Source organism: Eucalyptus grandis, chromosome 2, assembly GCF_016545825.1.
Source record: "Eucalyptus grandis isolate ANBG69807.140 chromosome 2, ASM1654582v1, whole genome shotgun sequence".
Lineage (NCBI taxonomy): Eukaryota > Viridiplantae > Streptophyta > Magnoliopsida > Myrtales > Myrtaceae > Eucalyptus > Eucalyptus grandis.
In genome coordinates, this window is record NC_052613.1 from 53,476,333 (window position 1) to 53,585,650 (window position 109,318).

Here is a 109,318-nt window from a genome sequence, read left to right on the forward strand (position 1 = left end):
TTTTTTTAGTTTAAAACTTATTAAAACAATCAACTGTTGATATTTAGATTTTTGTTTGGACCATTACTATTGATGCTTAGATTTACTTATAAATTTTTCTATAATATCTTAAACGTTGGCGAGAAAGTAAATGTTTTTTTACCTTTTGATCTTCTGCTTATCCTTGATCTAAAACAAAAGGGAGGGGGTCTTTTCGAACCGATCGGACGGCTCACCCTTTTCATCTCTTCTGATCGGACGGCCGGCATTGGCAGGAGATGGCTACCGCACTTCCCTTCTCCGTAGGCGATCCTCCATGGGATTTTCAGACAATTCCACACCTTTAAAAATGGCAGCGAGAGCGAGGCCTTTGCTGCTCTCGATCAATCCTCGCCACTCCTCCTCCATCCCCGTCGTCGCGCCATTCCATCGGAAATCGCCGTTGAAGTCGAGACCTTTCGCCGCTAAAATGGCCGCGAGTGGAACCGAGGGCGGGGCGCCTTTCCCCCCAAAGTGATCGATTCGCACTTGCACGTGTGGGCTTCTCCCGCAGAGGTATAATCGTCGACCCATCTCCTGAAAGTTCGCAAGAACTTCACTTTTGGTATGTACTTGTTTCGGTCTCGCCAGAAATGCAAGAAAGGAAGGTGGGTTTTTCTATTTTAGTTGGGTTGGGGGAGTAACTGCGAAGATTGACGACGAGATGATCGTTGGTTTCGACAAGTTGATGCATTTGTGGTGTGGGGTTGTGTTAATTATGTTTGTGTAATTTCTTCTTCTTTTCTGTTTTTTTTTTTTTTTTTTTTTTTTTTGGCTTAGTGAAGGCTGCAGATAAATATCCTTACTTTCCTGGGCAAGAACCGACTTTACCGGGAGATGTTGATTTTCTTCTCCAGGTATGTCTTATGGGTGGTTCTTGCATGTTGGTTTCGATAGAACGCATTTTACCTGTGTTATTGAAGGAGTGGTTAAGAATGAGACAAAGTAGACCCGATTTGAGATCTGAATTATGCAGATTTTGTTATGGTTTTATTCTATTAATCTTAAATTAGTCGAGCCAAAGACGAGAACGATGCAACAGGAAGTTTCTTTTTACTCAGGAAATATGCAGCTATGTTCCTTTGGTTAGGTGCTATATATGTTATAGCCATCAAAAAATGAATATGCGTGGACAGTTCTTGTTATCAGGTCAAGATTATTGTCACAGAGACGTAGATCTAATCTAAATAATGTGGAATGTAATATAGTGTTCATTTGTTCAAATGTGGATTGAGCACAGAAGCATCTGTCTTCTGCATATTGATAATGAGCCAAGTGGATGAACAAAAAGGTACAATTTCAGTTAGCAAGCTGTTCTCAGTGAGGTTTGGCTGTTTGTTGGTTTATTTATGCAGTCTATGGATGAAGCAGGCGTAGATGGTGCTCTCATTGTGCAACCTATTAATCACAAGTTCGACCACTCTTTAGTGACGAGGTCTGTTGAAAATTACTTCGTTCTTCTCATTTCATAGTAGAAACTAGAATCATCTAAGACTTCATGCACTAGTTTTGCCCTAAGTTGTAGGCCATTTGGGAGTGGCTGAAATTGCTGCACTTCTATATATGGAGAGCCAAGAATCACAATCACATAATTAATCAATAGTCATCAGGAATTTAGCTTCACTACTTTTCCCCATCAAATTGGAAGTCACTGGTTCAATTGCTATGTACGTTGTAAAGTATGGTAACTTTTGTTGTCTGGAGTGTGTTCTGCATAATTCCTCTCCTTTTGGGAGTACATTTCCCTCATACAAGCTCGTATTTGGACAGCGTCTTAAAAAAATATCCAACTAAATTCGTTGGTTGTTGCCTTGCCAATCCTGCAGAAGATGGAAGTGGTATAGAGAAGTTGGAGCAGCTTGTTTTGAAGGTGCGAATGTCGCAGTTGTCATCGTATAAAAGAACTTGATGGAATTAGACTATACTCTGATATTGTTCTGATGTCATGACAGGATGGTTATAGAGCTGTTCGTTTCAACCCATATTTGTGGCCTTCCGGTCAAAAGGTGTTGATTTCAGTCCGAAATAGCTGCACACCTTCTTTGAGATGATTTTCTTTGCTGATTCAGATTTAGCACATGCAGTATTAGATGTATCCAGTGGATTGTTCCACTGACTTTCAGGAAGAAGCCAAGATGACAAAGAAAGAAACAAACAAATTTCTGCATATTCAGTACTTCTTGTGCAATGAACTGGTTGCCAATGATATAGTGTATTCTGACTCTAAAGATGGCTTAAAATTACACAGAAGTGAAACTCAAATTTGCATATGTTAATTCACAGGAAGGGGGATTCTAAGAATGTAAAAACCTTTTATAACAGGACATCCTAAGAGAGAGAATCATTGCAAGATGTCATAGATTCTGGCATTGTATGTGTCTTGATCCCTTGAAGCTGTAGGAGTCACTACTAGGATTTACTGTAGAAGAGGAGTGAACTCTTCAGAGTTCTATGATGTCTCTAACGTACATGTTGACGTTGGCAGATGACCAATGAAGTTGGAAAGGCATTATTCTCTAAAGCAGGAGAGCTTGGGATACCTGTGGGCTTCATGTGCATGAAAGTATGGCATCATCTTTGTCAATTATGCAGACATTTTGTCTACTATGTGATTCTTGATGAAGCTGTTGGTTTTATGGCGCAAACCACTGTTTATGTCTTGTTATATGCGAGATGATTATATTTGAAAGACCTTAAATCGCATCATGATCATGATCACTCATTCCAATTCTCGCTCATTATATTGAAATGCCATGAGCTCACATTTCTGTTATTATCTAGGGCCTCAATCTCCATATTTCAGAAATCGAAGAGCTATGCAAAGAATTTCCTTCAACAGTGGTTTTGCTTGATCATTTAGCTTTTTGCAAGCCACCACTGTGAGTGATTTAATTGTAGTGACATTGAAATGTTATTTGATTCCTTAGTTGTTAAGCACACCTTGAGGCACTTATTTGTCTTGTTCAGAAATGATGAGGAAAGTCGCACCTTCTCTGAGCTTCTAAGATTGTCCAGATACCCTCAGGTATCGGTGCCCTGGACAGGCGTTCAATTTCTTCTCTGTTTCTATGAATATAACTCTTTACTTGGTTGACGCCACATAGTTAATGCTGTTTGAATATTACTCACGAGCACATCTCTGAGCCACGTCTTGTTGTATTTTTCGCTTTGACAACCCCACCATCTTTAGATGCTGCCTTTCATAGTGGATTCTCTCTTTTTAATCTATCAGCTGGAGGTATCTGTTGACATGATCTCTTGCTGAACAGGTGTACGTAAAATTCAGTGCTCTTTTCAGGGTGTCAAGAATGCCATTTCCGTATCTTGATTTATCTGACCTTCTTTCAAAACTTATTACCCACTTTGGTGCGAACCGAATATTATGGGGCAGGTAAGTTCCGCCAGCTCCACTCCTTGAACAAAGGAACACGTGTAGATGTAGTGAGGATATTTAGAACACACGAATGAAAAAATCAAACTTACTTGGCAATTACGCGTTAATGCTTATATCTTCTTCTTTTTTTCTTTTTTGCAGTGACTTCCCATTTGTTGTACCGGAATGTGGTTATAAAGGAGCGAAAGATGCAGTCTCTCTCATTGCCAAACAAGTGCCTCTAGCGTCTTCTGAGCTGGAATGGATCATGGGCAGAACAGTCATGAAGCTCTTCCCCAATGGCTGGCTCTAAACATTGGGTTTATGAGAACACTGGACAACAATAAATTGAGGCCCGTTGTAAAAATTATCAGAGAGAAGGCCAGACGGGTGTTTCAGATGAGAGGCGTGTATAGAGTGGCCAGGTGTTGTGTTCCGAGGCTAGGATTTCGTGGTCTTGATAGAAGTGTTAAAAGGGTAGTGCTATGGGGGAGCTGATGTATGGTGTCCGAAGATGGATCTCTGTTGTGGAGTGGGGTGCCACCACCGCTTTCTTCAACCATCCTTCTATGTTGAAGTCGGTTGGTCTTCTAACTCTTGTTTTGTGAATACTCGCACTCACTTTCGATTTTGTACAAGTGATTCTGTCCACCAAAATATGTCATTAATAGATGGTTTGCTCAATCATGTTGTCCTTCTAACCATCCGCCATAACCAGTAAGGAGTTCCCACCATTGGCAAAGAAGATATTCGATGACTCATTATTCGAGCTAAGCTCCAGAGATCAAGTTCTGGATAATTAAAAATGGCTGTTGCCTCCTGGAATAAAATGCAGCTGGTTCAACATACTGGATTCATTCCCACTGATCCGAACCAAATGATGTGGAGGAATGCCGAGAACAAGACAAACAGAGCAAAAGAGACCACAATGCGACCCGTCAGGTGGAATCTCACTTGACATATTCAATTGTAGAATTTCAGTGTTTGAAGCCGATTTTCAATATATCTCGCTGTCGATGCCGGGAGAAAAGAAAGGGTGAAAATTTTCTGTGGACAGATGAGCGCTATACACTAAACACTACTGAACACCTCTAAATCTATACAAGCTCCTAATCTCTGTACAGCATGTATAAGAGTTTACAAAGGGGCTTAATCATCTATACGTTGAATTTCGCCCATCATGATGCGATTGCTGGTGACTTTGAAACCCAAAAGGGCAGGATCAATTTGCTTCCCTTTCTTCCCTTTCTTCTTTCCACTTCGTCCAGCTTGACTTCCTTCTAATGATTCTGAAACTCCTGCTGCCGATTGGAGCTCTTGTGGTGCAGTCTTCTTCGTACTTTTTAGCATGTCAATAAAAGATGCTTCCGACACCTCTGCATCATCGCAAGATGAAGTACGCCTGAAACGCATATCTTTCTTGCCAGCAGCGATGTCCTCAACACCTTGCTTTGTTGGATTCCCTCCTTGGTCTTGTCTCGACCCTGAAAAACCACCAACTTCATGAAGCTTTACCCAGCAGCCAAATAGGGATCAACTCGGTTAAACAAACCCTCGCCCAATCAACCCAAAACAGAACACAACCATCCCCACTAGACCAATCAATGACTCAAAAGGGGACACAGAGAAAACGACATCAAGCTTACCATCAGGAACACTGGGAAAAGCACTTTTGAGCCTCGCAAGAGGATCGGACGCAAGCTCTGACTGTCCTTCCTGGGATGGGCCCCTAAGCATCATATTGTCTTGACTTTTGGACAAAATGACTCGCACACTGTCGAAAGCCATTGTCAAACATGTATGAGTAACTGAAGTAAGACATACAAAGAAGAATGGACTGCCATACCAGAGACCCAAAGAAGAAGACAGAAGAATAACCATGGATAGACAGTAATCAGCCATTAGTGACCTCATAACTTTGTTCGGGGAGATAACCAGCATTTAGAGTTTAGGAGGGAACAAGACCCATTGTATAAGCAGGATTTAAGAGTCGATATGATCAAAAATAAATATCAACAATGCAACGAAATCAACGACAAGTAAATTAATGCCATGGAATATGACCCGCATTACACGAAACTAACAAAAACATTGCGATATAACTCCCTAAAACTGAGTCACACATGCCATGGAAACTATGACTAGTGAGTCTTTTGAAAGAGTCCACAAAACGAGAGGATTGTAACACCAGCTTTCGATTTTCTGAATATCATTTGCAACAAAAAAACCTTTCAGTTACATGAGTAGACAAGAAAAGTGAATCCAAAACAAGAGGAGCATCTTGGCTATCAAGCTACCAATTTCAGGTTCAGCAGCAACTGCCTGCTGCCATATGCCATGTTTGACAATTAACCAAGACAAACACCACAACCATGCTCCTTCTCCACTCTTTAGGCAATGCAGGAAGGGATACTTACTGATCCTTGCTTATCTGTTCAGGATACCGGTTTCCAATTCCTTCTTCATAGAAGATTGTATTTTCACCTTCAAAAGATTTAAATTTCATTTACCGATAGAAATTGGACATAACCATAATAAACACTAAAATAGAACATCAAATCTAAAGTACCTGCAGCAGCACCAAGGGAAGCATGCCTGCTAAAGGAAGTGATAGGTACTCCACCATGATCTGTAGCAGCCAATCCTGTTTGTTCAGCCACAGCTTCTTGAACCTCAAAGAGAGAACCCTTTAATTTGCCCTCACTCTTTGGTACACCCTTCCTCCCCTCTGCCTCGGCAAGCTCCTTCGTGTGGGCTGAATTATTGTCATTCCTGCTAGGATTAGTGTGAAAACCCATCCCAGATCCGTGAATACCAGACAAGAATGGATCTGCAGCAGCCAATGCCCCAGAATCCATTCTAAATGTCAACTCATCTCTGTTTTCAAAACTGCTGGCGCGATCAGAGGAATTTGATCCATAGGAACCTACGGGAAACGAGTTGCTTAAACCAGCTTCTCGGTCCTGAAGCAGATTAAATGGACGATCCAGGGCATTCGAACTAGAGTAAAAGCCGGATATAGGCCTTCTCTCCCCTGGTACTCCCTCACTAACATCTGCGTACTGGGTGGGTTGATGGCCAGATTTCTGATGAAGCAATTCCATAAGCAGCTGCTTTGACTTGTCATCATCTTGTCCATCTGACATCCACGAACTTGGGTCTTCAGGAGTCACTTTACCCAATTGTTCCTTTTTTTGGCGTTCAGGACCAATATGCAATTGCTGAATTCGAGATTCCATCCAGTCATTTGCAAGCTGCCCATTATTCTCAGACCAGTGACCATCCATCGCATCCAGCTGAGAAGCATGAAATTGGTTAGGAAGTAAAGAGTGAGGGGCACCCCGAGCGTGCAATTCTGAAGCAAACTTTGCTTGAGCAGCAGATTTTGTTCTTGTGCTAGACTCTTGCATGTCTAAACCATGAACACGAGTCATAGCATTTAGGACATCCAGATTCATTCCGGCATTACCAGTTGGTAAAGAAATCGAACGGTCAAAAGACAGCCCGCTAGGTTCATAAGAACCTTGTCTAATACGCTCCTGTAACGAATGATTCCTGTCAAAGAAGTTCAGCTGGTCTTCGTTGGATGGCCCCTGTTGTTGCTGATAAAAATCTAGCGGGCTAAACCCCGATGAGTGAGATCGGTGACTACCGTGCATCCTAAGGAACTGATCAGGTTCATCAACTGGCCAGCCAGAACCAAGGCGCCTTTCTTCCATATTGGGAGTTAGCCCCATTCCCATTTGAAATTGCCTAGCTTGAAGTTGTTCTTGCAGTATCTGATGGTCCAAAGGCTGAAGTTGTCCACGCTGAGCACGACCTATGAGTAACTCCTGAAGCTCTTGTGGCAAACGAGCGAATTTTGCCTCGGTCATCTGCTCAAGTGATGGATCGATATGTCTGGCAGGATGATGAGAACGTTGTTTCAGTTCATTGAGAAGCTGTTGCTCCAATATAGCCCGATCGAGAGCGTTGTTGGCTCTCAGAGGATCGACAGGTGACTGCGCAAGGCCAGGATCGTGCAATCGGTTTCTCAGGAATTGTTCAAGCAGAACCTGTTGAACCTGTTGAACTTGGGACTGCTGTTGCTCCTGCAGAAGTTTCTGTTGATGCTGAAACTGCTGCTGCTGCTGCTGCTGCTGCTGCAACTGACGTTGAAGCTGATGCTGTCGCTGTTGTTGGAGCTGTAGTGCCATTATATGCTCCATTTCTGGTACAGCATGGGCGGCCAGCTGCTGCTGGTGTGCCAGTTGTTCACCAGCCATTTGTTCCAAAATGGAATGGCCGGAATTTGCATGAAAAGGTAACAGGTTTTGCTGTTGGAGATGGTGATGCTGAAGTTGCCTTGACAACAGTTGCTCCGATAGATCAAGACGGTTTGATTCTTGCTCCATGCGTGGAAAGCTTCGAGAAGCCACAGTTTCCTGATACAAGTTGGGGTAGTCAAAAGCTGCATTCCTCCTGTATGAATCAGGCCAATTATCTGCAATGAGAGCCGTCTCAGAAATGCCTCCAAATTGAGGACCCCTTCCCATGGCAGAAGGCAAGTTGGATGCAGCAGCATGCTTTGCATTAGGGGCTTCAATCTCGGACCAAAGTAAACCAAAAGGATGCATCATGTTATCACTTTGGTTTTGCATGCTGGGCACTTTCGATTCAGCTTGAACAGAAGAGTGGCTCAGAGGCTTCAGAGAAGCATCATGGATGTTTCCAGTAGATCTTCCAATAGGATGGCCACTACTTCCTGGTCTTCCTGGGAAAACAATTTCTGGAAAGAAACAGTACTATGAGAATAGGAAGCATTGCTATTCTTTCCCAACACTAGTGACTGCCAGCACATTTATCAAGAAAATAATTCACAGCCAAATGAGGAACGGTACAAGCAAAAGCAAAGCAGGCACAAATAAGAGAGCTCACCTTCATCTTGGGCTGCAAAATCATTAAACCCTGTCTCCAAATGAGACAGATGAGGTACACCAGATTCAGATACCATGCCTTGGACATTCTGAGCCGACATACTCCTAATCTCTGGTAATGACCGATTTTCCATGATGTATAAATCATCAACTTTACCAGCAGGAGCAGCAGCAGGCACACCAGTCTCCAATTTACCACCTAAAGCATTAGATTCATCTAATTGCAAAATCTGATCAGCACCAGTGGCAATGGCATGGATGCCCTTAAGATGTGGCATCACCTCACCCAATTCTTGAAAAGGTTTTCCTTCAGGAGCATCTGCCAGGCGGACAAGTAAGTCAGTGCCAAAAAACCCCTGTTCAAACCATGAAATGATGTCCACCCCAAGAAAAGGTCCTTGGATCTCTCCTTGAGGATCAAGGTAATATAAACTAAGCTCCTCCGCAGAAATACTCCTCTCTGACTCTTTTGCCTCATTAGAACTAAAAGGATGGATGTTTCCACCCTGACGTTGGAGAGGAGAGGTCAATCCAAATAGAGAAGTTGAGTCATTGGAAAGCTTCGATCTGATGCCAAAAGGAGAAGTAATATCTTGAAATTGAGATTGATTGGTAAAAGCAGATAGTGTGCCCATCCCGTTATTAGCGATATCCATCTGGGAAGTGGCAAAGTAAAGACTATCAATTTCATTTGATCCTCGGGTACCATTATCAACAGCGTCCCCATGATGACTAACTTCAGCACGAATTTTCTGATCCACTCCTTGGTTTTTAACATCTTCTGCACCATAAGATGAAATCAATAAGTTCGAGCTCAATCCAGTAATACGAATCAAATGACTACACCCCTGCACTGCAGTACATCATATCAAAAACCGATAGAAACAGGAGGAAGAAAGTCATTTACCACCCAATGTAATCACTCGAGAATCACTATTCCATGTAGCAGTTTTATTATCGGCTTGAGAGGTATCAGTTTCCAAAAGCTCTTGGAAGGTATCACCATTCTCTTCAGCAGATACCAAGGAGAGAATGCCCTGTTTTCCCTCATCAGCAGATTCAACATCACCAAGACCTGAAAATTGAAAATCGGCAGAAGATTCAGTGACAGTAAAATTAGCACGCTGAGAGAAGCGTAGTTGCCGAGTTAAATACCAGTAACATTTTCAGTTGATCTGCCTTTCCTAAATGAATTATACACTGCTCCACTGCCAGTGATCTTCCCCCTCCATATATCACCAAGGGTAGCCTAATTTTATGAAGGAAAAACACAAATATTGGGAGATTAACCTTAATCATATAAGTATAACTTCTGGCCGAAAACAAATAGACAGAGATATTAAGAAGGAAAAAATCGCGCATTCATTCATTATTACCTCCTCTTCAGCATCAGGGGTTAAGAAAGCTAACGGTTCAGCAACGTCTGCTTGAGCTATGGGGGCCAATTCCTCCATGTCATCGGGCATGGAAGTAAAGGATTGTTCGACTTTTTGCTTGCGATAAATGTCAAGAAGCTTTGCCCTTGGGTAACAAAAAGAATCAGTTAAGAGAATTGGTTTTCCAGGGATGCTCTCACTTTTGTCAGAATGAGCAGCACCAATAGTGCCCGAAGATCTTCCCATCGTACTGGACCTTCCTCGTCCAACGGTAAAACCCGTATGAGAACCCTCCACTCTTCCTCTTTCGATTCCAAAACCAGGAGCAGCGCGGTAGGGAGCCGAAATGCTGGAATGAACTTCCATCCTGTGGCGTGGCCTCCACTTATCCCGGGACTCAGATTCACGCTCAGGAGCTCCACGATTGCTGCCTAAAAGTGGTGCATTGTCGAGGTGACCCTCTTCCTTCTCTGCATCTGCCCTCTTTTCATTGCGAGATTCTTTATCCTTGTCCTCAGGACCCCACCTTGAAGACCACTTGCTGTCACGTCGTGTTTCATGCCCAGCTGTGCGAGTATTACCATCGATCCACTTTTCACTGGCAGCCACCGTTCTACCTTCATTAGCTTCCCGGACCGGAACATTGTCAACACGACGATCAGGTTTCCTGCGGTCTCTCCTACCGCCAAGTAGGCCAGTTTCCCTCTCCTCTTCACGCCAGCGACGGCCACTTTCATTGTCAGTGACAGCTCTCCTCCAGTCTTTTTTGTCGTCAGTCCCTTCCAAACGCCAGTTCTCCTTTTGAGTGGGATCGCCTGCATTTCCAACCGACACTGAGGATGGAGCTCGCATTTCCTGCAAGTAAGTGGCAACAAACATTGGTACTTCATAAATGTACCTTCCAGATCCTGGAATCTCATATGATTTAAAGAAATCTACAGGAGAAAGGAATAGCTTAAGAGAAATAAAAATGATGCTGTCCTACAGTGCAAAGACTCATAAACTCCAAAAAATGCTGGCCAATGAGAAGCAGCCAAAAAACTGTTGGCCAGCTAAAAAGGATGAGGCTAAAAGAAGTGCGGTCTAATGATGGTCAATGTGCGAGGACATGCCTGTCAAGGAGATTATGCTGGACTATAAATTAAGGAAACGAGACTGTGTCTTGTAAAGTTATCTGATTGAATAGAAAGTCCTAGTTGGGATCATTATACATCGGCTTCAATTACTTGATTGTCACTAGAGCTGACTCTCTGCCTGGAGGATTTAGGTTGCTTTAAAAACCAAAAATTAGAGACATACATGAGAAACAATATTTTTACCTTATTTTCTCACCCTGGAATTAAAGTTGCAGCAAATTGATAAGTCCATATTTCCACTATTAAAATATTTTATTTTAAGAATGAAGGCCAAGGAGGAAAAGAACACGTCCTTGTCCAAAATTGCTAGCAGTTCAGACGTTCATTTACTATAAAGAGGTCCTAAAAGGATTCCTCCCTCCAAAAACACTTTAACAAATATTTTACGATCTCAACTTCCTACTCACACTATGAAAAATGTCACAAACTCTAGCATGTCTATCATTAAGGAGTAAGCTATTTTTATGAGATGCACACACCTTCAGGTGCCAAAATTAGAGCCAACTTTTCAATCAAGAGAATTTCTACAATTCTATACCATGAAACTACTTTCTGAGGGGTTAAAAAAAAAACCAGACAAAAAACCTCAGTATCTATGGCCATTTAGAGCACTGAAAGTACCATCTTAGTCTCGGTTGGTTTAGCATAAAGCCATTGAGGGGACAAAGGTATGCTGCTCTCTGACGCCAGTTGATCTGCAATCAAACAACTCAACCAGATTAACTGCTGGAAAAACTTCCACTTTTATGAGATAATTCTAAGCAAAATAAAGCAGCCACATGTACAAGCTATTCTGCTGCCAATTGGCAATTTTCTCCATTGCCAATCAAACATTCAAACTACAATATCAGAGTCCAAAAAGTACCTTTCAACTCATCATTTGGCCCCATGAGCACTTTTTCCTCGAACTGTCCTCCCAGAGCTTCCACTAGATACAATAAGCACATATCAGCACCTCAAAATCCATCAATGTTACCCAACTTAATAACAGCATTTCAAGCATTCAGCATGAAAAAGTAATTAATAAGGCACATACTAAGACAACCCTGAGATAAAAGTAAGAGCATGCACAGAGAAAGACAGTAGATGACTAAACAAAGTTTGAAAAAGATAAGCTTTAAACTTGTCTGCTTACAGTACATCACCCAGTGAACAGACAATTAGCTTATCATGAAGGAATAAATTTCTTCATAAGGATGCAGCAAGATTGTAATAGGGGAAATCAGAGTTCACATGGTAAACTACTTGGCAAATTTCTCCCGTCAATTTCTTCATTAGGACAGCAAAATTTCTTTGTTGGCGAACGTAAATCCATGATATGGTGATCTCGTAGCTACACGAAAATCCAACATAGCCAATCATTTCAATAGCTTTAGCAGTATCCTATGTACCGATCAAGCACTTGATCTATCAAAATCCCCATTTATTCTGGGGGGGAAAAAACTATGTCGTTGACAGGAAAAATTTGATGATATTGCCACAAACAGGTGTATCGCTGGAACTACTCGAGCTTATTAACTCCTCAGTCGAAAGCACAACCGAAAGGCACAAGCTGGAAAAAGAACTGAATAAACTTGGTACAGCGTAAGGGGGAAAAAAACCCTGGCAAAGAAAATCAAAGAAACTCGATGTCGAAAAGTTTAAACATGAAGTTAAAAAAACGAAATCTCAATGAAAAGAAGAAGGAAAAGAAAACAGATCAAATATGAAACTGAAGTAGTTAAATATAAGCACTCGAGCAATCGAAATCTAAATGTGTAAAAGCAACGCGATTCATCAGATGCGGGACGAGCAAAACATTACGCTACCATCATGAGCGAGAGAGATGCATTCAAATTCCCTTCTTCTCCCCAAAAAGAAAAATAATAATCAGTAATACTAATGTAAAACAGATACAATCGCAAGAGCGAAACAAAGAATATGATTAAGGCACTCCAGAAACTCGTAGGTGACAAAGGCAAGGACGAAACCAAGGCCCGATTGAATAGATGCAAATACAAAACAGGCGAAACCCCAATCTGACAAAGCCGTCCCCTCATAAAAACAGTTGAGAACGCGCCAGCCGCGCCATTTCGATGCTCCAGATCACGAACCCTAGGGGCCGCTCGCATCAGGCGCGACTCGCCAAAACCCCCATCCGAATCGCCCGACGCAAACGAGGCTCGGAATGCAGATTCGGCGCGACCGCACGGAGATCGATAATTTACAAGAACAGAAAACCACCAAAGAAGAAGAAGAAGAAGGCGAGGGCAAGAGAAGAGAGAGAGAGAGAGAGAGAGAGAGAGAGGGGGGGAAGTACTTTGGGAGGAGGGAAGGAGCGATCGGCGGGCTTCGAGGACAGCAGATCGTCGGGTAGATCGAACTTGCCTTCAGCCATCGAGCCGCGGACGAATTGGCGCGGAGGCGAGGGTGGGGGCACGAGATCGGAGAGGCGAGCGACGGCGACACGGCGGAGACGAGGAGAGAGAGAGAGGCGAGGGGGTGGGGGTGGGGTTGGAGCGATGGGGTGAGCTGGAGATGTGGGGGAGATTGACGGGGAATGAAATTTTAGGGTTTCGGGAGGGAGAGTAGGGGTTGGTGCAGAGGGGGAAACACTCGCAGGCTGAGAGAGAGAGAGAGAGAGAGAGAGAGAGGGAGGGAAGGGAGAGGAGGAGAGAGAAGGGGTGAGAGTGTTGTGCGAGAGTGGTTCGGGGAGGGAGAATTGGGGGTGAGGGTGAGGGTGAGGGTTTGGGTGGTCAGAAGACTCAGAACAGCCAAATCGGCTTGAGCCTGTTTTTCTGGGATTTTTTTCCCCTTCTTTTTCTTTTTTCTTTTATTTATTTATTTTTCCCCCCTTGCTTCTACGTTGCTTCTTCCCTAATCATAACGATGGATTTGCTTCTTCTTTTTAATAATTCAACTCTTTCTCGTTTTTAATTCATTAATCAATTCATTTATATACTGCCAAAATTTATAAATCTCTTGTCACGGCCAATAATCTTGGCCTGTCATTTACCCATAGTAAAATTTGGAACAATCGACATTATGCTTCATTCACTCTTATCTGTGAGCGTAAAATAGAGGTCATTGTTATGAGTGTCGATTCGTATTCGTGCCGTACGTATATGATTAATTAATCGTGTCAACTTGCTAGCATAAACACAATTTGAAAATTATTGAATTCCCATGACTCGATACAATACATATATATATATGGTGCCAAATCAACGATGTTAACACAAAACTAACTTATGAACATGGAGTTGACATAATATATCCCTTAATTTTTTATACTATCTACCGATTATAATGATTGTCAACAAAATATCTTCGTATTATATATAAAATATATGTGAATATTCAAGGAAACATCACTTATTTGAAATTTCACCGGTAAAAAGCACCCAAAAAAAATAATAATATTTTGCTCAATCATGTCTAAATGGATCGAATACATGTTGTATCAACATTAACCTCGTTAATTTAAATAAGTTGTTATATAGTAGATTTGACACAATCATGATATGATCAATTTATGCTTCGTGAAACGATACGAAATTGACTCGAACAAAACTTTCCTTGACCCAAACCTGTTAATTTCAGTAATACGTTCAAACCGTGTTATCGTGCGGAATCTGAAAAATCACGATCCCTAAGCCATGATAAGATTTCGATGGCTTGAAGTTCTTTGCTAAGATATCATCCTCAACGCAGAGATGCCCTCTCGATCACCTGAAAGCAGAGGAACTAGTCCCAGCGGACGTAAGTGATGACTGGGTGCATTCCAGTTTGGGCCTTGGATTGGGCCTAATTTCTTACCTTAGCCCGCCCATTAACAGGAGAGAATACTTTGCGTTGTTTGGGTTGGATAGGCCAGCTTCCATAAGCCCTTGCCAACACTATTCCACATTAGTCTTTAGACCCAATTTTAGTTGGACAAGCCTAAGCAACTTCGCGGATTGGTAAGGGTCTGTTTGGGCTGCACATGGCAACGCTTCTCTTCCCTAAGAGTTTTTTTCAGAAATGGTTCTTTTATTTACTTTATAACAATTTCGAGTAAAAGAACCCGTTTGGTAACGACACAAAATTTCTACTCTTAGAATAGAAAAGAATATAAATGCGTTTGGTAACGCAACAATTTCTTGTTTGTATTTATTCATTTTTATTCTTGCCGACGGATCGCCGCCACCCGCCGCCGCTGACCACGGCCAAAGGGCGAGTGGCGGTTACGGTGGCCGGAGTGACCGGCGGGCGGCGACGGCGGCGATGACGGCAATGGCGGGCGCGCCGAGATGGTGGCGGCGGGCGGCGATTGCGGCGGCTTGGCGGCGGCGGTGGCCGGCGATCCGCAAAGCGGCGGCGCCCGGCCCGCGGCGGCCGGCGGCCGGCGGCGGCGGCCAGGCGACCGGCGGTGGCTTCGAGCGGTTGACGGTGGTCGCGGCAAGAAAAGGAAATAAAAGAAAATTAAAAAAGAAAATCAGCTTATTTCTATAAATTGTTCGAGGACAAGAAGCAAATTTTTTTTGCTTCTCATTTCGCTCCAAATCTATTCCCGGCTAAATTTCTATTCCCGAGAATAAAAACAACTCCGGCGTTACCAAACAGGTTTCTATTCTTTTTTGTTCCGGAACAAAGAACAAAAATTTTGAGGAAGAAATGTTGCCATGCAAAGACCTTGTTAACTTGCCAAACAATGATAATTTATATTATTTTGTTTCCATGAGTAGATTTTGAATAGAAATGCGTTTAGTAAAATTTTTGTTCCAAGTAGATTTGAAACGAATCAAGAAGTAAAAAATGTTGATTCTTTGTTACCAGGAACAATTTAGAATCAAATACCTATTTTCTCTCTCTCTCTCTTTTTTTTTTTTTGTTCTTCTTCCCTCTTTCTTCTTCAATTATTGCTGCCACCGCCATTGTCGTCCACCACCATCCGCCATCTACCGCCCACCGTTACGATTGCCGGCAACTAGTCCAACAAGCTCGTCAAAGACTCACCAAGCTAAGATGAGGTTCGGCGAGCTCACCACTAGGGTCTCCCGGCAATCGGCGAGGCTTACCTCACCGGGCAAGGCCCAACCAAGGCTCGGTCGATGAGGCATGGCCTCACCGAGGGCCAACGATGCTTCGGTGAGGTCGTCGGCCCTTGTCTAATCAATCGTCGGTGATCCCAAGGCTAACAACTGGCCACCATGAAGAAGAAGAAGAAGGGAGAAAGAAATGAATAAAAGAAAATAAGAAATAAGAAAAAAAATAAGGAAAAATAATAAAATTATTTAAAAAAATATTTGAAGTTGAAATTTTGAGAACAATGCCAAACGCAGTTATATTTCATGAATTAAAATTTTGGACAGATTCCAAACAACAAAATGCTTAGAAATTGTTCTCGGAAACAAAATAAAAAAAATTCTTATCGAAATTGTTATCGGGAATAGAAGCGTTATCAAACGCGCCATAAGTCGATGATCATGTCTATTATCCAATAGGAGGGACTTCATTAGTACCCATACCTTCCGCTTGATTAAAATCAACCGAGCTTAGCATTTACGCATAGCGTGATGGGCCAATCACAATCCCCTTTGGAATACATCCTTGTCGATTTCTTGGAATTTGAATTTTGAAAGACCCTATTTTTGATTAGGCATTTTATATCCACGTATACATAATTGTTGCCAAGAATTAATTGTCCTTATAAAGCGGGAGAAAAAGAAATGAAACGCAAGATACCGAAGTAAGCTCGTAGCAGGTGTTGGGCTGGGCCTCAATAATCTCGAGTACACTTGACTTGTTAGATTGGCAGAGTTGACGTCACTGTCCGTAACGTACGATTTGAACCTCACGTAGCTCCTCGGAAAAATCAAAGGGCCGATCCATATCATTTATCTTGATACGTTCGTAGCGTATTCCTATATATACGCACACACATATACACATTAATACTGGCAAAATTAATCTATTGACATGAAATAAACTCATTAACACGAACCTGACACAAAACATCCTCAGTTTTTTTATAAGATCTATTTACATATCGCCATAAATGTCAACAAAATATCCTCAAATCAGACTAAAAACTATACATGCATAGTCAATGAAATGTCATTTATTTAAAATCTCAACCATGAATAGCATGGAAAAGAAAAAAAATTCAGTCAATGGTGTCTAAATTGGTCACGTACATGTATCAGCACTAACCCCGTTGAAAATACGTTATTGTCTAATGGATTGGAAACAAACAGGGTATGATTACTACTTGTGCCCTGCGAGTTGGTACGAAATCGGCCCAGACGTAATTTCGCTGGACCCAGACCCATTAATTTCAGCATCACATTTGAGCCGTGTTTTCACGTGGCGCCCGAAATCGCCATTCCAAGGCAAGACAAGATTTCGATAACTTGAAGTTCATTAGATGCATTCTAAAGTCCAGTTTAGGTCTCCGATTCGGCAAAATTTCTTACCTTAGCCCGTCCATTGACAAGAGAATACATTTCGTTGTTTGGGTTGGGTAGGCTAGCCTCTACAAGCCCTTGCCAACACCCATCCTCATTAATCTCTAGACCCAACTTTAGTCGGACAAGCTTAAGCGACTTCGTTAAGTCCATGATTAGTTCTAGTATCCAACAGAGGGACTTTATCAGTAACCATATCATCCATTTAGGTCCTGTTGATTTTGCGAAAAATAAATTGATTTGAAATTTTTTTCCTAAAAATAATTGTTATATCACTAGAAATAATTAGTTAATTGAAATATTTTTATTATATCAACAATAATTTATTTTTAAATATTTTCTTGGATGATAATAGTATTTCTCGTTTATTTATTTTTGTAAGCGATAGAAGCGATTATTTTCAAAAATATGATGTTCAAATCTTTCAATTGCCATGAAACAAACGGAGCCTTAATTAAATCTACGGAGCTTAGTATTTACGCATCCCATGATGCCCTTTGGGATGAGTCCTCATCAATTTTTCAATTTGAATTTTGAAAGATCCTACTTTTTATTAGCACATATCAATCGTACTTTGGGGGGGGGGGTTTCAGATATATTAATCGTACTTGAATCGTTAAATAATCGCTGTAATTTTAAAGCAACTTCTCTATGCATAACAAGCCATGCCAAATCTCTGGACATATCAGAGTATTCGACTAATCCTATCGGCTCCTGACAATTGAATCTCCCTTGTATGACCGTGAAGGGAACTCGCTTCGTCTTGACCTACGCCGCTCGCAATTGGTAAACTCCTTACAGGGGTGCTACTTACCAAAGGTACGCGATAAACTGAAAATATTATAATCGTCTGAAAGCGTAAATACCCTAGCAGCCAAGTTGATAAACGCATATGCTCCATCACAATAGAGGTGGGGCTGAGCAACTCTAGAATCCCTAACGTTTTTAATCGAACCGATTGATTACTGATAAAACGAAGAAGCCCTTACATGCACACGTGTGATTTTCCATGGACCGGGGATGATCGGAAGTTATTGTAACAGGCCATGTTGATCAATACCGTGGAAATCACAAATCGTATGATCCCACCGGGAGACTTTTTATCCATGCTTACGCGAGAAAGTTGTCAAGTGGCTGCTTTGGAAGTAACTATGGTGTGGACAAGCCTGCCGATCTACGAGAGGACTCTACATCCATGCTTACGTGAACCTCACGTGAAGAAGCCTTTCACTGCCTCTCCATCGGATCGACCACGAAAAAAAAAAAGAAAAAAATCATTTACATTTAAATAAAAAAATCGATACTTTATAACTTTCTTCATTTTTCCCTTTAGTGTGGAACCGGGTTTGCCCTTTTTCAAGTATTGTGGCTTGGCTTGTTCCCAAAAAAAAAAATCGCACTTAACATAGATGTCATTTTTTTTCTCGTTTATTTAATGTTGCAAGCGGGACAAGTGACGATTTTTAAGAAAATATTTTCCAAGAGTCTGAGTCTCTCCCTCCTAGCTGTGCCAACCACGGGAACCCTCCTAGGTCAAAATAAATGAAAGAGACATGCCTCCCATCACGTAAGTTCAGGCACCGCATATATGGGTGGTCCGTGTCCCTAGCAGAAAGGGCAATCGAGGTCGCTCTTGCGGATGGCTTTTTTCAAGCTCGAAGGACCATTTTTTCAACCCGAATTTAGGATAGGATTGCGTGAGGACAAGTTACATAAGGTTTGGAGGGATTGGACAAGTTGCTATCATCGGCCAGGATTGCCTCTACGCATATATAGACAGCTACGTCGATGGTCAAACCACGGCTGTGACGAGAGGCGTGCGCGGTGAATGACGTGCGTGGAGACGAAGGGCGCTGGTCCCCCGGTTCGGTGATTGCTAATTGTCCTTCACGAGGGAAAAAACTGGGCATGCGAAATCGACAGCTTTCGGATCCCTTTAATTGATTGAGTTGGATTGCGATGTTTACTTTGCTCAATACAGTGCGAGCCCCCCTTTTCCCTCGTTTTTTCTCCCTTGGAGTTATTCTGGCGATTGGTCGAGAGAGGATTCGTTGTCTCCCCTCTTTATGTGCACCGTTGGAATAAACCTGTTTTTCATCGTGATTATCCTTACACGTCCGGGAATACGAGCAAACAGAGAAATAGAGTGAAAATTATAGTAGATCGTACAAAGTGTTTCATTGGAAATGAGGTTTTACCCAGACACATTGGGAATTCTTGTATGAGATGTGGCCAGTTAAAACGTACATCATGTTTTCTCTTTTGACGGCCCATTAACCATGATTACAACAAGCAGTTATAAGTATGCGTCCTCCAAAATTCATGGGATGTTATTTGTACGCTGCCAAATGTTACCAATAAGAAGTTACAACTTCCCACGTCATCAAGATGCTCAACCGTCACTCGACACTGGCGCCTATTTTAAAATAGCTAATCACCCGAAGGTTCCGTCGATGAATCATGGCACTTGCTAAACATTCCTTACTTCTCATTGTTATTGATGATCATATCCTATAGCTGTTGATGTCCACGTCACATGGTTGTCAATTCCCCTATGGCTTGAGTCATATATTTTTCACAATTTTAAGTAATTGATTGAAGTTAATCATATGTCGATTACAAAGAGATCACTATCTTTTGGTGTAAACAATAAGAGATGGTGCGGAATTACTATGAGACAAGGACAGGTGTTCTAACGCATCTTCATTTGTTGAGGGCACTCATCACATTGTCAATTTAATCTATAAACTGAGGTTTCTTTTTGTTAGTCATGTACAGACACGAACCCTAATTGCCGCCCCCACCCACCTCCCCCGCCCCCAAAAAAAAAAAAAAAAACATGAAAAAGAAAAAAGGCACCTAATATGGCCTACCTTTCCATCTCCCAAATCTTTCAAAAGTAAAGCTAAGATATTCAAAGTGACTACGAAGATTCGTTTATATAATTTTTAAACAGTTCCTAATAGCTTTTGTCTCTGCATTAATGACCGAGAGTTGCAATAATTTGAGGAAAAATACAAAAAGAAGTTTTAAACTTATTACATTGATATCAATTTAATCTTAAACACTTTGATTGAATTCATTTAGTCATAATTTTTTTTTATATTGATACCAATTGAGCCCATTCGACCAATTTACATTGAAAATTATCGACGTAAATGCCAAACATCCTATATAGCACGGTTGGCATTGACGTGGATATTTTTTTCAAATTTTTTTCCTTATCTTTTTCTTTCCACTGAGACTGGTGACAGAACCAAAGCTTGTTGACCATTGGGTGAGGGCCATGAAGCCCTCACCAATGGTGGCATTCACCGAAAATTAGAGGCTACTATCGAGACAAGTGGCGACGGCAAGCGGGAACGATTGGAAGGAACGGGAGAGGACGACCATGACCATCATGGCGAAGAGAAAGTTGGAGAACCGCAGAATCCATAGCATCTTAGCAGTGAAAATGCCTAGCTGCTATCTCTTCTTCGACTTGAAACCGAATCGAATGACCAGAATCAATGGGAGAGACAAGCGGGGGAAGGATAGGGTCTCTTTTAGGTCCACCAGAGCCCTAAGCAAGAAACGCGCAAAAACCTAATGCCGAATCTAAATCGAATCCAGAGTGGGAGCAAGAAAAAAAAAAAATCATTCTCTAGCTACACAACCAAAATTGAGGCGCTCGTGAATCCATTGTCGTGTTAACAAAGCGACCTAGAAGCGACACATAGGGGAGAAGCCGTGGAGGAATGGGAGGAAGCGGTGAGCTCTGGCAATCCTTGTTGGCGACAGTGGAAAAAAAAAGGAGGAAGGAAAAGAGAAGAAAGAAAAAAAGGAAAAATTAATAAAAATTAAAATTTCAAGAAAATAAAAAATTATTGAAATTTTTTAAAAATCCACATAAGGGGTCAATTGCGCTACATAAGACGACCGATATCCACGATAGTAATTTTCGGCCTAAATTGGCCGGATGGATTGAATTAATAGTAATGTAAAAAAGTTTAGAATTAAAATGATTCGATTGAAAGGTTTAATATTAAATTAATACAAATGCAATAAATTTAGGACTTTTTTTGGTACTTTTCCCCAATAATTTGTCATCATAATCATTACAAACCTTATTATATTGTCACACTAAAAGTGACACGGTCCAAAATTCCTTTCCTCCTGCTAACCGATCTTATTTTCAATTGAAGTACTTATGAAAAACCATAGTTTTAGTCGAAGCATTTGCATAAAATTGGTGACTTTTTCCCCCCATTGACACGAAAGGAAATTTTAGAGCCTCAAGCCCCATGTTGGGCGCAAATCGTCCCAAGTAAGGCGCGGGTTCAAAACTCCGTCACTAAAAGAGTCACGCATCGTACCGAAATACTCCACACAGCTCATGACTTGGGATCAGTTAAAGGCTTCATCGGTGGAGCAATGACACGAGATGCATTTTCCATTCGCAAAGAGGTACACCGCGTGGAGGTTATAGCCAAGCAGGGCAGGTCTTTCGCTTCCTCGTTTCGATTTGCGAAATGGTCCCCCAAGTCATTTAACTAATAGACAATCAACACCACAAGTTGACACGTTGCTTATCCCTAAACCCGATCGATTGAGCGCTTCCACCTCCTCGTAGTGAAATTCGTATGATCAATCACTACAATGATTTTGTATGTCGAGAGGACTCGATTTATGCTTGAGTTAATATTGAGGGTTCGCTCCCACCAACGTCGTATGCCTCGCCATGGCTTCATTAGAAGCAAAACGTTCGGGACAAAGCTGGAGTAATTCCACAAACCACACGATCACAGCTCACATACATAATCACATCCAAAGTAGATCTGGCCTATAGATATACAAACGCATGGCTAGGATCTTACGTCCTCAAGCTACCACGTACATCCCCGACTGCCGCCACATGGTATCGTCTTCTCTCTCTCTCTTACATGACAACCTGCTGCGACGACCTATTCAAATTCGAATGCACTTCTTCTTCGGACTGTTTACTTATTTTTCGTAGATGAAAACAAACACTAAAAACCAGAGACACGCCACAAACTACTTGCTCCTATCATATTCCCACATGTGTATAAAAACATAGCGAAAGCATTAGTATACTCTAGAACTAGAACTGATTTATGGTGATCATCCTGGACGGGCTGAGCAGGCGGTACCCGCCGTAGCCCTGGTTGACTCCGCACCCGACCCGCCGCTTCGCGCCGAGGCCGCCTACCCGGCCCCCGTCGTCGTCGGCGGAGTCCATCTCCATCAGCACCCTGCAGAAGACCGCCACGTCGCAGGGGAGCTCGATGGGCCCGCCGCTGCTGTACCCGTACTCGGCCTCGGCCTCGTCGAGGAGGGCCTTGAAGAGCGGGTGGTTGGCGTACTCCGTCTTGATCACGAACTTCTGCTTCCCGGGACCCACGTACACCGAGAAGCACCCCTCCGGAGCCACCCGCCGCCTGCCCCCGCGGCCACCCTCCATGGCCGCCGCGGCCGCCGCCCCAGCGCTGGAGCCGTTCCACGACTTGGTCTTCCTCGTGAGGCGGCCTGGGGAGGAGGCCGCGGCCTTGTTGCCGCCGCCCCGGCCGATGGATTTGCATCGCTCCCATGTCTTGGTGATCAGGCTCTTTTTCGCTTTTTCCATGTTGGCTTCCATCACTTTTTCTCCTCTCTCCTTTAGCCAAGAAATCGAAAATACTTTTTTTTCTGCGGAGGCGTGGCACAAAAAGAACACGAAAAGAAGGGAACTTTCGGGTGAAAAGAGAGCAAAAAAGCTGGCGATCGAATTACCCTCGGTCGTAGACCAAATGAAACGTGGCCATCACCCTCGGCAACATCGAATTACTCATGTTTCTTCCGACAACTTCAAGGCCCCCCGAAACATGCAAGAGAGGATCGAGAAAGAAAGGGACAGTAGGGTTTCAAGAAACCGCGAGAGTGAATTATCGAACGGGGGAGGATTCAAGCCGACAGAAAAGACGCCATCTTCGAGAGCTTTCAAGAACAGCGCACTGGGGAAGAGATGGAGAGCGGGAGCGAGGGCGAGCGAATTAAAAAGGGATCGATGGGAGACCTCACGAGATGTGACCTGAAGAAGGAGAGCTATCGCGGTTTTAATGGGGGAAAGCACGGCATGGCCAACAACGCAGCTTTCGTATATAGAGCCAAAAGGGAGGGTGTTAGCGTACAGAAATCAATTCTTGAAAAGATTATCCACTTGTCAACTCTACAAAGAGAAACCCTATTTCATTATTCAATTATTTTTTTCCTTTTTTTTTTCTTTTTAATATTCGCAATTGGATCGACTAGTGCTCCTCCAAAGACGCTCGTTGAACAACCCAACAAGAAATTTTCAACTTTCGAAAACCCTATCTTCCTTCTTCTTTTTTTATGCTTTTCCTGTGATGGACATGATTAGCACCTTGAAAACTCGATTATTTCTAATCAAACATGCTTGGTGTGTTAAAGAAAAAACCTCGTTGACATAATCCTTATAATTTTTTGTGTTCCCCCACGTCTAAGTACATGGGACTTGTCCGGGCGATCCTAACAAGGACGGGAAGTGGCCAGTTCCTGTGTATCGAGAGGACCCGCGCCGGGGGAAGCGACAAATGGGGTGGTTTTTGCCTTTTGTTATTGCCGTTAGTCAGCGATAAATATTTGAAACTGGAGCAATCATGGATCTTTGGTTAGATTCGCCAACCTCCAACCCAATTAATTAATTTGTATTTTTAATTTTGACCTCCTTTTATATTATTCGTTGATATTATTTTGGCGAAATGATGATGAGCACTCAGTTGGGAATAACCTGGAAGCTCAGTTCCACTTCTTCGTATATTCTGGCGTCCACCACGTGACTGAATCATTTAGAGCTGTATTTCAATATTGACGTGCCATGATTATATGTAGGATTCGCTGCTTAGAATTTCTGGATGGATTTAGGAATGGTGCCCTGTATTCTTCAAACTCTGACTTTGGATAAACATATACGCCACGTCATTATTGTATTGAGATTATCTAGAGGCAGTCTAAATTCAAATCTAATCACAATTCGATAAAATTTAATTTATTTTTTCTTATTCTTTTCTATCAACGAATACAAGGGGGAGGCGCAAGCGGCACAACAACGACTTATTGTCTCAAGGCCTCTGTTGAGTTCATTGCAAGAATTATAAAAAAGAAAAAGATCATAAACTTATTGCAATTATATTAATTCAGTCATAAACGTTTTAATTGTGTCGATTGAATCCACAAATCTTTTCACGTTTTGCCAATTGAATCTATCAAGCTAGTTTTGATCGAAAATCGCTAATGTAAACACTGTCATTGATATTGATAATTTTTATAATTTTTTTCTTTTTCTTTACTTTTTATCTAAACTTAGGGCCAACAACCTTCATGCCTAACCCTCGCAGGGTCTAGGCGAGGACTATGACGGCCTTGATTGCCTATTGCCAACAAGGGCATCTTGTCTCTTGCTTGCGACTGGCAAGGGTTAGCCGCAACCCTCGGAGCAAACAGAAAAAAGTAGAGAAATTAAAGATTTTTTTAAAAAAATTAGTAAAAACTATCTACATCAATGCTGGCGTATCACATAAAGCAAGCAACATCCGCTTTAATAATTTTTTATTAAAATTGGCCGGATGAACTCAAAGCATAAAAAAATTTAAGACTTAATTGGTACAATTAAAAGTTTTTATGATCGAATTAACATAATTGTACTAAATGTAAGATCTTTTTCGTAATTTTCCTCGGATGCATGTAGGTACAGGAACTTATTACTGTGGTCCGGCCGACGCACCAAAGTAGGGATTCCCAACATATGAGGCAGCAAATGCTCGAGGAGTGAGAGGGCTGGAGTTTCCGCTGCGAGGCGACTTAACTTTTTGATCTCGCAGGAGATGGCGCCGCCCATTTTTACCGCTGGACCGCCATACGCTCGGCGGCGGTAACACTTTAGATCTCACTTAGTCACGCTTGAGTGTCGCAGTCAACACGTGGAAGGTTGCCACGGAGTCCCGTGGGTCACGAAGATCGCAACCCATTGGCCTCGTCGGTAGAAAAAAGCGCCGTAATTATGTCACGGCAAGAGGCCAAGTCAACCACAAAATGCAAGCATTAAGCGCACTTCCCCCGTCGCGATTCGATGGGAAAATTTTGCACAATCATCCGCCACGTCACCCGGGACGATCCGGTCGTCCAAGGGAGCGAGACGGCCACCCAACATCCATGGTGGCAGACCTCAATTATGTACCCACTTTTTAATTAGAATTTGCCACCTACTCATTCCCCTCCAAAAAGTCATTTAGAACTCGATTGCTTTTTTTCCCCACGCATGTTCAGATGCTGCTTCGTCATTGGACCATTCCACCACCGGGTGCTCACGGTCTCCGCACACAGAAATTATTTTTACCGAGTATTTCCACGTGGGCGCACTTTTTTCACTAACAGTTGATTAGATTTCGTTTATTTCGATTTAAAAAAATATTTTATTAAAAAGCAATCGCTCGTATCGTTTAAAAAAAATTAGTCAATTAAAAATATTTTAATTATCAACAACAAATTTAATTGTTGCTTGCGAGTGACGCGAGCTATTGTATTTAGTTTTTAAAGAAAGTGTTTTAGAAATTATTTATTTTTCATAAAACAAACGTAACCTATATATGCAACTTCAAACCGAGTCTATGATTCGTTCAAGCTTTAACTCTTCACATTGTGAACTTAATAAGGACCTTCCTAGAGAGCAACAGTGAGTTTTATTCTATGGATCCATTATTTTTTCCACCGGATTCCAAATTAAATCACATTTGGTTCTAACTCGAGCCAGCTCGCAAATGTAACAATTATGGAGTATAGATAAGAAATAATTTCGCATTAAAGTACTCGCCTTTAATGTCATAAGTAATACTTGAACTTAATTGCTGCTTTGTGGGAGTATGACAATTACAATAATACTTTTTAGGTATAAATGAAGTTGAAATGTTATATCATTAAACTAATGAATGACAGGATATAAAATTAGTGAAAAGAATTGAAGTATTTTCACACGAGAACGATTCAGCCCCCGTCTTACCCGCATCATTCATTTCACTCTAAACAAGTTCCGGGAACGTGCGGGTGGGGAAGATGGGATAGCATTATGAGAATTTTACAACGCGACCCCACGTGGAATCTGCCTACTAGCCAAGGAATGGACATATGTGTAGATTGGGCACAAGATACGGGATTATGTCGGATCTGGAATTTCATGACCCGTTTGTCATCTTACACATACGATACGACCGGCGATGCAAGCTCAGGAATTTGGTGGAAATTTCCCTCGTAGTGGCTTTTCTCTTGACGGGGAGAAAAGTTAATGGCCAAAACACATTTGACAATTTCAGATCAGTGCTTTCTCAATTGTGGTTGGTAATTGCTCAGCCAAGCAGATCGACCTGACCCAGATACAACGGCATTGGTATTTTCAATTTTAAAAACATGATTTGAAATAATCTTCTGACCCAAAAAAAAAGAGTCAGAATTTAAAATTTTTAATCAGGCAATTATTATAACCCCGAGTGGAACATAGTTGACCATGCAAATTGAGCCCAAATTTTGACTTTGATACCGCCGAAAACCAAGTGGGATTGCATAATGAATTTGTTTTTTTTTTTGAAATACTAATCAATCAATTGTCGCATTGAATTTAGAAATGGGGGAAAAGGTCTTGATGGTCCATATTGACAAGTTCAATTTATGGTAGTCAATAGTTGGCTGCGCAATTGGGTTGGTTTTATCTAGAAATCAAATTAGACCATTCTGAAAATTGGTGTGTGTACAAGATTCCCATTGAAATTGTTTCAGATCCCAATTACAAGCTTTTTCGAGCCATTGGGAATCAGTCCAGTTTATGGTTCCAAGTAAAGAACCGCCGAGGGTTCGGACCAAATTTGGAACTGATTTCATAATGCTTAAAATTCTAATCTCTCTCTCTCTCTCTAGGGTAAACTCTAGAATCGGACCGGAAAAACAAAGTAGGTTTTAGGTTGATTTTGGTGCAAATAAGATACTTTCTTGGTTCTAAAAATTGGGAACTAGATCCAACACGATAGGTTCTAGGTCCTACACAGTACCCACTCTAGAACCGATCACCCATAATTGATAGCGATTTGTTTATCCAATGGGAAGACAAAAAAAATGGAGGAGTGAAAATGATGGTCTTGATTAGTCGATATCATATATTTGTTTATTTTATTTATTTATTTTAAATTAAGATGGACATTATTGATCCGGTGAAAATGTCAAAAGCTCGAATGCCAATCTTCGTGGAGTTCATTTTATTAATTTTCGATGGAAAAAAACAAAGGAGTCGCCCCCCTCATTTGTCAAATTGGAAGATTTTCTTTTGAAACGGATATTTATGTAGGCAATATTTTATTTTGAAACTAGACACGTGTCCGAGCTTGGCATTGTTCGTGAAATAAAAAATTATGAAGGGAATTAATAAAGTATAGGATGGACAAATGCTTAATTCTCGTCCTAAAGGTAGAACTGCATCGAAAAGAGTTAGGAAATGGGGCAAGATATTGAATGAAAACAAACCATGTTTGACTGACGCGATTTACCGTTACCATAGACGAAATTATCATGACTAAATACTATAAGAATGATATGTACACAAACTTCACTTAAAAGTATTGGCAATACTGTAAAACACGTCGTTCGAATATGATAACTAATGTCAATATAGATCTCTATGACGTATCGATAAAACATTCGAGTTAATCTATAGATCTCTTATTGACCACAAATCTAAACTAACCTTCCTCGCCTTATATGAAAACTTAAATCCATTTTCCTATAAATAACTCAAATTACACTTTCTCTTCCTTCATCGATGTCCCTTATAAGTTACACTTTTTGCGCATGCATACTTATGTAATTTTTGCTATTATATTAGAAAGGAATTGTCAAACCACTAATTTGCCTTGGAAATTAAAAAATTACGTACAATCTTAAGCTTTATGTTTCCGCAAATAGTTCCGTCGTCATTAAACTGCTCAACTGCACGTTACGAGCTAATTTGGGCCCAAAAATAATTTAAATAAATTCCTAATATTTTTATTTTTGAAATACATCGTCATGAAAGAAAATATTTTTCGCACATTTGGGAGTATGGTCCTTCCAATTTGACCCGCTGCCAAACCCAAATGCATCTCTCTCTTTTTTCAATTTTAGAAATATACTTATGTAGCGATTTTTAAACTACTGTAAAAGTAACAATCTATTTTGAATCACAAAAAAAACAAATAACAAAATAATTAGAATTTTTTGTGGGGTCCACTATTTCAAAAGATTGTGGCTTAACCTAAAAACCGTCATGCTAGTAAAGCCTTTTTTTTGTTTTTAATTATCAAACAATGGTTCATGAAAAGTGAAAACGGCCTAATAAAAGGAAAAAAAAAAAGGTCTAGGAGAATAGCCAAATTATATTTTAATAACACAACATCCTAGTAAACTTATCGAGATCGATTTTTTTCTTTCTATTGTGTAACACCCTTATACATTGTTCTACGTGCACACACGTATTATCACATCAGATTGTATCGGACATAATTTATTCCCAAATAATGATATAAAGTATTGGTTTCTCATTGGTAACCCGGATAGTTGAAAAGAAATTTTTTGCATGCATGCGGCGCTTATCTTGCCGAAGTGTTATTTAGCAAAGCAATCCAATAGACGCATCGACGTGACAAGAGTCGCACGCGTACAAAATTTTATCCACCAACTTCAAAGATTGATTCAGAAATAGATAAGGATTAACAAAAGCTTTTCTCAAGCCAAGTTAGTATTAAGCTTCTCACCAAGACGAGAAGAAAAGGGTGAAGTTTTAGCCAAGCAAGACTTTACGAAATAGTAGGTGGAATTTATATGAAGCGACGTAAACTTGCCGCTTTCACGCAAGGGAGACTTTTTTAAATGCATGATTGAATGAACAGAATCAAACCCTAAACCATACGCAATTTAACATGATCATGCATGAGGAATATGGATCCAGGGCAGCCGAAACTTATGGTAACTTTGCTTATCCGATTAGATAATTATGTAACTTTGCTCATCCGATTAGATAACTATCTTCTTGGCCAGATTAGATTAGATGGTGCATTATGCTCGCTACGTATGAAAAAATAGGGTAAATTTCTTTTAGATCTTCGAATCGGATTACTCATTTGTATGGCCACGGAAACACGAGTGATTCTAATTGGAGAGGTGCTCATGTGAGCCGTCTAGAGTATCGAAGGATCCTAATCTCATTCCATGCGATACGTATCTGCTTTCTTTCGAGTCGAATGTATATTCCATCCACCGCTTTCCAAATTGCGAAGTAGACCGGTCGCTGTCGTCTCTGCATATATCTTTCGGGTTGAGTGCACAAAAAAAAAACTAAGATACTATAACGTCCACATGAACGTATGAATCCAAACCCTCTTGTCCTTCACTCCCTTCTGCTCGTCCGTACTGGTGTGGTTCCTGTTCACGTCCTCCTCCATTCTATACTCACGCATATTCAAGGCCGTCCCGACGCAATGCAAGACGAATGAGATCGTTACATCTTCTGTTCGATGCCAACTTCATGTGATGTAGTAACTGGCTTGAGATCAGACGATTCGAGATTCTTTTGGTTGACAAAACTTCCTGTCAAAGATCAAGCAGTTGCTTGTAGTTTTACAGCTTCGATTTTTAAATGAGATTTTCCTGTGTCTACTTCAATATAATAGAGTGCGAACGAGTTACGAGTATGCAGAATGTTGATATTTAAAAGATTTCGCAAGGTGAATTATTGGGGAAGTGTTTTAATTATTAATTAACGGAAAAGTTATTGTTGACAAAATGTGGAGAATCAGTCATGGAAGGAGGATTTTTGGATTGATTTTTCTGCCAACAATTTCAAATGAGGATCAGAGATGTGAAACCCTACAGCGACTTGATATATTGTCCTAGCTTTGATTTTGGTATAAGTGATTGTGATGGTTACAATAGGCGACATTTCAATGAAACAAACTTTATATCTTTGAGAAACACCGAATTAGTTCTTTTAACTTATTAAAAAAAACTAAATGGTCATAACTTAATTTTTATAAATGTTTCTTATTTTTGCGTGAAGCGTGGAGCAATTTTTAATATAAAATGAAGGTCGAAAAGCCAAACCTTACAAGTTATGACACCTCTTATATATGATGTTTTTTGCTCACTACCAATTTACTATTCGGATTTATGTATGTTGCAAGATAAGGATATAAAGAAAAAACAGTTGATGACGATCTCCAAAATGCGAATGAGATATAAATTGAAACCGAAATTAACCTTATACTTGGACTATCCAAAACCTAGGAGAACCAAACTAGAAAAACATTGTAAGTTTTAGAGTCAGATCCAAAGCAAATAAGGTGGTAGTTTCAAGTTTTAAAAACTAGACACCGGTTTTGACAGGGGAACTTGCCAATTTTGAAATCGCCTACCCCTAATTGATGTCTATCTAGTGGGAAGGAAACAAATGGAAGAGTGAAAATGATGGTTATGATTAATGGACATCATATATTTGTGAAGATCTTCTTCCTATATTTTATTTTATTTTTTAATTAAGATGGACATTATTGATCTGGTGAAATTGTCAAAAGGAATGCCATTCTTCGTGGAGTCTATTCTAATAATTTTCAATGGAATAAAAAACAAAGGAATCGCCCCCCTCATTTGTCAAATTGGAAGATTTTTCTTTTGAAATGGATATTTATGTAGGCAATATTTTATTTTGAAACTAGACACGTGTATGATCTTAGCATTGTTCGTGAAAGAAAAAATAATGAAGGGAATTAATAGAGTATATTATGGACAAATGTTTAATTTCTCGTCCTAAAGGTAGAATTGCCTCGATCGGATTTCCTACTAGGAAAAGGGGCAAGATATGGAATAAAAATAAACCATGTCTGACCGTCACAAACTGCCCCTACCATAAACGAAACTATCACAACCGAATATTACAAGAATGATACACATACAAATTTCACTTTAAAGTATCGACAATACTATAAAATGATATCATAATTTTCCATTTTATGAGATTATTTTAATAAGGTGAGTAAAATGTTTCTTAATTAATTTAATATAGGATTAGCTAATGCGGACCGAATTGAGCCCGGCCCATAATGAGAGGGCTTGGGTCTCTCTTCTAGCTCTTACACACACAATTATCCTCATACAATGAGCATTTACTAGATGGTAATGTGAAGGGGACGTATTATTGAACCAGTGATACGGAGGAGGACAATAGAAGAGAAACATTTGAAGAGTCACTTTTCTACATCAAGAATGATGGATTTTTAGGTGAGGGGTCATCTCATTGAGCCAACGATACAGAAGACGATAAAAAAGAAATACTTGTATTTGGATCGTCACTTTTCCGCATCAAGAACAACGGATCTAGGTGTGTTAATCTTTCTACTTGATTATGTGTATTCTTGGTCTAGTCATAGAGATCGTGAGATTGCATTTTTGCAACTAACAACATCAACAAAATATTCAATTTAACCTTATATAAGAACTTAAATCCATTTTTCCATAAATAACTCAAATTGCACTTTCTCATCCTTCATTGATGTTCCTTAAAGGTTACATTTTTTGGGCATGCATACGTATGTAATTTTTACTATCATATTAGAAAGGAATTGTTAAACCACTAATTTGCCTTGGAAATTCAAAAAATTTCATGCAAATTCAAGCTTTATATTTTTCACAAATAGTTCCCTCATCACGAACATCTCACAAGTGACAACTACACATTATCGAGCTAATTAGTGCCCCAAAAAATGATCTATATAAATTCCTAATATTTTCATTTGTTTTTAACTTACATGGTTGTGGAAGAAAATTTTTGTCGCAAATTAAAAATTTGGGAGTTGATCCCCTCAATTTGGCACGCTACCAAGCCCAAATGCGTCTCTCTCTCTTACCTTATTTTTTACCCCTTCTCTTTTATCAAACTGTGGTTTAAGACAACGGCATAATAGGGGCAAAAAGAAGAGGTCTCGGAAAACAACCAAATTATATTTTAAATAACAACATACGACAAAACGTATCATAACCGACGATTTACATTCTTGCGCATCATCTTACGTGTGCACACGAACTGTCACCTCGAGTCGAATCAAATATAATTTGTTCTCGAATAATGACATAAATTATTGGATTCCCATTGATAACACGGGCAGTAAAAAAGAAATCTTCCGCGTGCATGGGGCACTTGTCACCGTCGATATATTATTTGGCAAAGTAATCTAACAAATGCATTGACGTGACAAGGGCTGCGTGGAGACAAATTCTTTTCCGCCAACTTCAATCCCGAAATGGATAGCGATTAACGAAAGATTTTCTCGAGGCTGAATTAGTCTTAAGCTTCACCAAACAAGAAGAAAAGGGTAAAGTATTAGCCAAGCATGACTTTAAATGCGTGGGAGACATTTTTAAATGCATGATTGCATGAGCAGAACCAAACCACCGTACGCAATTTAACATGATCATGCATGACGAATACATATCCAGGGGCAGCCGAAACTCATCGCAACTTTGCCTATCTGATTTGATAACTATCTTTCTAGTCGGATTAGATGGCACAACATGCCCGCTACGTATAAAAAAAGAAGGCAAATTCCTTTTGGATCTTCGAATCCGGCTGCTCGTTCTTATGGCCACGCAAAGGCGAGCGTCTCTAATTGGGGAGGTGCTCATGTGAGCCGTCTAGAGTATGGAGGGATTTTAATCTCATTTCATGCAATGCGTATCTGCTTTCTTTCGGGTCTAATGCGGTTACTTGTAGTTTCATAACTTCGATTTTTAAATGAGATTTTCACGGGTCTACTTGAATATAATAGAGTGCATAGGCATCGTGCGTATGCAAGAGTTTTGATATTTACAAGATTTCGCAAGGTCAAATTATTCGGGTGGTGTTTTAATTATTAATTAACGGAAAAGATATTGTTGACAAAATGTGGAGAATTAGTAATGGAAGGAGAGTTTTTAAATTGATTTTTCTGCCAACAATTTCAAATAAGAATTAGAGATGCGAAACCTTGCAACAACTTTGTGGACCCGGGCGTGACTTTTGTGAACTCGAGCCCAAGTGTTAGGGATCCAAGCTCAAGTATTGGGATCTCGCACTTGGCCTTTGTGGGCCTGGGGCGGGCTTTTGGCCTAGCCTTGATAGATCTAGGGGCAAATGCCGGGACCTCGAATGTGGGCATCAGGGTCTTGGACTTGACCTCGATGGTCCTAGGGTAGGCGTCAGGTACTCAAGAATAGGCATTGAGGTCACAGGTTTGACCTTGATGGACTCAACCTAGGCATCGGAGGCGTGGCCCTAGGGGTTGGGGACCCATAAACCAACGTTGGCATTTCCACCCCAGTGTTAGAATTTCAAGTCCAAATATTGATACCTAATCATATTTTGAAAAATGATTTTCAGTTTTTTAAAGAATAAGTTACTTTTCCAACTTTAAGCATAGCTTTTCCGTTAATCTGGATAACATTTTATGTTGACTCGTTTTCTTAAGTAAATTAAACGCTGGAGAATAAGAAAAATATTTTCCTAAAAATTGTTATTTGCGAAACAAACGGAGCTATATGATTTTTTTTTCTCACTACTAATTTACTATTAGAATTTATGTATGTTGCTAGATAAAGAGATAAATAAAAACAGTCGGGGACGATTTCCAAAATTCGAATGAGATTATACAATGCACAAATTTGAATATATCTGATAACTTACCCGAAGCAAAAGAAATTGAAATTGAGGCTATATTTGTTTTGTGGAAAATATTTCACCAAAAAACTTTTTTTTCGCAATTTTGGTGTTCGGGGCGTGGAGAATGAATACTTAAGGAAAACTTTTTCCGGTCAAGAAAAATCACCCTATCAAAACTGAGAAAAATAATTTCTGTTTCTGAAAAAAAAAAAATCATTTTCCCTCTGTCTCACGGGCTTCTTCCTCTCCACCTCGAGATAGGGAGAAATGGCGAGCTTATCTTCTTGCTTCGTTCTTCCCTGCAAATTCAAAACTCTCTCGCTCAGTGCCTCTTTTTCTCCTACTCCTCCTCACAGTCGCATCGCTTTCAAAACCCTCTCCCTCGACGCCTCCTTTTCTCTGGAGATAACCTCCACGACGGCCTTCCGATCCGAGGCGTATCCTCGGCTCTTCTCGAGTCTCGGTTTCGTCGTTCGGTCTTCGTTTTTAGGTCGTTCGTTGGTGAGCGATGGCGAGAAGAACCCACCCCGTTTCTCCGTCGTGCGTGATGCGGCTCCGACAAAGAGGGCTCGTCAGGCCGAGAGGAGGCGCGTTCACAAGAAAGCTGGTGAATCTGAGATTAGGACGCGGATGAAGAAGATATGTCGTCCAAATGATGTTTGCTGTGCATGCCTTGCTCCTTGTTGATCAGATTGGATGGCGAAACTCTCCTCGGAATGAGAACGTTTTGCATTGATGAGGTCGATGGTGAACGAAGTTTGAAGGAGAAGTGTTCTGGCCGAACGAAGGATTGGGAATGATAATGAAATTTCTGATGAAAATGTGTAGTGATCTCTTCTTCATTTTATCCCCCCGTTGTTTCTAGCACTTCCTTTTACTTGTTTCATGTTAGTCAGACTTTTATCTCACTTACGCTAGTCGACTTGTCTATATTTTTCAGCAAGAAATTTAGGCGGCGGAGTGAATTTTAGTGTCATTTTATGGATCAATTTAATCATGGATCAACTTTCTTCCAATTGGATGGGGTCTGAATAAATGAATAATTTTTCTCTAGAAAAGTTCCATAATGTTACCGGGCTCGGGACACCAATAGTGTTCTATGCCCTAACTTGATGGATTCGGACCACGACGCAATGGGGCACAGGCATAAAGTCTGGCGTTCAGTTTCAATGGAACTAGGCCCAACCCGTACACCTAGGTCTGCAAAGTGTAGGTTGAAGACCAAAAATAAAAAATAATGCACATCTATTTAACACGCGTTTGGTAACGATTTTATTTTTAGTAAATTCTGATCATAATTTTTTTTATTCTGTTCCTAGGAACAGATTTTAAGCCGTTTGGTAATTGTCCAAAATTTATAACACTGGAATAAAATTGCGTTTGGTACCATGCTCATTGATTCTGTTCCAAATTAATTTCTTTTAATTTTTAAATAATTTTTATACTTTTTCCCTTTTTTCCCTTTTTTTTTTTTTTTGTTCTCTTATTCTTTTTCTTCTTCTTTAGGCCGGTCCTCGGATTGGCGATCGCCATATGAGGGCCGACGACCTCACCGGAGCGTTGCCGGCCCTCATTAGCCGAGCCTCGCCGGGGTTGAGTGAGGCCCGCCTGGCCACCGGTGGGGTTGGGCGTCGCGAGGCTTGCCCAGCCTCGGCGAGGCTCGCTTGGCCATCGGCGAGCTTGCCAAACTTTGCCTTGGCCTGGCGAGCTGGGCCGGACAAGGTTGCCGGTGACCGACGGTGACGGCGGCGAACGGCGGTAGATGGGTGCGGATCGCAACCGCATAATTGAAGAAAAAGAAAAGAGAAGAAAATAGTTGGTTTTGATTCTTTTTTTCTGATTTTGGAACAAGAATCACATTTTTTTTTTATTCTTGATTCTACTAACAATCTGTTAACGGAAACAAAATTTTTACCAAATGCAACTCTTGGCCCAAATTGATTCTAAGAACAAAAAATCAGAATTTGGCCATGTTTGGATGGTGACCAAACAGGGCCTTAGAAGAAAAATATTTTCCTTTCTAAATGATAGAAAATATTTTCCTTTTCATCTTCACATTTTATCTAAATATTGAAAAATATAGTCATTTTCTAGAAATATCACAAACTAACCTTATATACGGACCACCGCCTGCGGTGGCGCAGCTGGCTTCGAGCTCTCTCCCCCTCACGAAAGGGAGGAGTTCAAATTCCAGAAGTGTCGCATTTGCACGACTCACCCGCGGCTGGGTATGTGGTGGTGGCTCAATCCGCCCCGGGTTTACGCCGCCGGTTACCGATTGTACGGTGGTTCCCGAGTCACCAAAAAAAAAAAAAACCTTATATACGGACTATCCAAAGCCCAAGAGAAACAAAACTAGAAATCACTTGAGCGAAACTCAACCTACGTTGGGAAAATTGACATTTTGAAATGAAACGGAGCTGAATGATTCGGGTTTGACATGCACTTGAAAACCTACATACCCGAACAAAGTTGAACCTAATTATGATCTAAATTTGAAATCAATCAAATTGAAACCAATCCGATCCCTTCGTTTGCCACCTCTTATCTAAAAATAATGTTTGCATAGCCATTGATAAGAATAATAAATCGTCAAAAAGTTTTAAACTAAAATGGTAAATTATCCAAAGATTTATAACTAAATTATCAAAATGTTTATGAGTAAATTGACCGTGGTGTAATAGATTTATGATTTTTTGGATAATTTTCCCAATTTCGAACACAAACTTGAATGCTTTCTGAAATTTATCATTAATATTAGAATTCTAGGCTAATGCAAATCTTTTTTTAGAGTGTGAATTATTGGGACACCCTGTGACTTTTGGTGAGGATATTAAGGACAACCCTTGTGTTTTATAAATCTGCTATGACCTCAAGCCTCACATAAAAGTCTGATAAGAGAACATTAATGTCTTGGAGCTGAGTAAGTCCTTCAACTACTTCGTTTGAGGTTTCGTGCAAACCTCGGCATCCTTCAGACATTAAACATTCCTTAGGCCTTTAAGTGTAAAGCCAAGTAGAGAGCTTGAAAAATATATTGTATCGATAGGAGGAGTAGGACGCGTGGGGACCAATACATTAAAAATAAAGAACGTAGTTGCTGCATTAGCAGACAAGTGTTGACAGCTCCTATCGGTTGGAAACAACCTCTGTCTGATAAGGGAGTTTCTTTGTAACTAGATACCAAAGATCCAAGGCAGGTCCTCGATTAATGTCTAACAAGAGAACATTAATGTCTTTAGGTTCTGTTCGTTTCCCGGAATATAATTTTCGGGAAAGCATTTTTCAGATTTTATGATATTTGTTTTGAGGAAAATGAATTGGTTGGGGAAAACATTTTTATGAAGGGAAAAAAGTCCTCTAAAATAAGGGAAAATATTTTCTACTTTTGACAAGGAGGAAACATTTTCCATACATTATTTTACCTCACTATCCTTCGTCAAATACATTTTTTTATTTTTTAATTTTTTTTTTAAAATCGAGGCTTGCCAACATCGAGTGACCTCTGGCAAGGCTCGAGCCCCACCTAGGTTGTCAAATTTGGCAGGGCTCAAGCTTGCCGGTGTCGGGCCAGCTTGGCCTCGCCTGATCAAGTGAGGTAGAGCAGGCTGACAAGACTCGATCTTATCGGAATTTGACGAGCTTGAACCTTGCCAACATGTGCCAAGGCTCCAACTCATCTCTAGCAAGTTGCTAGCTGCTACTGTGGGCGGCGATTGGTCAATGAAGAAGAAGAAGAAAGAGAAAAAAAAATAAAAAAAAATCAATTTTAAAAAAATAAAAGAAACATGTATTGGATGAAAGGAAGTGAGGTGAAAGAAGGTACGAAAAATGTTTTCCTCTTTCTCAAAAGTGGAAAATATTTTCTCTTATGTTAGAGGACTTTTTTCCTTTCATGAAAAATGTTTTCCCCAATCAATTTATTTTCCATAAAACAAACCTCAGAAAATCCAAAAAATATTTATTGAAAGTTATCTTCTGTAAAACGAATGGAATTTTACTTCTTTTTAGATTCATTTCCTCAGGCCTTTCTAATCCTGTGCACTTTCAAAAGCTCTTTCGTTTTGTATCAACCACCCATTCAAAACCTCAATTTCGTTTTCTCTTTTCCACGTGGACGGATGATATTCCAATCCACCTAATACAATCGCGTCGAGTGTCATTAATTCTCCTTACATGTTCATAATGATAATGATTCTTCTTATTGTATTTTGATTTAGGCGAATGAAAATGTCAAATTTTAACGGAATCCGAAAATCTCCCTCATAGATGTGCAAGCTTTATATTGTTTCGAAAATTCACATTAAACTGGATCTTTTCATACTTATTGTTTGGATGATATTTGGATAAGAAAACTTTATCATTCGGAATCTTGGAATTGGATCAAAAGAAAATCCCCAATCAAGGCTTGTTGCAGATAAGGATTAAGAAAATGTAGAAAAGTAGACCAAAAGCTTTTTTTTAACAAACTCGATCTGTTTAATTTGAACTTCCTCTCTTGCGCAAAAAGGTGACCATAAGGGAAAGGATAAAAAAAAAAAAACAAAAAAAGAGTTATAAAAAATCCATGCCAGCACGCGTGATTATCTGGCCATTTATATATACACACATATTTTTGAAAGATCCTAGATAGTTGGTCCGATGTTAAAGCCGAGAATCGCTACATATTGAAATAAAAGTTCAAAAGAAATGGAAGTTATTAATTCCTAACATATTCCTTTACAACCTTTGTGTATTTATCTTTCTTTTTTGGTTTTTTCCCAAACTATCGTCCACCCTTCATAAAATTCACGATTTTAATGTTAAAATGACCAAAAAATAAAAATTGATGCAATGAAAAATACTAAATTATTACATTTATGATAAATTTATCCTACCAAAATCCCAAGCATATATAATTATGACAAATGTACTCTCGGTTAGATTCTGTTAAATTTTACAACTAAATTGCTAAGTTAGATGGCACACGTCAATTGATTGATGTATTAATTTAGGGTTTTGTCTTCTGTTTCATTATTAATCTAGTTTAACATAAACTAACAAATAATGAATTCGTCATAAATATCTCAATTTGATTTTTTTTATGGTTAAGAAATTACTTTGGAGTAAATTTATTATAAATATGGTCGTTTTTCAAAGTATTTTAAAAAACCGGAAAAAAAAAAAGAAAAATCAATCCGCGTCGCGCCACTTCTCTCTCTACCCTTCCTGAAACTCCATCCTCTCTCTCTCTCTCTTTCTGCTACTGGAGCAAATCTCGCAGCCCTACTAACGGCAGTGCACGGCACTGGCATTCTGCGATGGACTCCATCGTCAAGCGAGAGCCTGACGAGTTCGTACGCACGCGCAGCGACCGTACGCCGATTTACATCAGCAGCGACGACCGCAACGACGGCGTCGACGGCGGCGGCGGCGACGACGACGACGACGACGACGACAGTGGATGCAGCGATCGCTCCGCCGGCGACGGCCGCTGTCCACGAGCCGCGGCGCTTGGCGCGAGCGCGAGCGCTCCGAAGCGCAAGAAGACGAGGAGCCTGAAGGAGATAGACCGTGACTTGGCGTTGAAGAAACCGAAGCTCGACGAGGAAGTCGTCGACTTCGCGGTTCCCGTCGATTTCCTCGCTCCGCTGCCGCCGTGCTCGCCCGTGGAGGCTGCTGTCGACGGCGACCGGACGATTCAGGCTCGTGCCGTGCGCCGGCAGTTCTGGAAGGCTGGGGATTACGAGGGGGAAAGCAATCGCGACGTTCTTGCTTCTCGCGATGGTACGCATTGTATTCATGACTGGTTTGGTCCGTATCGAAATGATTTTACACGACATTGTCTCCTTCCTACGCTGATAGAAGTATTTTCAGAGGCAATTCGCTGTCGTGTATTTTCCTTGTAAACGTGCATGGTCGTCCTGTTCCATTGATGCACTGTGGAAAAACAAGTTTCGATTTTGATCTTCACAAACTGTAAAACGGGCCGTTGTCTAACAACTTATAGCATGTCGATGTTTGCAGCTACAGGTCTTGAGTTTGATTTCTTCTAAGCATATTCTCTGGGGTGTGTCGACTGCGCTTGCATGTCTAACTGACCAATCCGCCTTCGTTTCTCTTATAATTTGGTGCTTCAGTTGGCATGGATCGTGTCAGAGTCCACCCCAAGTTTCTCCATTCCAATGCAACCAGCCATAAATGGGCTCTTGGAGGTATCCCTCTCTGATTAGCTAAACGCTGGAGTCTTAGTCCTTTCAGAACTTTTTTGTTTGTTTGCCGTATACGGCTTTGTGTATTAGGTGGAGCAATCTCACTTTCTAGAATTTTGATATGCAGCTTTTGCGGAGCTTCTTGACAACGCTGTAGATGAGGTAACGATATGAATCTTGTACATCTGTGCATCTGTTCACGGCGGACATTTCCTTACTATGATAACGGTAGGTTTGCAATGGAGCCACTTATGTTCACCTTGACTTGTTGGAAAATAAAAGGAAGAATTTCATAGCCTTGGTGATTGAAGGTACCCCTCTCCCCCTTCCCTCCTCTCTCTCTCTTTCTCTCTCTCACACCCACTTAGCCACACAGAACACATGCTATGATATTTGTTTGTTTCACCAGTCACCATTCTTGCATTGCAACTCCCTGAAAATAGGCCTGTGATATATATTTGCAGCATAACCTTCATTTGCTAGCAAGAGCCAGCATTGTGTGTATTATGTTTAGATTACTTGACCATCTAATGATCTCAGAGAACAGATAATTTCATGTTATTAATTCTTTCACGATGACATTGTTGGAGAAGCTATCATGATTGTGTTTACCCTGATATTAACGAATGCACGTGCTGACTCGTTAACTGCAGATAATGGTGGAGGGATGACCCCTGACAAAATGAGGAAGTGCATGTCTCTCGGATATTCTGCCAAAAGCAAAGCTGCAAACACGATTGGTCAATGTGAGCTCTGCTTGTATTTCATTAACCCGTTTCTGTCTTCAGAAAGACAATATTTAAAAAAGGGTTTTATACTTATGCACCTCCTTTTTCTTTCCTTCTTTATAGATGGAAATGGGTTCAAGACAAGTACCATGAGGCTGGGAGCAGATGTGATTGTATTCTCACGTAGTGGGAAATTAGGAGGAATGAGGTGTGTGTCTTCTATTTAGCATGGAAACTTAATTTCAAAGCTTGTTTTTGCTCCCTTGCTGATTGACTGTCTTTATAAGCTCTGCTATATATTTGGTCAAATGGAAATTCCCAAAAGAAATTGAATTATTTCCGCTATTAACTGAAGATTAGCATAGAATATCATGCTATAAAGTGCTTTGATAACTGAACACATATTATTCCTTCCAGCGCATCACAAAGCATTGGTATGTTGTCCTACACATTTCTAAGGGCAACAGGCAAGGAAGATATAATTGTTCCTATTGTAAGTATATTGAACTTTCATCCCAATTTAGTCTTTGATGCTCTTTTCACCAGCAATTTTTTATAGTAAAATGGCACCATAAGAGAGCTAACCAATGTAACTGATTAGTAGGTATATCTCATACTCTATAAGGTCTATCAAAGACTGTAGCCAGTAAAGAAACTCTCATGTCACCAAAAGTTTAATGTGGGTATAAATCTATTTCCATAAACCAAAGAGGCGTTTTCTCTATTTTAAAGGATTCCCATCCCGGTTTTTCCATTTTTATCTTTACTAGTTTCTGTTGGGATGAAAAAGTCCTTGTCAAGAAATGGATGTGTTTTCACAGATCTTTTTCACCAACGAGTCCAGCCACTTTTGCTCAGTTATTATGTCTTTCATCCTCTATTCTCTGTTTATAGTTGTATTTGCATATTCAAGGAAACTCAAATTTCGACAATGGTGTGCAACGACAATGAGAGAACCTATTTGGGATGTCCAGATTGCAGGGTCCAGATATTTACATAGTACGATAGAATGCTGTTGATAGATATTTTAGCCCTACATCCTGTTGTCATCTTGTTAATGGCATAAGCAATGTCAGGTCTATCACTGCGGATTGCTAGTAATAATACTTTATCTTCAGTAAATGTATGAAGTGTAATAAATCTGAAACTTCCAATTGTGCAAGAAGTTATAAGTCTGATCTCTTGTCAGATGATATTGGGTGGTTGATGTGGGTGATTGCTGAGAAACAGGAAAGGTTGCCTTGTGTTTATTGTATCAATATCTACTACTTCGAAAGAATATGAGAAGCAAGTGCTTTCTTCTTTGTGCTAACTATCGGCCTATACTTAACAAGTCCGTTTAACATTGTCGAACAATTTCTGTAAAATCTTTCTTGTGACTTGTCATTGGAAATTGTAAGGTTGATTACCAGAAAAAGGGACAAGAATGGAGCAAGATAATCAGATCTTCTACAGAGGATTGGAATAGAAACTTTGAAACCATTTTGCATTGGTCACCATTTGAAAATAAGGAAGAACTTCTTCAGCAGGTAACTTGGTGTTCTAAGAATTTCTCACCGATTTGTCCTTATTATTCTTCCACGTCACTCTGCTTCTATTTTGACATAGGAATGACATTTTCTGACGTGTATTATCTGTGGAAAAAAGAGGATTAGTTCTTTCACATCTCATGATCCTCCTCCTCTTCCTGGTCTTCCTATTATTTCGAGGTCATTCTGATTGAATGCTTTTGTTATTGTGTTAAATTTGGCTTTGACAATTGATTTCATTATATTAAATTTGACTAGGCAGACCAAGTTATTCACCAGCATTATGGTTTAAAAGAGTTTCATGGAAGATTGCGAGCTGGCAGGAATTGTTTATTGATCTCTATTACTCTCTATGACTAATTCATGCTATTGCTTGCAGTTCAATTCGTTACAAAATCAAGGTACACGCATAATGATATATAATTTATGGGAAGATGATGACGGAAGTCTGGAACTCAATTTTGATACCAATCCTCATGTATGCCTTAAGCACCTTTACTTTCTTATGGCAAGTTTAACTTTAACCCTTACAAGGTCGAATACTGCTTGGTGAGTTCCTAAGTTGATGAATTTTACCTATGAATTTGCAGGATATTCAAATCAGGGGAGTAAATCGGGAAGAGAAGAAAATAAAGATGGCTAAACAGTTTCCGAACTTGAAACATTTTCTGACTTACCGACATTCGTTGAGGGTACATGTCATGTGATCAATTAAAACACCATAATTTTTAAGATATATGCAGTAGTGCCAGTAAGTTTTGTTGAATGGAGGATCTAACCAAGTTCTCACTTCTGTTTTGTTAGAAAGGGGTCTGTTTTCTTTTCTTGTAAAACAATCTTCGTCTTGTGTCGAGTGTCTTGCAAACTGGGACCACCTTTCCAGTAATTTCCACGAAGCTTACTCAATCCATTGGTAGACTGATCTGGCTTCTTCTATAGAAATTTTTATTACACTTCAGCTTTCGGAGATGAGCAATATTCTAATATGTGCATCAAGAGGGTTTTTCCTGCATCCTGCCAGGAAGACATCCTGACAATTAGTATACTGCCGGGCATATGGTCTAGTTCTGTTTCTACTAATATTTGTGTCATGTGTATGGATGGACAGTGGACTCAAAAATGCGTGTGCTGGTTCACTGTGTCGCATCTATTCGACCTTTGTTATAGTGCTTTTAAAGTGCTGTCTGGACTGGCTGTTGTCTGAAATGTCTGTTATTGTCTATAATTTACATAGCTTGGCAAAAATCTGTGAATCTGGAAATGCCAGTGAAGCACCATGCGTTACAGCTATCTATGTCATTCTTGATTGATACTTAAAATTTGGATGGCAGCCATCCTAACCAAAAAATAATTTCTACTAAGTTGTTTGTTACACCGTTAAATTTGGAAAAACGGTTATGTATTCATTTGGTGGGATTTGCACATGTTGACAGGATATTCAGATGCTAAATTTGTATGATGGTCATAACTTATGTTTTCCATTTCATATTGCCAGAGTTATGCATCAATCCTCTATCTCAGGCGGCCACCTGATTTCAGGATCATTTTGCGTGGGGCAGATGTTAGACACCACAGCCTGGTGAATGACATGATGCTGAGCCAGAAGATAACATACAAGCCTTCAAATGTTGCTGACAGTGTGCCCAACAATTCAAATGTAATTGATCATTTGCTTTGACCTGCCAGATGGATTTAAATTTAGATCAACTGAACATGCTTTATTTTTCAACAGATGGTTGCCAGTGTGACCATTGGCTTTGTGAAGGATGCTTCCTATCACATTGATGTTCAAGGTTTCAATGTTTACCATAAGAATCGACTTATTAAGGTTCGTCTTAAAATTCTGTTGAAGATTTTTGCTTTTGTTTCATTGTACATAATACGAATCAATTATCAAAGTTGAGAGGTTGAGCACCTGGATTTGTACCAATGTTTGTTCAAATAAATGCACTTATGAGTCTGGGCACTTCATTTGATTAGGTGCTTGATCTATGATTTAGTTTTGAATTTTTTTAACTGTATTTTTTCTTGTGGTACTCATGAAGAGAAATGTTATATCAACTATTCCTCTTACAAGGATATATTTCACTTAAAATTTTAATCAATAATGGTTTTGCTGGATGTTGGTTGCATGTCTTTTACATTGTATTTGATGTTGTAGGTTCTACAGTTCCTGATTTCTAATACTTTCTATTTTCTTGAGTTGCATGATGTCCTACTTGCACTCTATTCTTCTTTTAACTGATTAAGTAGTACCAGCTCCTAAGACACTCACTCATGAAATTGGCAATCAACTACTGTTTTTTGAGTTGTTAAGAGAGAAAATACAATGGAGGGTAGATTCATATTATTAAGTTCTGCAGTGCTTGTTTTCTGTTCTCTGGAGTTCCTTTAGTCATATCCCTGTCCTATTTGTCAGCCCTTCTGGAGGGTTTGGAATGCTGCTGGAAGTGATGGCCGCGGAGTTATAGGTAAGGTTGATTATAATTGCGGGGGGATAATTAGATGGTAGCTCTTGATTTTGCGTGGCAATAATAGCTCTTGGAAGGAGTGGTTTTCAACCTTGCTCTCCATATGTTTCTTCCCATGACAGGTGTGTTGGAAGTGAACTTCATTGAACCTGCTCATGACAAACAAGACTTTGAGCGCACAATAGTGCTTTCAAAACTCGAGGCACGCCTGGTGGTGATGCAGAGAAATTACTGGTTTGTTTTACATTTCTCCTGGCTCTATGATGTGTTTTAGGGCTATTTTGTTGAACCTTGCATGATCTTTTATCCATATCAACTGTTTGTGGCTTCATCATGCGTATCCCTTTCTCTTTTGGGGACTAAGAAGGTAATGTACCTCCTAACAAATTCCTGTTCAATCATTTATCAGGAATACAAATTGCCATCATGTTGGTTATGCAGCAACTCAACAATCAAAGAAATCAGTTTCTTCTCAAATGAAAGGCTCTAATAAAAGTAAATCGTGTTCTCCCTCAGTAGGGAAGGGGAGTGGAGTAATCAGTCCATGTTCTAAGTTCAAGCAGACTGTGAACCAGGAGGAGGCATCTACAGACTTGGATGAATCAAGTGAGGAAAGAAGTTCTGACGAGGTTTCCTTGGCTAATGTTGATGGCCAACAAACTATAACATGTAATTTCAAAATTGGTTCCTTGGGAAGAGCTTCCCAAACAACGGTAGATTCTCAGTTTTACAGTCTCATGTTTCTTTCCATAATTACCTGTTCAGGAAACTTGATGCTTCTAGCTGCTTATAAATATGTATACACATCATAAAAATTATTATAAGCACAGAGAGTATCTAATTTTTTTAGGGTTTTCTTTTTCTTTTTTTGATGGCTGACTTTTCATGTATGACAAGGATGGTCTCTATTCTGTCATTTACTTGAATAAATAGTGCAGAGGTTGTCAATCTTATGATTGGTGTAATGAGACTGGTGCTGAGATCTCGGTTCCTTGCAAGTAGGCAGTTTTTTCCACTTGTCTCTAATTTTATCATGTTTCTTGTTCACTCACAGGACAGTATCAGAAACAGTGATGCTCATGTTTCTGCGTGCCAAACAGACATGTTAGTCAGGTTGAAAGAAGAGAACTGCGATTTAAGACAAAGGTAAAAAAAGTGCTATTTGAATTTCCTTTTTTCACACCTTTAGAAGTCGCTACTTATTGGTAATGTCAAATCATATTTCTACTGTTCGTTCTTTGCAAGATTAAAAGAAAAAGTGGGATTGGATGCAATGAATTTGCTGCACCAGTTGCAGGTGGAGAGAGAAAGACGCAAATCTCTTGAAACAAAAGTAAGTGGAAAATTGATTCTTTTCAGTGTCATCCAGTGAATTGCATTGCCTTGCTCACAGATTGCAGATGTTAACTATGGACACTACTTGTATACGTGTGCTTTTCTGTTCTTGCTTCTTCTAGTTTCTCAGTACAAGTAGTTGTATATCTGCTTGATCAGTCTTAAAGAGCGGCGGTTTGCATTCTTTTTGGGTGTGCAATACAGCTTAAGGAAGGAGAAGAAAAAATTAGAGACGTGGACAAGGAGCATACAGCACTAATTAACATGTTTGTGGAGGAAAGGACCCGGGGAGAACAGGAGGAAGACGAACTCAGGGAGCAACTGATGGTCCGCACACGCTTTTCCTAATGTCATAATTGGTCAAATATCATTTGTTTTTGCTCAAGTCTTATTATCCATTTGACACAGGCTGCGTCTAGTGAGATTGATCGACTGCTTCATATGTTAAGGCAGTTACAAGACATGAAGGTCTTAAATCGCAAAGTCGAACGCTGAAGCACAGATTATAGGCTCATCAGATTCAACATTGACATGGTATGAACTCTTACTTATGGAAGGATTTCTGACAACCGTAAAATCGCAGGATGGTCAGTTGTTCCATACATCCATGAATTTCATGAGCAAGGCTTCGAGTTTATCTGATAGACGAGGTATATTAGTTTTTGTTCAGTCCGATAGTCAGTGTTTCTCCATGTACATGTTAATCAAAACAAGGTTAGATTAATTGGTAGATGGCGGGTTATACATACGGTTCCAATGCTGTCCTGGTAATGCGATCTCGGGTCGAGATCTCCTGACGAAGATGACCCAACGTGAACGGATTAAACAGTTCAGATTTGCAACATGTGCTCGAAACTTCTCGTTACATTGCCTTTATCAAAATGTCAATTGAACTTTTACATCAACCCCAGTAACAATTGTCAAGAACGTCCCAAAAAATTGCATCGACCCGACTCTGTCATCTTGCTGGAAAACAATAATCATCTAACAAAAAGTCCCATGGTGTCTTTTCATAAAAGGAATCATCATCCTCAGCTGTTACTCGCGGCTCTCTCACCAGATGAAAGTCACGTCCGTCTCCTCCCCATTGACGTGGGGTTGCCATCAAACAACTCATCGATGAGAGATTCGATGTCCTCGGGCTGATACTTGATGTACTTCTCGCTCTGCCTTCCCGGGTCCAGGAACTGGTTGAACCGGCCGAGGAACGACCGGTACGCTGGTGTGACGACTGCAGAGATCGAGACCCTAAGCTCGGACTGCAGTTGCTCATCGTTCACTACCCATGTGCTCTGCGTCTTGTGGATGTCATCGAACATGGAATTGAAGCACTTGAACCGCTCCTTGAGCACCGGCTTCGACACCTTCCCCTTCACCTGCAGGCCCTCGTGGTTCAGGAACTGCAGCAGCCGGTACCATGTCTCGCGCTGGTAGTTCTTGTGGTACTGCCTCAGGTCCGACGACCTCCTCCGGCACCATGTGTCCCCCATCAGCTGATGTATCTTGCTCGACCCCTTGATCTTCTGGACGATATACCTTCCGTTGTTCATCAGGAATATGTACCGCAGCGATTGGTCCTTGTACAGCTTCGACTTCATCTCCAGGTTTGCGTCCAGGAGGTCCATCACTGTCATCAGCTGCACCGAGAACGGCGATGTTTTCGCCGACGGGGAGTCCATATTGTACATGGGTTCGCTGTCGGAGGTCTCGACGATGGCCCTTTCATGGTGCTGCTGAAACACCTGCTCCAGGGTGTCCTTGTACTCACAGGCGTACTCGAGGTAATTCATCGTGTACCGAGTGAGGGGATGCACCGCCCCGCTCGGGACAGGGACCCTGCCGCTGTCGCTCTTGATCGAGCTCTCCAGCTGGCAGAATATGCTCACGGCCGCCTCCCCAATCCTTCCCTTCACTACCACCATCTCCGCCCTGACCTCCTCTTTCCTGGGATCATCTGAGTACCGCTTCGCCCCATCGACCGCCGCGATCAGGTCTTGCAGTGTCTCGTACATGTCGAGGAACTTGAACAGCTTCTCTGCGGACCGGTTCGTCAGCACAACGGCCTCTGCGAAGTCGAGGAGCCGGATGGAGACGGAGCGCTGGAGGTCTCCGAACAGGACCTGCCCGATCTCTGGCTGGCCCAAGAACACCGACTCGCTGAGGGCACCCTCGCCGGGTAGGAGGATGGTGCAGCATCGCTTGACGGCGGCGATCCACGTGGAGATCTCTCTTTCCAGGGAATCCCACTGCATTCGCTGGACGTCGTCGATGCTGAGGACGTCGAGCCCTCCCTTGCTCAACTCTGACTTGAATGCCTTCCGCCTCATGATCATCCACAGCACGCGGCACTCGGTCTCGTAGCCTGCAGAGATCATCGTGTCCGCGATCTTGCTCATGATAGAGATCGTTTCAGACATAAAACATGGAAACTCCTCCTCCGTGGAGGCAGGCTCGGGATCGGGAAGGATGCACCGATCGGAGTCGTGACCGTAATTATTGAACGATGACGATTGCCTTGCCTTGGCAGATTTCGGATCCGAATCGTCACTTCCAGTCTTGGAGTCCTCGTCGAGGATGGCGCGAAGCTCCTCCTCCAGAAATGACATCGCTCGCTGCAGCACGGAGCTGGTCCTGTTCAGAGAAGAAGAACACAGCACGTTCGCATTCTCATCGCTCGGCTTTAAATCCCCGATCTTGTCCGCGAGCTTCGAGAGCCGGCTCACCGAGCCGAAGAAGCACGAGTCCTCCTCCGGGTCGTGGCCGAACTTGGACTTGCCAGCGTCCATCGCGTACTTATCGATCATGGACTCGACATTCTTGGAAAGCAACTCGACGGCTCTCGGGATCTCAACGGGATCCGAATCCGTTTTCGATTCGCCGTCATCGCACGGCGAGTCAGAATTACGTCCGAGGAACACGTCGATCTCGTCCCAGACCTGAGGGAGGGTCAAGTCGGGCTCCTCGGCATTAGACTCCTCCACCGCCTCGTTCTCTTCGGAGGCCGGTCCTCGAAGGGCGTCAGGGCTTGTGTCGACCGCCGGGGAAACCGGAGACGCCTCAACATCCTTGATCTCCTTGGAGTCGTTTCTCGCGAAACTGCTAGATTTCTCGGGAGCTGGCGATTTCTCCATGGATGCGGATGGACGACGACGGCGACGACGACGATGCGGGCGATGGAGATCTATCAGGCGGGGAGAGAGGAAAACGGGGGAGAGACTAGGCAGATCATATCAGACTCATCATCACAATTACGAAATGCGCGAAAAATGTTTATGAAATCATTTCGAGATCTTCTTGCAGTTCTTGCATGGGGGCGGTGGGGACGTGGGATGGCTATTTTTGGAGGGAAGAGGGGAGACAGGGGAGAGGAAGAGGCAAGAGGAGCACATCAGCCAACAGCGACAGCAGGGGCTCAGGATCGAGGATCGCTTTTGGTTTTTTTTTTTTTTTTTTTTTTTGGGGTTCTTTTTAGGATTTATTAGCAGGAGTTAAGGTTGGGGAGTGGGCCACGTGGCGGTCAGTGGGCCCGGCCGTTGACCCGGGGGGAAGGAGGGAAGGTCAGCTCGGTCATGTTCTCGGGGAGGGGGCGTGGGTGGCCACCACGTCGGTTTCAGCGGTCTACGTTGTTCGCACGTCCGTGCGTGGTGTTCTTGCAGGCGACGCTTTTAAAAAATTTACATTTTCTAGACATGTATCGAGCAAGATACATCTTTCAAATTAAATATACACCGGTTAAAAAAAAATAAAATTTATTAAGTAAAAACGATATCTATGGATATCTATTGACGACGACGTAGTCGTGCTCCCCATTTTTGTGTTTTGGAGCATTAGGGAAGGAAGGGCGGAACATTCACCGTTCCCTTCGTGTCTTCTGAATCAAGTCCAACCAACGTGACCTTCTGTGTTGTCGTTTCAGCCGGCCTCTTCCTCTTCGTGGTGTTCTTTCCGAAAGCATTCCGATCGGTCGATGTTTAGGATGGACTCTCACGTTATCGAACTGAGTCAAATTCAAGAATCGCTCAATTGATATATAGATGTACGTTATGTCAAGAGTAAGAATATAACCTATGAGACAAAAGGGCTACTAAGAATCAAGAGAAAAAAGAAAATCGTCGGCATACGGCAAAGGGAGGATCTTGTCTGCTGTAAATATCCTGCGTGAAGCCTCACATTCCTTTGCTTTGCATAGTAAAGAACAAGGGCAAAAAAGAAAGAGAAAAAAAATTCAAAAGAAAAGAAATGAATTAAAATTTTCTAAACATTAAAAAAATGTAAAAATTATCAATGTCAGCTCCAAAGATAAGACAGGCCAAAGATCCACGTCATCAATCTTCGGCGAAAATCGGCAAATTATCAAAAAGTTTATAATTCAATTGATAAAATTACAATATTTATGATAGGATTGATATAGGTATAATAAGTTGAGGACTTTTTTGTAATTTTCCTAATGCCAAACCATCTCTAACCGCTAGCCATTCGTATTCGGTTGAAATTTATTGTCGAATAACGTTGGAGACACAAAGGCCAGTTTATAAGATGATTCGACTGATAGATGTTGAGTGCTCAATACGATGTGCCTATGCGAATACGCACTCAAAATTATTACATCGATTTGAATGTTTTGTAAAAATCATCATAATTTCTGCAATGATTATAATATAATATGCATCGAATTCCGAATTCCGAATATTAACTATGTATCATAAATGTGGCAAAATTGTTTCAAAATCTTAGATCTATTATACAACAGCTAATTTAGTCTTAAACTTTGTAATTTGGCTAATTTAATCATAAACATTTTAATAATTTTCCAACATAGGCACCTAGTCAATTTTGGCTAGAAATCACTATTATAATAATAAATATCAAATTCCGAATATTAACTACGTAACATAAATGCAGCACAATTGTTCCAAAGTCTTAGACCTATTGTACAATAGCTAATTTAGTCTTAAACTTTACAATTTAGCTAATTTAATCCTAAACCTTTTAGTAAGTTTCCAACATAGCCAATCTAATCAATTTTGGCTAGAAGTCGCTAACATGGATTTTTTTATAATTTTTTAAAAGGTTTTTTCCTTTTCTTTCTTATCTTTTTCTTTTCTTTTTCCCTTTCCTTTTCCTTTTTGTCTGTGGTAGTCTCTGTACCGGCCAAATATGGTTGGATGGCTATATTGAATCGTCAAAATATTTAGGAAAACTGATTAAATTGAAATTTATAAAATGAAATTGGCCAGCCTATAATGAATTTAGAATTTTTTTGACAATTATCCTTATAAATGCTTAAATTATGATGGATTAATACAACTAAAAACTCAAATTGGTATACTTGTCTACATTTACCCCAAATTAAATTTCATTGCCAAATATCCAAAATTAGAATACTAGTGCCGCGTTTATTGCAAACTAACTTTCGTATCACAAAAAATTCCATGGTATGCCAGTGCTACATTTACTTGAAATGATTTTTCGTGTCACAAAATATCCAAAATGGTACACACATGCCATGGTTATCTCAAATTAATTTTCGTGTCACAATAAATTATTAATTTTAGTAGATTCTCAAAACTTATATTAGCAAATTTCAGCGAATTTACCAATGTAATATTTTGGATTTTCTATAATACAAAAATTATTTTAGGGTACCATCGATTGTGGTGGCTTCGTTGGACAAGAGTTTTGTTGATCCTTGCCCAAAGGTGAGGGGTTCGAAACCCAGTGGAGGCACTTAGTGTCTTAAGTGTGACGTCGGGGTGGTGGGTCCTCCACTAGCGTCACTCGAGGGTTTACCCGCCGGCTATCGGCTGTACAAGATTCCCTGAGTATAAAAAAAAAAAAATATTTTAGGGTAAATCTGGAATTGAAGTACTAGTTTGGGAGTTTTGTAGTATAAATATTAATATGGGGTAAATGTAACACAAAAATACTAGTTTGGAATAATTTGTGGTATCAGCCATTGAATTAATGATTAGATAATTTATTATTGAATCACGCTACAATTTCTATCGTGATTTTTTTTTTTTTGGTCAAAATTTCTATTGTGAATTTAAAGTATTAAACTACTGTCAATAATTTATACAATTCTTTAAATGGTTTTTTATTTAATTCATAAATTTAATATAATAATAGCCATAATGCAATTAGACCATTGGTAAATAATAAAACCTAATTATTCAATTTAACAGTCATAAGATATTTTATCTTTTCAATAATTATTTCATTATTTAATCATTAATAGGATAATGATTATATTAAATCCACCGTAAGGAATTCATAAGAATAATCGTGCACAAATTGTAACATCCTTTTATTTATTGACTTTTAAAATGACGATAATGAAATAAACTAGGCCTCAACTATCAATCTCTAAAGGGGATTGTGTGAATTCTTATTATTTATTCCTAAATATTCTATTTCCGTCTTTATCCTTTTCGTGTGCCCTGTACTGAAGACGAAAATGCTAGTGTTACGGGCCGTGTCCAGAGAGATTTATGGGCTTTCTATTGCACGAACTTGGGTTGGGCTCAACGAATTTCGACAATCTGGTACTTTCTGATTAAGCATCGCTGCAGCTACAAACTCTACACATCTAGAAAGTTCACCAAACTGAGGAATCAAAAACAAAACAAAGAAAAAGAGAGACCCACCAAGACACGGACAGCCTAAAATAATTTTGACATAAGGAAATTATTATTCACAAACTGCTCTTTCTATCAAATGCCATCAGCGGAAGAGGTAAGTTCATCACATAACAAACGTGAATAATATTGGAAATAATGATATAGAAAATTTAGTATTTTCAAATGAGAATGGGTAACTTTTATGAAAGACGCATATTTCACATAAAAGTTGACAACTTAAAAAGAAGTGGTTAAGTTTATAGCAAAGTTGGTTATTCAAAAACAACAAATCCATGTTGATAGGCTTATTAATTGGGTGGGTCTAGTTGGAATTGGGATAAATCAAAAATGGTATAGCCCAAATTGTTCCTATAAATTAGGGGCCATTAGCTCTAGAATGGATGATTCCAAACCTGTAACCTTCTTTGTTTGTTTTGGAATGGATCTTGGAACCCACCATGTTTTTCCGATCTGATTTTAGATCTACTCAACAACCTATTTTTCTTTTGTTTCTTTTTTTATTTTATTGCTTATAGCAAAATAATATGAGCAACAAAATGATTCAATGAACAAAAGAAATCATTTGTATGCCAAAAGTAATGATCTATAAGATGAACACGTAGTCATGTATAATTATAAACGATAAAAAGTTCAAAACATATAACATAAAACATAAATTATAAAACCTCATTGATCCATAAAAATATTTCTTTACATTCTAGCCACTTGAAAACAAAATAAATAATATAGTTAATTGCTCAACAATAGTTCAAGTGAAGGTGAGTTGAGAACAAGCAAGGGGCAAGCGAAGAGAGAGAGAGAGAGTCATGAAGTATCTAAGCGAGGTAGGAGCGCTGGAGAGAGAAACAAAAAGATGATAAGAGAAGAACTAGGGTTATTAGATTTTTTTGAAGTGGCCCAATCTATGGTAGTTCTTTACTTGAAACCAGGAATTGAACTAGTTTCCATCGATTCCACAAATTTGGAACTGGGGATCAAACTAGTTCCAAAAATTTGGAACCATATTGGCTTTCAAGGTAGTTGAGTTCAAATCCTAGGTAGAACCATAATGACATAAATGATCCATAAATTTTGGTTAAATTTGCAACATGGTCCCTAATTTTTAATTTATTCAATGTAATCCTTGAACTTTATTCTGATATGTAATTTCATCCTTAAACTTCTAATTTTGTTCAATATGGTACAAATGCTTTTAGTTTATATTCAATTTAGTCATCAACTATACGAAAATGTTCAATATTGTCAATGAACTTGAATTAATGAAAAGACACATTTGAACATTTTCGCATTATCTAGGGACTAAATTGAATATGTATAAAAATTTTAATGACTATATTGATTAAATTTACACTTCAAGGTAGATATTGCACATTGAGTTAAAGTCTATGGACCACATTAAACAAATTAAAAATTCAAAAATCATGTTACACATTAGACCAAAATTCAAGGACAATTTGTGCTATTTGCCCATTAATTGAACTAACCTATTTTTATGCAATGTAATTTCAGACACTCATACCTAATCTAATCAGGAACCAACTCAAACTGAGCTCCAATCTTAGAAATTTTTCTCCTTAAATTATTACTTCTAAAGAATGGACTACTCCACGGACTACTTGTTGAGTTAGTGAGCGAGCTCGGGTCATGTCATGGACTACATTTCAAATTTGAGGTGGCCTATATATAACCTACTTCAACAAATTTGGGTTAAAATATGGTTTTGTAACCCATTTTCACAATCTTACGTGTTCGTAAGTATTTCAAATAATAACTGATAACCTAAAATTAGTTAGTAAATCTCGGGGAAAAAAAGTTGGTAACTAATTCAAATAAAGTTGGATACTCCATTACAAGAGTCGTAACTTCAATTAAAAAAAAATTGGTAATTTGGAATCAATAGTTAACATAACTAAGTGGCTAGGAAAAGTATCAAAAAAATCCTAAATCTATTGTATTGGTACCAATTCAGTCTTAAATCTTTTAATATTGGTCACAATTTAGTCCATCTTATCAATTTTGGCCAGTCGGCGCTGACGTAGACATCGGCCGGTGGTCGGATGCTTGACGTGGTAATTTTTATGATTTTTATTATTTTTTCAATTTTTTATTAATTTTTTTTATTTTTCCTTTTCTTTTCTGCAACTGCCAAGAAGGAGGCAGAAAAGAAAATGAAAAAGAAAAAAATTAATAAAAAAATTCGAAAAAAATAAAAAAAATATCATAAAAATTGCCACGTCAACGTTTGGTCACCGGCCGATGTCCACGTCAGTGCCGACCGGCCAAAGTTGGTTTAGGACTGAATTGGTTCAATTGAAAATTTTAGGATTGAATTGGTGCTAATGTAATAGGTTTATGACTTTTTTGGTACTTTTCCCTTAACCTAGAAGAATTGATAATCTTAAACTACATGTTAACGTTATTGGAGAAAAGTTGGTAACTACTAAGTTAAAGTTGCCTGCTTCTCATAGAAGTCAATAATTGTAACACGTTAGTAAACCAAACTGTAAAAGTTGGCAATTTATTAGAAACCAATAATAATTCATAACCAAAGAAATAACTATTGGTAATTTAACACAAGGAATTCGCGACTCACTAGCAAGTTGCCGGATGACAAAGCTATTCCACCGACAATTCATTTTTCCCCACAAGAGACGCTAAGGTTCTGCACCAGACAACGCTCATCTTCTTAGATCAACATGACGCCAAAGGGAAATAGTCAAGTCTTGCGCCCGTATCTTCCACGGGGCCATTGCCTAATCAACTCAATTCTGCAATGGAATTCTAAGAGATGACAGATCGATGAGCGAGCGAACGAGCACCGCCACCATCCCGAAGGCGGTGCCGCGTCGCCTCGGTGGCCTGGTTGGTGGGGGCTTTTACACCTGAACGCTCGTTCGCGGAGTACTCGCGACGCTCAAAACATCAAGTCAAAGAACTCGCCGCCGCCCACAAGAAGAGTAAAAGACAAGAGCATTTGTCTCTAATGAGCTAGTTCATCGATGACGTACAGATCTCTCATCTCTCATTAGGACATGTGAATCTTCCCCTTCAGTTTCCTCGGCGGGACCGATCTTCATCTTCTGTCTTCACACAAGAACAGTGGCATTGCATGTCTCGGTCTTTCGTTATGGCTCTTCCTACAGCGCCACATGTCTGGGTGGGTCAATCTCTCCACTGGCCAATGCCCGATTTCCTCTAGTTTATCTATTTTTTTGACTTTGTCCAACTTTTACGGAAGTTGGATCTTGCCCACCAGATCAACGTGGTGTAAGATAAAGATATGATTTGCTTTTTAAAGAGAAACGAAATTTGTTTATGCTTATTATGTACGGCAAGTTGCCGTGTATTATGAATTTGGCCAGACGGGTTGGAATTTGGCCCTCTTCCCCATGTTGTACCGTGATGGAAATTCTTTGCACCATACCAAGCACATTATTGCATAAATTGCCAACAAAAAAAATAAAGAACCCTTTTAATCAGAGAAGCGAATTATGTATCTCTTCAATTCGTTGGCGTGCGTATGGTCTCAATACGCATCTCCTCCTATTGAGGGTGACATTATAATTGTTGAATAGTGAGACGCAAAACTTATCTATCCTCCTCTGCGAGACGGATCGAGACGTTTATAAATGATTTTCATCCTTTAATCATTATAATAATACGCCGAAAAAACAGTGCCCTAACATCATTTGGACCAAAGCATGCGATGTACAGTCGACAAGATGGTAAAGTTGTCCGATAGTCTTTCTCAAAACAACAGCTTCTGAAGCTGAGTGGGGAATGCTGTCCAGCCCGTGGATTTGGGAAGACCTTTAGCATATTTTAACAAGTTCATTATCAAAAGAAAAACTCGACCAATAGAATCGAAATCCAATGATGCTTCCTTGAAACGACAAGATCCCTTCTCCTGAAGTGCCGATTCAAGAATCTGTCCGAGCTGAGTTGTAGTCGATCTGAGTTTCTGGAGCGAGTTCGGGTCTCCTTCTTTTGTCATTTTCACTAGCGGGTTTCGGTGGATGTCTGTCGCTTCATGGATTCAAATTCCAGCATCTGCCCTCGACAAGCAATTCGAATAATCTCATTCGAATAGACCAGATGGGCTCCAGCATGTGATAATGACAGTTTAGCCGTGTGAAGTATTACCAAGTCAAAAGAAGAAGAAATGCCAAAACCAAATACGCGGGCATTAGCTTTGACAAGATCCACAATCCGTTCTCCCAAATCATCGGCGAGCGAGTCTCGTGCCCCCACGAAAGCAACACCTGCACTTTAATGTAACGTTCCATGTTCATACGCACGAATTGAGATTATCCGAAGCTAACCAGAGAGGACGATACGAAACTTGGGCGGACATGTTAGAGAGGCAAAGCTCCTCTACCGAATCGTGTCTGGTGTATCAGAATACACCAACTCCTTGATTGAATTCCACCTCCAGACAAAGCCAAAACAGGAGGCAGCGCACCAACTCCGTCCCAGTCCCATTTTATTCATTTCGTGGCATCGTATAACTTAACATAGAAAAGACCTTGAATTAAACAAGAGACTGGAGCAAGAATATGGATATATTTAGGGAAAATGACACAAATACTAATGAATATTTCTTACATTAAATATTTTCACGTAGTTTATAGACTAAATCAAACACGTGCTAAAAATTTATGGATTGCATTGAATAAATTAAAGGTAAAAATACTGTATTTCATATCGAGTTAAAGTTCGGAAATTATATTGCACGATGAATCAAAGTTCAAAAACTATTTGTATCATTTTCTCTGAATACATGTGTGTGTACGATTTTAAGTTCAGCATTTTTCTCGCCCTACCTAATATCGGTTTCTCACTGTGCCGTTCTGTTAAGAAATCTTCATTAATTATAGTTTGGACAAGATAGGTGTTCCCGTTCGATTTACTTACGCAATACACGTTCAAATGTTCAATTATGCCTCCCCGCGTATTTCAGAACCGCGGTGGGGAAATGTAAAAGAAGCTCGCGGTTTATTAGCTATCTTCCAAGGTGGATTGTCTCCCGACGAAGGAGATTGACAAGCGACCGCGAACATCCGAGAAAGAATCAAAAAGTCAACGTGCTGTAATCCCAGATGGGCTCGAAAAACTTCCTCCTCCAAATGTTTTCTGAGAAGGAAGCTCATGGCCTCCAGGTCATAAATTAGTGGGGATTCGAAGCAGCCGAGTGAGCACTCGGGGAAGGCTAAGGGCTGGGATCTTCACGGCATATACTATATACTGGTTTCCAGACCTAACGCCGATTTGAATAAAGCGCCACGCAACCGGACCGAAGGATTCGCTTCTGGGTTTTGAATAAGATCGATGTTTGCATTTTCTTTATTCGATGGCTCCAAGCGAGAAGAGAACAAGGAGGTGGAACATGTTGGTTGAGGCTTTACACATGCGCATGACATAATTCGCCTCTGGAGCCTTCTTCTGACCCGAACACATGAACCCTTTAGATTCCCCACTGAGTACAGAAGTTTCTTTGCGCACCCTTTTTCGGTTTCTGTATTCTTCTGATTAAGATAAAGAAATCGGATTGATTTAGCGGTTAAAGAACTATCTATGCCAATGTGAAGTTAAAATCTGAATTTGGCTTTACATGACGAGGTGCCTGATGTGTCTTTGATAAATATTACACATGATGAGTAAAGATGGGGCAGAATTGTAAATATGAAAATAGGAATAGTATATCGAACTTGATATGAACTATCCATCGGTACATGGATATAAATAAAGTGAATGATAAAAGTTTGATCATTTACTCTTTTGAATGCCGGTAATTTATTTATCTAGATTTCGACTCATATCTCACTTGATTAACGAGGTCTCCAAATATCTTCATCTTGCGTCGCATGACATGAGGAGAGATAGGAGGCAAGTGGCCCATTTATTTCATTACTTAAAGTATATTGTATATAGTATTAACAAGCGTAATTCATTATGGTAAGTTACCCACTTGCCCTAAATTATTCATGAAAAATGAATGTTGTTAAGCATAAAGCTCTGTACAAATTAATATAAAATAAGTAAAGACCGATTCATGGAATCGTGAATATTTTCATAAAAATAATGAATAAACGTAACCATACATTATTTCAAAATTTCACTCGAAAAAGGGGGAAAAAAAGAAGAAGAAGCTGAAACGACATTAAACAACGAAAAAAAAATAAAAATTGGGGAACCGCAGCGTCTTTTTTAATCTTCGGCCGAACGACAACGACCAAACCGAAAGGAGCGGTTACAGGGCTCCTCGGCTTCGCTCGTGCTGCTCCGCCAGTCCCGCCATCGGACCCGTCTTGTATTTGTGAATTCCCCATTTTGCCTCCGCCACCACCACCCCCGACCACGACCGCTTTTTTACATACGTACCGTCAACTCCGTAGAACAGAAACCTACTGCTCTGTATTCCTGTCTTTCTTCTTTTTCTATTTTCTATTTTTTTGTTTTCGCTTCTTGCGGTGGAAAGAAAGTTGGAAATACAGTAAAAGCCAGAGAAGAGGCACCCAAGAAAGTTTGAAATACAGTAAATGGGAGTAATGATACCTTTCCCTTTTCCTTTTCCTTCTTCTTCTGCTTGGGTAAACTAAAAGGGTCAACCGTTGAAGTTGCCGCATCACCGAAAAAGCCACCAAAAAAAAAAAAAAAAAAAAAGAGTAAAAATTCTCTCTCTAAGAGGGAAGAAATCTAGAAGAATGGAAGTGGTGAAAGTGGGGAGAAGTTATGTGGATTCCTTGTCTGTATAAATACGTCGTCTTCTCCCTGGGGAGGTCAGTTGAAACCGGGAAGAATCGAGCCTCCGTTCAAGGTGCAGAGCCTTTCTGGGTTCTCTCTGCTCATACCCACCTGCTCGATCGGATAAAGGAGGGACCTTTTCTTCTTTTGTGTTTTCTAAGGTTGGGTTACCGTAAAGGCAAGTGTTGAGGGGTCTGAATCTGATTGGGTGTTTGGGGGAAAACGTTGGATGGTGAGGCGTCATCAGGGATGACTCTCTCTAGATAAAGCTGTTTGTTGTTGTTGTTCTCGGGAAGGATCGATTCGGGGTCCCATTTTGAGAGGATGGGTTGCTTTTCGTGTTTCGATTCGAGGGAGGACGTGAAGCTGAATCCTGAGAAGGAGAGCGACGATCGGAATCAAGGGCCTCTCTCGTCTGACATTTCCAGATTGGCCTCTGGTCAGTCCTGCCAAGACCCCTAATTTTTTATTTTATTTTTTTCAAAACGGACACTTACCTGGTTCTTCAGTGATTTGCTTTCTTGATCTGTTCTGGGCGTGTCTGATAATGATGATGCTTGCTTTGTTGTCGCTGTTGTGTGGATCATTGTTCGTTTGATTATCTGTTGATGAGATTGTTATTCTTTGCTGTTAAGAAGCAGACTCCACAGAGAGGATTGTCTCCTGTTTCTTTTGGTGGAATGAGATCTCCTTATGACTAAGTAGACAATCTATGTGTAGATTATGCCTCTGGTTAGTGTGAGATAAATGACTGAGCCAAATCAGGTTCTTTTGCTGGCACCACCCAGTTTGGTACCCCTTGATTTTGCAAATCAGAAATGTGAACCTTTTGATTTTTGTCTTGAAGTCAATGAATTCAATGTATTTGTCAAGTTGTAACTCCAATGGTTAACTCCAACAAATTATGTTTGCAGGAGTGGACAGACCACGATTGAGAGGCAATGCAGGAGTCAAAAGAGATTTACCTGGCCTTAAGGATACACCCGGTATTGCTGCTCAGACATTTACTTTCCGTGAGCTTGCAGCTGCAACAAAGAATTTCCGGTCTGAGTGTTTCTTAGGAGAAGGGGGATTTGGCCGTGTATATAAGGGACGGCTTGAGAGTACTGGTCAGGTAAATTATCTGGTGATTTACCTGCACGAGTGAGCTGTATGATGTGCTCTCATATTGACCACTTTAGAAATGTTATATGTCGGTTAATATAATGTTTGAGTTATTAAGAATCTCCTTTATAATTAGATTCTACAATGTCATGACCCAACCCACTGTTATTTACATGGGGACTGCAAAGTGAGGGTTAGTTTATATGCATCCCTTAATGGTGGTCTTTCTTGACTTGGTATTCTCTTTGTTCTTATATGCATGAGTGAAATAATTGTTGGTTATGCTCTCATTGAAGCACCTAGTGCACCATACTTCATCATTTGCTTGATGGAGATATATTGGAGTTTTCAAACCATTGTAGTCCACTCAGAAAGACTTAGCGAATCAGGTGTGAAGAGCTAGTGAATTTGTGTTTTCTAAGGTCTATCCGGTAGTTGCTTTTCAGGTGCGTATAAAACTATCCTGCCGCATTTTCCAATTGCTTGTTATGTTGACACTTCTAATAGTGCATTGGTGAGTGATGTGTATGGTGTGTGTTTTAATGTTTACTTTGTCCCTGCCATTGCAGGTGGTTGCTGTTAAGCAATTGGATAGGAATGGTCTTCAGGGTAACCGAGAATTTTTGGTGGAGGTTCTCATGTTGAGCCTTCTACATCACCCTAACCTGGTGAATTTGATCGGGTACTGTGCTGATGGTGACCAGCGTCTTCTTGTCTATGAATTTATGCCCTTGGGATCATTGGAAGATCACCTCCATGGTAGCATTTACGTTAATAATTGTCTGATTTCCCTTTCAATATGAGTAAAAGTCCATTCTCTACTTATACTACGATCTGTGTCTTGATAATGCGATTGTATACAAAATGTTCTGTTTGTGCCAGAAAGACGATGGCTTGGTGGTATTTGCTGCAACAAGAAAAGAAAAGGGATTTGTTTTTTTTTTTTTTTTTTTTGGGGGGGAGGGGGTGTTGTTTAGAGTTTGATTTCATAATGGTAAATACTTGGATCAGGCAAGAATGGTGTTAGGTAAAGGGGTTCTCTATTTTCCCAGCTATTGTATCGTGGTGAAAAAGCTTAAATATTTTTAAATTTGGGGAAATTAGCAACCAAGACGCAAAGAACCAAGCTTTGAACACTTTGCTGAGGAAGCAGTTTTCTGTTTTGAATGAGAAAAGGTGTGTGAGAATGCCAGGAGTTGCATCATAGGCATAGAAGATTAGACTATGTGGAGGATGCAGGTTGATATAGCAGGGAAAGATTAAAAAGACTTGAAAGTGGAGTGGAATCTTTAGGGAAAGCTCCTTAGTAATTGGATTTTACAGAAGAGTGGTAATATATAGAATGTGATGCTGTGAGAGGATCTATAACAATGAATGCCAAATAGTGGGAAAATACATTATTAGTTTCGCTGTTGTATTGGTAGAAGAAAATCATAACTAAGGACACGGGCTGGATATTCAACATTCTCAAAAACTCATAAATAATTGTCCTTCCCCCGAAATGCTTTAGCAATATCTGCCAAGCATTTGCTGCTCTGTTAGCACCTTTTGTAATTCTTTGAAGAATAATTATTCAGTTGAATGACATGTTAGGAAGTAAATTGCATGAGCACCTTTAATAACTATTATTATGGACTAAATTTAGCTGCTACTTGAGCAGCACGGATTGTTTGATTTTAAAAAATAATTCTATACAGCATCACATGAGTTTATTGACTCTTATTTAAGACAAGTAGCCCATCTCAGCTCTCACACAACTCAGCAGACCACCACATTATTGAGCCTCTGGCTCAATGCCGACATGACTGTGGCAGCTTGACCTTGCTGTCGATGCCCTTGCGACCTGCTGCCATCCCTGCTTGTATCAAGTTCTTTATGGTGGCATGGGCACGAGCAGTGTGAGATCAGCCTTGTGCTCACAAGTGGTGGCATGGGCACGAGCAGTGTGAGATCAGCCTTGTGCTCACAAGTAAATGTAGGCCTCCTGAGGTTCACAGTTGAGCTCCGTAGAAATCAGCCCTAGCAGCCATGTCTGCTTGAGCTATGCTACCAAGCTTAGCCATGGCCCCTTTTGAGAAAAGTTTACAAAATTGAATATGAAGATGAAGGACAAGGGGAGAGAAAAAGAAAAGGAGGAGGGAGGGGGCGGAATCTTACCCGGCCAAAATGATAACAGAAGAGAGAGGGAGTATTCTCACGTGGAGAGAAAGAGAAATGGTAGTGGGAGCAGCTCATTAAATGAGAAGAGGAGAGCATGAGGTTAAATGCACAAATACATAATAAATCACCAATAGTTGAAAAATGCCTAGTAAGCAGCAGCTAGTTCTTGGCCCATCTGCATATACAAAGACCATGCTCTACTAGCTTGTAATGTTTTGTATGATACTAAGTTGGTATGATACAGCTTGTTAGTTTCTCATACTTTTGAATGTGCTCAGCTCTTGGAACTTACTTTTCATGCCGATCTTTTGATAATAATGTAAAAACAACATCATCCGATGGAATTTTGATTTCAATAGTGAGAGGATATGACTGTAGTCTGGAGTCTCTGGACTCATTTGATTAGAAATAATTATGCATAATTCTCTCCCTTTCTATTGGCCTTTACTTCATTTCTGTCATGGGCGAGAGTGAGCGACAATGCTCTCAGTGGCCAAACATAGATGAGGGGACCGTTGATTGTAGCTAGGCTAGCCGCCACTCAGTTATGGTTTAAACTGGATTTGGGACGGTCTTAAGGGCAAGTGAATCTTAAGATGACAAAAATAATGCACAGAATTAATTACATGGTTCTGATTATGTTCCTAATCCCCATTAGAGGGAAGTGGCTGTTGCTGATGCTGTTGTTGCTGTTTCTGGATTATTGTGATGCTGCATGACCACTGCCAACAGCACTCTGTACTGTTGCTAATACTCAGTGTTGGTCATTCCACAGATCTTCCTCCTGGGAAGGAGCCTTTAAATTGGAACATGAGAATGAAGATAGCTGCTGGTGCTGCTAAAGGTTTGGAATACCTGCATGACAAAGCGAATCCACCAGTTATTTATAGAGATTTCAAGTCATCAAATATATTACTAGAAGAAGGATTCCATCCAAAGCTTTCTGATTTTGGGCTCGCAAAGCTCGGGCCAACTGGAGATAAATCGCATGTTTCTACAAGGGTTATGGGGACTTATGGGTACTGTGCTCCCGAGTATGCTATGACTGGACAACTCACGGTAAAATCTGATGTCTACAGTTTTGGGGTGGTCTTACTAGAGCTGATTACTGGACGTAAGGCCATCGATAGTAACCTTCCTCATGGAGAACAGAATCTGGTTGCATGGGTAAGGCTGGTTTCTCTCTCTTTGTTTTTGTTTTGCTAAGGTGAAAACATTATAAAATAAGAGTACCAACGACCAGATTGGATGACCACATTAAAGTATGAATTGGATTGATATTGTGCTTTTGACATGGATTGAAGCTCAGTTTTGGGTCAAATAACAATGGAAATGGACATACCTAACCCAATCAGTTTTTTTTCCTCCTGTTTTATATACGTGTAGCTCAACTAATCGGAAAAACCTAAAAGACTCACTGAGTTTATGCAGCAAATAGACATTTCTATTACAATGTAGTTGCTATAAAGTCACAGGAAAGGCAAAACGGCCTAGCTTCTCTGCACTCATTCTAGCTATTGCAATCTGTCATTTATTTTCAATTCGATATGTGCAATTTAATTCCCTTCTAGCAAAAACCAAAATGAATTACATGCATCATGGATTTTTGCTTATCAGGCACGTCCACTGATCAATGACCGCCGCAAGTTCTCTAGAATGGTGGACCCAAGTCTCCAGGGGCAGTACCCGATGCGTGGGCTCTACCAGGCGCTTGCCGTGGCATCCATGTGTATCCAAGAACAGGCAGCGGCTCGTCCTCTCACGAGGGATGTAGTCACAGCTCTTTCTTATCTAGCAAACCAAGCATACGACCCAAACACGGCTGCTGGGCATGCATACAAGGGATCCGGAGGTGTTAAGGAGGGTAAGAGCAGTGGAGACGATCGGGGAATTAAGATCCTGAGGAACGAGGAAGGAGAAGGATCGGGCCGCAGGTGGGATTTCGAAGGGTCGTCCGAGAAAGACGATTCTCCGAGAGACACGGTCAGGATGTTGAACAAGGATTTAGACAGGGAAAGAGCTGTGGCGGAGGCCAAGATGTGGGGCGAGAATTGGCGAGAGAAGAGACGGCAGAGCGCTCAAGGCAGTTTCGATGGCTCTAACAGTTGACATCTTAAGCCTTCCGCTTCGAGCGCCGATGATGATGCTTTTCTTTGACTTGATTCTTGCATTTTGCTTGCTGAGAAGCCAGAGATTTTGATGAAGTGTAAGGAACTTTTTGTATTCCATGTCTAAAAAAGCCCCCGGAAGATTAAAAAAAGAGTGGGGGAAACGCTTTTTGCTTTTATGTACTTCTGCAGTGTCATTTATGTACAATACAGATGAGAGAAACTCAGGAGGAGGTACTTGATTGTTTGTATTGCCTCCACAGAGTGCACAAGAATGTTATACCAAAACGAAAAATTGGTAGTCTTTGGACATGTGTGGAGCTAGCATGTTGCAATTTTATTGGCCAGTCTCTGCAAATGAAACATTCCGGATGTACCATGTCTTGAGTTTAGCCTTCTTCAAATCAACTCGAAATTCAGAGGGAACGGCGATGTCTCGTTAGCTGCAACAGTTTTTTTGTTCTCCTCTTAAGACTGGCGAGAAAGAATCATTTAGCTCCTTAAATAAGATGGATCTAAGTTCGTCAGCATCGTTAGACTATCAAGTCGTGGTGGACTCGAGGAGTCGGCGCCACCGTGTATAAGGAGGATGTGGAGCAATCCAGCTAGTCTGGAAAATATGATCCGAGCAATTTGCAGTCGAAACATATGAGTACTGTCCATATTTCAGAGGAGAAGGGAATCAGTCGGACGAGAAACCTCCCATTTATCTAATTATAAATTTGTGGAAGAAGATGCTGTCAACTGGTGGTTCTATGGTGTAGTGGTTAGCACTCTGGACTTTGAATCCAGCGACCTGGGTTCGACTCCCGGTAGGACCTCTTTTTTCTAGTTTTGGCAATTTCAAGCTTAATCAAGGTAAACAAAACATTTTATACTTTGTTTTCTTTATCCACCCTTTACAAAATTTGATCGTATCTTACGCACCAGAGACAATTGATGAACCTGGATCAATCAAGTAGCTAAATATACAATGCGTAACTATATAAAGGATCCTCCTTTTTGGTCTTTCGTATTTTGTAAAATATGATGAATGTTGTCTGAAAAGTTCCATGAAATATTTTTATCAGTGTAACACATAAGAAATCCCATTTCAACACAATAAAGTACTAGGAACAAGCTTTCCATAGTGGTATCATGGTCTGGTTGAATAAGAAAAAGTCATTTTCCCACTCGTTACATGAATTGTTCTTCCCCTCTAGATGGATTTGTGTCTACTCGGCACTCTAGAAAGTCACTAATAGCCACATCTGAGTCAATCCCCTCCAATAAAGAAAAACTTGTCCTCGAGTCATTTGGAGGATCTAGGTATAATGCCCCATCAGCAGAATAATCCTTGTAAGTATCAACAACATTAAAAGTGGAGAAACACTCGTCTAATCTAAATGGTCAACGACATTGGCATGAGAGGATTTTCAGCTTGGACATTGAAGATTACCTTTTCAAATCTTGCAAATCGCATGTAAACTGCTTTAATCAAGGTCACTTGCATAAATCAAAAGCCTGAGTTTCTATGAGAGCATTGAATGGGTCTCGTCACTCGCGCCATTAGATTATGGAAAAGATGTAAAACAGCATAATCCCTCTTTATAAATCATTTCCTTGCATTAACAAAGTTAAAAGCATTCCGCCCTGAGGGGGTGTCCAGTGGCCAAGAAACTGCGGCGATGCTGCAATAGACCAATCGGCAGAATGATATGAGCAAGTGGAATGTCCATCTGCTTCCAAGTGCGTTCCAGCTAAGATATGTTCAATAATTATCGTGACCATATGGAGTTCTTATATTTTCCTTGTTTTACTCGGTGGTACAGACTTGGACGCACGCTATCGCATTGCCAAACATTTTTATTCCAACATCGTTTGAATTACTGAAATTAAAGAGCAGGATAATCGGATGCGATAGAAGCTTAGGCGAGGCGAGAACGAAGGGCGGAACCGTGTTCCCTCGCGTGCAAAGAGCGGTTCGGGATGGCACGGGAGTCGATAATCGGTGAGACAAATGAGAGACTCCAGGAAATCCGAATGCAGGATTCTTTCATTTCGATGTGCTGTCGAACTGCTCCAAAACGTCAAACCATCAGATGAAATGCACGATTCAACAATTAATAGCTAATGAATTCAATACCGTGGGCTTAAAAAGAAGAAGAGGAATTCATCGTGCATATAGCCGCCGGGAAAAAAAGGGAAAATTGGAAAGGTGGGGAGACCTCTTCTTCTCCGGCTATTAGAAAACGAAAAGAAAAGGACGTGATTCGACGCCTCTGCTCCTCCCTTCATTGAACGAGAAGCTTCTTGCCTTTGTCACCTTTTCATCGTGCAAACACTATTGACGAACGCGACGTACTAGGAATCTTCTTTTTCCCTTTGCTTCCACCATCGACGCTGATCCGCAGGTCGATGAACAATGAGTGACCACGACACTCTCTCCTTTCCACCTTTCCATTATCTGCGGTGATTGTTTCCTTGTCTCTCGGAGACTTCAGGGTTTTCCAAACTATTGCTGTACCTCGCCAAAATTGAGTACTGAAAAACCCCTATTGGGGGCAATTGTTCTAAACTCTCTTGAGTGTTTATATATCATTAGAAAATTAAACCTAACACATGAAAGGCGACCATACAAGCCTCATAGTCGATTAAAATGGGATATTTCAACACTTCTCTCACATGCAAGTCGGGTTATGAGTGAAAAGTGAAATTAAACGAACATAACAGATGCACACGTGAAATAAATCAAAGCAAAACTCAACTTTAATGTCATGTGAATTTCGTGAGATCATAATGATAGCAATCTCAAAAATTTTATCATGGTATCATAGTAATGGTGGGTCCTAACTTCATCTATTTCCAAGCCCCTTATTTGTCGCCCTTGTTATGTGTTTCCACGCTTGGTTTTAGGTTAAAGTCTAGCTGACGTTTGAGCGGGAATGCAAGGATATTGAAATATTGAAACACGTCTTCCTCTGATAAATTGGACTTTTCAAACAGCTTAAAGTGGTGCTATAAAAATCATTTACATATTACGATATTGTGCATTAAAATTATTGTAGGATAACATTCTTTAACAATGCTATCTTTGCGAGACCGAAGAGGAAGGAAATGAAAGAAAGTACCGTTGATTTAGAACTTATTTTATTTTCTTCCTTCTCACGAATGTCCGAACTTTTTCCTAATGTTTTCACCCAAATTTTCGATTCTCCTCGCTTTACTCCCTTTATCAGACTAGCCTCGTGGGCATAGAATAGAATAAAAGGGCCACTGTTCCTCTTTCTCAATCACCAGTTTCTTCGACGGCCATCTAGAGGAAAGGTGCACAGGCAATTGTGCGTCACACGAATGTCTAAACGTGCAACCATATGCTTTTCCATGCTTTTCGCAATATTCTCAAGCAGGTGATCTCATTATCAAATGCCATCCACTCACAGTGCCCGGCAAGCTGACGAGAAAGTGTCTGGTCGATGCTGAAGCTCGGGCCCCGGGGTGATCGAGATGAGTCAAGAATAGTATCCAGAAATTTCTGGTGTTCTTCTTTCCATTTGTTTCACTAAAAACAAGATGAAATATCCTTCAAGAATATGTATGAATCAATATGTGAATTGAAACAAAATATAAATAGTCCATTGTTGATTTTCGATAGGAAAGCAAACGACAAAAAATTGAAAGGTACGAAGACTAGAGTCAATTGCAGCCAAGTCATGTAAAGTGCAGAAGTTTAAGAATAATGATAAATTTGCAAAGAATGATAAGTTTTGTGATTGATTGGAGAGTCTTTTATTTATAACCCTCTACCAATGATTAATGCAATTGTTACCGGAAAAGAAATAACTTTCTAATCATATCGGTAATTACAAAAAAGTTTCATGATCTCCTATTATCAAGCAACACTTATCCGCAATAAGTTATATATCCGATAATATCGTTACTCGGCAATCACATGTTGATATAAATGATTTCATTCCAGTGAAGGTTCTTATTGATAATTGATGTTTGTTATCAATAACTTTATTGAAGAATTGTCAATTTTCTTTAAATTGTTGGCTATTCTATTCATCAATGACTTTTGTTTATCAAACTCTATTATTATCGATTAAGTCTTTCACTTGTTGATTATGATCAAAAGTTAGTCATTTATGGGTGTCAACATATGCCTCCTTTTATAACAATCGAAAAATTTATCAATCATTCAATTTTTTAAAATTAGATAATCAAGGATCTTCATATGTCCACCTATCATCCGCAAATTTGATTATTCCTTGCCGAATTGCTTCTTGAATTATTTTCTTGAAAACAATACAATTAATTGTATGGTGCCACTTGCAGTATTTTTTGTTTACTAAATCTTCTTTACTTAGGATAAATGGCTTTCGGTAAATTTTATCATGCCATCTTTTAAGAATAATTTGAAAATTTCATGCAACTTAATAATGTTGAATGAGTAAGCTTGAGTGTCTTTAGCACTAGCCGATCTTGTCATTATTTTGGCACGCTTTGAGGATCAACAAACGTAAGACTTATTGACCATTATTTTTGCCACATTTACTTTAATATTTAAATTCCGATGGTACTTTGACTCATAATTTTCTAATAAAGCTTTCTTGTAACTGCTTGATATGGCCATTTATCATAATCTTTTAACAGTTGCTCATACTTATACTCTTGTTGGTCCTAAGCAAGACCTTAAAAGACTTTGACATCCCGGAAACAGACGGAATAAAGGGAGAGGTTCTCCCTCGATAAAAATAGAACCCCCACGAGGGGCCTGGCCTCAAGGGAAACTCCAAAAGGATTTCCCAGGGTAACCCCACTTGAATTCCTGCGACGCCTTCTCCCTTGAAACACAAGGGCGTTGACGGACCGACGTCCGTCCGTCCATCCACCCGCGGGAGTTTTCCCTCGGACCTTTCATTTGGTCCTTGACATAACCTTAAACTACAGCGCTCCGGGGGGGACAACCCTGATAACAAGGCCCCACACGGCTGAGTAATGCCGTGCCTCCCAGACATTCTCCGGGCCCGAAGGTCATATGAGGGTAGTCCCCTTTTCTCGGGGGAAGAAAAAGATACCAGTTGGGGGGAAAGTCCTGCCCCCCGGAAAACACATAAGAACCAAGCATGGTCCTAAGCAAGACCTTAAAAGGCTTTGACATCCCAGAAGTAGACGGGATAGAGGGAGGGGTTCTCCCTAGAAAAAAATAGAACCCTCACGAGGGGCCCGGCCACAAGGGAAACCCCCAAAAGGGGTTTCTCAAAGTAATTCCGCCTGGATCCCCGCGTGATGCCTTCCCCCTTGAAACACAGGGGCGTGGTACAGGGAAATGAAGGGTCTCCTCCCCTCATACTCTCATTGCCCATAGAAATAAATCGGCATCTTGGCCTTCAAACATTTCTTGTAGTTTAATTTTAACCCATTAAAAGCCAAATTTGTGAATGGTTTATCCAAAATTGAAGTAAGACATCTATTTTTAACCTTCTTAAACCAAGCAATAAATTGATTGACTAACTCACTATCATGATAATAAACTCTTGGTATCGTTCTATAAAATTAAGTATGGAATTTTCTTCCTATTTTTGCCCCAATTACACTCCAAATAATGTGATAAACTAGTGTGCCACGTAAAAGAAATTTTGATAAAGACAAAGGAAATAACCCAAGCCGTAGAAACTCAATTGTCCTTCCTTCCCACACTTGGCTATAGATCAAATGATGCTCTTGGAAAATTCTGGTTATATTCGGGATGTGGCTTCCTATAATAATAATATGCCTATCTAATCCTAATTGTTGTATCTAACCCTAATTGTTGTCGAATATTCTTCAACAAAATGTGCTAAATTCAATTATGGATTTGGTTAACCATCTTTCCCCTTGGCGATGATGCTAATCTTGCTGGATTATCTATGTTAATCGACATGTTAGGTGCAATAGCAATAGTCATATTGGGTGGTACCAATGGAGCCCATTGAACTTATACTTTAAACATTTTGTAGTTGACTAGCCCATCGACCAATTTGATTTGCCAAATTATTATTACCACTATGTTTATTTTGGTCAACATTAGCATAATTATTCTCATTATTTTGCCTTGATGAGAAGATTTGGACATTTGCTTGATTCTTATGGGGGTTGCTTATGCTGACCAAAGCATCAATAAATGGGGAGAGACTAGGAACATACTCCGTTACCATTGGATTGATTTGGACTAATGTGATTGAACAATCCTGATCTTGATAGAGCATTGTTTATAGTGTTAATGGGCTCGATCACATCGAATATGTGACTCACAATTTAGTTAGCCATATTTTTTTGTCGTTCTTCAAGCAATCTTCTCATGGTAGAAGCCATGTGGGAATTTGGAGCAGAATCCCTTAACTGCTCTTCATTCTAATGTCTTGGAAGATCAATTATTCCGTGTTGATTTCCTTCGACCAATCTCCCATCGCTAAAGATTAAGAATTGGCAACAACCTCGTCACCAATTCATGACATTATTATTGGTGTCAACAACACTATCGAACTCCTATTGGTTTCTAGTTTTTGTCATGGTAGTCTCCTCGAATCAATAAAATCGGGCCCCACCAGGCATATCCAAAAACTGTTTCACCAAAAACGTGATGAATATCATTCGAAAATATTTATGGATGGATATGCGAATCGACAAAGGTGGTGAATGGTCTTTTCAAGTTGTGAAATTCCACCAAAAAATCATCGATTCTAGTCAAGTAGTCAATTATCTCATTTGTCGATAATTTCTGCTGTTCACCGAACTCTGCTATTATCAATTAAATCTCTCACTTATCGTTCACAACTAACAGTTGGTCATTCGTGGGTGTCGGCTATGGCACGTATTAGTGATCTCTAATTGAATTAGTGTAATGTGTCCTCCTGGGCTTGGTCGAAAACATTTCAATCCGTGACCCGACTCGTTTCGACTTCCTCCCGTGAGCTCCAAACCAAAAGCTTCTTCGATCGGTGAATCTTTTGCTTTGCATGTACACGGTGTTTCCTTCCTTTTCATGACTGAGCCAGTAACCACAGCCCTTGAACAAGGCAAACAATCGGATTACCGATTATTACGCGAAGCGCGCCGGAACAAAGGAGTGCGGAGCCAACAGACGGACCGAACGTCGAATTTCCACTCATTCCCGATGATATTCCTCGGCATATTCCCCAAAAATCTCTGTGATCGTCCCACGTGGAGTGTGGTTAACGTTAACAGTTATCTTAGGAAGGCAATTTAAAGCTGCCCGAATAATTCTTGGGGACTACATGGAGATGGAGATGAAGACGGAGATGGAGCACCGCGAAATGTGGAAAATTCGAGATATTGTATAATCTCCAGATCACAGAGCCTCACGGGAGAGGGAGAGAGAGAGAGTGGCATATTCCTCCAGAAAAACAATGTCTTGTGTCTCTAGCCTCTTCCGATTGGAACCCTCTTCGAACATGCGCGACACAAAAAGAGATGATGTCGAAAGATCCTGATAAACTCCCATAACAAAAGACTATTTTCTCTTTTTTCTCCTTTTGGCTCCAACACTATAAAAACCGCTTCTTTCTTCTGTGATTTACACGAGACTGTATCGCGGTTCGTTCTTTCTTCTTCCTCCTCTTCTTCTTCTTCTTCTTTGCTCTGTTCCTCTCTGTAAACGTTGAAAAGAAAAGAAAAGAACAAGGAATGGCTCTGAAAGCAGTTCACGTCTCCGACGTTCCGAGCCTCGATAGAGTCCCGGAGACCGCCGCATTAGACCTCTCTTCCCAGTCCCGCTTCCTTCGAGGTGCGTAAGCTACGGATGGCTAATTTATCCTGGCTTTACTCTTCTTCCTTCTTTCCTATCGTTTTGAGCTTATTGCGATTGATATTGGGTCGACGTTCTTTCGGCATGTAGAAGCGAACAAGGTGGACGATGAGCCGAAGAAGATGTTGGTGATCGGACACAGAGGAAGCGGGATGAACGTGGTGCAATCGAGCGATGGGAGGATGCGAGCCATCAGAGAGAACTCGATCCGCTCTTTCAACGCCGCCGCCGCTTTCCCCGTCGACTTCGTCGAATTCGACGTTCAGGTAGGACACGATCCCTTAACGCATTAGCTTTTCCTTGTTGATATGGAGCGCGCAATTAGCGTTGGGAAAAAATGAGAATTTGCCGTTCTTGTTATAGAATACGTAGCGGTTTCGCGACAAGAAAAATGTTCTGAGAGCGTTTTAGGAGAGTTGTCGAGGTGATCGGAGACGGGGTGGGATGAGGCGTCGCCGGCGGGATTCGCCGGCGGATGATTAGGGAGGAGACGGGGTTCTTGAATTGCGGAGACTTGAAACCGAGCCCTGGTTCCTGGGGAACTACACGTGACACCGACGGAGAGTTTCCTGCCTTTCTGTCCCTACTCGCCGCGAAAGCGTCGCTTCTTCCAGAAAAAGAAAAAAGTTTCAGTCCAAGACCGAGATCGAAACACGTAAGAGGGTGAGGTAACGGGGCGTTACAGCTTCCTGTCACCTGTCCTGTCCTGTCCTGTTCAAATCTGTGGTCCTGACCGGAATCAAGAAAACAACAAATGAATAGATAGATTCGCTGAACCGGAGCGCGAAATCAAGATGATGCGATAAATCATTTTTTGACCAAAACCCATCATGATCTATGAGATTCAATCTAGTGGACTGGTTCCATTTATCGAACCATCACGGCTTAAGGTGATGACACCATTCTTGAGAGATGATGATCTTCTTTTCGGGCAAACTGTGGATGTATGTGACAGCCCTGTCAGGATCCTAGACCGGTTCAGTTTGCAAGTTTCAAAATTTTCCAGCTTCCTCCATCCAGTGAACAAAATTAACCCCGATCAAATCTGATGAATTTCATGCATTGCGCCTATATACCGATGAATTTCCAGTTCTTCGACTCTTGTCTAGATATTAAATCCCTTCCGTGCTTTCTCCTAATCAAAATCCGCTGGTTGTTGGTCAAAAACCTGGAGCTCGAGCTCCGTTTCGTATTCAAAGCTGAAACTAGTGAAATCATGTCAATGAAGTAATTGAGCTGTCCATTTTAAGATTTTTCTCTTCCTTTGTTGTAGAATTTCTTCTCTCGAAATTTCTGGGGACTGATTAGTTTTACTTGCTGGTGTTTTTCTGTTTTTCTCTTGCTTAAACTAATTGGTGATCATCGAAGAGCCCCGTAGAAGCAACTGTGTTGTAAACCGAAAAACAAAACTGTTTTTGTAGGTGACCAAAGATGACTGCCCAGTCATTTTCCATGACAACTTCATCCTCTCCGAACTCAAGGTTGGTAGTCCTCGTTGTTTGCAATTCACTTTCTTTTGTGCACCTAATTGACTGATCTAACTATTTTAATGGCGTTTCTTTCCTTCTTTTTTTCTGATTATATGCTGAATTTGGTCCTTGGTCGCAGGGAGGGATAATTGAGAAAAGGGTCACGGACCTCAACTTAGACGAATTTCTCTCATACGGACCACAAGATTCGCCTGAAGAGGTAATCCGATTGTCGTCCATTTTGTGTCCCTGTTCACTATTCATTAGTTTCTTTGTCTCAGCAAGATAAGTGAAAGAAGAATGGCTTATGATTTGACCATGCGTTTCGAATTTCAGGTAGGAAAGCCTCTCTTTAGGAAAACCAAGGATGGGAGGATTTTCGAGTGGAAGGTTGAGAATGATGCTCCTCTATGCACCTTGCAAGAAGCATTCAAGAAAGTCGATCCCTTGATTGGCTTCAACATCGAATTGAAGTTTGACGATCAGATTGAGTACAAAGAAGAAGAACTCACCTGCGTTCTTCAAGTTATTCTCAAGGTATGCTCTTAGGATATACAGATATTCTAGTCTTCGGTTGATCTTTGTCCTTCTAAGTACATAAAGTCATGATTTTTCTGGAGCAGGTAGTAAGCAATTATGCCAAGGACAGGCCTATTCTGTTCTCAAGTTTCCAACCTGATGCAGCCATTTTGATCAGGAAGCTGCAAAGCACTTACCCGGTAAGATCACTCTCGATTGAAGGGTTTTGCTCGTCAAGTATCCGATTCTATAGATAACAGGCAGGAAAAATGGGCTTCAAGAAATCTAACTATTAGATGATCATCCATGAACAACCCATTTTCATACTTGGCGATTGACTTTTAACTCAGGTATTCTTCCTCACTAATGGAGGAACCGAAATTTACAAGGACGTGAGAAGGAACTCGTTGGACGAGGCAATAAAGGTATGTTTAGCTGGTGGACTGCAAGGTATCGTGTCCCAAGTAAAAGCCATCTTCAGAAATCCCTGTGCCATCAACAGAATCAAGGAGTCCAGTCTCTCCCTAATCACCTACGGCCAGCTTAAGTGAGCTCTTTCTCAATGCTTCTCTTTTTTCCCCTTTTCTTTCTGTCTTACAAGGGCAAAACAATTTCCATTTCGCCACCTCAACTGATGATATATGCTTATGAACAGTAACGTTGCCGAGGTCGTGTACATGCAATATCTGATGGGAATTGAAGGAGTGATCGTCGATTTCATTCCAGAGATCACAGAGGCCATCTCAGACATCATGGGTCCTGCCAAGGAGGGGAAGGGAGAGACGGCTTCAGTTGAGGAGGCCAAAGCCAAGCCCCACTTTTCGCAGCACGAACTCTCTTTCCTGCTGAAGCTTATACCAGAGTTGATAAAGTCCTGAAGGGTCTGTAAAGTATTGAGAAAGAACCGACTTCTGTGATACCCGTCTGAACATTTCAGGAAGTCTAAAAGGCCCTCAATGTGCTTTTATCACCCCCAGGGCTCTGTTCTTGGAGAACAGGGGCCATGTTAGTGTACAGATCAGTTCTCACAACCCACCAAGACTTTGTTTCACTAAGCTCTTCCCTCTAATATCATGTTGCTTGGTTGTACTCTTAAACCCAAGTCCTCTTGCGCGAAATGCTATGGTATGTACTTGGCACTTTGTCCTTGACAAATTCCTCAACGTTATTACTTAGTTTGTAGCCAACCTATGAGCAAGACCGAAGACAAGAATACAAAATGAGAGAGCAGAACTCTATCCCTTTATTGAAATTTTTAGTGTAGCATAGATTCATTGATACATGAGAAGGAACCTGTGTCAGTCACACGCAATGCAGACCAAATCCCAAACGGCTGAGTGAAAATTCTTCTGTTTGGCCCAGCCCACTAGACCTGCTTGTGGGCTGTCAAGGTTGACAACAGAGTCCTCCCACGGGACGATTCGCAAGGTGTTCGGCCTCGAGAAGTCCTAACTCAACTAGACATGATCATCGGGCGGGATCGGGACAAGTCCACAAAATTGCCCTGGCGGTTAGACCGGGGGCCAAGTTCAGGGTTGGGCATAAGGATCGTTGTCGAAACCCCCCGCCCACCATTGAACAAATATTAAGTTTTCGTTAAAACGGTTGGGTCTCAGATGCCGGGCTCGAGAACATAATGATGTGTCGGGGCCCAACCATCTCAAAAAAAGTTTAATGGGCTCGGCCCAACAAGCCTAAAATCGTTGTCCAACCCCTTGCCTTGCCTTGCCCTGCCCTGCCCCGCCCCGCCCCATCCCCTGCTCATCCTTAACCAAGACTCAAGACCATGTTACACAAGAAGGCACCAACCAAACCCATTTCGGAGTAGGCTGATCTCTAACTATATTGGAGTTAATCGAAAAGGGAAGAACGGATCACGCTACGAGCGAAGCTCAATTGAGTCCAACTCATCTATTTCCCTTTTCTCCACCTCCTGTACTTTGCTCATGTCGTTTATCCCAAAACACCTACACAAGCGCATGTGCACACGCCATAAAAAGACTACAGCTCTGGCATTAATACAGCCTTCTCAACGCGGACGGGGGAAGAAAGGGGCAGCTCTCTTTGGGGGGTAAGAAAAGAGATTAGCAAAAGCAAAAAGCAAAAGCAAAAGCCCCAAAACAGCATGGGAGAAGGCAAGGATGTGTGAGCGTGCCTTGCGTCCAAAATGTACGTGCACCGGCTTGCTCATCCCCGGCCGAGGAATCTGTAGCTTGTAAGTTACCAAGAAAGCACACCAAACCAAAGTGACTTATCAACGAGATTGTGACGTCAATGTGCAGGCCGGTTGGTGCTGCTGCACCCGCAGATGCTCGACCGCATTTATTTTTGTTATCTTCTGATTCAGGAAGTTTCTTCGATGTGCGGTTTCTCTCTTGTTTATGGAGTGTGGCTTGCAGTTGCAAGCTTTGTGAAGCAACCTCCATCTATTGGCAGTCGGAAGCACCACATGCAACTACAGCAAGCGAGAGAGAGAGAGAGAGGAAGGTACTTTCATGTGTCGTCTGGTATCATTGGGGACTATTACATACATTCCCAGACTGTATTTTCACCCATTGGTTCTATTTCACTTTCAAACATATTTTGTAGGATTCGCATGCAATTCTCTATCTATGCTGTAGGTTTCACTTTCACCCATTGGTTCTGTTTTGGTATCATTGGGGACTGCTACATACGTTCCCTAGACTGTACTTTCTTTGAGCCACTTACGTATTTTCGCCCATTGGTTCTATTTCACTTTCAAACATATTTTGTAGGATTCGCATACAATTCTCCATCTATGCTTTATTGATTCTTGTTTTTTCTTCTTCTGTGATTTTTTCTCCTCTGGGGAGCATGTAGAGTTCAAAAAGTATGTGTATCAAGTCGCCTAAATCTGTGATTAAGCCTAATTTGGTCGCTACTATAGGATCACGGTGACCGAATCTTTTTTCCTCTTTTTAGTTAAACTTTTGGGAAGGCACCGTTGTTGCGTGACGCCGACACTCCACAATGGTCGGTGATGGCTTGAAATTTTAATGGCACTACATGATAAAAATAAAAACCTTGATCGGTGGACGAACTTAATCGACTGCGATGAATGGAATTTTCGAAATGGAAGCGAATCAAGTAACAAATCCATTAACCAAGGACTTACACATGACCCCGATTCCTCAGAATGGCATAGGAAAAGAAACTTATCTAATCGCTATCAAGAAATAACAAAACATAAGACAGATTACCGACTTAAAACAAGGTGTCAACGGTGAAAATGTTCAACAACCGAGAACCAGGATAGATTAAGTAGCTTAGTAACTAAATTGGTATTTCGAGGCGACTTCGGTTGCTGGGAAAACATGTCAAGAATCCGTCACAAAGCATCTCAAGAGGTTAAGCCATGCATTAGAAATTGATAAGTGTATTTCAAGAATAGGGTTAGGTGATGCGGCCTATACCTACATTATGTTCTTAATGTCCGCGTGAATTCCTCATCCCCGCCTTGTCAACTATCGACAGTTGATATAGGGGTCATTGTAACTTGTGGACTCAATATATCCATACCTAAAAGAAATTTAAAAAAGAAAAAAAGAAAGACAAACTTGTGAGGGCTTAACCCTAGTCGTTCATCCTACATTTGCTCTAATGCCGTTCATATTTCGTCGTCCAAAACTATGGGTTACCTATAAATGAAGGAAGACAGCTACTTGTTGTCTTCAGATGTATACATTTATTTAATTTAAAAAATTGCTTGTTAATAAGTTCTCTTGAGGAACTACATCAGCTTCAAAATTTGTGTGTTGCTTCAAGGAGGGGTTGACAAAAATAGCTTCAAAATGAAGAAAAATCGACCCAACCACCCTCGTGATTTATGATATAAGTTGAGTGAGGGAACTCCTTCTGAAGTCATTTCGCATCATTGAAGGATCCTCATTCCTAAGTCAACCTTGAAATCGATTGGAACTTTTGAATTTTCTGCCTGGCCACATGGGTTTATCTAGAAGTCCCCCATTTTTTTAGTTTTGAATGGATTTTCAATATTTTCATGCGTTTTACCCCGATTTGGATGAAATTTCATGCCCTTGTGACATCATGTTACGTATTGCCATAAGGGTTTTTTTTTTTTTTTTTTTTTTACGTAGATGAAAGAAATTAATCTTTTAAAGAGAACACATCTATGATGGGCTAGCTCCGTGCTCATCGATTCAATTTCATGCAAAATGAGATATGGCCCAATATCACGAATTTCATGTGTATGTATGGGAATCCATGTATGAAGGCATTGTTTGTGGAGGACCTATCAATGCTATCATGCTACTTCCATTTTTGCCACTTTTCCTAGTGTTCATGATAATACATATGACTCCAATGCCAACAGTATCTCTAGTTAGCGGGGCGTTGTGGTGTTTTATTCTCAAGAGCTATCACCGCACACGAATCTAAGTCATAGTCACGGCATTGAAGCACGCTTTAGCTAATTGCAACTTGCATGTGATGATGCCTTGTGGAATTGAAAGTCACTATGAAGAAAAGCGATCAAGGAAAGTAACCTGGGAAAAATTGAGAGCACAAAAAGACATATAAGAGAGGAAAAAGAAGAGGAGGAATAAAAATTAATAGATAGAGAAAGAGAGAAATGCGAAAAGTTGCTTCTCCAAAAGCTCTTCCCTTTGTATTATAATAACCTTAGAAAGAAGGGAGATCATCACACACTTGTGGCGCATTGGGTAAGGCGTAGCCATCTCGAGTGCATAGTCAGTTTGTAGATTATTCAAAGAAAATCGAACCTAAGGTGACACAAAATCCACTCCATATAAAAATTAAAGGGCAGCTCCTTTCAAGTTAACGAAGGGGTTCAAGTCAATTTGCCCGTAAGAAACCCCCAAAACTTTATCTCTTGTTTGCAAGTTCAATACTTTATGCTGCTTTCTTGCTATTCCTTCCAAGTAATTGAATTTGTCCCTCGCGTCATTCTTTTACTCGAAATTCCAACTTCTAGATCATACATACAATGAATTCAAAGATATTTGCCTCTTTTGAAATCTCTTTCTCTCTCTCTCTCTCTCCAAATTCATTGTGTGCGCCGTGTGCACAAGTAAGATGACAAAATCCATGTATAGACCAAAGTGACCTATGGGAATCCAAAATGCTTCAGAAGTGGGCAACCCAAAAAGGGATAAGGCAAATTTGGTGAACATAGGACCAATTAAAGCTAAAAAAGGTGGGGGCCGAAGTGAGTTTTTTTTTTTTTTTTAAATAATGATTTGGGAAGAAAAGTTGTAGCCTTTACCCAATTCCAGCACCAAGCTAACAAAGACGCACATGAAATATATATATTTTTACAAATTATTAAAGAATTATTTTTTTTAAAAAAAGAGAGAGAAGAAGACGAGCAATTTATGTGAACCGGAGAGCAGAAAGGCATTTCCAGTGGACAACATATTTTACTCAAAACGCAAATAATTGCAGACTTTGACGTTTCTCTTTGCTCCTTAAAACCCTCTTCCTCACCCGCACGCAAACGCCTTTGACTCCCAGCACAAGAATAAGCAGACAGGCAGATAATAGCGATGATGAATGACAGAGAGAGAGAGAGAGAGAGAGAGAGAGATTCATTTTATTTTATTTTATTCAAAGCACTGTTCCGGAAAAAAAAAATTATTCAAACAAAAGGAGTTGTAAAAGAAGCATTGCCTATTCACATCACAGCCGCAAATTGGCTTGGACAAAGCCAACTTACCTTTCCATGTAGCATGCAAGTGGGCTGCGCGAGGCCATTTGCTTGCGGGAATCTTTGATCTTTCTTAAAGAGAATAAATAAGCTTCCCCCGTTTTTTCCCCTTTTGGCCAATTTAGCCCCTCCCCCACGTTGGATTTTCCTCTATTAAATTGCGTAATAAACTATAGTTAGTACTCGGGAGGGAGGGAGGGAGGGAGGTTCCCCGTTGCATACGCAATTGAGCCAAGAAGAGGGAGGGAGGGAGGGGGAGAAGGGGTTTCTTCAACCTGTCGATGTCGTGGAGCTGCTGTTTTAAAAACCCCGCTTCTCGGCCGTCCAAGACGTTACATCCGCACTCCAGATTTCTGTCGTCTCTCCATTATCCTCTTTCGCCTCGGTCGAAATGATCTCATCCGGACATGTAGTATCAAAATGATCTCTTCGCTCCCGGGATTTTTCTCTCTCTCCCCCCCTTTTTTTTTAAAAATAGTTTTCGTGTTTGACATGAACTGCAATAAAAGAATAAAGGCCTGCATGAGCTCAATCGAGGCGGCCTTGAGACAAGGAGTTGCTAGCGTTTTTCCTCATCCAACGTTCATTTTTTATTATTATTATTTTTTTGGGGGTGTCAATCGTTTCGAGCATGACTTCTTATGTGTGGATGACAAGAGACTTAAAATTCATTTGAAAGAAACTTCTCGACTCTGAAAACTCGTTAAAAAGTGCTTAATTGGACATATTATTTAGGTAAACAGCACCGGTGAATGGTTTGAAAATCTTATACGCTTGATCTATTCGCGACACGCCATATCAAATTTCTCTATATACAGATACCGACTTACTATTATAATCGTTAGTTTTGACTAGGTATCATGCGATACGGACGAAATCCAGAAAAATGAATTGAAATTGCCAAAAGAAATTGATAGAGTTACTATTTTTTCTCTCATTGTTTTATTTTTTTTATCGTTTCGATGAAATGGAAGGGCACGTTTGTCCCATCGCAGGATGGGGAGATACTTGAGGGCCAGAATTCTCCTAAAATTATAAGAGGCTGATCCAAAAGAGTGAGACAAGAAGATATTAGGAGATCTTGAAATGGGACATCACTTTGAAGGTGGCATTTTTGGCGGCTTCCCTCGATCCGACGTGGGTGCCTGTCGTTTTGGAGGCAGGTAGGCCCCGCCGCCAATTTTTCTCCTTCTTTGCTCTCTGACTCTTCCTCCCCCGATTGCCCACGCAATGACCAAAACCACCCTACCCGTCAAGTTCTCATGGCTGAAATTATTGAAATTGAGATTGAGATTGACATGCAAGAGAAATTGCACTATTTGCCTTGGATCTAAAAACGAAATTTCACAATTCAGTCTCTTCCCCTTTTTAAGAGCTGATTTTACCGTAAGAACTATTCATTTTTGTGTGATTCTTATCGAGATTTATGCGCCGAAAATTCTCGCGAATGTTGAATAATAGTCATCAAACACAATGTGGGATTTACCGGCATTTTCAAGATCCCTTCAAGCTAATCGGCAAGGATTGTATGACTGTATTGTGATTCGACTTTGATCATGAATGAGAATTAAAAAGAGATTTTTTAACTTAAATTGGTGAGCAGTTAGGGACTTGAAATCTTGCTAAAGATAGATGTTGGACTAAGCAATGAAATACTTTTGAATGACGGATGTAAATTGTTTCAAAAACTTCTCATTTATTTTTCATTTCATTGAGAAAATTTTCAAATGGATAGTAGTGGAGGACACGTCCCTACTTAGGACCATCCCTCGCGACGAGGGATGTCGATGTTGATTTTACTTGCGAGTCTCCCCCTCCTTGTCTTGTTTCGAAAATTTTGGGAACCTCGGAAACACGGCTAACTTTTCGAATAATTATTAAAATCATAAATATTCATGCCCTATGAAAACCCAAGATGTACGGAATTGTACTTTTCAATCGAAAATTTGAGACTGCACTCGAGAAATAAAGTGAGGACAGAACATGGCTCCAATATTATTACGTTAGAAAAGCCCTTTTCAAAAGTTTAAACCTAAAATCGGAGGGAACCAATTTGTATTTCATGAAATCTCATGAAAAATTCAATGTACAAAGACTTACTTTGTCTCGGAGAATGCGAATGATTTAGAAAATTTCATAAAAATAATTACTTATTTTTCTTATTAAAAGAAAACCAAGACATATTCCAATTAAATCTTAAAGCAAAACAAGCTTCAAACGAGAAGATGAATTATCATAAAAAGATTAGGGTCACACGTTCAAATAGCATATATATGCTTTATTCAAATCGAAATCAACAACTAACCACTAAATCCGTACACCTAGATCTCTATCCGCTGTTGCAACTTTGCCTCTTTTCAATGCACGTTTAAGTTAAGCGTCTCCGGTCGCCGTTTAGAATAACAAGATTCAACCTGCACAGATTTGACATTCGCATGAGGGTAAAACTTACATGGAACTCCTTCGATCTTTTTCAAAACCGAACTTGTACACTGACAAAACTCGAGCGAGGCGAAACCCCGACGTCATACACGCAAAAAATTCCAAAATTAAATTAGATTCGAAGATAATTTATTTTTTTGGCGAAACGAAGGGCAGCTGCGGAATACCATTGTCAAATGCTTCAATTACCACATTGTCCTCCGGATCGTCGCGACAGGAATAAAAGAAATGTAAAAAAGGGAAAAAGGACAAAGCGGGGAAGTTCGGATCGAAGTCGAAGAAGGCAGCGGCCAAGGGAAACTTGCGGGACAAGGCAGACGTGCGGCGAGGGGGTACACTAACGTACGCTCCCCACCTCAAAATAACGGCGGCCCCTTTCATCGACACTTCCCCTTTTTTTTGTTTCCCCGGTCTAGGCTTTTTTGGCCCCAGGGACAACTTCGTACTTTCCTTCGCCGATCCGAAAGGTCTGTCTTCCCCGGTGATCTCCAGCTGTAAGCATGGCGTCACGTGACCTCACCCCCGCAGTGCCCTCGCCTCGAAGCTCCAACTTACGGCATTGCCCCCCCCCGCCCCCGGGGCGGGTAATCTCGTCTGACGTTAGGTTTTGGCCCCGTGAAGGAGCTCTTCGTGAGCTTTTTTTTCATTCATGGGCTTCCTTATCCCGCACAGAAAGTTGTTTTCGGCAAAGATTGCCCTTTTTTTTTTTTTTTTTTAAATTTTTTTTTAGCAGTTCGTGAAAATGTTGTGTATTGACTATTTAGTTGGAAAATTACAGCCTCGCAAAAAAACTTTTGAGACACGAGTTGTTATAAATGTCGTGTTCGAGGGCTCTGTCGAGTTCCGGTTAATTGATACTCACAGTCCTCGCGAGTCGATGATGACCGCTCAATTTTTCTATTTTCTATTCAACAACAGACATTCCTTAAGGTATTATTAATCTTTTTTAAGAATTCGAATCAAAACATTAAAGCGACGGAAAGAACTAACTTTGCAATGCTTATGTGGAGGAAAATTATATGAATGGGGTTATAGGAAAAATAGTTATTTGGTTTAGGAAACTCTTCTTTCTTTAGAGTTTCTTAGAAAAAAAAATACTATAGATTTTTTATGCTATTTCTAATCAGATTTCTTTACCTTTTGCTTGTGTATGAATAAATCTATTTTCGCTAATTTTTCTATATGAGTCTCTCAAATACCAAATTTTGCTAAATTCAACCCATATGATTAGGAAAGCCCTTTACTAAATTTCGCTAAGCCAACCGATATGATTTTTTTGCTAAGTCTAATCAAAACTCTTCTTTCACTAAATTTCGTTATATTATGCGGATGAAGTCTAACCAATGCAACACTCAAATTGGAAATATTTCGCGACCTATATCTTCGAAAAAATTTTATCCACATCAAACTCTAATATTGTCTAGATTAGTTAAATTTTTCCAATCATGTCCACGTGTGCGACTGCGTATTTTTTCCGCATCCAGCTTTGGCATTATCCGACGTTCATGCCGACTAAATTTGGCTGGATATGATTTCTCGGGAATTTGATTATAAAATTTAGCGGAGTAATAATGACCCAATCGGACAAATCACACGTATATCGAAAGTATAGGGACAAAGAGCGAAATTTTTTTTTTTTTCTGTACGGCAGTTCGGGTTATTCCGATATAGGAGGGAGTCGACTCGAAGCGAGAGACCGATTATTCTTTCTTTAGGATGCCCCATTAAACAAAAGAAGGAAGCGGAAAAGATTTAAAAGATTTGCTTAAACCTCTTTTTTCCCCGATGCTGTCCGGAAAATCTTGAAAACTTTTTGGGTTCCTGACGTACTTTGTTATAAATGGCGTCGGGGGAAAATTGGGAGATTGAGTCTGGTTTACGCCAAGTATGTCGTCTCCTCTTATTCTATTCTCTCTATCTCTCTCTCTGTCTCTCTCTATCTCTCTGCTGCGCCCGTTACTATAAAGCACCGCACTTTCCCTCTCTCCCAAACGCACCCGCCAGCGCCCGGCCCACGCGACCATCCTCAATTTCTGCCGCAGCCAGGCTGTACTTGCCATCGTCCACCTTCTTGCCTTAAAAGGGTCTTCTTGTTTTGATCTGCCATCTTTTTGGGGGAGAGAGAGCGAGGAGACCTTCTCTTTTTTTCCGTGTTTCGGGAAGAGCCGGGCAGTCGTGAATTTGAGGCGGAACTGTTGAGAGGAAAAGCCTGAATTTTTGTCCGTTTAAAATCTTTTTTTTTTTGGGGAGGCGAAAAGAGGTTTTAATAAGGCAGCGTATTCGGCGAGATGGATAAGCTTAACTTCGTGAAAAATGGGGTCCTACGATTGCCTCCTGGTTTTCGGTTCCACCCGACGGACGAGGAGCTCGTGCTTCAGTACCTGAGGAGGAAGGTCTACTCCTTCCCTCTGCCCGCCTCTATCATCCCTGAAGTCGAAGTCTGCAAGTCCGATCCTTGGGACTTGCCTGGTCAGTGTGTGTTTCGTTTTTTTTCCCTTCTCCACAATTGAAAACCTTATCGTGAATTGAACATGTTTCTGATGACGTTTCGGCTTCCGGGTTCAGGCGACTTGGATCAAGAGAGGTATTTCTTCAGCACGAGGGAGGCCAAGTACCCGAATGGGAACAGGTCCAACAGAGCAACCGTCTCAGGGTACTGGAAGGCCACTGGGATCGACCGGCAAATCGTGAGCTCGAGAGGCAGTCAGAGCCAAGTGGTGGGGATGAAGAAGACCCTCGTCTTCTACAGAGGCAAGCCCCCGAGCGGCTCCAAGACCGATTGGATCATGCACGAGTACCGCCTGGTCAACCCTGAAGCCTCGGTCCCTCCCAAGATCATGAACTTGAACCAGGTGAGGGTCTCGAGAGAGCCTCCACACTTGGCATTGTGTGTCGAAATGCGCATCTCGAGCTCCATAGGCTGATCGATATTGCTACTTTTTAGTGACCTCGATGGCTCGTATTACCGTCGGAGCGCAGGGTTCTTGTACCTTATTTTCTTGTAACTTTGCTGATTCGATTTGGGAATTGTGCAGACCCCTGTTGAGCCAATGGAAAGCTGGGTCCTGTGCCGGATATTCTTGAAGAGGAGGAGCTCCAAGAACGAAGGCGAAACCCCTGTCCCCTGCCAAAACCTCAAGGAAGCTCCAAAATCCAGGAAAAACAAGCCCGTGTTCTATGACTTTATGACCAGAGACCTGAACCTCGCTCCTTCGTCTTCTTCCTCTGGGTCGAGTGGGGTCACCGAGGTGTCCTCCCATAATAATACAGATGAACACGAAGAGAGTAGTTGCAATAGCCTCAGAAAAGCTCTAAAGCACTAGGATTTTGCACCAAATCTAGGTTTTCTCGAACCAAAGTTTCCGGGGCTTCCCTGTTTAAGCCAGTTTAAAGAAGAAGAAGAAGAAGAAGAAGAAGAAGACGAAGACGAATAACAGCCCTCGAGGAGTCCACATATCTGGTCTTGTTAGGTTTCTTTTAGTTCTCATCTCTTTCTCTGTAATATCATGGGACTAGAGACAGAGAGATGTCCACAGAAGAAAGTTGAAAGGGGAGAAGTTTCGGCTATTAACTTGTTTTGCTAACATCTAGAGTCCATGGATGTTGTTAAGAGTCATGATCGACCGATACTGTCATGTCCATGGATGTTGTTAAGAGTCATGATCGACCGATACTGTCATGTATTAATCTAGGGAATTTCAGAGTTTTCTTCTATGTGCATAATGTCTTTTAGAATGCCCAAATTTCAATCCATGCTCTACCAACGCATTCTGTTCACTTAAGGAGGCAAAACATAGTGCTCATTTTCATTTGGAGAAAGGCATTTGGATATTTTTTAGGGAGCACGCCAATCAAAAGTATGGAAAAGAAAATGGCAACATCTAAGCAAAGAGGGGGGGAAATGTTTGGAGGAAAGAGGGGTAATAATATCACGGATCTTACAAGATCGTTGGTTGCCGTTCGTTTGGTACAAATTATGCATGGGCGCAAACAAAAAAAATTGGTCATGAACTTTCCAAAGAAAGAAACCTTTGGGGTAGCACAAAAATGGCTCTTGCACAAGGCTCTCTCTCTCTCTCTCTCTCTCTCTTTCCGTGAGAAAGGGCTGTTGCTTTGCAGAACCTAATTCTTCTTCTATGTTTTTGGCCCAGAAAGACAGATTCCTCTGTGTCCTTTCCCACTGGTTGGAATCTCCAGCGCCAAGGTGAATTTTCGGGCCAAGTCTTCGCACATACTCCTCCAAATCTTCTAAAGAGGACGGTACCCTATGAAAGAGAACCTAATTCTCCCTTATATCTCCAAGAATTTGGACCCAACCTCGGGCAATCTTGCAAATATTCCTCACTTTAGCATTGAAAATTAGCGGAATCCTATTCACGGGAAGGGGGGGAAATAAAGTTATTCTTGAAGCATTTACATTTCCGGCCACTTAGGATGCGGATTCTCAAGGTTTGGTACGTGGTGATTAGGCAACAGGGTGAGAAGGAGTTGGTCTCAACTGTCTAGATAGACGGTAGGTAATTACTTGCGCAGTCCGTCGCCAATTAGTGTGATTGACGGGTTTAGAGTAGACTCAAGAAACGGGCTGATGGTGTTTAGCGTCCGAGAACCGGTCAGATTGATGAGCGCAAGTCGCTTGAATCTTTGCCCCTATTGAAAAGGGGTGGACCCAAATTCCTGACTCAGCTACATGTCCATTAAATTATGCATCTGCCGGATGGCAAATGGCACAAGTTCTCTTCGCTATCTTCCAACCATCCCCACAGCTTTGACCACTGCCGATGGAAAAGCAAGAAAAAGAAGGCATGATTCCTGATGGGATGGTGTTATTTTAGTGCTCTTGCACTTGTAAAAGGGTTTAACCCGCGTATCGTCAAACACGCGACGGTCAAGACCAAAATGCACGCATTAGCAAAATATGTTTTCTCGTTGCGGGATGACCGAGCCCCTTCGCTAGCGCCATAAAAATTGACGCGAGATTCATCGTAAAAGAAAAGAAAAAGGAAAAATAGGGATGCAATTGTCCAGTCACATCAGTGTGAGCTTGGGGATATCACCATCGCCCAACAAGCCTTACCTCAACGTAACTTTATCTTATTCGAACGTTTTGCGTATTGCCTCAAGCAAAAACCGCTAGTTATATAAAGGAGATCATTACCCGTAAGGTAGGTTGTCAGCTTATTACCTACAAAGCGGGCGAAGCCCTGATTTCGGCAAAGGGAGGGAGTGTTGCAAGAAGTGGGTCACGGAGAAATTTGTCTGGAGGTCCAAATGGAAGCAAAAGGACGGCATTTTAACCCCCCCACAAAAGAGAGAGAGAGAGAGTGGGAAATGCTCGTACACCTTTCTTGATCAACAATCGAACTGAACTGCCCTATAATTGGCTTTGGCGCCACACTGCCATGCCATAACCGGAAGGCAAACCCAGAAAACCCCATTTCCGTGAAACACCAACAAGAAAACGATGGAGAGAGAGAGAGAGATCGCCGACCAGAAGAGATTTCTTGTGGCAGTGGTTTATAGGGATCGTATATACTGGAGTTGTTCACGTCACTTACTCGATGAAATTTCTTCGTTTTTTTCATTTCCATTTCATGACAAGAGGTAAGCGAAAGAAAGATGTGTGGGATTGCTGACTTAGGCCCCCACCCCCCCCTTTTTTCTCATTGAAAGGAGAAATTGTCAATCACGTGGGTAGCCCGCCATGTGGTAGACCCGCGAGCTCACAATTCAATTCAGGGCAGTCCTTTGCTGTTCAAATTTCTTTCTTTTCAAATTGAAAGAAAATAAAATTAGGGCAAAAATTTTAATTTAAAAAAAAAATTATTCTCGTTGGGGTAGGTTCATCGGATTAGGTCAATTTCATTTCACGGAGGGAAAGGAGAGAGAGAGAGAATCCTACCTGTTTGCATGTATGATTCGGGTAGAGAGGCCTGCACGTCTTTGTATCTTACTAAGCCGAGGGGCAAATTGGGCATAATGGGGGCGGTCTCTGCCTTTGCGGATTTGGAATGTTTTATTATATCAATTTGGTACGTTGACCCGTTCTCGAATCAACCAACCACTTGTATCAATGCAAGCCCCGTTCGGACAAAATCTAGTTCTCGGGGTTGCTTAGGATCTCTGTAACAAGGACGTGTCCCGCAATTTCCCTTTCCCTTTCTTTTTCTAATCAAACTGAAATATAATAATGGCCGGCGCTGAGGGCCCCCTCCCCTTGATCCTGAGCGTGATATAATAGCGGTAGCGTCTCTACCCCTAACCCCTCTCCCCCCTATTCGTCAGCCAATCCCCGAGAAACTCCAGCAAGAAAAAACTCTTAAGACGAATGGAATTGCATGAGATGATGGCGGTGCGCGGTGCTTTCCAAAACTTCACTCGAGACTCACGTGAACAGCAGTGATTTATCATGATCGTGGAAGACCGGAACTGGCGGTTCGATTCATTGCTTGCTTGACCTGTATGAAAGGAGCGAGCGTACGGGGTGGCAGATCATGTGAAGTTGCACCGTTGCACGCAAAAGCAACAGCAACCGCCAAAGAACCGGGTCCCCACGGTTTCAAAACCCCCAACTGCTCCAGCAAGAGATCGAGACCCCCCATTGGTCAGCGATAGCTCATTACGAATCAGGAGAGAGGATCGTAAGATAGATCGGGGCGTGGAAGAGGACGTGTGAACCTTCACAGCCGACATCTTGCAGACATTTCTAATAGATTAAGGATATAAAAAATTAAGTAAGAATTGCTGGCAAGCAAGCTGGCTCTAGAGAGCGTGACCCAGCAGTAGGGGCTTTGAATTATGGCGATCCATGTCGGGGAGCATTCAAAGATTTGTCCTAATCCACTCCTCGCAAAATCAATTACTTGTCAAAACCCATCTTCTAATTTTCATAGTCAAGAAGGGGGCCTGGTGAAGGCGGTTCTCCCTTTCCCTCCCATCTCAATCCGTCGGGGTTTCGTATCAACTCGCACACCCTTCAAGCGTCAAATTTTATACACTGCAATAAGTAAGATAGGTCCACATCTAGATGCATTACATGCAACTTCCTCTATAGCCCTGTCGTGTCAAACAGAATAAGCATTATAGATTCCGCAACATGATTGCACCCCTGCCTTTGCTTCTCGAGCAGACACAGTGATTTTTCGCAGTAACATCATACCTCCGCTGCATGTAATCACTTCAAAGCCCAAAAGTTCCAAATCAAGCTCTTGACATAAAGAGTATCAAGATTTTTTACATTCGAAAGATATGCAGAGTTTTTCCATGGTCCTTGCAGACATAACGAAATTAAATTAGACAAACGAGGCGATGAAAACAGACAGCAAAGCAAGATTTCATGAATTTGAGAGAATGTTTATGGATGGTGTCCCCTCAGGGTAGCCTTGCATTTGGGCAGATGTGAGATCATTATTGCAACTCTGTCCGTTGAGTCTCTTTAGTCCCGGGACAGAAAAACACAGTAGCTAGGATATACTAAGTTCATCTTCATGGAAACATTTTACCATTAATCATCAAGTCTAATTTTGAAATCAAAGCAACGGTATCAGTATCCATTGGAATAAGGGGAACACAACGTACAGACAAAGTGACATAGTCTACTGACATGTATATTCAAACAAAAACTTCCTGCAATTGAATTAACTATGAAAGAAAACAAAATACTCACTTCCATAAACGTATGATAGCATGGTCAATCAGACGTGCATGGTCTCTTAGAAATGCTCAGATGCTAGGAGGAATGAAGATGATGGCATTCAGAGACTTAAGAAGGTAAAAGCACCAAGCATCAAAAGTTGGATGAGAAATGATTAAAGCCCTCAAGGAGGTTTTACCTGCAACTAAGTTTTATAGAACCACTGCAACTGTATGAGCTCCATATGGTCAATTAAAAAAAAAAAAAAAGGAACTAGAAGGCAAAGATGATTCTTTTCTGTAGGCCACATATTAGTAGCACTGCTTCAAACATAATTTTCTTACAATTCTCCATTGCCAACTTGACTACTCTTTCCCTCTGATCTCGCAGTAGTATCAGCAGCAAGCCCAGAAGTTTTCGAGGGAGGTGCTTCTGAACATGCCTTGAGGACAGCCTCATTCTACAAAATGCATTGAATTTTTCAGTAGTTTTAGAGATAGCGAATGCGGACATTCTTCAACTGTTCAATAAACAATAGATAATCCACTATCCACGAAAACAAGTGTAGGTTGTCTACCATCTCCATACGTAGCATGGAACAAAAGGGTTTGTCCTGAGACCACAACTTCACACAAAAAAAAAAAAAAAGTTCTTGGCAATGGAAAGTAAAATTGTGCCAGCCCTAGAAATAATAATTCAAGCTAGCACTGATAAAAATTTAATGACTCAGCTGGGATAGGATGGATTTAAGTACTGCGCACCAGTCCAGGACTTCTACACACCTTTTAATATAGTAAAAAATGAAAGTTCAAAAACACAAAAGTATTTATAAAAAAAAAGGGGTACCAAGAACAGGTGCATGAACATGAATTTATAATTGTTAGATACGGAAGAAGAGGATCGTAGAGAGATAACAGAAATTTTTACAAATAAGGAGCTCATTCAAGCATAAAGCATATCTTGAATGGTTATATGTCATTATCACCTTCGCCCATTCAAAAACAGTGCCTGTAGTGAAACCACCTCACGAGAAGCATAACTAGAAAAACATCCTCAAACTCCTAAAATGATGTACTATATGCAAGAGGACAACAGGCATCACATAAAGTAAAAACCCCCAATTGCTTGTAGCTTGCAAGAGTCGAACAGTTAGTTTTCTTGTACAAAACACACTAGACAAGATGAGCATTCACTATGACACACAAAGATGACAGCCAACTCTGCCGCATTTCTTAGCCTGATGTCTTTAAAATCCAACAATATTATCCAAATGATCAATTACATCAGTTAATGATAGTTTACAGAACATATATACCTATGAGTATGCATGCGCAGAAGTTTGTAAGCTTCAGCAAATTCTATCGCAAGCTTTTGTATTCATTTCAATACAAAAGATGATCCAGTGGCGGAACATACGTGAAAGGCAATAACCAATCTAGCCAGATACTGACATCAGTTATTGATCTAATGCCAAAATTTTAAAAAGAATCTTGACAACCATTATCAAGAAAAGTAACACAAATTTTAGGATACGAGTGACAAGTGAACAGTTCAAGTCTACCCACAATATAACAGAACAAAAGCAAATTGGAAGTGCATTCCACCAGTTATGACACCTTCCTCTACACTAAGATTGTTTGAACAACAGGAAGCAAGAAACCCTGAATCTGAGGGTATAAGGACCATATCTAATTTGTTTCAGACGACATTATGCATGAAACGGGTGGCTGACAAATGTGGGAAGATAACTACCGCAGATCTTATAAAGGCTGTTTGTCCTGCAATTCTCATGTCAATGAAAACTCTGACACGGGGCATTTCCTCACAAATGATCACAAGTTATAACACTCCTCTTCTTACTACATTCGTGTGCTATCTGGCTTCGGCTCGAGGGCCCGACCTCAATAGACAATACATGGAGCGGCACGCGGGTACCGGGTCAAGTCTACTCATAACCACACGAATCCTCAAAGGAGGAGAAAAAACTGATCAGTCGTTCATCGCACGGGAGATTCACAGACTACCCGCAACGGTTATACCAATTGACATCTCCCTCTTTTCCCCTCTAACCGACCTCCTAATATTTCTCCTCCAGGTCCTCCAAAGCACACAATGAACATAGAAAAAAGACAAGCTCGCGCCACCCCGCCATCGTTCCGTTTCCGCCTAATCTCGACTCGATCAACTACAGCAAGAAGCAAGCAAACGAGAGCAACGACAATTTCACACGAGAGCAAGAGCACAGCCGAGGCCCGCAAATCGAAGCAGGAAGAAGTGGCCGGTGCAGGGAACAACTCAAGCCCCAACAACAACAACAACAACAACCCGGCGAACGAACGCATTACCAATCGGAAACAGATGCGATGCCGGAGGACAAAAAACGGCCGGCGATAGAGCAATCCGTCACGGACCGCGACAAACCCTAGCCGACGTGACGCAAAAACCCTAGAAGAGAGAGAGAGAGAGAAGGAGACCTGCCAGACGCGGAGGAGGCGCTTCTTGGCGTTGGCCTTGCGGGTGGAGGTGAGCTTGATCCTCTTCCAGACGAGGCCGCCGGAGTCGTGCTTCTTCACTATCTCCATCACTCTAGTCCCCCAGAACGCCATCCCCTCCCACCTCTCTCCGGCTCTGCAATCTCTTCCTCCTCTCCCTGCCTTGCTTTTGCCTTAAATCCCGACCCGAACCCGACCCGATTGGTTCGAATCGCCACTTAAAATGTTCTTGCTTTATTACATCATATGTATTTATCTTTGAAGAAGAGATTTTTTTCTTTTTCTTTTTTGCTTAATTCGACTTAAAAGATAATTGGTAAGCACGGAGTTGACGAGGCAAATGAATTCCTTAATACTCAATTATCATTAAAAATTACATATAATACTTTCGTCTGGAAATCTTTTTATTCATGACTTATGAGTATTTTCACTTGTATAGCTCTAAAAAGATTATTTTTCATGTAAGTTAAATGCGCGAGAGTAGAATAATGGGTTTTCATGAACATAAATTTTCAAAAGAAACAAGAAGTGTTATTTATAATTACCCATGCTAATCGTGGGTGGATAAAGTAGTTTACTAGCAATTCAACTTCAAGATTTAAACTGGAAATTAATAAATAATAAAAACAATAAAAACTAAAACAAACCATACTTATTCATGAATGTGATTTTGATTACGATAACTCTCATTGATGTCATGTAATATTCTCTCTCGCCAAATTTACATTCGATTTAAACATAAGCATTTCTTATACTTTTATTTTTCTCGTTTTATTAGAAGTCGTTTTCTTATAAACGACAAGTTGAGCATTGTTAATAGGGAAAAAGCCATGAAAAACCCTAAATTTTGCCAACCGTAACACATTTACCCCAATTTTTTTTATGACACTAAAATCCCCAAACTTTAGCCCGCGTGACACATCTACCCTCTGTTAGGGTTCCGTGAAAAAACACAATTAAAAATCCTACATGGCCGCTGACGTGGATGACGGAATGCAAATGATGCTCACATGACACCCGTTTAAGAAATAAAACGGGATCGTTTTACATCTGACGTGGCTAATAAAAATGCCATCATGTGCCCTTTCTCTCAAGAGTTTTTCGTTGAAAGCTCCATCCTCCATGTTCAAGAGTTCTCTGAAGCTTGACTCTCTTAAATCTCCATGAATGAGCCCTTTACTTGTGCTATGTATCTCTCTCACTTGCTATGCTTGAAACTTCCATTGCTCCACTGTCCCCCCCTCTGTCTCTTCCTCTCTCGTTGAATTGAAGAGCACGTGTACCCCAAATTCTAGGGTTATCTCTCTCTGGAAAATTTCATTTGCTCTCTCGATTCGTTTCACCACATTCTCTGGTGGTCAATGTTCCCTCTCCATCTCTTTGAAACTTCATTCATTGGTCGACTCATTGCTCCATACGAGACTCACTAAAAAAACCTCGATTTTAGTTTAGTAATTCTTTGAATTTGAGTAACCATAGCTTTCGGAGTGCTTGTGGTTTTTTTCATACCTCATTTGTCTAATAAAGTTGACGGGAAAAATGGTAAAAAAAAAAGAGTTGAAGAGTTGTTTGCCTTTAATGTCGTCGCGTTGGGTCTTAAGTATGTTTGTGTTAGGGGTGTGCAAAAGAATTAAGACCCGCCCAGATCGCTGGAATCGGACCGAAACCACCCGGAACCGATGGTTCTTAAAGAAACCGGTCCGGTTCCCAGTTCCAATTTATGGGAACCAATGGGTACCGGTCCAGTTCTTGGTTCCATAGGCAGATCCGCCCACCCAAACCCGACCGATTATATTATAATAATATATTAATTTTTAATATTAAAAAAATGAAATTAGCAAATCTAAATTTAGGGCTCCAATCACCATCGTGTTTCAATTTACTACTCTCCTACTTCATCTCGTCTCTCTCAGTTCAAAATCTTCCGGAGCTCCCTCTTCCTCTCCGATTCACCTCCGGATCTACTCATCTCCTTTTGACTCCTAGTCCGAACTCGGCAAAACAATGATTTAATACTATTTTCTTCCCTCAAACTTGAACTATCTCTGCACATCGTCGCCACCTCTGCATTTACTGTCACTATTGTCATCTTCGTTGTTGGGATCATCCCGCTTCTACCTCCCCTCTTCCTCCTCCCCCTCCTCAGGCTTCTTTTCATCATTCTCATCTTCGAGGACAAGCAAACTCTAGGTCTAGGAATGGCTCATCGTCCCCGTTGTCCTCCTTATTGTCAATCTCGAGGGAGGAGTGGGAGATGATGGAGGCAGTGGCCAAGATGGTGGTGGTGGCCGAGACGAAAGCGGAGCGAGGGTCGCAACCGGTTGAAGGCGAAAAGGGGAAGGTGTGGAGGTTAGACCGGTTCTATGGATCTACCCGAAAATCGAACACAATCGGCGGTTGCATACAAAGAGATGATGCTCCATCTCTTTTTATGCAAGAGACTAAAGTCAGAAGACTCCTACATTTCCCTAGTAAGGTTACCTGTTTTAATAGTATATCATGTTATAAAGAAATATGAACTTGATATGTTAGTTTTTCTACGCAAACTAGGCGTGTGCATAGTCTGAGCTGGCGATTCCCAACCTAGAACCGGGAACGGCCCGCTAAGAACTGGTTCCGAAAAATTGGAACCAGAACCGTCCACTAGAGGGAATGACAAATATAGTTGATATTGAAATAGTGGATGACTTTGAGGCTGAGATTTGGGGTGGAACATGGGGTGCTAGCCAGGGTAGAGATAATGAGGCTAAAGTTAAATTAAGCGATGGAGTTGGAACTAAATTGGTGTCTAGGCCTGAGGCGAGGCTTGATTATGTTTGTGCTAGCCAAAGTGGAGATAGTGAGAGTGATGATACTAAGATTGATTTATTAAGCTAGATGTGTGATGAACGCATTATATTTAGAGATGAGGAAGGGATACATGAGGTGGGGATGGTGAGGGAGGCGATATTTGCTATTAATGATGGACAAAAAGACATGAATGGGGATGAAAATGATGAGGACATTGAACGGCATGAAAATCTCAATCCTCTTAACTTTAGAGATGATGAAGTATGTGACCAAACAAAACCTTTGACAATTAGATATAACCCTAACTGCAATCATAAAGAATTGCAATTTCAAGCATGAGATTTGAGTCTCATACTCAATTTAAGAGGGCAATGCAGAAATATGTAATCACAAATGGTTACAATATTAGTTGGAAGAAAAGCGAATTTAAAACGATGCACGCAAATTGTGATTGGGTGTAGATGGTCCATTTATGGTAGTTAGCTTAACAAAGAGAAAACATTTGTTGTGAAGACTATTGGAGAAAAACATATTTACCCTAGAAGCATGAGAAATAGAAGTGCATCTTATATATGGCTTGTAGAAGAATTCTTGCTTAAGATCAGAGCTAATTTGAAATATACTATAGCACAATTGCAGGCAGATGCAATGGAGATGTGGGGACTCATGCTCAACAAAAGAACCTGTTATAGAGCAATTAATAGAGCTCTTAAAGACTATTCGGGGTCAATTTATTGAGCAACATAAGTTATTGACATATTATAAAGCTCAATTAGAGCAATCTAGTAAGAATGACACATTTTATCTTTTACTTAGACAATCACAAAACATGTTTAAGAGATTTTATGTGGGCAGACGTTTAAGTAGGTAGGGGTAATGATTGGACCTTCATAAGTTATTAACAAAAGGTAAAATGAGTCTTACATTTCATCAATTCTTTATAATAGTCGTTAAATTATGTATTGCTAAGATTTATTAATGCATTTCAATTATGTTTTGCAGCGTCTTATCAATGCGGTTTCTTCATTAGCTCCTTGTGCAGAACATAGGAATTGTTCAAGGCACATTTATGAAAACTGGAAAAAAATTGTACGAGATAAACATTTCGAAATTACTTCTGGAGAGCTGCATATGCCATATACCAGGTTGAATTCAATATAGCAATTGAAGGAATGAAGATGGAGTTTGTTGATGCTTATGAAGATTTCATGAGGCAAGGGCCGGATCATTTATGCAAGGCATTCATAAAAGTTGGGCGAAAATGTGATGCCATTGAGAACAATTTGAGTGAAACTTTCAATGCATACATTTGCAAGCAAATAGAGATGCCAATTGTCGATATGTTAGAAGCAATAAGAACAGCTTTGATAGTAAGAATGTATGAGGAAAACCAATTGATGATGGGTTCCCAAAATGAATTATGTTCACTAATTAGGGCAAAGGTCAACGAAGCAAAGATGAAGTCTAGGTATTGTGTTACCAAACCATGTATTGGGGAAAAATTTGAAGTTAAAGTCAATGATGATCGATTTGAAGTAGACTTGAGAGGGAGGATGTGTGCTTGTAGGCAATGGGATATCTCAGGAATACCTTATAGCCATGCTATCTCATGCATTAATTATATAAAGTATGAAATTAATCGATATGTTGATGATTATTTTAAAAAGAATGCTTACGAAAAATGCTACCAATTTCCATTACCGACATTGAATGTGAAGAAAATGTAGTCACTATCTACTGAAGAGCCAATATTGCCTTCGCCATTCGGAAAGCTTCTAGCGAGACCCAAGAAACAACGCAATAAGCAAGGTGAGAATGTTGAGAAAATGACAAAAAATGGGAATGACGTGGTTAATTCAAATACTAATTTGAATATATTGGCAAAAATCGGGATAATCATCTTATGCTCAATCTGTCAAGACTTGGGACACAACAAGAGATTATGTCCGAAACCTTTAGCAACAACACAAATCAAACATCCGGTAAGAGAAAAAATGCACATCCATTTGATTCATATTTTTAATTTTGGGTTTTCACTTTTTTTTTCTTTCTTTTTTGGTCGAATATTATAAGAGTAATTTTCCTAGACCCCAATTCGGCGGTTTGGTTCAGTTCGGTTCGAACTCATTATACACACATTTATATATATTCAAGTTAAGTTCAACTCAAAATAATATAAATTTAATATGTTACTGCACTTCAAGCTTAAAGGATTTTGCAATTTAGATTATATACTTCATTCCTTTTTTAAGCATTAGCCAAGTAATGATATCCAATTTAAACAATTACTTAACATAATCTCTCTTGATGATTTTCTAACAGACAATTCTATTGTTCAATTGAAAAATAAAGAATTTTTTCTGTATTGATAAATTACTAAAAGAGTTTATAAGTGTAAAAAAAACTATTGGCAAAAAGTATTTACTTTATCCCGTTCCCGAATAACATATTGGTAAGTGCTAAAACAAGTCTTAGAGTTTTCGGTTTTTAATCAATTTTAGACTTGAAATTTTTTAATCCATCTAGACTTGAAAGTTTTTAATTCATTCTAGACTTGAAAGTTTTAGTTGGGTCAACGGAAGACTTGTTTAAGAAGCCACAATCAAATCGTGTGCTGACCGCCAGTAAAATTGAAACGTAGAAAATCCGACATGGCTTCCATGTGAAATATTTGGCTACTTGCCACATGCCATTTCCAATCATGTAATTCCATCAAAGATGAGCTTGAAACTTGATTGAGGCTTTTTGAATCCTTAAATTATCATTTGACAAAAATAAAAGCTTAAGCTCCCAATCAATCAATAGTTGAAACGTTCAATCTTATTTCTACATTATAAAATTGGTAATTTGAAATATAATTTCATAATAGTGTTAGTAATTTTTCTTTTAGAAATTTAAATTTCATTCACAACAAATCACAAAGTGGGCCAGACAAACGTACTACAAGCTCAGTAAAATTATCAAACTAACCCAATCATCACAATTGCAATCCAAATATTATGCCTTTCTATAGATACCTTTCTTTGAACATTGAAAACATTCAAATCTTATAACTCTTCCTCACACTCCAAAAGAGGAGTTAAGGAAGAGTTAACAACAAAAGATGAGTTAACAACTATTCATCGCACTCCAATTATAATATAAAAAAAAAACACGCTAAGAGAATTTAAACAACAAACAGGGGATTGCCTTTCCTCTAAAAACAAAACAAGCCCAGGTAACTTTTATCTCTCAATCTTCAGGAATTTTATCAACAAGATGAAATTGCAAAATGACCCTCCAAACTTGCAAGGAGAGAACATAAAATAAAATTACTTTTTATACACATATTTCACCTGACTCTAAGTTCGTCAATCATTAAGAGAAATCGCTATTGAATTCAGATCCATGGTCGTTGATGACAATTCTACATTAAATTTATAATGAAAATGAGAATAGAAGTATCAATTGTAATATTGAAATATATAAATATTCCATAGTTATTTTTTCTCACCTGACTCAAATTTTTCAAATTTTTCTAAGTCCTACTCGATCGACCGTGAAAGTGGTGCAGATCGTAACCAATCTTGAGTACATATAAGAGTCTCTACCACCGTTGGGGTTCAAGGAGCTATGAAATATATCAAGTACTCGACCTCCCGTGCTGAATGCAAACTCTATGCTACAATGGAGATGAGCATGGTTAAAATATCTCGAGTAATGGAAGATGAGATAAGCTATTTGGAAAAATTGACTTTCCACTAATTTAATATATCAAAAGTGGAGTTATATCGTTCATATCCTTCTTCCAAATACTTATCTAAATCAGATTTTTCTTTCACATATTCTTATCATGTTTAGCTAAGATAGATTATAGTCATAATGTCTGCACCAATCATAGGAGACATTGAAACGTTCATTGTACTTGTCTCCTTTAATCTCACATTACTTTGAGGGCATGTACCGGTGCGATATTGCTCAAATAATAATGTTAGAGATTTTGTCACTCTATCTCGCAAATTTCTACCTAGTTGTCCTCATACACTTGATTAATCATCCATTTCACATACTCTATCTTATGTCGAGGGTCAAGTATATATACAATAAATCATGTTAGATTTACGTTGTTCACATTGCCAAAATACTTATTGAACTTGATCTTCATTTTCTTAGCTATTTCTTGCAAACTCCTATCATCATTCCTACAATATCTATCAATTATCATATAAATCCCATAAACATCTTTTGCCATATCATTGCAAGTGACGTAAGAAAAGTTTGATACTTTTAAAGTCGCATCATAGAACAACTTCAAGAAATGAAGAAATCGGAGGACATAATCCCAATCATCATCAGTAGGCAACCTTCTCACCTTGGAAAACTCTTCAACAAATCTTCTACCTTGAATATCTAATGAGATAAAAGTATTTCGAAATCCAACATCAGGTATGTTGAATTCCATCAAGTCTCCACATCTAAACATACAAGATTATTCGAATCAATATTTTTTTAGCAGAATACACTCCTTAAACCATTGCAATCTCGAAGAAGAGATCTCACATAACGTACAGTTGAGCGTATTCTAACAATGAAATCATCTATATCTTTCAAACATTCTTTTACAATCAAATTGAAAATATGAGCACAACATCCCACATGGAATAACTCACCTGATAATATCATAGCATTCCAAAAGTTAAGTCTTTTATTTGAGTATCGAACTCCCGAGTCATTAGAATTAGCATTATCAACAATGATAGAAAAAATGCCTTTGATCCCCAACTAGTTAAGCATTTCTCAACCCATTTTCCCTTAATCTCAACCGAATGTCCTGGGATTTGACAAAAATTCAAAATTTTCTTTTATAACTTTCAATTGGCGTCTACAAAGTGAGCTGCAAGACACATATAACTTAAATTTTGACATAAAGTCCATGTGTCAGTCGTAAAACAAATCATTGGAAAAGTATCGGAAAAATATTTTTTCAATTTGCTTCTTTCCTCCAAGTATAACTTATAATAGTCCTCCCTTAATGTGTTTCTTGAAGGGATTAAAAATTTTGACTAAATTCTACTCATGAATTTCCGAAATGCCTCAAGTTCCACAAATGTGAAGGGTAGTTCACCAATAATAAATATCACTGCCAAATCTTTTCAACTAGCATCTTGATCAAATTTCCAAGGCCCGGCTGAAATAGAATTACCAACCCCAACAAGTTCATTCAATGCACATTTTTGCATTTTCTTCATGTTCGCATATGGACAATTTTTACATCTACCTAAATGATTATGCATCTCACTAGTCTCTTGAACACTAGAACAATCAATAAGAGCCCTACAATATAGAAATTTGGTTTTGTTTTGGCTATTTTCTATCATTTTAAAGTGTTCTCATACAACAGATTTCAGCCTTCTTTTATTTAAACCACTAGATTCACTCATTAATGATTTGCTTATTATATATTTGACTTTACAAATGTTGTTACTGCCTTAACAGAGAGATTTACAAATGGGCATTGTAACAATATTTCAATAAATATATCATATCGGCAAGACTAGTATTCAGAATATGTGGCAAGATGACAAAATAATATTAAAATGATTTTATCGAAGTCTACTAATTAACCAAAAGTATCAAAATTATGTCATTGGTGAAAGTTACAAACCTTGAATTTCTTCGGCAATGCAGCAAGTTTGTAAAATGAAGTCATTACTTCTTTTCTTCTGCAGAATGTCTCATTGTTCTTCATTTGATATATTTGCTAGTTCTATGGATATCCTAAAGATAGAAACATGTACACACTCTTTAGGAAAATTACAGATCATATAAGAAGTACATTAAAAGTTCATGGACAATGAATGCAAGAATTTTATACTACAAGTCAAAATTCTCAGATACTCAACTGGATAACACACAATACACGAACAACCAATTCGCATCGAAGTTGCATTACCACAAAAGCTCGACAAAAATAAACTATAGATTAACGAAAAACAGCCTAGATATACCAAACATTAAATACTGGAAATGGTACGATATTGATCTCAAATTCCTCTGGAAGAATGCTATTTTTCACCTAAAGAGATAGTCAAATTCATGTACAAGAACGAATATGATTAATGCAATAATAACTTAAACATAGCAGCCTTATTAGAGTTACGGAATCAAGTCATCTTACGTGAGGATATAGCAAAATATGGAAGATTTTATATGAGCTGGCATGTCATTAGGACTGCACAAGGTCCAAAGTCCAATATCAATGTATTCTCCTATCCGACCATCAAAAGAACAAAGTGGGAAGATTTTATAACTAATAGTTAACCATATAAACTCATGGAATAAGATGATATACAAGAAGCCACGTGGAAGGTAAAGTGATAAGCACCGAAAACCATTAATGGTGAAAATGATAAGAAACAGGCCAAATCTAATACAGTAACTTCATTGCTTCTTTAGAATGAAAAATATATTTAATCATAAGTCAACGAAGTGCTAAAGATCCCAGACTTGATAACAAGCATCACCACAAGGACGGCACAATCAGTTCATTGACGGACCAAATTCGTTAAACCCGCGCTTTTATATTATTTCAAGAACATTGGCCACCATAAAGTCTTCTTAGTACATAAGCTGTATGGTAACTTACATGTCTAACTAAATCCAACAAATGCATCATGAGACCATAATCACTTACATATGTTAGTGTATCTATTGATTCCTAATCAACCTTCGTTTGTACTCATGACTTATCAACCCTCCAACATTTTCCTTACTAACCAACTGAGATACATTCCAACGCCATTTTGTTTGAAAAATCTCAGTGACTAATAAATGAATTATTTATTCATAATCAGACCGATTTTGATTAGTGAAAATGTAAGATGACAGGGAAACAAATATATAACGGAATGGCATGATTGACTCTCGTGTAAAATTGTTAGCTTGAATTGGCTCTACCAAGGATACTAAAGTAATATAACTAAAACATACGGAGGATATAAAATTATTGAGACAATGTATTGAGGGACAAAAGTAGATTATCACAATTCAAAGTATCCAAGTACGCCATCATCCAAGCACCCTAAAAATAATGCATCAAAACAGAAATGCAGCATACAACACAATGAAGGCAGCATGCATTGTGAGTACCCAAGATCAGAATTACTGACACAACATCTAAATCTCTAATAAAATCATACATTCATATTTAGGGGGTCAAGATCAGAATTGAAACCACAAAGTTCAACCATCCAATTAACTAAACTAGGTAAAATTGCTCTTTTGTGTTTAAGTACAATCGCAACTCCAACAAAAGTAGACTCCCCTTATCACATCAACAGATCGAAATGGCAACCCATAAGCTTAAATAATCTAAATCATACGGAACTCTGAATCCCAAACCCTAAGCACCAATGGTAGCACCGTCAAAGATCGCATTTTCCCACCACTGATCACCAGACTTGCACACAATTGCAAAGTAGAGCCCAGGCCAAGGCTCAATTAGGGTCGATGGGGGGTTACCTTGGAAGTGACGAGGTGGCGCCCCTGGGGAGGTAGGGTGATGGTCTTTTGGGCCCGTGGGGGAGAAGTTGACGAGGGATCACGGTAGCTCGTGACTGGACGTGGAGAGAGGAGATTGGATTGGGCGAGCGGCAATGACGATCAAGAACTTGGGTTCAAGGTTGTAGAGAAGGAAAAGGGACGTAGGAGAGACAAGCTTTGTTGCAGAATAAACAGGCTCCGTCCCTTAAACGGTCGCCGTCGCCGTCGCCGTCGCCAAGACGAGAGAGAATTAGAAATAAGGTTTGGTTAATAGTTCGTGACCCATGGAGAGGATTTTATCGGTTTGTCAATTTGGTTTGGTTCGGTTAACCGATAAAAAAATGATTTTTAATGAGAACCGAATCGAAAAAACCGAATATTTTGGTTTGGTTTGGTTCGGTTTTTGACACCCCTATTTACAGTTATGTTTAAATATATTCCAATGGTAACACAAGATAGCGCAGTTAACTGGCATGATAATAGTGATTTCAACATTGCGGCAACTTTAATAATGAGTACATTCATGAAACTTGGTAAGTACATTTAGTAAGAAATTTTTGAATATTAAGCATAACATGAAAAAGAAAATTTAGAACATCATAGTTTTTTTTTTTTTTGAAAAATGACATAAATGGTCCATAGACTTTGATTTAATGTGTGTAATGTAATTCCTAAACTTTAACTTAATGTGCAATGTGATTCTTGAACTTTCAATTCGTTCAATGTGATTTGTGGACTTTTGATACATATTTAATATAATATATATTATAGGAAAATATTCAACTTTGTTTCATGAAATGATGAAATTTTTTTTTTCATATAGTTTAGAGATTAACTTGAACATATATAAATACTTACCAAAAAAAAAAAAAACTTGAACATATATAAAAAGTATAAAGATCACATTTAACAAATTAAAAATTTGGGATTCATTTCAAATTAAGTTAAAGTTCATTGATTTATTTATGTCATTATTTCATTTCATTTAATTTGATTCCTCAGCAACTCTACGGGGTACATCCAATTAACCAATAATCGCAACAAAGTGTGAAAAACGAAAAAATAAAATAAAATTCGATCATCTGTTATGTGGGCTAATCAGAACGAAGCCCAGTTTTGCCAGCAATACTACATGGCCCGGCCCGATCGACGTGGGCCTCGCAAGATTACCGTCCGTCCGGTCACAGAAAATGTAAAAAGTAAACCTTTTTTTTTTTTTTTTTGCTAAAACTAATAAGTACTTACGTTTTTTGCTCCGAAATACGCCATCAAATTCAAAGTGGTACTGCGCGCTTCTACGACTGAGATGATTCCGAACTTACTTTAATCAGTCAATTAATTATTGTGCAGGCCCGGACTAATTAAATAAGGACCTTCAAGCCTCCTCAAGCCTTCCCCTACAATTCTCCCAGGCCGGCCGGTCCTGCCGTGAGCCATCGGGCATGACTGAGTTGCCTGGGAAATCGGATGACAGGCAAGATTCATGCTCGATCCGAGAATAACTATGATATCTGAGATGACCACGGTTGTTTCTAGCCAATACTTTTTCTTTTTTTTTGGGTCGACGTTCATTTTCGACCTTTTTGCAACTGCTTTAGGTTCCTCTGTCTTTTTTCTCGGTTTCTAGAACGAATTCGTCAAAGTCTGATTCTGGAACCAGGAAATCAGGCGTAACGTGCCACGAGCTGTTAAAAAGGAATTGATCGTGCATGGTCCGGAAATTACCAAAAGTTCGTGTTTCTGGTCAAAAGCTTCGTGACATCACGCGATTTGCTTTGCTAAATCAAGATACGACCATGATCGGTCGGTTTTTTGGTTTTAGGAACGGAACTTTCAGTAACGTCCCGGCTTTTTTATTGTTTCTTTCCGCTCGTCCCACGACCCCCTCCACTTTTTCTGTCGGTCCGAGTTCTCCGCGCCGACACGTTTGTTCATTGAACTCCTTCCTTCACGCCCTTCTACCCCTTCTCTTTCGTGGTATTTTCTCGTATTTCTCCTGCTGTAGTGCTAATGAGGCGTTTTGACATCATGATTATCCAATCAGAGTTCTAAACCTACCGTAGCAATGTCTATTCAGTTGTAGATTTTATAAACAATTTAACCTAGTCATTTCGGCCAATTATCCAAATAATAGATTTTGACTAAAATTGGTAAACTGTCAATAGGTTTATGATTAAATTGGCATAATTAAAAAGGACAAGTAGTAAGTTTATAATCACATCGACACAATTGAAAATTTTATAACTGAGTTAGATGCCATACGCTAGATTTATGACTTTTGGGGCAATTATCCCTTCTAGCCAAATCATCGGAAAATTGTTAATGCGGCTATGTTCCACGTAAATGACTGACGATGACTGAACCACCACATTAATGATTTCCGACGAAAATTGGCTGAAATGACTGCATTGGAATTTTGTGCAAAGTTTTGAGAGTAAATTAACAAATTGGGAAGTTTATGATTGAATTGACATTTGTATGATATATTTAGGACTTATTGAGTGGTTTGCCTAGTTTCATTGTGTTGGGAATTTGGCAATGTGGACCGACGTGTGATAGGATACTTCGTTGGACAAGTCATATGGGTTTTGACCGCTTTGAATGACTAGAGAGTTGAATGGCAAAGTTGCAATACTATGACAAATTAAATGAACGTAATCTGGACGCTAATCCAAATACAATGGAGCTGGATTAACGGTAGAGGCCATGAATTCTTATAAGTATCAAAAAAATAATTTAGGTACTTTTAAAGAAAATTTTCTCATACTTTACTCATAATCTCTTACCTAAAGCAAGTTGTTAAAGGTATTCATCCTAGGTCTCATTTGGACCTTTGAATCCCCAAGATGTAAAGCAATTAGAGGGTAGAGCCGGATTTAGGGCTCGATAAAGATACTAACCCAATTGGGGACGGGAGGTGTGCCTGCACCGATACGTAAAAATAATGAAGATATCCCTTTTGACAATTACCTAAAAATAATTTGGGTACTTTTAAAAAAAAAAACCTTTCTCATACTTTATTTATAATCAGAACCATCCTTTCTAACAATTATGTGTCCATTCAACGTGACCAACTCCGCCCTCACTCCCGATGGGGCATTTAAAGGTTGTTTATTTTCTTTAGAGTACTGGAATACATGACAGCACATTTGATTCTCTTCATCAAGGGTGCGAACTTTTCGAAGTCGTGACAATCCATCCATCTCAATTTTGATTCATATCTCTATCCAGATTCACGAGATTGGTGAAACATTGCTCACACGGTTTGTTTCACACGGACTAATCTCTTACGAGGGCTAGCAGCCATACGGCGGCTGCCAAGAAATCACCGGAGAAATTGCACAGCGACGAAGACCCGTAAATTTCTTCCGGTTATATATGTTTTACAGGCCTTTTGGCCGAAAGCTAAGTAAACACACGCCTCGTTGACTATGGAAAATGCTTTGCAGCGGGGCCCTGGAAGGACCTTATGAAATTTGGTATTGCAAGCTGTTGAACAGGAGTCAATTACTAGGGGAATTGCAATTTCCCTTGTTCCACTTCGCACGGAGGGCGTTGGGACTGAATTGTCCTATTTGAAAAAGAAGGCACGAGTTTTTTATCTCTGAATAACGCCGTTAATTGAGCTTCATGTTTCCCAACGTGACGTCCAATTGCACTCGTCTCTTGAATAAGCATCTTGCCCTGTTGATAATGATGAACTTTGATTTTCCAGGCAGAAGAACCCTATTCCATTCTACTCATGTGAGGAATCTCCTTGAACTTCTTTTCCGTTTAGGTAAAGAAAAGCTTGTCAGAATCAACTGTTCATTAAAGAAAGGATGGTCATTTCACAGCAAAGTTGGTTATCGATAGCTCCGTTGCTTCTTCGACAAGCCAAACGGGTAAATTTTACATCAAAAGAGAAAAGACGTGAGTTAGGCTCGAAAAGAAAGTAGGAATCCTACCTCTTGGATGGATCACCAAGCTAAATGCTACATCACTGATCTCTTTAGGGAAGGATTGACAAGCCTACTTGCTGATGGGAGATTTAGGCTAACATAAGGCAACAAAGATTTGGGATCTAAAGGTATTGTAACGACCCGATTTTACAAGGGATGGGCCAGGAGCACACCCTATGAGAATGGTGATGGGGGCAGGAATGAACCGAATTCTACATTACTATGGAAATGTGAGGCGATGTCTCATTTAGGGAGCGACACTAGTCTTAACTATCGATGGCACATTTTAAAGCCATGTGGGCTTACAGGCTCAAAGCAAACAATATCATTAGTAAGTGAGGTCAGAAATCAGCCCTTACAATGGTATCAAAGCCGAGCACGGCCAAATATGTGTGATTTGGGGATGAACCAAGCAGAAGCTGGTGAGCCTGTAACAACCCAGTCCTACGGGGGATCCCAATAACGAATCAAATCCCACATTACCTAGGGTGATGCAGTAACGTGCCATTTAAGGAGTGGCACCAATCTTAAATACTAATGACACATTTTAAAGCTGTGCGATGCTATCATGCGAGCGAAAGTTACAAAACAAACACTACAAAAGTTTGGTCTAATTCACTTAAAAAAACTCAAAATTTGAGATTTAGTCCTAGTTTTATCTCAATTTATTTTTTGTCTCGGAAAAAACTTCAAACTTTAGGTTTAATCACAAATCTGCCTCCTTTTTTTGCCTTAGAAAAAACCCCAACTTTTAGGTTTAGTCCCAATTCTACCTTGAAATTTTATTTTGTTAAAAAAAAAATCAAAATTTTAGGTTCAATTCCGAATCTATCCCTATTTTTTGGTCGAAAAGAGAGTTATCAATTTTTTACTTCCTAAATTTGCCCCTGTTACCCCCTCTGATAGTCGTCCAGAATTTTTATATCCTACAACGGTTTTATTTTAAGAATAAATTTCCATGTTACTTTACCGATGTCTATTTATTATCAATGTGGAAATACTACATTAAGTTGGAACTGGATCACGGGGTAGATTTGAAAATAGATTAATAGTTGGTGATTTTTTATAAATTAAACAAAATTCAGCATAGATTTGTGACTAGATTTGAGACAAAAAAAAAGTTCAGGGTAGATTTATAATTGGACCTGAAGTTTAGGGTTTCTTAGGCAATTAGCACAATAAAGTTCAAGGGCATGTTTGTTTTTTACAAAAATGATTCACACGAAATGACTTTCGAACTTTCCGATGTTCGACAGCTGGAAATGGATAATCAATGAAAAATGATGCGCGATCAAGAAAAATAATAATACTCAAAATCAAAGAAAACGATTTCTCCATCAAAGAGAAAAAAGAAATCGTTTTCCCAAAGTCCTTTTCCAAACACCACTAATTTTCCCTGCTCTTGAATACCTTCTCCACCTTTTCTTATCTCCACACCAAAGTCTCATATTCTCTTCAAAGATTCTTACTATCAACTTCAATCACATTTAAGCACTCAGATTTGTCGCGTTTCCATTAAACCATATCACCGTTCAGTTATACGATACTTCATTCAACTACACGACTCATAATATCTGGGGATGATCTCGGTGAAAAAAAGTATTTTTCTGCTTCCCGTTTTACTTTCGAGCGCATAACCGAACAACTAAGAACTGGCCAACTCCCTTGAAAACGGTCTTTTCACGAAAGAATAATTTTCCTCCATCAGGAAGCTTTTTTTTTGGGGCGACAAACGCAGGGCACCTCGGAAGGGGGATGACATCAGACGCAACGAGGCCGGGTCCGGACCTTTACCCGGCCCGCTGGCGAATGAACGGGTCGGTAATGCTAATACGGTAATACCAGCCATTGGAGTTTGTACGGGGCGATGACGTGGCCCCATCGGATCCTCGTCGTGGCCTTTTGATCGTCATTATTCCACACGCCCCCACCCGCACCCGCGCAAGGAAAGGGAAGGAAATGGCGCCAAACGAGGAACGTTGAAAAGTCAAAGCCCCCCAA

General features: G+C 40.2%; 9 protein-coding genes and 1 non-coding gene across 15 annotated transcripts; 6 read left to right on the top strand and 4 right to left on the bottom strand.

The window, feature by feature from the left end:
• Positions 1-447: 447 nt before the first annotated feature.
• On the top strand, positions 448-4,075 carry LOC104433706 (4-sulfomuconolactone hydrolase; the record flags this gene model as incomplete). Its single annotated transcript, XM_010046551.3, has 10 exons — positions 448-534; positions 804-875; positions 1,374-1,453; positions 1,789-1,888; positions 1,971-2,024; positions 2,504-2,581; positions 2,800-2,897; positions 2,986-3,043; positions 3,288-3,409; positions 3,554-4,075. Coding segments are annotated over 10 exons (900 nt in total), but the record flags the coding sequence as incomplete, so codon positions are not given.
• A 245-nt stretch (positions 4,076-4,320) lies between these two features.
• LOC104433705 (protein ESSENTIAL FOR POTEXVIRUS ACCUMULATION 1) lies at positions 4,321-13,469 on the bottom strand. 4 transcript variants are annotated; one of them, XM_039306541.1, is made up of 11 exons: positions 13,119-13,469; positions 11,685-11,747; positions 11,441-11,514; positions 9,684-10,538; positions 9,463-9,556; positions 9,215-9,382; positions 8,309-9,085; positions 5,963-8,159; positions 5,809-5,880; positions 5,038-5,165; positions 4,321-4,875 (listed from the first exon to the last, which is right to left on the bottom strand). In XM_039306541.1, coding segments are annotated over exons 1-11 (4,764 nt in total). In that variant the 5' UTR covers positions 13,120-13,469; the 3' UTR covers positions 4,321-4,540. The 4 variants fall into 4 exon arrangements, with proteins under 4 accessions (XP_039162475.1, XP_039162473.1, XP_039162474.1 ...); XM_039306539.1 differs by having other exon boundaries at positions 8,309-9,088; XM_039306540.1 differs by having other exon boundaries at positions 5,809-5,875; positions 5,961-8,159; positions 8,309-9,088; positions 13,119-13,468.
• An 8,534-nt stretch (positions 13,470-22,003) lies between these two features.
• Positions 22,004-23,366, bottom strand: LOC104433707. The gene has a single exon (XM_010046552.3). The coding sequence runs from the start codon at positions 22,880-22,882 to the stop codon at positions 22,349-22,351; it is 534 nt and encodes a 177-aa protein (XP_010044854.3). The 5' UTR covers positions 22,883-23,366; the 3' UTR covers positions 22,004-22,348.
• A 15,885-nt stretch (positions 23,367-39,251) lies between these two features.
• On the top strand, positions 39,252-46,997 carry LOC104435666 (protein MICRORCHIDIA 7). The gene is made up of 20 exons (XM_018869145.2): positions 39,252-39,769; positions 40,010-40,015; positions 40,123-40,197; positions 40,322-40,356; positions 40,427-40,505; positions 40,848-40,940; positions 41,046-41,130; positions 41,340-41,415; positions 42,323-42,451; positions 42,831-42,929; positions 43,042-43,143; positions 43,947-44,108; positions 44,184-44,279; positions 44,871-44,922; positions 45,045-45,156; positions 45,332-45,635; positions 45,977-46,068; positions 46,168-46,255; positions 46,462-46,584; positions 46,666-46,997. The coding sequence occupies exons 1-20, from the start codon at positions 39,304-39,306 to the stop codon at positions 46,750-46,752; spliced, it is 2,361 nt and encodes a 786-aa protein (XP_018724690.2). The 5' UTR covers positions 39,252-39,303; the 3' UTR covers positions 46,753-46,997.
• A 116-nt stretch (positions 46,998-47,113) lies between these two features.
• On the bottom strand, positions 47,114-49,533 carry LOC104433708 (exocyst complex component EXO70B1). The gene has a single exon (XM_010046553.3). The coding sequence runs from the start codon at positions 49,386-49,388 to the stop codon at positions 47,325-47,327; it is 2,064 nt and encodes a 687-aa protein (XP_010044855.2). The 5' UTR covers positions 49,389-49,533; the 3' UTR covers positions 47,114-47,324.
• Positions 49,534-59,514: 9,981 nt separating this feature from the next.
• Positions 59,515-65,361, top strand: LOC104433709 (serine/threonine-protein kinase PBS1). Of its 2 annotated transcripts, XM_010046554.3 has the most exons (5): positions 59,515-60,081; positions 60,557-60,756; positions 61,316-61,505; positions 63,682-64,073; positions 64,524-65,361. In XM_010046554.3, the coding sequence occupies exons 1-5, from the start codon at positions 59,967-59,969 to the stop codon at positions 65,013-65,015; spliced, it is 1,389 nt and encodes a 462-aa protein (XP_010044856.2). In that variant the 5' UTR covers positions 59,515-59,966; the 3' UTR covers positions 65,016-65,361. The 2 variants fall into 2 exon arrangements, with proteins under 2 accessions (XP_010044856.2, XP_039162625.1); XM_039306691.1 differs by lacking the exons at positions 59,515-60,081; positions 60,557-60,756 and adding an exon at positions 60,773-61,192.
• Positions 65,362-65,763: 402 nt separating this feature from the next.
• TRNAQ-UUG lies at positions 65,764-65,835 on the top strand. The gene has a single exon. It is a non-coding gene; the product is annotated as a tRNA-Gln (tRNA).
• A 6,377-nt stretch (positions 65,836-72,212) lies between these two features.
• Positions 72,213-75,978, top strand: LOC104433711 (glycerophosphodiester phosphodiesterase GDPD1, chloroplastic). The gene is made up of 8 exons (XM_010046555.3): positions 72,213-72,782; positions 72,894-73,069; positions 74,225-74,284; positions 74,412-74,492; positions 74,609-74,809; positions 74,896-74,991; positions 75,142-75,338; positions 75,447-75,978. The coding sequence occupies exons 1-8, from the start codon at positions 72,683-72,685 to the stop codon at positions 75,667-75,669; spliced, it is 1,134 nt and encodes a 377-aa protein (XP_010044857.2). The 5' UTR covers positions 72,213-72,682; the 3' UTR covers positions 75,670-75,978.
• An 8,836-nt stretch (positions 75,979-84,814) lies between these two features.
• On the top strand, positions 84,815-86,689 carry LOC104433712 (NAC domain-containing protein 83). 2 transcript variants are annotated; one of them, XM_010046556.3, is made up of 3 exons: positions 84,815-85,415; positions 85,506-85,792; positions 85,976-86,689. In XM_010046556.3, exons 1-3 carry the CDS (start codon positions 85,229-85,231, stop codon positions 86,261-86,263), a joined length of 762 nt encoding a protein of 253 aa, XP_010044858.1. In that variant the 5' UTR covers positions 84,815-85,228; the 3' UTR covers positions 86,264-86,689. The 2 variants fall into 2 exon arrangements, with proteins under 2 accessions (XP_010044858.1, XP_010044859.1); XM_010046557.3 differs by having other exon boundaries at positions 84,820-85,409.
• Positions 86,690-90,469: 3,780 nt separating this feature from the next.
• On the bottom strand, positions 90,470-93,220 carry LOC104433713. The gene is made up of 2 exons (XM_010046559.3): positions 93,048-93,220; positions 90,470-91,033 (listed from the first exon to the last, which is right to left on the bottom strand). The coding sequence occupies exons 1-2, from the start codon at positions 93,177-93,179 to the stop codon at positions 90,914-90,916; spliced, it is 252 nt and encodes an 83-aa protein (XP_010044861.1). The 5' UTR covers positions 93,180-93,220; the 3' UTR covers positions 90,470-90,913.
• Between the last annotated feature and the right edge of the window lie 16,098 nt (positions 93,221-109,318).

Coding starts and splice junctions, on each gene's coding strand:
- LOC104433705 (XM_039306539.1), bottom strand. Junction 8,160..8,308: donor TTTTGCAGCCCAAGATGAAG/GTGAGCTCTCTT, acceptor GTTTCTTTCCAG/AAATTGTTTTCCCAGGAAGA. Junction 4,876..5,037: donor TTTTCCCAGTGTTCCTGATG/GTAAGCTTGATG, acceptor GTGGTTTTTCAG/GGTCGAGACAAGACCAAGGA.
- LOC104433707 (XM_010046552.3), bottom strand. CDS start 22,882: ATGGAAGCCAACATGGAAAAAGCGAAAAAGAGCCTGATCACCAAGACA.
- LOC104435666 (XM_018869145.2), top strand. CDS start 39,304: ATGGACTCCATCGTCAAGCGAGAGCCTGACGAGTTCGTACGCACGCGC. Junction 41,131..41,339: donor GGGAAATTAGGAGGAATGAG/GTGTGTGTCTTC, acceptor TATTCCTTCCAG/CGCATCACAAAGCATTGGTA. Junction 46,256..46,461: donor GCAAATCTCTTGAAACAAAA/GTAAGTGGAAAA, acceptor TGTGCAATACAG/CTTAAGGAAGGAGAAGAAAA.
- LOC104433708 (XM_010046553.3), bottom strand. CDS start 49,388: ATGGAGAAATCGCCAGCTCCCGAGAAATCTAGCAGTTTCGCGAGAAAC.
- LOC104433709 (XM_010046554.3), top strand. CDS start 59,967: ATGGGTTGCTTTTCGTGTTTCGATTCGAGGGAGGACGTGAAGCTGAAT. Junction 60,082..60,556: donor CATTTCCAGATTGGCCTCTG/GTCAGTCCTGCC, acceptor TTATGTTTGCAG/GAGTGGACAGACCACGATTG. Junction 61,506..63,681: donor ATTGGAAGATCACCTCCATG/GTAGCATTTACG, acceptor GTCATTCCACAG/ATCTTCCTCCTGGGAAGGAG.
- LOC104433711 (XM_010046555.3), top strand. CDS start 72,683: ATGGCTCTGAAAGCAGTTCACGTCTCCGACGTTCCGAGCCTCGATAGA. Junction 74,493..74,608: donor CACAAGATTCGCCTGAAGAG/GTAATCCGATTG, acceptor TTCGAATTTCAG/GTAGGAAAGCCTCTCTTTAG. Junction 74,810..74,895: donor TTCTTCAAGTTATTCTCAAG/GTATGCTCTTAG, acceptor TTTCTGGAGCAG/GTAGTAAGCAATTATGCCAA.
- LOC104433712 (XM_010046556.3), top strand. CDS start 85,229: ATGGATAAGCTTAACTTCGTGAAAAATGGGGTCCTACGATTGCCTCCT. Junction 85,416..85,505: donor TTGGGACTTGCCTGGTCAGT/GTGTGTTTCGTT, acceptor TTCCGGGTTCAG/GCGACTTGGATCAAGAGAGG. Junction 85,793..85,975: donor AGATCATGAACTTGAACCAG/GTGAGGGTCTCG, acceptor GGAATTGTGCAG/ACCCCTGTTGAGCCAATGGA.
- LOC104433713 (XM_010046559.3), bottom strand. CDS start 93,179: ATGGCGTTCTGGGGGACTAGAGTGATGGAGATAGTGAAGAAGCACGAC. Junction 91,034..93,047: donor GCCTCCTCCGCGTCTGGCAG/GTCTCCTTCTCT, acceptor TGCATTTTGTAG/AATGAGGCTGTCCTCAAGGC.